General features: G+C 37.6%; 1 protein-coding gene across 2 annotated transcripts; it reads right to left on the bottom strand.

Annotated features, from left to right (window-relative positions):
• Positions 1-34,058: 34,058 nt before the first annotated feature.
• On the bottom strand, positions 34,059-84,033 carry LOC121295163 (urotensin-2 receptor-like). Of its 2 annotated transcripts, none has more exons than XM_041219561.1 (3): positions 83,595-84,033; positions 81,931-83,029; positions 34,059-35,425 (listed from the first exon to the last, which is right to left on the bottom strand). In XM_041219561.1, the coding sequence occupies exon 2, from the start codon at positions 83,027-83,029 to the stop codon at positions 81,932-81,934; it is 1,098 nt and encodes a 365-aa protein (XP_041075495.1). In that variant the 5' UTR covers positions 83,595-84,033; the 3' UTR covers positions 34,059-35,425; position 81,931. The 2 variants fall into 2 exon arrangements, with proteins under 2 accessions (XP_041075495.1, XP_041075496.1); XM_041219562.1 differs by lacking the exon at positions 34,059-35,425 and adding an exon at positions 58,139-58,221.
• Positions 84,034-144,179: the final 60,146 nt, after the last annotated feature.

Here is a 144,179-nt window from a genome sequence, read left to right as displayed (position 1 = left end):
TGTTTTTAAGTTATGGAACAGAGATTCTTGAATCAATTATGTCTTTTTGAAGTGAAAATACAGACAGCATGTTCTATTTTGTCAATAAACATGCACAAACAGCGCATTCACTGTAGCTTTCCTGACTCTGACTCTTATTTCTGACGTTATTTTGCCACACTCCTGATGAGTGTAGTACTGACCTTTCAGGGATCTGGAAAGATCATTTACAAAGTCAGTCTCAGTAGTTTCAAAAGTGAAAGACACCCGTTAGATTTTACTTCTCGCTGTAAAATTGCAAGCCTGATTTCCGATGCTGGCACAGTTTAAACTATGAAACAAAATCGGTCTACTTAAACTGTCTGTTGTATATAATCATCACAAAAGTAAACCATCCCCAGTGGAGTAGGTCATAGCAATAACAATACAATATCTATAATTGAAAACAAAACTTTAAATAGGAATAGTTCACTCAAACAGATGTTTTAACATACTGGAAGAAAGACATTGGGGAAATTCTGTCCACTTCCCAAATGTGGGTGAATTATAATTAAATTATCATTATATTGAAACAGCAATGCTTGTGAATTTAATGCACATGAAAGGTGAATGAATAGCACTGGCTACAAGCAGACAGGCACCATGAGAGCATCACAGTACAGCCTCTTAAACAATCCCAATTATGCTGAATTGTGTAATGCTTGTTTAACTATGCAGAATACACCATAGGTCATTTCCCTTGTGACCTAAACAGCTTGATTCCAATCCAGGCCTCCAGCTACACTGCACTTGAATTCATATAAAGACCGAAAACTTAAACCAAGTTTGCTTTTTTGTGCATTGTACGATAAGTCTAGAAGTCAGTGGCTACTTCTATTCAGAGACTGGTTTTGCATGCAATCCTGCTAGTCACCGAGGAATGGTCATGCAGCCTTCCAGAACAATCTAAACACCTTGTTGACTCATACAATATAATGGAAATGTACTCTTCCCACTATGAAAAAGCACATTAAAACAAATAGGTCTTCAATCTACATTTACTGATATCATCTGGAAATGAATTCCATAAGTGGGAAACTGTGACAGAGGTCGAATGATTCTTGGTGTTCTGACCCGTGAGGGTGTAAAGGAAACAGAGTACCCTGGACTGGATGGCCCAACAGTTCATTTCCAGGGTTAGGCAGAAGTCAGCCATCTAGAAAGAGGATTGAGCTACGGTACACTAAATCATTGACCCTGAACGTTAATGGTGTGGTATCCGCGGATTGAAGGAGCGGGTGTGCTCGTTAACCAAGGGATCATGTCGCCAATGGCCAGCACTAAACCCAAAAAACCCTGCTCGTTGTATCACGGATAAATTGTATTTCACTGTGAGCACTACAGCACACACTTTGGACTAGTGACGGTGTTTGTATCTTGTGTGTGTTTGTACTGGACTATTGTTTATTATTGTTTACTGGACTGCAACCCATAATTATTCCCTGCGCAATGCACATTGCTGTGTAATGCCAGTCCTTCTATTATGTACTTTGTTGTCTGTTTTTTCCTGGATTACTGCACCTGCACTTCATCTGCTCTACTAATTACCACTTTGCCACAGGGACATAATAACCAAAAGTCTTTGCCCTGGACGATTTTAACCTGTTTTTTGGAGTCACCAATAGATCAGTGCTGTATGATCTCAGGGAGAGTTTGGGAAGACAGGGAATCAACAGATTGTGAAGACATGAAAAAACCTGGTAACTGCAAATTAATTCTAAAACAATTAGGGAGCCTGTGCAAGGGTGATATTTTCTTATGGAAAATAAATATATGGATAGTGTATTTTTTTTTTATAATATATTAAATGGAATAAAAATAAAATAAAATAAAATGAATCGCTAATCAGAGAAGGTTGTTTGGTTTCAAAACCAGAAACAAGCAGTTTTGAACTGGCCAGAGAGAATGGCCACAGTTGAATTAGCTAGTCCATTTATAAGTTAAGTAAAACAATCAACATTAATTGAAGAGAAATAATTACATTTTAAAGGAGATAGAAAATCCTTTTTTTTTTTTTTTTTTTTTTTTACTATAATCAAGTAGGATGTACCTGGTATATTCAGTCCCAGTCAAGTGCTTAAAGCTCTGTGAATTGAGCCCATGTATTTGTTTTTCCTAATTCTAAACATTGAGAATACACTGTGTATAGCATGCAGGATGAGACACCACTCTGTTAGCAAGCTATGGGCCTTTATAAATGAAAAGATAAATTTCAAAGAGAAGAAAAAAAATGGTAGTAGTCAATTTGAATGGAATATGTCAATGTTTATTTGTTTTTAATTCCATGTGCTTCACTTGTTCCCAAGGGTCAATCTCATAGAGCATATAAATCACAAAACAGGCTGCTGCCTAGCAAACCATGATTCATGTTTCTGTAAACAGCACTGATGGGACAACTTTGCAGAAATCAGATCAGCTAGTCTGAATGATTACAATATTTTCTTTTCATGCAGTTTACTTTCTTTAGTAGTTTTGTAACTGGCACTAGTTCTTATAACAGAAAGCAAGTAGCTGGGATATGATCTAAGGTAATGAGTTTAGGAAGCATCGGCATGTGTCATTAAACCTGTGCAATTCCTCATAGTCTTGCACTACACAAATATATAAATAAAAATGTGCATCAAATGAATAGCTTATCAGAAGGTTAGCGGTGCAAGCAAGCAACTTCAAGGACCCTCATGCCTAATGAAGGCAAAGGAAGAATCTATCACATTGAAGTGATAGAACCTGGAGAATATATGTGGCGTAGCCCAGCTAGCAGCAGTACAGATATTGGACAGCGAGGTCCCTCTGAAGAGGTCCCAAGATGTAGCCAACCCTCTGATAGAAATTGCGGCTACCCTACCAGGTGGGGACAAGCTGGCACTATCATACGCAGTCGAGACTGTCCACAATCCAGTGCGACAGTCGCTGTTTCGAGACACAAAGAGCTGATCAGAATAATGCCTCTCTGACGATTGCACACCCTCCCATAGGAACAGCAGGTTCCTTTGAGCCCAAATCAAGAACCTGAAGGCAATGTGATACAACCCCGGGGACCAGAGGCCACCTTGGTGGTTGACATACGTCACCACTGATGTGTTGTCCATCCGGACCAACATATGTGTTCCTTGCAGCACTGGGAGAAAGTGCTGTAGGGCAAGGACAACAGCCTGCAAATCCAGCATGTTTATGCGCAGGGACGTCCAATGGCTTGGCCACAGTGGACAGAGCGTCCATTCCTGTGGCCCTACCCAGCCTATTGTGAACCAACCAGGGCTGAAAAGCCAAGCAGGTGTCACAAAAGGCCTCGTCCCCAAGGGCCAAAGTGGTGTGCTGGACATTGAGGCACCATGCACATAGGTTATCCCATCTTCCTGGGGCATGTTAGCCATACAGGACTCCTCTAATACCGACTGGTATTTAAGCCTCAGGCTCCGCGGCACAGGAGCTTTTAAGCACCACGTGCACCAAGGTACCGAAGCACCAAGGGCACCACATGCACCAGGCTATGCGTGCACCGGGGTATTAAGTACTGCGTGCACCAGCTAACACCATGTACCAAAAGCACCAGGCGCCGTATGAACTGTGTGCACCTAGCACAATTAAGTGCACTAAACATTGTGTGCACCAAGCACTGTTTATGGAGTACTGTTTGCACCAAGTGCACAAAGTACTGTGCACATTGATCACCATGCTCACCAAGCACTGCAAGCACAGTGTGCACCAAGTGCACCAAGCACCTTGCACACCGGGCACCATGTACAAGGTGTATGCCGAGTACTGTGTGCACGAGCACTGTCTGCAGCATGTGCACCGAGCACTGCATGCAGAGGTGCTACGCACATCAAGGCACTGAAGTACCGTACCGAGCACCAGGCACCATATACACCATGTGCACCGAGCTCCTTGCGCACTGAAGTGCCAAGGGCTGAGCATGTACGAGGTACCGAAGCACCAGGGGGCAGCTAATGCAGCGGTGCCTACCCTGACCGCGTGTAGTCACACACCTGGTCAGCGCATGGCATGTACTAGGGAGACACACAGGCTAAAGCCGCAGTGGGCAAATTGAAACACATTTTTTTTTTTTTTTAAGGCCCAATACACTGGGGTGGGCGGGCCGAGGCAGCCGGTGAGGTCTATTCTACAGCAGGGCAGGTAAAAACGCAGCCCCAATGAAAGAAATACACGGCTGACTGGCTGTTGTTGTTTTTAAACATAGCACTGCAGCTAAATCCACAGGACAACGCAGGCAAGCTGGGTTGTGCGATTGAATCATGCAATAACAACAGTGCAAATTTATTTATTTATATTTCGCACTACTGCATAGACGGCAGCCGGTGGAATCGTTCAATGGTGGGGGTACAGAGAGTCGTAGCCTCGGCAGAGGAACTGCATTCTCCCTGTAGGCTTGAAAAGACACACACACTCCTTTAAATCAATACTGCATAGGCAGTCTCACACATACGAAAAAAGGCTTTATTTTAGAGCCGCTGACTCCACGAAAGCAGCAAGCCAGATTTCAGCACAAATGTAGGGAAACTGTAGTCAACTCGGAAAAGCTATTTTCAAATACGCTCAATTTGTACACAGAAGTGTTACCTTGCCATCTTGAGAAGCAAAAAGAGAACATGGCTTCCATGGGCTGACTGTTTAATCTCTTTTTAGGTGGGACCGAGGACGTCACCCCAGGAAGGGGCCTATCGGCAGCTCTGATATAAAGAGCTCACTGAATACCTACCAATAGGAAGGTATGTCCAATAAGTAATGTTTTGGTGGTCGTCTTCGAATTGAAAGGGAACAAAAATTATGATTGAGGGGCCCATTGATGCTCAAACTGTTCCTAGCAGCTGATTGAACTCAAAACTCTGTCATATTGGGTCATTTACCAACATGTCTAGATAACTGTTGCTGCTGATTATGAACAGGTGCAGAGGTGATGCAGTGCAGGAATAATCACACAGAAGGAAACTGTAATTCATTTTTGCAACCAAATAATAAGCAATATGTAAAACACGGAGTACGGAGATCAGGGATTGCAGCCCTAAATAATAAAGAAAGGTTATCTTCCCCCCCAATAATACTTGCCATGATCACCTGTCCCGGTGCATACATTAGTACTCGTAGGGGGTGATAACAATTTATTATAGTTTGTGACAGTTTTAGCGCAGTGGTGATCCGGTTTTGTGCTGGCCCAAGGCGACAACAATTACAAACAAAACAAACACTCACGAATATCTCTCTTAACACACAACTCTCTGTGTCTCTCATGGTTCTTCTAGTCTGTCAGTAAAAACCAAGCGAAGGAAAAGACTTATAATTCTTCGGCCCCTTTATGCTATCATGCATGACCCCTTGGTAAGCGATTGCAGCTGTCTCTATTGCTTACAGCTGCTACCTCGTTTACCTTCCAGGTCAATACACTCCTGCACTGGAGTCTCGCCTTCTTCCAGGCTGACAGACTTCCCGACCCAGCCTGTCCAAAGACTTCCCCTTTTGCTACTTAGTGCCCTCACAGGTCGGGAGGGAGACTACCAACCAGAACTCATTATATTTCTCTCACAGTAACCCATTCCATATCCTCAGTGTAAAAAAGGGCCTCCTACCCTCTGGCCTGGGTCTAATCTCTACTTAATTTCCAGCTCTGTCCTCTGGTCCTGATTTCTGTTGGGTAGGTTTAACTTTTAAGATTTCAAAGACTTCAATCAAGTTCCCAATCATTTTTCCTTGTTCAAAGATAAATAAATGAGGACCTCTTAACCTCCTAGCTCTTTCCATTAGGAACTGTATTCATCTGGTTGCTCTTGTTGGACTTTCCCCAAGGCTCAATATCCATTTATGGTAACGGTATGACCAGAATTGAACACAATATGTGAAGTACGATCTCACCAGTACATTATACGACCTCATCTTATACCCATGAACTGAAATGTGTAATTTATTTCTTTCTCAGATGGGAGCACTTAAAACTTTGGCCCAATGATTCTAGTATAATCTAGGGTGGTTTGTTAGGTGCCCAGCATGACAAGTACAAAACCTGCTAGGTTATGATGGGTATTTGGGGAAAATGAGATCCGGATTCTGTTCCCATCATAAAAATGTTCATTATAACCAGCACTAATTGACCCTGCTGCTGGCAGTCTTTCATAGAAGGAGGAAAACGCATTCTGCTTGTGAAGGTTTCCCGCCAGATACTTTAGAAAAATGTAAAACCTTAGATTTACTAGAACAACTTTTTTTCTTTAGGACTAACAACACCTTCTTATTCAATCCCCAAGATACACAAATTGGATCAATGTGATGATTTTTTTTACACTTCAAAAAACATTCCAGAGAAGTTGTAGAACTTAAATTATTAAATGTGCAATTTAAAACACATACAGAACTGGGAACAGATCAAAGGGAATGTCAGCTAGAATTGATAGGAGAAGGTTTTCAGGAAAAAAAAGGCTTTATTATTATTTAAACAGTTCACTCCATTCTGTACTTTAACGGATACAAATGAAGTGATATAATAAATATTCAAATCTAATTAATATAATAAACTAAGAAATATACATTATTAATTAGATGAGGATATTTTAATAGAGGAATTTCAAAAACTCTTTACAAAACACTGGCTCTGTTAAATGCACATCCAGCTCACCTGTCAGAAGGGATGAGCTTCATATGGTTATATGTTTGGACTCCCTTACTACAACAGTGTGCTGCCGTCCAGGAGCCTCTGTCACGCACATCACTGAGAATGTGGACAGGCTCCTAGAATGAAGAGGAGACAACCCAGTAGTAGTCGTCCACATTGGTACAAACAACATTGGAAGAGACAGACCAAAATCCCTGCAAAACAAATTCAGAGAGCTAGGAAGGAAATTAAAAGACAATACCAAAACTATGGTATTTTCTGGGATACTACCGGCACCTTCCAAAGGACCATATGGACAGCTGTAAATAATCTAAATGCATGGCTGAAGACGTGGTGCACATGAGAAGGCTTCACCTATCTTGATCATTGGACCACATTCTACAACAAGGACTATCTGTATAGACGGAGCGGACTGCACTTAAATAAAAAGAGAACCAATCTACTTGGAGAAAAGATCCTTGAGCAGGTTCAGAAGCATTCAAACTAGAAAGGGGGGAGAAAAAAACAGAAGGGAGACCACATCAAAACAAGGACAACAACTCAGGTAAGACAACCATTAAATGTATTTGTCTAAATGCTAGAAGTATCAGAAACAAAATTCTAGAACTTGAAGCTACTGCACTAACAGGTAACTATGATGTGATAGGTGTTACAGAAACTTGGTTGTCTGAGAGTATAATATTGTTTGGGTATATACTGTATAGGAAATACAGGCAGGACAGGTGAAGGGGTAGCACGATATATAAGAAACAGTCTTGAAGCCCAGGTGTTAAACCTGGAAAAAGAAAATAAAGCAGAATCAATATGGGTCAAAATAAGGGACACAAATTCAAAGGGCATAATAATGGGATCATGCTATAGACTGCCAGATTCAGATGGAGAGCAAAATAATCTGTTATACAATGACATTAGAAATGCGTGTAGCAAAGGAGAAGCCATACTAATGGGGGATTTCAACTTTCCCCATATAAAATGGGAAAACCCGGGTAGCACGTTGGATGAAATTGAAATGGTGGAAATGACAAATGACTGCTTCCTAACACAATTTGTCAAGGCACTGACTAGAGGGGAGGCATGCCTTGATTTAGTCTTTTCAAATAACAAAGACAGAATAACTAAAACAGAGGTCAGAGAACCACTAGCAAACTCAGTCCACAACATGGTCTCATTTGAAGTGCTTTTTAAAACTCCAAAAGTAATGACTAAAGCTAAGGTTTACAATTTTTGAAAAGCAAACATGAAGGTATGAAACAGACTAACAGAAGTAGTAAAACAGAGAAAATATCCACAGAAAAAGGATGGCTGTTCTTCAAAAATGTAGTACTAGAGGCACAAAACAATTACATCCCTAAAGTAGACAAATCTAAATGTAAAACAAAATTGCCAAAATGGTTTAATATATCAAATAAAAAAAATATTCAGCGAAAAAAGACACTTTACAGAGCATTAAAAAAGGACCCAAAAAAAGTGCACAGAAAGACTACACGGAACTGCAAACACAAGTCAAAAAGGAAGTTAGAAAGGCCAAGAGAGAAATAGAAATGATCATTGCTAAGGGGGCTAAAACCAATTCCAAAATATTTTTCCAATATTACAACAGCAAGAGAACATTCAAAGAGGAGGTTAAATGTCTAAGAGATACAAATGGCAAAATCATAGATGAAGAAAAAAAAATAGCAAATATATTAAATTATTACTTTTCACAAGTTTTTACAAAGGAGGATACTGACAACATGCCCCACATGTCATCCAGTTCCTATCCAGTTTTAAATAACTTTAGCATAACTGAGGCAGAAGTGTTAAAGGGACTAGGAGCTCTTAAAATAAACAAATCCCCTGGGCTGGATGAGATCCTCCCAATAGTACTCAAAGAAATGAAAGAAGTTATTTACAAACCGCTAACCAAGATCATGCAACAGTCTCTTGACACAGGGGTTGTACCGACAGACTGGAAAATTGCAAACGTAATACCGATCCACAAAAAGGGAAACAAAACTGAACCAGGTAACTACAGACCAATAAGCCTGACTTCTATTATATGCAAACTTATGGAAACTATAATAAGATCCAAAATGGAAAATTACCTATATGGTAACAGTATCCTGGGAGACAGTCAACATGGTTTTAGGAAAGGGAGATCGTGTCTAACTAACCTGCTTGATTTTTTTGAGGATGCAACATCGATAATGGATAATTGCAAAGCATATGACATGGTTTATTTAGATTTCCAGAAAGCTTTTGACAAAGTCCCGCATAAAAGATTAATTCTCAAACTGAACGCAGTAGGGATTCAAGGAAACACATGTACATGGATTAGGGAGTGGTTAACATGTAGAAAACAGAAAGTACTGATTAGAGGATAAACCTCAGAATGGAGTGTGGTAACCAGTGGTGTACCACAGGGATCAGTATTAGGTCCTCTGCTATTCCTAATATACATTAATGATTTAGATTCTGGTATAGTAAGCAAACTTGTTAAATTTGCAGACGACACAAAAATAGGAGGAGTGGCAAACACTGTTGTAGCAGCAAAGGTCATTCAAAATGATCTAGACAAGATTCAGAACTGGGCAGACACATGGCAAATGACATTTAATAGAGAAAAGTGTAAGGTACTGCACGCAGGAAATAAAAATGTGCATTATAAATATCATATGGGAGATACTGAAATTGGAGAAGGAATCTATGAAAAAGACCTAGGAATTTTTGTTGACTCAGAAATGTCTTCATCTAGACAATGTGGGGAAGCTATAAAAAAGGCCAACAAGATGCTCGGATACATTGTGAAAAGTGTTGAATTTAAATCAAGGGAAATAATGTTAAAACTGTACAATGCATTAGTAAGACCTCATCTTGAATACTGTGTTCAGTTCTGGTCACCTCGCTACAAAAATATATTGCTGCTCTAGAAAGAGTGTAAAGAAGAGCGAACAGAATTATTCCGGGTTTAAAAGACATGTCATATGCAGACAGGTTAAAAGAATTGAATCTATTCAGTCTTGAACAAAGAAGACTGCGCAGCAACCTAATTCAAGTATTCAAAATTCTAAAAGGTATTAACAATGTCGACCCAAGGGACTTTCTCGACCAGAAAAAAGAAACAAGGGCCAGGGGTCACAAATGGTGATTAGACAAAGGGGCATTTAGAACAGAAAATAGGAGGCACTTTTTTACAAAGAGAATCTTGAGGGTCTGGAATCAACTCCCCAGTAATGTTGTTGAAGCTGACACCCTGAGATCCTTCAAGAAGCTGCTTGATGAGATTTTACTAACAACCAAACGAGAAAGATGGGCCGAATGTCCTCCTCTCGTTTGTAAACTTTCTTATGTTCTTATGTTATTATACTGCCTTGTATAAAGTAATAAATTGCTGTACAGTACTTTCAATCAAGTTAGACAAGCTGCGGAATTTTTTTGGATATCTTATTTTAGCAGTGTGGAAGGGTGAAAGCCTTGTCGGTGCCCCCGTGTGTGTAAGTGTGTGTTGGTGTGGGGAATATTGGGTTGGCAGGGAGAGGGTTACATTTCTCCCTGTCAAAACATGTGGGAATATGGCTTGAGTCGTAAATTGAATAAGTGATAAATAATTAATTAAGGCTCCATCCACAGGTGTATCCCGGGTGTTAGTTGGAAAGGATAGCGTTAATGTTGGTGGTAGAGGCGAAGGTATGTGTTATGTGTTCCATGCTGTCCCGTTCTGTGTTTACATTTTGTGAGGTTTTGTAGGTCTTTTATTTTGGCCCTTGGGCCGTTTTATTTTGTTAATGTGTTTTGTTCTGTTTAATGTTCAGTATTTATGTTAAACGTGCGCATAAGAGCTTGAAACTGCAACTTCTGTGTTCTGAGTCTCTCTCCTTGCCAATAACACCCAGGCCGTGACGCTACCCTTTCTCACTTATTTATAGAAAATGTAAGCAAGATATGTCATGAAAACCATGGCATATGGTATTAATGTATGGTATTTCTATCTATAAAAAATAGGACTTTATTTAAGGCAGGAGGTATCGCTTTGAAAAATGCTTTGAAGAATGCGCTTCCTGACAGGTGTGTGTACTTTGACTAGTTTATCAGTTCTCACTACACACTCTTGGCGTGCCACTGTCGATTTTCATTGCCTCCTGTGAAATACCATTTGCAACGCCAGTCATTAAAACATCCATCTCTGGAGAAATCAATACTCTTTCCAAGGGGCAATATGTACTGGATTATTATAAAAATAAGAGCATGTCTGTGTGTGGAAAAAACAACCTTTTGTTCCCAGATAGGTATCAAGTTTGAATTTGGGCACAGGATTAAGGGCATTTTATGGGAAATTAATTTACAGTATATATCATAAGTGCACACAATTATTGACACACCTATGCAATGCAATATTATTCCCCTGAGTAACATATAATGTTGTTGATTTTGATTAAATGGGTCAACATCAAGGTTCTTGGTCCATAGCTGAGACTATCTATCTCAATTTCAGGATCCAATGGAGCATTTCTGGACTGGGTTGAAAAGAAGACACTGAGCTGTTAAAACTGATGTGACAATCAGAAAAATATATCCTCCAAGCATGTGCAAAAAGCTTGTGCATGCTATGTTATGTAGAAGCTGTGATAATTCCAAATTAAATTAAAGATAAGTGCATTAAAGAGACTTCATTGTTTATGTAGTTATGATCAGTGCTGTAGAAGTCCTGGGCTTTAGCCCCTATAGAACTATATATCTATTTTTAGGTGTGTTTAGACACTAATAATGCTGGTAAACAAGCATCACTCATATCAATACCTCAATCAATTTTAACTGTGAAATTCTAAACCAAGTTTATACCTTCTCTATCTGCTCCCTGGGGTCTCTTGCCTTTCGCTACAACAAGCTTTGTTGCTGTTCTGTGCATGAGATTCGCTTGTCATATGACGTAGAGGTGCTAATGGGTAGCATGTTTCTCTGTATGTTAAACAGAGGCTTTGTTTGAAAGTGAATCGTTTAACCACTAGGGCACCCTAAAACATCTTTAGAATGACCATTTACCACAGTGACGATCTTTGTTTCATCTCTATATGTCAAATTCAACCTCCCTAAGAAAAATAATCAAACTGAAACTTCATAGGGGTCCCCCCTAGTGGCTCATCTGGTAAAATCACAGCCACTTGCTAAACAAATCCCTGTTGCTTACTTTGTTTTAGTGGGTTGTTTTGGGCTAAACTCATAAGTGGGGAGGGTTAACCCTTTGTCAGTGGCAATAACTGAGCTCACACAGAATGTTCATTTAAAACGCGCTGGGGTGCACTAGCCTTTGACAAGGCGTTAAGGACTGAACCCTATTGGTGTCAGGGTTGTGAAGTCGTCATTAAGTGGTGGAGATAGGAGAGCCTTGATAGGAATGGAGTGGGCTGTGAAGAAGATCAGTGTGTGAAGAATAGACTTTATCAGCTCTAGCCTGGTGCTCAGTTATGTGGCCCGTTCAAGTGATAGAGTAGGAAGCTAGGTTTGTGCTCCAGTGTTAGAAACCAGTTTCCTGCAAGTGGTTCCTAACAGAAACATACAGGACTGTGATCTCTGTGGTGGGCTTTCTAAATCAAGCCTTTGCCTCAGACTCCACAGTACTTTGCTTTACTAAATATCATTTTCATTTTAATTTGGACTAATCATTAAAATATGCATATGAACTATCATTGACAGTGATGACTAACATAGAAAACAACAGTGTGGCAATAGTTTTGAGCATCACCATCTCATGTAAGAGTCGATGTTTCCTAATAGATTATGACTGTGTTAAACATTATCCAGTTTTTCATTTCTGTTTATTAAAAACAGGAAGAAGGAGGTGTGCTTATTTATACTCAAGTATAACCAGTTATATTTGGAATAGCATGATAATTATTCTGAACACTATTTATTAACATGAATGTGCCATTAACAAGTAAGTGGCCTGTCCAACAAAACCAGTGAATTCAGATCACAGCCGGGTTTTGATTTAATCTTTTTGAGGATCTATATCTATTTTAAGTATGTTTGTGAGATTCGAGACAACTAAACACAATGTCCCAACTCAGCAGCACATTTCTCCTCTCTTTCATGTTCTTTTTTATTGATCTCTGTAAAGATGTTTGATTGTTCAGAGGCTGAAGGTATTTTTTTTGATATTTTGCAGTCACCTAGCTCCTTTTGTTTTTACCTATGATTTTTAATTGAGTATATATAGATAGATATACTGGTAAGTCGGAATTTATGATTCATTGTTTACAGTTAGGGTAACATTTTATTTTAAGCACTACATATTAGGCATTTATTATGTACTCTTTTGTGACACATTAGCACATAATACATCCTGTATAGCCTCTTAATAAAGATTTGTTAGGTCCTTGTTATGCTTATTCTCAAACATGCCTTACTAACAGGTTACTGGACATTAATAAAGGATTTGCATGCCTTATACTGAAGTGAAGACTGTTCTTGGCCATATTAGATCCTACTAGCTGCTGGTATATGATTAATATCTTATTAATAAAGTAGCAAAACAAAGTGTACTATAGCCCTTTATCCCAGAGCTGGACTTTGTTTCCAATAAAAAGCTTATTAGGAGGATATTGCTCACTAGTAATGCGTTTTGCAGCCTCTATTCTGAAGTGAAGGTTTAATTTTCATTAATTAAGAGCTTATTAGAAGCATATAGGCCATTAATAAAGACTCTGGCAGCTCCTATCTTTTACAATATTACCCAAAAATAAATCGCAATATTTTTATATAAAAGTAGCTGGCGCAAAGATTACGATTTATTTTCGGGCATATATCGAATATTTTTCATGCAGGTAGGTATATAAAGGATATAAATAACAAATCTTGAGGTGTTCCAATAAGTAATAGTGATAGGAATGCTAATAGTGAAGGATGTCTACTATACAAAACGAAAGCAGGTACAAGTTCCTTCCTTATGGAAATGAGGTGAACTATGTTTGTCTCACAGACTACTGTGTTTCCACACTGAGATAACATAGCTTATACAATGCTTCATTGGGCATGCGCTGGTACGTTTCAGAGCACATGTTCCCGAGAACAGTGATTTTGGACAGTGCGGCATTATGCAGATGTTTTGGGCGCATACGGATTATTATACAATGAACAAATACATTCTGAACAGCAAGATGGGATAGCTTATGTTATACTCAAATATACTACTTTACACAAAACACATTAACTAGAAACAGCTTTCCTAGAACACTGACAAAAAAAAAAAAAACTCAACATCACAAGTGTAATATAGTGGAGGACAAAGAAGAGTATTTACTTTCAATGGAAATCTCAAACAGTAAAAAAAAAAAAAAAACGATGCCAGAGTCTATAATATATAAAGTCTCAATATTTAACTTATATTCCAAAATATAAAGTTTTTAACAGCACCGAAAAAAAAACATACTGACAAGATGTGAAAATTCAAAATAGTAAACAGTACCACTATGAAATGTAACTTTTTATGACTTCTGTCAGGACACTTGACTTCTTTTCTCACACACTTGATAACAATGCACATTCCGCTGTCTAATTCTGCTATTTTTCCACATACAGTACTGTGCAAAAGTTTTAGGCAGGTGTGAACAAATGCTGTAAAGTAAGAATGCTTTCAAAAATAGACATGTTAATAGTTTATATTTATCAATTAACAAAATGCAAAGTGAGTGAACAGAAGAAAAATCTACATCAAATCCATATTTAGTGTGACCACCCTTTGCCTTCAAAACAGCATCAGTTCTTTTAGGTACGCTTGCACAAAGTCAAGGATTTTGTAGGCATATAGTCAGGTGTATGATTAAACAATTATACCAAGCAGGTGCTAATGATCATCAATTCAGTATGTAGGTTGAAACACAATCATTAACTGAAACAGAAACAGCTGTGTAGGAGGAATAAAACTGGGTGAGGAACAGTCAAACTCAGCTAACAAGGTGAAGATGCTGAAGACAGTTTACTGTCAAAAGTCATACACCATGGCAAGACTGAGCACAGCAACAAGACACAAGGTAGTTATACTGCATCAGCAAGGTCTCTCCCAGGCAGAAATTCAAGGCAGACAGGGGTTTCCAGATGCGCTGTCCCACCTCTTTTGAAGAAGCACAAAGAAACGGGCAACGTTGAGGACCGTAGATGCAGTGGTCGGCCAAGGAAACTTACTGCAGCAGATGAAAGACACATCATGCTTACTTCCCTTCGCAATCGGAAGATGTCCAGCAATGCCATCAGCTCAGAATTGGCAGAAAACAGTGGGACCCTGGTACACCCATCTACTGTCCAGAGAAGTCTGGTCAGAAGTGGGCTTCATGGAAGACTTGCGGCCAAAAAGCCATACCTCCGACGTGGAAACAAGGCCAAACTATGCACGAAAACACAGGAACTGGGGTGCAGGAAAATGGCAGCAGGTGTTCTGGACTGATGAGTCAAAATTGTGTTTGCAGGCAACAGTGAAGCATGGTGGAGGTTCCTTGCAAGTTTGGGGCTGCATTTCTGCAAATGGTGTTGGGGATTTGGTCAGAATTAATGGTCTCCTCAATGCTGAAAAGCACAGGCAGATACTTATCCATCATGCAATACCATCAGGTGGGCATCTGATTGGCCCCAAATTTATTCTGCAGCATGACAACGACCCCAGACATACAGCGAAAGTCATTAAGAACTATCTTCAGCGTAAAGAAGAACAAGGAGTCCTGGAAGTGATGGTATGGCCCCCACAGAGCCCTGATCTCAACATCATCGAGTCTGTCTGGGATTACATGAAGAGAGAGAAGCAACTGAGGCTGCCTAAATCCACAGAAGAACTGTGGTTAGTTCTCCAAGATGTTTGGACCAACCTACCTGCCGAGTTCCTTCAAAAACTGTGTGCAAGTGTACCTAAAAGAACTGATGCTGTTTTGAAGGCAAAGGGTGGTCACACTAAATATGGATTTGATGTAGATTTTTCTTCTGTTCACTCACTTTGCATTTTGTTAATTGATAAATATAAACTATTAACATGTCTATTTTTGAAAGCATTCTTACTTTACAGCATTTTTTCACACCTGCCTAAAACTTTTGCACAGTACTGTAGATAATGCTGGTTGATGTGGAATCCAGCACTCTGATACTAGCCAATACACTATTTTGCTCAGTCATGTTGCACCCTCTGTTGCAATCTCATCAGAATTAGTTTCTCAAGGTAATTCTGCACTTTCTATGGCTTCTTGAAATTATAAAAGCCCTTTCCTTTCAAGTAAACTCAAAATATGTTGCTTTGTGCAGTGTATCATAGTGAAGTTGTATGGTAGCATAAATCAAACATGTTTGCCTTGTCGTCAAAATTATTCATTACCGCCAATGCTTATATCAAAAAGAAAAAAGAGACAAAACATTTACTAACAAAAGAAAAGAAAATGCTTAATGTGACAAAGGGGTTAGTAACTGTACTCTAGTGACTATGTGAAGACCCTCAGCATGATGGAAAGAAAAAAAAAACTTTATTTTTTAGGAGGAAATCTTTGGTGGCCCTGGCTGAAAGGTCATTCCCACTCTGGACATACTAGCAATGGACTGATAAGAGGAGGATATTTCAAATGATGAAGAACCAATATAGCTTTGACGGCTGATGAGGTCCACTGCCCCATATTTTTGATTAGATGCTGGTTAATATTTGCTTTTGCTGCTGATGTAACAGCCCCTATTCTGACTGAATGAGGAGTGTAGAATTGCGAGGGAAGACCTGCTCTGGACATCACAGTGGAGAGATGTGAAGAAAACCAATGCCTTGATACAATGGACCATCTTGAATTGATAAACAAAGGGTCAGAGGATGAAATGGTCTTGCGTTCTGCGATGTACTTCAGTATGGAAGTGTAGGGGCACAGAGGAGAGCTTATTTCTGAAAGCTGAATACATTGTCCTTGCCGCAGCTGATCTGTTTTTGAAATCCAAAGGAATAGGATGAAATAGAAATCTTGAATGAGGTGCTGGAAATAGAAGGAACTGTATTCGGAGCACCTCAAAAACATCAAAAATTCTGTTAGACATATGGTTTCCATTGTTAAATCATCAAATGGAGAAAAGCAGCCTTGGTGCAGAATAGTAATCAAGTTGCCGAGAATGTCTATAGAGATAGAGATGCAGGCGAGCAGGAGATGGAGCTGGAGAGCACTTGGAAATTCCTTGCAAGAGGAGACGGACAGCTGGGATTAATAGTATAGTTGGAGAAGCGACAGACATCAAACAAAATTGGTGTTGAATTCCTGATAAATAGGACTTTATAGTAGCTGGTTGCTTGAACTATGAAAGCCATGATCCAGTTCTGGTAAAATAGAGTAGGATTAATCCTGCTTTGGGAGCAGAAAGTCAAAAGTCCAGCCAGTGGAATAAGAGGATCTGGTGGAAAGAGCAACTGCTGAAGCCATGTATGCTTGCACTATATTGAGTAGTCTGCTGATAGTTGGGTTCAGTTGAAAATTAGCTGGCTGAACTGGGGTGTCACTGCTGGAGTAGGCAGAGCTGTAGGGACCAGACTTAAATCTGGAAATCTGAACACGAGAAAGAGCGACAGCTCCATTTTTATAAATGCCCTGTAGATGGGCATTTATAACATGACAATGAAATCCATATTAACCTCCAGTATTTGATAATCTGCTCTACTGGATCTTGTATCTCAGTCTAAGAGTAAAATGTTGGTGGCTTGAACAGCTTGGGGAGAGGCACTGCTGCTGCTTGAGTACTGGATTGCAACAGAAAAGAAAATACCTTTACGGACAGAGCTTTCGGTGCCAAGGAAGATTTCTCTAGCGGTCAGAATACTGTAGCAGCATGATCGAGTACTGTACCATCGCAGTGGCTGATGTGGAAGGTCAGCATTGTGCAGAGTTGAAGAGTCGCTCTGTTGGTAGGATAAAACAGGATACTGGGCGGATTTCTTTACCCATTCCATCTGCTGGATTTGGATAGAGGGGACGCCATCATCAGAGATTTCCTGATTATAGAACGAAAATTGGGTGAGTTTTCTTCTGTATTCCAAATAATTGATTTAGATGTGGGTCTGTAGTGATACATGAAACAAACAAAAAAAAACACAAAACAGCTAGATAGGGGTGACTGATGACTAAAAAGGTAGATTTAATTGATGAAAGAAGATGATAGGATGCAGATGGGCTTAGCTCCACCCCCCGAACCACACTGGTTAACATTCAATTTCTCACAGAGGACAGATTTACAGGATGAGTGCTATTGATTCTATTCATATAGCACTGTCACCCCAGTCCATGGAGCCTGCTCTGCAGGGTGGCAATGCCGACAAGGAAGAGAGTTGAGGCTACGTCTCATCAATCAATATTTCTTGAGTAAGCAGAACAAAAAGAAAAATATGCCATTGTACAACATCACTTTTATTGTATATGCATTAAAGGAGAAAGGAAAAAGGCTTTTATTTATTTATTTATTTTTACATCAGGCTAGGAATAGATGTTAAAATTAAAAGGTAAACAGTGCGGTTTGACTTTACGTTGATTCTGCCTGTCCTGCTGCTGAGTTCAGTGTCTGTCGTTCGCTCATTTTCGGTCACTGTATGCTGCCTCCACATTCACAATAAGCTACCAAAAGATACGTCAGGACTGCTGGACTGCTGGGGCTGTTGATATCACAGTGATCAAGGGTAAGTCTCTGACATTATCATGCACATTAAATTAAAGCTCACCAATGTCTTTTGGGTAGGATACACATTATATTGTGTGAAAATATAAATCTGTACAGTACGCCTATACAGTATACAGTACAGTAGTAAAATCAAATTAACATCTAGCTACTTTATACTTTAGCCTGTAAGCTACCGGTATGGTACCACAAAATAAATCATGCTGCTGCATTGTACACAATGGTGTACATTGCAAATAAAAGATTATTTTAAATTCAAACTAAATTCTTCTTCTTCTTCTTCTTCTTTCTTCTTCTTCTTCTTCTTCTTCTTCTTCTTCTTAACAACTTGGGAGCGTAGACAATTAACACAATACAGATCATGGTGCCTCATTGACAAATTATGATACTTACAGGAGAACAGTCAATTCATGTTAATAAAGGAGATGGTGTGGTCCAAGAAAAGGGTTTGTAACCAGGAGGTCCACGATTCAAATCCCGGCTCAATCACTGACTTAGTGCGTGACCTTGAGTAAGTCACTTAACCTCCTTGTGCTCTGTCTTTCAGGTGAGACGTTGTTGTAAGTGACTCTGCAGCTGATGCATAGTTCATTTTCTCTGTAAGTCACCTTAGATAAAGGCATCTGCTAAATAAACAAATAATAATAATACAAATTTCAAAGGACCAGCAACAAATTTTGCATTATACCACTAATTCGTATTATCATTAGTAGTCTATAAACCAAATGTATACTGTCCTTTTTTATTTTAGTTATTCAGGGGTGCAGTGCTAAATTGTGCACAATTACAAACCATCTGCACATTAATAGAGTGGGTGTTTGACTGTTCGCCTGTTACAAATAGCATTGCGCTTGTCTTGTACATTTCACCCAAGACTTCCGACTCGTTTGCAACTGGTTTGCAGTGATGGACTGGAACTAAAAATTGGCTCTGGCATTTTAAAGTGCACCGGCCCACGTAGAGGATGTGATGATACTTAGTAAGAATTTGCGTTCTGACAGAGAATTACATAAAATGCTTAGCAAATTTCAATTACTGAACTAAAAACGGGACTGTTTTACTGTTTGCTGTAAATATGCATAAACCACAGGAGGCCTACAGACATAGTTGTAATACAGTGTACAATGGGTTTGCTTATTTATTTCAGTAGCCTAATATGTCATTATTGCAGACATTTAGGAGGCAATAATATCCAAGGTAATATTAACAGGCTTTTATATGCAAGACAGATATGCCAAGGGTGGGCTGTTCTAAAGAGTGAGATTCACAGCTACAAAGAGTGAGATTCAGGGCCAAAGAGAGACTTTCTAGGTGTGATGTCATTGCTTAAGAAAGGGACTCTCATCTATGGTGACATTTATTTTAAAATGAAGTTAATAGTTTGTTTTAAAATGTACACTGCTTAATATTGCATATAAAACACTTCAATCAGCTAAATTAATTAACATTTAACCTTCGGTAATACGGTACAGTTTGCAGGCACATGTTACGTAAAAACAGAATTTGATTTATATTTTCCCAGGACAATTGGCAGCTTTAACTTAAATAATATGCATAATATGAATGTGTGTACTTGCTGTTCATAAGCCGCTTCTCTCACGTGATTTTTAATAACATATTCTGTGGTAGAAAGGTATAACCCTTCTGCAGTTGTATTTTCTTTATGATGCAGTAGCAATATTATGATCTTGGCAAAACTGGACATGCAATGCTATTGTTTTGTTTAGCATTGGGACAAATACGCAGCTTCAATTAAAATGTATTTTCTATTCACGTCAAAGAATTTAGAAATGACAGTATAGAAACTACCATGCAAATGAAACCACCACATTCATGAGGTGTGGAATAAATAAAAAACATGCACTATTATACTTTCTTCAAATTACTGTTCAAACTATTTTCTTGTAGGGATCAGCTGTTTGCACAAAATCCCACGTGGAGTTTACGTTGCATAGTCCGACCTATAGTTTATGCACATGTGCGATTGTTTTAAATGTGGCATTACAGATTTACTTTTAAAGTTTGCCATCTGACATTCCAGTTAGTACAGTAAAGACTGTGTCTCGCAGCGCTTGTTGCTGACACGATCACTGATACAACAACATCCGCCCTTTCACACCATTGCTTAGTGCCAATTAGTTGAAACGCTAAATGCCAGCACCCGCACAGCAATACAATTGGCCAAACAGTTGCTCCTTTCTCCTCTCGCGGGCATGTAGTCTCCATGGTTACCACAGTACACAAGCTTGGTTAAGCCCTGTGCTTCAGGCCTCAGATCTGTATTGTTGTCTCTAGAAGCGCTTGAGTAAAAATATTTTAAATCTTTATACATATACTGTACTGCACTGACAATGCATGAGATAAGCTTAGGAATGTGTGTGAGCGTGAGACAGCATGCTAATGTGCGAGTCTCACATCCAATGCAAGAGACTTGACATGTCGATGAACATGCAGATCAACTTACTTTCTACCTTCACTACTACTGTTCTATCTTTTTTCTCTTCTTTCTACTAACTTTCTGTTTCATGAAATAAAAGGACTACCCTCAAACAATAAGCAGTTATAAATGTGTAGCTCCATCTATTGGCCAAGGCAAAATAATAATATTAAAGAGGACCTATGGATCAGCCTACTATTGGCACTCCTCAAGATTGGCACTCATATTAGATGCTAAATCACTTAATTCTGCAAATTATTGCTCAAAGACAGGAATAGCTGCCACAGGACAAGGAATATCATTTACTAACATTTCATTTGCACCACGATCACGATTCCCATGTTGAAGTTGATGACGATCGTCAAGAAGTCCGGGGCGACTAAACCAATCAGTTATTTTAACACATTTTTGTGCTTCAGCTTCTAGAATCTTCTGCTTTTGTTCTCTAATTTTCTCTGCTCCGACTTTTCGTTTATTTGATTTATCCAGCTTTCTAGCAGGTAAGAACATAAGAACATAAGAAAGTTTACAAACGAGAGGAAGCCATTCGGCCCATCTTGCTCGTTTGGTTGTTAGTAGCTTATTGATCCCAGAATCTCATCAAGCAGCTTCTTGAAGGATCCCAGGGTGTCAGCGTCAACAACATTACTGGGGAGTTGATTCCAGACCCTCACAATTCTCTGTGTAAAAAAGTGCCTCCTATTTTCTGTTCTGAATGCCCCTTTGTCTAATCTCCATTTGTGACCCCTGGTCCTTGTTTCTTTTTCTTTTCTTCTAAAAGGTATTGTCAATACCTTTTAGAAGGTAGTGCAGACCTACTAATTTTGACATATTTTCTTTTTATATAATTTTTCAATTCAACACATGATGACTCAACTCAAGTGTGTGTGTATCGTGGTGGTTTTTAAATAAAGTTGCTGAGAGGGAAGTCCCCTCAATTTGTATTTCATTACATTATTTTAGGTGAGTTTTTAATGTAGTAAGTCATTTGAAGTCTTTTGTATTTGATTAATCTACACGTACACAATACTATAAGCAGAAAAAAAAAGAAAACGACCAGAGCTGCCAGATGGCCAGTCCGGGCCTGCTGGTTTGTGACTATTGCGGCTTTAGTAAACCTACCCCTTAATCTTTAAAATATAGATGTTTTTAACAATCATGGTGTGAAGGTGTGCTATGTTCTTCTATACTTTAAGTGCACTCTAACAGATATTTCTGGCTTACCACTTTGTTTACATTTACAAAGTAGTTTTAGCTACAGGCTTATAAGGCCTGTATTTAATGTATTTGCATTGTTTTTTTGTTTTTTTTGCTGCTGTATTTAATGTACTGTGCTCGGTATGTAATGTATTATGCATTGTTCTTCACTATCTTGTAAAGCGCTTTGTGATAGTGGCCAACTATGAAAGGCGCTATATAAAATAAATATTGATTGATTGATTTGGTTTCTCTCTCCTTAAAGCTTTGCGCCTCACTCCTACTGCGACTGTACCTACAACAGCAGTGGTGGTATAGGTTCTTTAAGTTCTATTTTAGCTCAGGGAAGCAAACACCAATCTAAACAATGGAAAAAAAGGGTTTGGACAACACAATTGTAACAGATGTGGACTGTCCTTCAAGTGATTAATATGTTATGTAGTTGCATCTTACATGTTCTGTTATATTCAAGCTACCTGTTCAGCTTCAGTCGCTATGGTACAGCAAACTGACAGACCTAAATATATAGGCTGGTTAGAAAACTGATGCTCAGAGAGTGAAGACTGCACAAATTAACCATGAAATGACCTCGAAAGATATGACCCTATGGGCCTGGGTCTCAGCACTGGCTTTTTAGATGCCACAGCTGGAAGAACCACATGCTCTGCCAGCCTTGTGATTATTTAAAGAATGGCGGTCGGGTTATGGAGCTGAATGCCTCCGCGGAGAGCATGGTTGTAAAGAGGAGCCAGTGACACGCACAAGGGTGACCAGGATCAGTAATTCTTTACCCAGAACAGGAACAGGTAAATAAAGGAATGAAAGAAAATAAATAAAGAATGTAGTTTAGCAAGACCAGATTTCACTTTAGAGTAATCAGTGTGTGTCAGAATAGAAAGGTCCTTATAGTGGAATTAGAGCACGGCCAAACACCTTATGATTTGTAGCTGTGTTTTTTAACACTGTTTTGTTTTGTGTTTTTGTTACGTATTTTTTATTTGTGCAATCTGTATTTGATTTCACTGGTCGCTTACAAGGGCTTGAGTAGAGTAGTATAAAAGGGGTTTGATTTGAGCAACGGGGGTGCTTGTGTAACAAGGAATTAGAGAAATAAAGCTGGACAGCTTGAAAAGAAAATAGCTGGACAAGACGTCCGTTATAAAACACCATGAACTCTCATGTCTCACTGGGTCAGGCCGCATACGTACCGCTGAGCTGGTATTGATAATGAGAGACAGAACAAATAAGGATGAATCTCTCAGTCCAGGTCGTTAGCCGGGCGCATTCTCTTAGCTGCTGGTCTAACAAGGAGAATGGGAAGACAAACATAAAAGACACTCAAGATGAGCGTCATAAAAGATACAGGGATAGATTCGACACTACTCAGTGAAGCATCCTCAGGCATCGTGGCTGGCAGCTGGGTGGTGTGGAGAGTTAGGATAAAGTGTCTCTGGTCCGTGTTGGAGAGACAAAAATCGAGAATACCGGCGAAGAGTGGAGATGAGAAGAAGAAGAATATCCGAAGAAATGGGTTGTCTAGAAGTGGATGAAGGAGAGAAGCTCTTCTCCATGCCTCGGATCATCAGGCAAACCTCAAGTATGGAGAGGAGAGGGGGAGAAGGAATGGACAGAAGGCAAAACTGATATTGAATGCCTAATAGGTAGTTGCTGATGGAGGAAGGAGTGAGGTTGCAAGACAGCCTGAGATATGTGACAAAGGCCAGCAGGTGTTAAAGATTAAAGGTGGAGTGAGAAATCCAATTCTGGGCGCAGAAGGAGGTGAAGGAGTACCATGCAGTAGAGTAAACTGAGCGTGTAGATGGGGCTAGAGTGCTCTCCATAAAACAGCAGGCAGACTGGAGGAGACCAGAGGGAGAGGAGTTTAGATGAATATTAGCTGACTGAACAGAGGCACCTGCTGCGAGTTGGGATCTGCTCTTGGACTAGGCTGTGAAACCTTGGGACCTGCAGGGGAGATAAAGCGTCAGTGGCATTATTAAAGGAACCGGCGATGTGGCAGGCCTGAATAATTACGTTATTGGTCACTGAGCTCCAGACCAGGCGGCGGAGAAGCTGCATGATTGAGGGGGATGATGAACGCCCTTTGTTCACTATATCAACTGTAGAAGAGTTACCTTCTGAATGAAATAAGAAGAGCAAGTGGAAGGGGCTAAGGCAGTTTTTTTTATATATATAAAAGTTGTAGGCTGACTGAAGGAGGCCAGTGAGTGAGGAGTTTAGTGGAACCCAAGTTGATTGAAAGGGGGAAACTTGCCATGGGTTGGGGTCTGCTTCTGGGACCAGGCTGAAACTTGTGGACCCTCACACAACCTCCACCATGTTTGACACTGGGCATGGTTACATTTTATTTATTTATTTATTTTTAACTGTAAGGTCTAGTATTCCGTAATAAAATTACTACAGCTGGCCAAAGTCCAGTATCTGGGTGCACAGTAAGGTTCAGAAAACCTCATGGTTGATATGGCTTTACACTCCAAGACTATCAGTTGTATTCCCCTCGATGTCCTGTTTGGAGGTTTCTTTGGGTTTTTTTTGTCTCCCCCCCCCCCCCCCCCCCCCCAAGTAAATCATCTGGTGCTGTCATGGTAAGTTCACATGGAGGAGTTTGTTTCTTCAGGAGTCCTGCAGAGGAAGGTGTCACAAGAGCAGTTAGACATATAAATTCCAAGGTCAGCTCATTTAATGGACAGGAGCAGCCTTTTCTGAGGGTAAGGATTAAAGCGTGAAGGATATCTATTGATATAGGGAGCTGGGAAGGAACAGCGGGGGGGGAGGGTCTTGAGGCTCTATCTGAGTGTCACGCAAACTGATGGGATGGAAAGGAGTGTTGGGGAAGGAACGGAGTTGAGGCGGGAGAAATATTGAATTCTGGAGATGTAGGCTTTCATGGTAGGAGGGCTAAGATAAGAGAATCCCTTGCATAGGAGATGGAGGCTAGAATCTGATGCTCATTAAATCAGAATGGGATATAGTTGGTTTTGGAGTGCAGAAAGTTGCAATTGTTTTCGTCTGGTGGTGTATGATGATTTGGTTGCTGGGGCTAAGGCTGTAGCTATGTATTGGCAAGCAGATTACAGAAGGTTGGAGAGTGTTGTGTTTAGTTGAATAGCAGATGTAGGCGTTGCAAAGTTTGGGGAGGGCTGAGGTGGCAGTTGGAGCTGAACGAATATATGAAATCAACTACTGAGGAAGCTCAGCATTTTTTGCGCCCGATTCTGGAAACAAAGGCAGAGAAATGAGATGCCGACCATCCTATGAGTTAACGAATACGGGATTGATCAGCGGTTTGCTACCATCATGTCTGCTTGGAATGGAAAAGGCAAACTCACATTCAGAGATTTGGGTTTCAGAACTCCAGTTATTCTCCTACTAGTGGAACTCCTTAACTCATAATCAAGACAGATTTCCAACCTTGTACCATGTCTCTCACCATGTATTAATGCTTGTAGTATCTGAGAGGATGAGCGAATATATGACTAAATTGCAAGAGGGCAATTGTAGATTTAAACAGTAAACTAAAGCAAATTTCGCATGCTGCAGTAGTGAGCAGATCTGAAGAGGGAGCCAAGATTTGCTATATTAATGAGCTGAGGGAGTAAACGATGGAATGCTGTCAGTAGTGTGCAGTGGCCTGCTGTAGAGAGCAGAGAGCTGCTGAATGTGGTGGAAATTGGTATTTGAGAGTTAAGGAGTTTTTTAGATGATGTTAGAGATGGGGCTGCCTTTGGGCAGAGATGAAGAATGCATAGATCTGATGCCGCTACAGAACCTGAGAGGATGGTAATGTGTTGCTGTAAAACCTATTGACTTGATCAAGAGCAGCCCATGAGTGTATTGTCTGTTGCAGTGTAGGTGGAAGTTTTGACTGAAATGTTTAAAATCATAGGACACAGTTTCTGAATGTGACTGGAAGCTCAAATTGAATGAAATGGACTTTGGAAGTTGTATTAAGTGCCTTGATGAAGTTGGGGTAAATGAGGAAGAGCAAATCCGGGAACAGGAAGGTTGCAGGAATGGCCTGAAGCAGGGAAGCTGGAAATTAATGTGACTGTGGATTCTTAGCATCTCAGAAAGCTGATAAGCTTGGCTTCATGACCAGGTCCTCGAGGGGAGGGGTTTGGATTTGAAGAATTCAAGTTAATATATGTAGCAAAAAAGTTGAGGCAGGAGGGGACTGAGAACACTGTGTAACAAATAGTATTTGTTTTTTGGTTTCTGGGTAGTAAGTGTTATTTCCTAATTGCTTATGCCTCAAAAGTATAGAAAATGGCTATTATTCCCCACAAACTTTGGTTTTGTGACCAGGACAGTGATATTTTGAAATTTGCCTATTTTCCAGAACATTCCAGACAGATTCAGTGCTGAGTAAACTTGGAGTAACTTCTAGAACTTTCTAGAACTTTCCAGTAATATAAATAGTAGTATAAATACAGGGGCCTTAAGCCCACCAGTTCAGTTTAGTTCCAGCTGCCTAAGTGGATACATATCTGCATTTTTCTGAGATGGCATCAAGAGGCTGCAATGGTAGCATTCCTGATGGGACTTCAAGGTGGTTTTACCAAGTTTCCCTGCTATCTTTGCCTTTGGGACAGCAGGGACACCAAGGCGCACTACCACAGGCGGGACTGGCCACAGCGGCACCGAGTTCTCTGTGGGGAGGAACAACGTCAAGTGGGAGCCACTGGTGGACCCCCGGAAGGTGCTGATGCCACCACTGCACATCAAATTGGGCCTTATGAAACAATTTGTCAGAGCTCTAGATAAGGAGTCGGCAGCCTTCAAGTATCTTCAAGACTTATTCCCTAAGCTGTCTGAGGCAAAGGTCAAAGCCGGTGTCTTTGTCGGACCACAGATAAAGAAGATCCTGGAGTGCACTGAATTCCCCAAGAAGCTCACTAGTAAGGAGAAAGCGGCTTGGAACAGCTTTGTCGCAGTGGTTCGGGGCTTCCTGGGCAATCACAAGGCCGAAAACTATGTGGAGCTGGTTGAGACTTGGTATGTGAACAAAAAGACACAAATTTGCTTGTTTTCTCATTGGAAATAGGTAAATTTCAAAATATCACAGTCCTGGTCACAAAAGCAAAGTTTGTGGGGAATAATAGCCATTTTCTGTACTTTTGAGGCATAAGCAATTAGGAAATAACACTTACTACCCAGGAACAAAAATTGTGTTACATAGTGGAATCCATCGGAGTGACAACAAACTGCAGGCATGATAGAAAGTTTGGAGTGTGAGGGATTCGCAAGGATAGCAAACCAGCTTAAACTATGTATAGCTTGTGGTGTTATGCTGCCATCTAGAGGTTAGATTGAAATTAAAACTATTGGCTTCAGTGAAGCAGGGTATACTTCGTTATTGCAATAAAAATCCTTGTTTGTGTATAAAACATTTGCTTTAGAACAGTTAGTGATGTATATAAATAAGTTAACATAGGTCTACAAGAGGAGCCTGCAGTATTTATATGTCACAGTTCAGCGAGTTGAACTCACTCTCATGTTGCAAAAGCGCAGCATAAGGAGTCAGAAGATTGCAGTACTGAGGCACATGCTCAGAGTGCCTGTCGAATCTGCCTGCTCGCCAATGGCAAATTACCACTCGCAGTAGAACTCGATGAAGCATAGCTGTGGTAACCATGGTGTGTGAGGGCGGTGGAACAGAGTTGTAGTACAGCAGTGTCGTTGGAGCCAGTCTTTCTGATGAAAACGCAGACCAATTTGAGTAATGAAGCTGCGCTTTGAACGGTGCTGTAGCTGGGGTGGAGACTGGATGGAGCAGGAAAGATTAACGTTGGAGCTCCTGCAGCTGAACGGAGAAGCTGAACGGAGAAGCTGAATGATGAGAAGAATCACCTAAGCAGGTAGGAAAATAGTTGATAATATCTTGGCAGCGCTGTGCAGTGAAATGACCAACAGAGAAAGGAGTGAGGTTTTAAATATTAAGTGAAGATGTTAAGTTGAAGCAGGATTGATGGGGTCTGCACGTTTGCTACAAAACAAAAACAAACACAGACAGAGGGCTGAAGCAGTGGTGGGTGTATAAATAACAAAGAAAGAGATTGACAACTGAATTGACCCCCCCCACACCCAGAAGTAATTTGCGTGGCTAATCCCGCCCCCGCTGAATGCTGCCAGGGAGGCTTGGAAGCACCGAGAGGGAGCGCCCTCTACAGCGTCCACCGAATTACACCTAAAGGTTAACATAACTGCTTGTGTGTTTATCATTGTTGGTACACGCCACAACAGTCCTGAGGAGGAGCGCAGTATTGCAACCAGCCTTTATATTTGCTTGTTATAAATAATACATCTGAGTGCCTGGTCAAGTGCCAGGCAACCCATCCTTTTTACAGGGCTATTCATCATACATTTTGTTGATATTTCCACTGCCAAACAACTTCCCTTAAGAAATTAGAGACACCACTCATAAAGGAATTACCATGTATCCCTCCAGAACCATTTAACAAGGTCGAATCAAAGCGGTCCTTGCTGTGCCCTATAGATTGTGTTTTGGCAAGTGTTGATTGCTTTCCTCAATCCTTGTATCACAGTTGAAACATGAGAATAAATCTATTCATGTCTGCCAGAGAATGAAGTTCAGCACTTCAAATGATGAGACTTTAAGCAAAGAACAAATGCTAGGATCAGCTTTTTCATACTGCACTGCAGGCATTAGGTTATCTGCAGAGCAACAAGTTAGAAAATGTTCCCTTGCCGTGCAAAGTGAAGCAGATCGAGAGTGGGGGCTGACAAAGTTGGATTTAAAGCACACAGAGCTGGCTGTCCTCTTTGCAGATAAGTAGATAAATTGTCTGCAATCCATAGCAGTTTCTGCAAAGGAGATTCATTGAATGATACAAACAACAGGACTCAGTTCCAGCTGACAGGCTTGGTGACGGATATTTACAAGTTTTGGGCTGTCTTTATGTGCTTGTGTGTGTGGGAATGGGAAGGGTGTCAGAAACTCCAATAGTTGGGCCCCCTGAGATCTGCTAAACACAAGCACATTACTTTAACCCTGTACCTATACACATATCTGAAGCATATGTCTTTGCATTTGGATCAAATATAAGCATGTGGCCCTGTAAACGTGATGACCAGCTCTCCCCAGGGGCTAATGAGGGATTACTGGATTAGGCAACCCACAAATTTTGCAGCACTGAGAGAGGTTTTATTTGAGATCTGCAGTAGGATTCCACAGGATCATGACACATGTAATAGCCTAGAGAACCAAGAATTAAAACCACAGTGTCAAGGACAAATTATTTATAGTTTCCCTAAATTGCAATATCCACTTACTATATGGATTCAGGATTTCAGGTTTATTATTAAAACAATTATGTTTCTAGTAATTTTTTCATACTCTTTTTTTCATAAATTCTTCCATTTATTGAAGCAAGCAATGTTAATTCCTTTTATTGTACTAACATAGAAACTGGATTTGAGAATTCAATGAAATACCTTTACCTTTCTACAAAAACAAATGGTTAACAAAAAGTAACCCTTGATTTATAACAAGTATAATGCTTAAAGGAACTGTCAGGTTAACCCTATGTTGTTTTCTGTCAAAACGCACAATTACTATTATTATTATTTTTAAGTAAGAAATACCACATAGAGATAACATAGTATTTATTACATCTGTAGGAGGTCAGGTTAATGGTTAAACTCTTTTGATTCGCTGTTCAGACATGATTCTGAGAGCTCTATATAGGCCACAGCAGTGCTTTAAACTTCTGAGTTTGAATGTTTTAGGTAAGATTCAGATATTTCACAATTTGCACACAGCCAAAGCATTGAGTATCACTAACCTATGTAGAATGTTTCAAAACTGCACAAGTATGAGGCTGTTTTTTACAATTATTTTTCATATTTCACCCTGTTTTTCTAACCAATTGTGAAATACCCAATTTTGAATTTTACCCGGTCACTACAACCCACTTAACCGATCAGAAGGGCAGGAAATCGACCTTGATTCCTTCAACTCGTCGAACCTAAGCAACGGATGCTACCAACCTACTTGACCCTGGATAAGGCACAGTCTGGAAAATCTATCTGGACTTGTTGGGCTTCTGACCAGTAGGAGTATCTATAATGTGAACTACATCTTCAGCCACTATGACAAAGTAGCACTTACTCAGTGAAAAGGACTGGATCTGTACACTCATGATTTACTCAGCAGTCCTGCGCTGGTACTTTGTAGTGTAACCTACTGTGAACAGGATAGCTCGTGGTGACGTCAGGCCAGGAAGCAGACAGACAACTGTGCTGGGGTATGTAAGCGCTGCTGCGCGTTTTAATAATAAATAAAAAGTTTAAACAAAACATAAACACTTACACAAAACAAAAACGTCACGTGGCCAATACAAACAAACAGATGCAAAAGCAAGGAACATGCTGGTTTATAGCCAGCACAAGTAGCAATTGTTTTTATTGTTACTTTCCTTATCTCACGACTCACATCTCTCATTCCACCTCTGAACACACCATTCATGGGTGGCCGATCTGCTCTTTGTATACACTGCTGTGCTAAAGTCTTAGACATGTTTAGTCAACAAACATCAAATCAACAGTACGAAGGTCACTCTTCAAATTAGGACTTAAAGGATGTGTTGCAGTAATAATACCTCTGTTAAGAAAGGGGAACAAGACTAAAAGGTTAAAATATGCACAAGAACACACAAATTGGACTATGGAACAATGGTCAAAGGTGCTTTGGACAACAACACCTGTGCTTTCTGCCAGTTCTGTTGTAAATTCAACACTTGTCTTCTTTCTATTCTTTAAGGATATTATCTTCAAGTATTGCTCATTCTCGTTAGACAGCTTTTTGGGTTCTTCAGTCCTGTGTTTGTTAATTACAGATGATGTTTCTATATGCTTGTTGATTATGCTTCGTATGCCACAGCTTGAAAATCAAGTGATGCGTCAAGGTTGTTATAACAGTAGAAAAGAAGTGGAGGCTTAGAGTAAATTGTTGATGCTCATAATGCATCAGAGTAGAAAAATGCAACATGTCTAAGACTTATACATGATAATCTCCAAATTGATAATTGTTTAATTAATTTGCTGTTGGTCACATTATGCATGTGTTTTAGCTGGATGGGGGGTTTGAACTCCATCTATGCTGTAAAATGATTAACAACAAAACAATGTTCAAACAAAGGCAGTACCTTTAAATAATAATACTACAAATACAAAATAGCACAAAACAAATTGTGTACAGGGGCGGGGAGTACCCCGTCACAGGTACTGAAAACCCCACATGTATGATTTACAACAATATCTCATTGGCTGTAACCTCTGTAAAAATCATTGGTCTTGTAACATTTTATTTTCCTTTCACATAAATGGTTTACATTACACCATGGGGTATAAAGATTTGAAAAAGTGAAAATGGTCTGTCATGCTTTAATTAGATTTTTTTTTAAGGCCATGGCCATTTACACAATACTTTAATACAACAGAAACAAGTATTATAAAATTACATGAATACATTGTAGCACAATAGCAAAAATAACGTCCATCTACTTCATTTCCATTATCTACATGTGTGGGTAACACTTCCATTTTAGGTTGTTACCATCCAACCAGCGTATTATAATTTAGTTTTAATAAAACATCTTCAGTAATACTTAAACAATAGTGCAGAAAACAAGCAACTTTAGTAAAGGTTATTGCAACATATTAGTGAAACAAGTGGCCATAGTAGCAGCCGACACACTGAACATCACACGTCTGAGTTCGGTGACTGCTATCACCAAGTCAATACAGATTGTAGTACTTCTGCAATTAATTTCAAACAGTTAGTTGATTTGTCAATTGTGAATTTCATATTGTGTAAATAGTGCCCCATTGTACTTAAAACAATCCTGGTTTAGCAAAGGACTAGCCCATTCCTCCAAGGAATTCTAGTTCACAGTGTATAGAGGCTAACCCTTTTAACTGTTCCTTCAACTCTTCTCCACATATCTCTTCAAGTGCAGCTCAATCCTGACCTGAACACCCCCCGCCTGCCATTCAGTCCTGGGCCTCTCTTAAGCAGAGGCTTTCAGTTGTGTTGAATTGTGTGCTGTTTGTTTGCACTTGTGTCCACAAAACTGAACTAATTTAATTTGACTTGGAAAAATGGATTAAACCTGAGGCCTCCAGAATTGAAAGAATGAGAAGCTAGTGGATTAGTTTGCTGTCTGCACCACCCAGTCCCCTACCTTGCAAGGTTTTAGAGAGTGGCTGTTGCTTAGTTGGGAAGAAGAATCACTCCTGCCATCGTGCAGAAAGTTTCTTTATGATACAACCAATATGCCACTGTCACAAAGATAGGATGAATGGGAGGACATTGATCATTCTCTGGTCTTCTTTCTGTACAGGCCCAGATGAATCAGTTTCTCTTGATTTGTTTGCCCTGCCAGACCTCTAGAAAGACCTTGGAAGACCTATTGTATCACCAGTCAGCCGTCATTTATCAACCTCTTCTATTATCCGTTGTTGTAAAACAATGAATCTCTGAGATCAAGTCAAATTCATTATGTCGTACATCTTCTAATTTTAGTGATGAAAATCCTAAAGCTTTTCACAAAACTCTAATTGAGCTGGCTCTATTTTAACTGGTACAATAGGCTGGTTCTCTTTAAAATAACCTCCCTGATATCCATTGTAAAAAAGGGTCTCATAGTATTTACAGAAAGGACCAACAAGGGAAGGGCATCTCACTAATAGGACATCTTTCAGAGTGGAGTATTAGGCCCAGATATTCAAAACCATGCGCAATTCCCTTGCAAAATTTGTGCCTCACAAAAAACAGTTACACAATGTTGGAAAATAACAGTTTTTTTGCTCAATTCGTAAATGTGTTTGTACCTCACAAAACCACCTGCATTCATTCATTACCAATATAGCAGAAATGCACAAGAGCTACTCGTGAATGCTCAGAATTGGAATACTACACGAAAACGGACTGTTAAAAATACCCTGCCAAGCAGCTATCATAGGTGTACAGTACATACCATTAATCCTCAGACAAGTGTACACTCAAATGTAACCTGCATACAGAATGCAGATTCAAAGCTCAACACATATCGGTAGCACTGGCACCCCCAAAGTTACATGTCCACACCCACAAATACATAAATAAGCTACTCAATGGAGAAATAAAACATTGGACCACAGGAGAGTGTAGGCTATTCAACATAACTTAAATCAAAATATATTGTAGAGACTTGCTAACTGGATAAGTGTCATCATGAAGGACAAAATATCTCTGTAGCATTAAACACCAATCTTTATTTAACAGAAATGCGCCTGTCAGTTCCTACCTGTGCTCCTTACACTATATATAAACACATTTACAGAAGTGTGGATTGTAAAACAAACCCACAATGCTGAAACACTACTCTATTCTGAAGACCCGAAGACGGGAATGTCAGCATGGAACCGGCCAAGAACGCTGCCTGTGGATGTAGTCCGCACATGTGTATCCCTTATTCATACTGCTGAAAGCCCCTTCCAACAGTACCCCACACACCACGCCCCCTGCTCCTGCCACACCTGGATGGCATAGTTAATAGCATGGAATGCAAATCGTGGGTGTCAAAGTATGCTTCTTATATCAATGAGAAATAAATAAGAATACTCAGTCAAAAGTCAGCTGTGTCCTTATTCCTGAGTGTGGAATTACCGGGTGAGTGGCATGAAAAGGAAAGGGAGCCTTTAGAGGATGCAACTACAGGGATATTTTACAGATTGAGCCCTTGGGCACTGAGGCATTTTTCCAATGTTGCTGAGGACAGGGCACTCAGCTAAACACATGCAATGGAAACATTCTGTTACACTTATTGCAAATCTGAGCCATTTTCATTTACATTTGGCCTTTGGGTCAATTCAAATAATTTTGTGCTTAAGCATATGAAATTTGTGCACATATATACATTTATATCTAAAGTTTATCACTATCACAGGCATTAGCATGGCTAATAAGTTAAATATTTAAAGGGTCATCACAGATTCCAATGAATTCAAACAGATTTTAAGCTGTGCTGTTTGCTGAGAAGTGTGTTTATGAGTTCTCTACTTCTGTCTCCATAATTCTGACAGGTGTCCCACAAATATGAGTGCATGTTACCTATTCTAATGCATTTACATTAGAAATTTTCTATTATAGTAACATCCTTTTTTTCTCTCTCTCTCAGTATTAGCCGTGACCCCACTTATCAAACCGTTATTGCTCCATGTCTGGAGTGATGAACTGTGTCTGTTATAAGAAAATACATACATACATTAACAACAACAACAACAACAATTAATAATATTAATAATCCAGCTGGAATCACCTGTTTTTAAAAAAAAAAAAAAATTATAGCATATATACCTTGTACAGGTAATTGTTTAGTATCTGTCAGCTCGGTCTATGTTACATACCGGCAGTATTGTACTATGATACCGCGCTGTACTCTTTATTCTGTTTTGGGAGTTATTCTTTCAGAAAGCGTGCTGAAGAGTTAAGGCTTGCTTTTTAAAAGCATTATTTTGTGCCTCGCAAAACTGTTTTTGTGCTTGGCGCACACTTTCGAACATGGCAGGATCTCGCAAATTGTTGGCCACGCCGGTCAAATTGTGCTATGCATACATTATATTTGTGCACAGTGCAAAACGGATTGTGGCACACAAAAAGAAGTTTTGAATATGGCACATTTTGCACATTCGCGCATAACAGCCATTTGCGATGTGCATAACCCTCTGCGCGGTATGCAAACCATTCGAACATCTGGGCCTTAGTGTTCTGCTTTGTAAAAATGCAGTTTTTCATGCCTTGAATGTTCTTTCCTTTAGTGCCCTTGTAGTTTCCTATGGAACTTTTCCATCATACTTGCTCCCAGCTCCTGGATAGCTATAGAAGATCATATGGTTTGCTCATGTGAGATTGGTTTTGTGATGTGAAGCAGAGCTGTGTGATTTCAGGGGGCAAGAATTTTGTATCATTTTTAACATTAACATTATCAACCCTTGTTTACCGCTGCCAGACCATGCTTAGTATATGACGTTTAACTTATATCCATGGAGTTTCAGTACATGATCGTACAGTTGAAGCAGTCAGTGACATGCAATGAGTGAGTTTAAAAACTATCTAGTGTCTTCATGCATATATGTTGGCTCTTGTCAGTAACAGCTTCAGCTGTTTTCAGTTTCTACAGTTTATCAAAAGATCACCCACTTTAGCAAATAGGTTACTCATAAAAAGTAGCATCTTCAGCTTTGGCAAGTGAAATTGAGTGTTCATTCTGTTGAGTCTGGATTGGTGCAGAATAAAATCTGTATCCACTGCTAATCAAGAGAGGTGCTTAAAACCATCTGAAATAAGTTGTCTTCAGTACAAAAAAAAAAGAAAAAAAACACCTGGAAAATCCTTTTATTTCTTCTGGGTTGGCACTGGGGTGGTGGGCAGGGCTGGACTGTCCGGGTCATCCTAAAACATTAGTGCCACATTCCGTCCTCCCCTGTCAACAAACCAGAAAAACAAGCTGCTATTAATACAACACAGTCCTGCTGTAGGACCTTATCTGGCAGGAAGTCAAGTGGCACACAACTCAACATTCCTCAGAAGGAGACTCATGCTTACCACTAATCACAATAAGTTTCACCATTTCCCCTGGTATCAGCAGTATCAAGGACTTACCATTACAGCATCCGACAGCCCTAACGGTCAAATTGGAAAAATACTATAATTGTCTGAAATAATAGTATAAAAAGTATATTGATACAATAGGTGGCCTTGTGGTTAGCAAGATGACTGCTCGAGGTATGCAATGTAGCTCTCTTTTCCAAACTATGCTCCACAAGAACATAATTATCTAGTACAGTAATACAATGCAGCAGTTTTCTGACATGTCATATAATCTGTGTACCTACTTAGAATAACCTATTAAGCAGGACTTTTTACAGTGTTTTTTTTATGGTTATGGCAGGATCTTTGAACTTCTCTTTATTGATGGCTTGCTTTCAAGGGGAAAACACTGTTTAAAAAATAACCCCCTTCTCACTACTGCTGAATGCCTCTTTCACTTCACAAATTGATATTTTGAATGATTTGTTTTTACATTTTTCAGTGATTACTCTGTTGCAATGAGTGGTTTAATTGGACACAGCCATATTTCTGTCTTGCCACACTGTGTGCAATCGGCCAAGTAAAGTAGTACAGCAGCAGCTATGAACCTGCTCTTCATTACATGCCTATATGCTGCTATAAAATCCTATTCAGTATGGCCATTGCTTTGAAGTCCAAGCTGTGAGGAATCTGGAAATCTCATTAGATTAGTTCTCTCAGTTGTGGAAGCTCCTCAGAATGCATTACAGTATGTTTCACAAAAAAGTGATGAAATAGAAGGGTGTATGGAAAATATTAGTTAGGATACAGATAGGCATAGAAATGATTCACATGGCTTAGAATTTCTAACATTAGTTGTATTTGAAGGGGTAGAATAAACATTTCCAGTAATCCTGACCTCAGAGGGTCAGCCTTTTGCTACTAAGCTCCTAGACTAATTAGTTCAGTTTTTAGACATGTGTGATGCAGCCTCAATTTAAATTGTGTCTCAAAACCACTCACAAAGTAAATTGGGTCCTGTAATAAGAATGCAAATACAACTGAGATTAGGGTATTCCATATTAGAGGAGTTGATAATGATTGAAACACATCAAAACCCTTCCAAACACTACACAGCATTAGGGCAAATTGCCATAATTCCTGTGATGACGATAGGCAGAGTTTCAAAGGATGGCTGTATATTAAAACCCGCCTGTTATTAATTTAGGTGTATCCTGTAAATTACAAACAAATATTAAATTTATCCACTGCAAATATAACCCCTTGCAGCCTTGCTGAGAACATTAATTTGACAAACCATTGAGAAGTTAAATCATCTTAAAAAAAACACACTCTTAACTGTGAACATAGAGATGCAAATTACTTTCAACATTCACCATACACATTTAAGTTAAATTAAATCCATATTTGGAAGCCACACAGTTACCAAGAAGAAATCAAATAAAACCCTGAGACTGGTGACCATGAGCCTGTTTTGGCCGCTCTCAAGAACCAGTGGACAGGATTTTCAAAAGTTTGTATATGATAACTCCAGTGTTAATCAACTCATTGTTATGTAGCATTGATTTTTCAAAGGGTTGTCATGCCTTTCTCGTTGTTAAATAAGCACCCTAATGTTAAATTTAACCGACCACGACTGTGACGCCGACGATACAGAGAGTTTTTTAGTGATTGAATAATAAATTAATTAATAAATAGCTGCAAACTCCTGATTCACAGGATAAGATTTGCCTTATTTTCTATTAGTGTTCAAATACTAAACAAATAACGCTAAAAAGCCATATTATCAGTAGCAAGAAAAGGAGATGACGTTATCTAAAGTTTCCACAGCTCTTGACAGGAGCGCTTTAGATGTGAAGCGCCCCCTCTGGTCCTGCCTCCTTAGCTGTGTGTTGTTGTGAGATTATTACATGGCTCATGGCCATTCAGAAAGATCAGTTTGCCCAAGCTGTGTTATAAAACTACATAACTTACTAATAGGTTTGCATTTTATCACTAAGCTCTCCATGGCACCTCTTGTTCTGAAGAATTTTATGGTACTCTAGCTCCTCTGAAAAATCACAATATCTCTATAAATTGTATCTCCTTTCTACTCATGCCCACTACAGTTTTTTCTCTGAAGGTTTGCTTTAATCCTCATGCTTCTGGCAGTCTCACTGGAAAATTAGTGGAAAACACAACAATTGTATTGCAGTGTATGTCACTTGAAACCTACAAATTCTTTCCAGTTTTCCAGATTCTGCATATGCTTGACTTGCAACCGCACCTTAATCACTGCCCCATCAAAACGTTATGCACGTGACTTCGGATAATAAATTAGACCAAGGTGTATGTGCCAGAGCAGCAATAGGGACAGGTTAGGAATATGTGTTATATTTCAAATGTATTTGCTTTTCCTGGGAAATACTTCAAAATATTGGCCACTAAATAAATGTTTCCTGGGCAGACTCTGCAGCCACAAGATTTAAGGGAAGGATTGAGAAAGTTTACGTGATATAAACAGCATGACAATAAACATGTATTTATACGTCCCAATGATTTGAGACTGTTAAAGAGTAGTTTTCCACTATAAGCCTCAACACCATAATGTTCCAGTTCATTGCTTGATAAGAGTTATGTAAATAACAAGATAAGACATGTAGTAGCTTTATGCTATTGTCCCAGTTGAAGACAATACCAACTGGTTTACGTTACCTGAGAGGAATTACACTTTCATCAATATCGCCTTTGACGCATTTTTCTCAGGAGACACAAAAGACACACAAATTTACCTGACAGCTTCTAATTGCATTTCTTTCCTCAAAAATCAACATCCACCTCCACTATACACAATTAAATATGTTATCAATGATACTTTGAAGGTGCTCCTAGTTTTCAAAAGTTCCAGCAGTACCAGGGTATCTATACAGTTACTTTGCAAACCTGCTTTGGTAAAAAAACAAATTCCTAGTCAAATTGAAGGATGGCATCTGTCAGTGGTCCTGTGTGCTGCATTCTGGGGTATTTTTTCTCACATAACTTCAATCAAAATCCTTGTTCACAATCTTTTTGTCCTTGAATAGATAACAATGCATAAATGCTTTAATTTACAACAGAAAACACTTTTTGGGGAATCAAAACTCTCATTTTTACTAGTCTACCTTCTTTACTGACTTGTTACTACATGAGTTATTTCCCTGCCATAACCTTAAAATTGTATAACTATTGTATTCTTATGTGTCTGTGTTAGCAGTACCAAACATTGCGTTTCTCCATTGCAAAAACAATGCTTATTGCAGCAAACAAAAGTGAAGCACAAGAAGAAACAAACTGAACTTAAAAATCACTGTGCTTTCTCTTTCAAGTGAATTAAAAACACCTTACAAATAATAAATAATACAGTCATTTTACATTCAGTATGTTTATAAATTGGCTAATACTCACAGTAAGAGGGAGAAGCGATGGGTCATCAAGGGTCTGACTTACAGGTGAGCTCAGCAAGGGCAATACAGAGACGCAAAGATTTGCATTAGTCAGAACAGAACGTTGATATTAATTATTAATAATGTTCGTCTTGGAGAATGAATATCTGCACATAATGTGATCTGCAGATACTTAAGATAGGAAATATTTTAACTGCATGTGTTCCAAGCCTGACATGGGTCGCAGCATTTGACAATTTTAATCAACAATACAATCAGCATACTCATTGCTCACACATAGTACATTTTGGTGGATCGTGCAATGATACTGAATCTGTCGTGGGCGGGGTTCTGTCCATTGCACTACCGTTTGCAAAGTGAAGTTTCATCCATACGAGTAGTACAGTACGATACCATATTGTGTGTTTTCCCTGAGTCAGGAGTACCAATAGTAAAGCAAATATGCATTGACTCATATATGTTTTTAAAAATAGTACATATTTTACACATAATACTTTTTAATCAGCTTGGAAAACAATAAAACCTTGATTTGTTTTTACTTAACTACAGAGAGATCCCTCATGACCCAGTTTGGTCGAGTGATGATATTTAAAAGAGAATATGGTAGAACTAAGTGTTACGTTTCATCTAGGATATTAAGTATAGAAAGCCAATTTAGTAAAGCAGCATTCAGCACTAGAGATCTTGAACAAACACATTCAATACTGCAAATAATGATCTGAGATTGTACATTCAATTAAAGAGAACTGTGTATTTCAGCAAATTGGCTGTGGGCATCGTATCGTAATAGTCTACTTCATAGTCAGCTAGCATGTAAGCTCTTCAAAGAATTGATCCTAAATGGTAAGTGCAATTTAAAATAGGTTTCTTAAAAGCTTTCTTACAATAGGATGACCATATGTCGCCATATGGACCGGGACAGTCTTGGACTGTTCAGTTTTTTTTTAACACATGTTGCAATGCTTGCTGGTTCTTGTAATCCTGCATCTCACTGTGCCGCACCACTTCTGGTGGGCACATATAAACATCATACCTTAAATATCATGGCTGCATCTTGTTTATCTAACAGGGAGTGAGGCATTGGGATACTCTGAGTATGTTCTTCAATCATGCTTCTCGGTGCTATAGGGTTCATGCCGTATGTTAATGAAACACAACCCTCAAGCCCTGGAGTGTGTTATCCCGCTTATAAAACAGACAATAATACATAGACAAACAAACTTTTTTTTATATAAAAAAAAAAAAAAAAAAAAAATTTTGTTGTATGTTCTTCCACTTTGGAGAAAGAATAGTCTATCAGACACGGTTAAACTGGAGGTTTTCAACATTTCCAACAATAAATACAATAATAGAATACTATTTTATCCCGACCAGGATTAAAATAATTAATTGTAGCCTTGTCCAGTTACTTACCTCAAATGCCTGAAGCTAGTTAAAGCAAGAGCTGAGAATGTGCTAGACCCGGGGGAAGGGCGAAATTTAGTTGCAGGCTTTGCAATGCACTAGGCTGTGATGGGGGATAACTAGCCAAAACGGCTAAAATAACATTAAAACACGGCTAAAAACTTAGAGACTATAAATATATATATATATATATATATATATATATATATATATATATATATACACACACACACACACTGCTTTTAGAGAAAATTACCAACAAAAACAAGTAATAAGGCACAATAGAGTAGTAATAAAAAGGTATATTCAGGCTCTACATTGTACAAAAAAAAGTTCCGCCATGCATTAGCTATATTTATGCATGGTTTAAACCCCCTCAGCAGCCAATCAGTGTGCAGCGTCTGAACATTCCGCTTTATAAGGTTGGTTTACAGCCGGGTTCAGTGCACCACAAAAATGTTCAGGTGGCGATATTTTGGCACAGAGGTGTTTTTCCACGGCGGTATTTTGTTTTGACTGTGTGTTTTTCACTCTCATTGGAATACATGGGTAACAATATGCAATATGTAATGCATAAACACTATATTATGGTGGACTTGGATTTATATTTTAGTTTTAAAGTCCAAAATAAATTAATCATGCATATAAGCATGACCACTGAGCAGTTCAATACACACAAGAAAAAACAAACAAACAAACAAAAAAAAAACAGGCACAATCAATTCAAAACAACAAAAATGATCACATAATTATATGTAAGTATTTTACCTATGTAGCCTAAGTAGCTTTGGCTACATAGGCTGATTAACTGGCTATCAATTACCTAGTGTATCCCTTGACCACATTTGACACGGGTTTTCTTATATGCATGGTCAGCAGTCAGTTTGTCAATAATTAATCGCTGTTGACCATGCATTCACACGATTTTATCTGGATGGGTCATTTTAACCCCATCCAGGCTGTAAACAATAATAACAAAACATTGTGTTTTTATACAGTGGAAATGCTGCTAATGTCAATGCCAGCAGTGGCAAAGCCGACAGTGAAGCAAGGTCCTCCTTCAGTGGCAATGCTGTCAATGGAAATGCTGAAAGTGTCAAGGCTGGCTCCTCCAGCAAAGGCAGGTGTGGCAGTGGACATGCTGGCAGAAGAGGTGGACAGCGGTGTGGCATACTCTGCCAGAAGGCACAACAAATCCCCGGGGGTCAGCAGCAAACAACTCCCGGGCAGTGACAAATAGGCATCCCCTGGCGATGGCGGTGGCGCTGGTAGCAGTAAGGCTCCCCCCTCGCTGCGGGACACTCCGGCCGTGGCAATGGCGCTACGTCCTCCGGTATTGAAACTACTGTAGGTGGAGATAGTCTCCTCATCTCTTCCCCCCATCTCTGTAGCCGGTAGGCTCCGGACCCAAAATTTTCAGCAGTGCAACTGTTGTGGGTGGAAGTGGTCTTCTCACCTCTCCCCCCTTCTCTGTTGTCAGGGGCTCCCTTCTCACTGCTACTAGACATAACAAATCCCCGGGCGGTGTCATGCAGGCATCTCCAGACGATGGCGATCATGTCTCCCCAGGCGATGGAGAGCAGGCCTCCCCAGGCGATGATGAACAGGCCTCCCCAGGCGATGGAGAACAGGCCTCCCCAAGCAATGGCAAACAGGCCTCCCCAGGCAATGGCAAACAAGCCTCCCCAGACGATGGAGAACAGGCCTCCCCAGGCGATGGAGAACAGGCCTCCCCAGGCGATGGAGAACAGGCCTCCCCAGGCGATGGCAAGCTGGCCTCCCCAGGCGATGGCGAGCTGACCTCCCCAGGCGATGGAGAGCAGGCCTCCCCAGACAATGGCAAACAGGCCTCCCCAGGCAATTGCAAACAGGCCTCCCCAGGCAATGGAGAGCAGGCCTCCCCAGATAATAGTGAGCTGGCCTCCTGAAGCAATGGTACTTTACAATGTGACATTTTGGAATCTATCTTTGCATTCATTCAAATCCAGTGACAGAATACTTGGGGAACTGCAAAGTTCCAAATTAATCCAAGTTGCCAAGTAGATACAGAGCAGATTCATTATTCAGTACATTATTTCATATATTCCAAGAGATTTGTGCAGGGGTCATAGGGTCTTCAAATTTCCAACAGAGAATTAGGTGAAAAGATCTCAGCTTTGGTTTTCCAAACAAGACTTATTTAATACAGGGGAGTCATCGTTACACCTTGAACCATTTCATGCAGCTCACTGCTTGGTTATTGGGTCTATGAAAATAAATAAAAGAAAACCATGTAAAATATTACTTGTTTTAGACAAGTTCTTACTATTGCAGCAGCAATAGATACATTAAACAGAGGTGGTTGATTCCTACATTATTTCTGTTTTATTTTAAGCCCTGTTAAAAAACTTCTGAAGAATTCCATTCCATTCTAGGATTCTGGATTTATACTTGGCAATCTAAAGCCCTTCACATCATTCAGAAGCGTGATATTCTGCAATACTCAATTATAAATGGATTAGAGATAGCAACACTGCCAGCAGCCTTGACATTCTTCAAACACATAATACACATTCCAAATAGACTTTGATATACAGTAGGATTGTCTACTTTGGTATTCTAAAACTATACTATCATTAAACATGAGTTGGGAGTATGGGACAGATGAATAAATGCAGAAAGACTTGGGATGGGGAGCTTGCTGCATGTCATTTATGATTTTACTGTACAACAGCATTCTGAAGACCTGTTTGCCATATTTTATCAATGGCGTATATTTTATTGACTAATCATACCTAATTGTGATTGGTTAAGACAGGCACAGCTGCACAATAGACAGACAAGACAACAATGCTAAATTATATAATATTTTGCTCTACATTCTTTGGCCTTTGTCGTCACCTTTCGACCAGGTGGAGGCTGGAGAGGAGGAGGAAAAACTTTGGTGCACAGTGGGAAGTGGTTGATTCAGGTAAAATATAAATCAGTTCCATGTCAATCATTGTATGTATTGTTTATCGAGGGACAAATAAGAAAGTAACTAGTCAATTAGAAGATTTAGTGTGGCATTGAAGTGCCTAAACCATGCTTGTTGTTTACTTGATTTGATTTAAGGTTAAAGTGAGTTCCCTGCCAGAACCATCACTTTGCTTAATTTCTAACAAATTAATTACAGTAAATCTTACACAACATATATGTCCATAATTTTGTAGGTCTCAGATTTTCCTATATTAAAAAATGCATACATTACGTTAAAGTTGATTTAGTTTTTTTTTTTTTTTTTTTTGGCTATTTATTTGACGCTATTGGAGAAGAAAATGTATGGAACGCTTATTGCAGATCCTTCAGTGCTACACCCCCAGTGAACTTCAAGAGGTTATGTTGCAGGGCTGAGGTTACCTAATTTTCTTTATTGATCGTTTTCACTAATTATTGATTTGTTCACGTTGTTTGTATTAATTATTTTGTACACTTGAGTTGTCACCGAATGTGTTCGTATGCATTTTTATTTATTTTTGTAGTCACAGTGGATTTGTTTTTTGTTTTTTTTATGTTTGCGCACACTCCCTGAATTGTAATGGTAGAGAACTGCCTGCACCTGGACCTAATGCTCGCCTATTGGCATTTTAGTTTAAAAGGCTTGCTTTTTAGAGCCAAGGGGGGGAAACTGTGATAGGAACAGCAAAGATCAGCGGAAAAGCCACGGGAACGGAGACCAGAGGACAGCGAATACAGTGAACACAGACTACGGACTGGCGAACAGTGGCAGCTTTATTTTGTCTATGTATTTTCAGCTGTAGAGAGCACTTGATTGGCAGCAGAGTGTCTGCAGCGCCGAGGCGGATAATACGATGGGCTGATCCGGGATTCCAATGCTGCAGAGAAGCTTTTTGTTGTAGTATTTTTAGCGTAGCGATCGTTACACTGCTATTGTGTGTTTTAATATTGAAGGATTTGATGTACGCTGCCTGCCCCTTCCTAGAGCTCCACTGCCCTACTCTCCCTATTATGTTTTATCGTATAGCTGTCCTGTGCCTGGCCTTCCTAACCCCAACCATAACTGGAATACAGAGGACATTTGTGTACGGTGACAAGAAGGGACCTGGATAAGGAGGACAGGGATTGGTACTTGTATTTTTTTTTTAATATATTTTAGTGTGTGTGTGTGTGTGTGTCTATATATATATATATATATATATATATATATATATATATATATATATATATATATATATATATATATATATATATTGGTAAGAGTACTCTTACCTTTCTCTTTTTTTTTTTTTAATTCCTACCTTATGTGTTTTTATGGTTGCATTATAATAAACCTTGTGGCTTGTATTTTTTTGGGGTTGTCCTTCCAGCCTCATCTGTGGTATTTTCTCTGCCCCCTATAAGGAACTCCTGATCCTAATATAATTTTCCTTAAATTTAAACTTAAGGTGGTGTCGTCCCGAGTGCAGTGATAACTATAAACCTCGGCCAAGAAAGAAACTAACACTACAGTTACATGAAGTCGACACTGAAAACACAAGTCCCAGGAAAAGCAGTACTTGCTAGACAAATGTGAGCCAATGGGTCTAGCTTCTGGGATTTTTTTGTTATTTTAAAGCAAATAAATAGCCAACGTTTTAGAATGTTTTATTTAAATTGTATTTCAAGAGAAGTGTATTTTTATAAATGTGCTCAGGAATAGTCATCTTCTTAAAGAATGATTACGTTCAAAAAAGTTTTTCGAACAAGCACTAAACTCCGAGAATCAACTCATGTTTGTCAGATGTGTTCCTTTGACGGTGAAGTGCAGAATGGAAAAGAGTCCAAAAAACATTCACCAATTTTGTTGTTTATAAATGCTATTAAAAATACTATTCAAAATTCAATACACATTTAACATAATGTGTGCGTCTTTCATATAACAAAATGTGATATCATTTAGTGATGGTAATACATATTTGTGAAGTTATTTTTCTTATTTGCTAAGCACGTTCACTACCTTCCAGAGGTCTATGGAACCTTAACATCATCCATTCTAAGTGAAGTCATAAATCTTGTGCTGAACTTGGCACGTTCTCTGTACCTTTCTAAAACCCTGCCAACTTTTTTAAAAGGTTATGTTAGGGTTGGGGGGGCTCACTAAGGCAACCCACAGCTCCCAGCCAAAGGGATGCCTGAGAGAAAGAACAAACTGGGAGCAACCCCTTTTTTTTCATTAGTACCCTGTACAGGGTGGATATATAGAAATGTAAAAAGTCACCTTGGACTAGAGATAGCACTGGAATTAAATTGGCCGAGTAGTCACATCCTTGCTCTACTTTGTTGCGACAACCACTGTGGCCCATAGGGAATGTGTGCTCAAGGTAAATTGTCAAACAATTAACACATTTATCTTGACCACATTCTCAAAGGTTTTGAAGTTGGATAACTAGAAACTTTACATTATACACATTTTAGGGATGAAGAAAAATCATGTAACATACAGTACACTGGGCAATCATTTAAATGAGCAATATATGGACATAATGAAATTAGCTCAAATTAGTATTGAAAAAGGGGGTTTTACAGTATCCCCACATCTAACCAAATTTCTCTCATTAAAGTTTCACAGCAAATTTGCCCAGTAATTTAGCAGTTTTCCAGGGAAACCGTTAAAAGGACATTATCAGATATTTCCACAGCTGCTGATATGTAGAGATTCCAGGCTGTATCGGAGGGGTTTCAGTCAAACAGAAAAAAGAGAGAATGCTCCTGGCTGTTCTTTTCATGCATGTTGTCAGAACTGTATTTTTTTTTGCTGGGGTAAAAACAAACTATGGTCTAAAGAAACTTAACGTCACTCAAAATGATTAAATTTCTTGGGTTATGATGATGTGGTAACCCATGTGGTACACATACATAAGTGATGGGCTCAGTGAGCTCAACAAGTCAGAACTCCCAGCAGCATTGTCATTAACAACAACCAATAACTCAAACCAGATACTTGAATTGGCTCTGTCTTTAGTTGTAGGGTGGTATTATAGCATTGCTTTCTTTTTAAGGTAACACCGTGTATCATTTACAATAACTGATAAAAAATACCACAAATGTTTCAAATATAAGAATGTGTTTTTTGGCCTTGTTATACAGTGTGCCCATAAGCATTGCCTCCCTCCTTTAATGTCAGAGCTATTTCCTGAGTGACAAGCTGTACAGACCCTGTGATAAACCAAACAGGAGGTCATACAAGAGGGCAGGAAACATACATTGAATGGGTATAAATGATGAGTAATTATCTTTATTAAATGCCTTATCCTCCTGAAACCAAGAAAAAGTGTGTTTTAAATACAAAACGCTTTGTGTTGGTTGACACTCCTGTGTGTAAAATTAGTTAACTAATTAATGAATGTGACATGTGCTCGTGGAAAACCGAAAATCATGATGTCATTAACATAATACATTAGATCAGCAGGATTGTATACTATTTATTAGAAACATAAAACACATGGTTTGTATAGTGGACACAGCCAATGGGATAGGTCTCTGAATACTGGACACAGCCAATGGGATAGGTCTCTGAATACTGGACACAGCCAATGGGATAGGTCTCTGAACATTGGACACAACCAATGAGATAGGTCTCTGTATACTGGACACAGCCAATGAGATAGGTCTCTGTATCCTGGACAAAACCAATGAGATAGGTCTCTGAATACTGGACACAATGAGATAGGTCTCTCTATACTGGACACAGTCAATGAGTTAGGTCTCTGAATACTGGACACAATGGGATAGGTCTCTCTATACTGGACATAGTCAATGAGATAGGTCTCTCTATACTGGACACAACCAATGGGATATGTCTCTGTATACTGGACACAGCCAATGAGATAGGTCTCTGTATACTGGACAAAGCCAATGAGATAGGTCTCTATACTGGATACAGCCAATGGAATAGGTCTCTGAATACTGGACACAGTCAATGAGATAGGTCTCTCTATACTGGACACAGTCAATGAGATACAGTGGCTTGTGAAAGTATTGACCCCTCTTGGCATTTTTCCTATTTTGTTGCCTTACAACCTGGAATTAAAATGGATTTTTTGGGGGTTTGTATCATTTGATTTACACAACATTTGAAGATGCAAAATATTTTTTATTGTGAAACAAACAAGAAATAAGACAAAAAAAAAACAGAAAACTTGAGCGTGCATAAGTATTCACCCCCCCAAAGTCAATACTTTGTAGAGCCACCTTTTGGAGCAATTGCAGCTGCAAGTCTCTTGGGGTATGTATCTATAAGCTTGGCACATCTAGCCACTGGGATTTTTGCCCATTCTTCAAGGCAAAACTGCTCCAGCTACTTCAAGTTGGATGGGTTCCGCTGGTGTACAGCAATCTTTAAGTCATACCACAGATTCTCAATTGGATTGAGGTCTGGGCTTTGACTAGGCCATTCCAAGACATTTAAATGTTTCCCCTTAAACCACTGGAGTGTTGCTTTAGCAGTACGCTTAGGGTCATTGTCCTGCTGGAAGGTGAACCTCCGTCCCAGTCTCAAATCTCTGGAAGACTGAAACAGGTTTCCCTCAAGAATTTCCCTGTATTTAGCGCCATCCATCATTCCTTCAATTCTGACCAGTTTCCCAGTCCCTGCCGATGAAAAACATCCCCACAGCATGATGCTGCCACCACCAGGATGTTGTTCTCGGGGTGATGAGAGGTGTTAGGTTTGTGCCAGACATAGCGTTTTCCTTGATGGCCAAAAAGCTCAATTTTAGTCTCATCTGACCAGAGTACCTTCTTCCATATGTTTGGGGAGTCTCCCACGTGCCTTTTGGCGAACACCAAACATGTTTGCTTATTTTCTTCTTTAAGCAATGGCTTTTTTCTGGCCACTCTTCCGTAAAGCCCAGCTCTGTGGAGTGTACGGCTTAAAGTGGTCCTATGGACAGATACTCCAATCTCCACTGTGGAGCTTTGCAGCACCTTCAGGGTTATCTTTGGTCTCTTTGTTGCCTCTCTGATTAATGCCCTCCTTGCCTGGTCCGTGAGTTTTGGTGGGCAGCCCTCTCTTGCCAGGTTTGTTGTGGTGCCATATTCTTTCCATTTTTTAATAATGGCTTTAATGGTGCTCCGTGGGATGTTCAAAGTTTCAGATATTTTTTTATAACCCAACCCTGATCTGTACTTCTCAACAACTTTGTCCCTGACCTGTTTGGAGAGCTCCTTGGTCTTCATCGTGCCGCTTGCTTGGTGGTGCCCTTTGTTTAGTGGTGTTGCAGACTCTGGGGCCTTTCAGAACAGGTGCATATATACTGAGATCATGTGACACTTAGATTGCACACAGGTGGACTTTATTTAACTAATTATGTGACTTCTGAAGGTAACTGGTTGTACCAGATCTTACTTAGAGGCTTAATAGCAAAGGGGGTGAATACATATGCACGCACCACTTTTACATTATTTATTTTTTAGAATTTTTTGAAACAAGTTATTTTTTTCATTACACTTCACCAATTTGGACTATTTTGTGTATGTCCATTACATGAAATCCAAATAAAAATTCATTTTAATTCCAGGTTGTAAGGCAACAAAATAGGAAAAATGCCAAGGGGGGTCAATACTTTCGCAAGCCACTGTAGGTCTCTCTATACTGGACACAACCAATGGGATATGTCTCTGTATACTGGACACAGCCAATGAGATAGGTCTCTCTGTACTGGACACAGTCAATGAGATAGGTCTCTCTATACTGGACACAGTCAATGGGATATGTCTCTGTATACTGAACACAGTCAATGAGATAGGTCCAGGATACTGTTGTTAATTGTAATTCTAGACAAATGATAAAACATTGAAAAGTCACTGAAAATAGTCATTAAATCAACTATCAGCAGACATTCAAACACCAATATTATGGATTCATCTATTTTCTCTTATTAGCACTAGCAATTCAGTTACTGCCCCCTGTTGAAGATCTTTTGGTTATTTTACAGTTCAGTTTGCAATCTCCCAAAATTAATTCAGTAACTCTTTATAATAATGGTATCAAATTATTTTGACTATCAAGGGTTTCAGAGGATTGAATAGGGGTAACATTGGAATTCAGAGGATTTTGCTGCTATTATTTCAAAATATGATCAATAACGGTATACTTGATGGAATTTTGATGCTGTTTCCTGTTGTCTAATAATTGCATATGTCTAAGCTATCTGAAATCAGACCATGTGACATACTGCAAAGGTACTAGTACACAGCTGTGTATTTAAATTGTTTATGGAAATATGCATATCCTGCATCAGTGTAAAATATTCACAGCACAAAACAAATCAGTAATAAGAAAGCTAATAAGGGCTGTGTCTTAATCTGTACCCTAGTCAACCAGAAGTGTAATTTCAGGAAAAGCGGTGAAGATACTACATCGATTCCTTTGTGTCAGAAAAATGCTTGTTTAAACCACCATCTTGAAACCTTCTTTCAAACAATGATATATGTTCTCATTCTGCAATGCATTCTCTCGTATGATTGAACATCTAAATGCAATGAATTTAACTGCAAAAGTGACGCACACATTTGTATGGTTAATTTTTAACTGCAGTTGGTTTTCAATTTTATTAAAAAATAAGAAAGAATGGATGTTGGACTAAATAGGAATTGGAATTGAAAAGTACGGCTGAAAGAACATTACTCTGAAGGAGAGGAAATTATTTGGGGATGTAGGGAAGAGCAAGATGGATTTAAACAGTTGTGTAGCTGTAAAAACAATAGTTTTTTGACCAGACAAGAGCTCCAGCTGTATTTATTATAGTTTTCCTCTTTAAAGTAAACTAGCAGAAATAGGTTGGCTCTGAACCAGGTATTTTTGTTTAAAGACTAATGAGAGTAAAAGTGTGTGCTGAACAATGTTATATGTGCAGTGAAGAGCTATAAAGAACGAGCAGCCTTTTGGAGGATTTTTTATGTTTTTGCACCTGTGGTGAGGGCCAAAGTAATAACATTTTCCTGAAATTCTGGACACAATTTTTGGGGATTACTCACTGGCTTGGTTTATATGCTGTTCAGAAACTACAAACTCTCCATTATTGTTAGAATGTGACGTAGTGTGCACCTATCATGCACATTACTCATGCGACAGGAAGTGCACCGCTAAAAAGCCACACACATTGATATCTTTTTTCAGGGCAACAAGTTTGAAAGCCGTACCATATGTTAATGAGACTTCAAAAGTGAAGATCCTATTTGTGAAGTCACCTCATGCAACTTTTTACTTTAACCAAAGGCTATATCAAGCAATTCTTTATTAACAATTGAGATTTGCTGAAAGTAACTGTTGGTTTCATGAATTTCTTCAAAAATACAAATATGGAGATTAACATCAGCTTGCTGCAGGACTTATAGAACTAAGTCACTGAAAGTTAGTGAAAGGTCCTGCCATGACTTTGATTGTCTGTAGCGAAACACATTAAAGTGCTTTTAATAACTACCTTGGCTTCTTCACTAACAAAATACTTTATTGCACATGAGAGGCTTCAAAGATTGCCAACAAGACTAATCTCTAGATGTGAGATTTAATTGAAGTTTATAAAAATCCTAAATTGCAGAGAGGAAGTTAATTCACCAGTGCTCCCAAACTGTACAATCAGCTGGAGCAATTATTCAGCATTAAGAATAATTATTATATTATTTTATTAATATTTTTTTCTCCAAGGTAAGCCATTTTCAACAGGCCTCGTTGAAACTAGAGCTGTAGCACAGTTTTAAAATTGTTTCACATATTTACCATATTTTGTGTTTCCTGTAACTGATAATAAATGGAACAAAACAGCATGTGGAATAAAATGAATCCCTCTTTTTTAATTTGTTTACATTTCTGTTTTGTTTCCATGAGTTACACCAGAGCTTGACGATGATATCTGTCAGTCGTATCTAGCTTGCCCAAAACACAGCTGTCAGGATCTTTTTATGTACAGCATACTCAGGAGTCTCTACATTTCATAACTGTCATGTCTGTTATCCACAAAACCAATATTTCATACTTTGCCTTCCAATTTTGTCAAAGTTTAAATATTTCAATTGAAATATATATTTTGTAACATTCAAGTGGATCATTTTTTTATGCACCCAATCTTTACACTGTAATTTAACCTGACAGGTACCTTTTTAAATGTTGCTTTTAAAGGTAAGGTATTTTTATGTTAATACCCTTATTAAATGGAAATGTATTAAAGTGTAAAGCTTTGGATGTTCATAATATTATAAAATATATTTTTCACTGTAGTCTGTGTGGAATTAAATGCTGATTAAACACTTTTTAAAAATTTAGTTTCAAAATACTGTAAAAAAGAAAATCTAAAAAAATACCAAGAACCTGCAACTATGGGTCCAGCTGATAACACTCAAAGCCATATGAAACCTGGTGTGTCCATATTTCCATAGGGTTACCATATTTCCAGAGTGAAGTAGGTTACCGATTTTGAAATCCTTTTACAGCATATTGATTTTCAAAGCTAATCATACTGCTTTACGAAATTATAAAAATTTTAAAAAAGTGAAACACAGGTGAAAATGGCTATAAAAACTAGAGGCACAAGACGACAGTCCTCCGCCTCTGCGCAGTTATCAGACACAAGGCGGTCTTGTTTGTCATTATCAACATATGATTGTACAGGCCACCGACCGCTCAACCCCCACCACTTCCGTAGTCTGCATCCCACATATATTTATTGTAACAAAGGCGTTAGCGGCTGGACTGTATTATTGTGTTTGCATTCTGCAGAGCTGTGTGCAGGTCGGTTGCATAAACCTGCAGCTGTGCTGTTCACTCTGTGACTCTACGTGCAACTCTGACCCTGCCAAGCGCCCTGGGGATCGCTGGACACACCTGGCAGGAGCTGGGGGTGGGGGTGGGGGGCTTGCTGGCAGCCTTCTCATTGGACGGGACGACTTCTGGTTATTACATTGTTGCAGTGTTGGGGATTATAAAAAAGCTGCCTGCGTGCTAACAGTTGTGGAGTGTTGAGTGTGGATTGTTTTGAAGTGTACTTGCTAAATTGCTGATTGACACTTTTATGCAAAATAAAGAGTTGCTGCTTTAGGACATACCTGTTTCTGTGCTTCTTTCTTTCTTCTTCATTGAGTTATTACATATTTTAAATCACTTATAAAAAATACTGTGTTAAGCAAGACACAATTGGGACTAGCTTAAAAGGCTAACTTGGCTGGTGGCACTAGTAAAAAAAAAAAATAGACAGGATACAGGAAGTCAGACAGAATATTAATAATTAAACAAATAATCCCTAAGATTCATTTTTTTAAATGGCGCCTACACAACCTAATAAATTACTTTTCTGTAAACTTGCTGAGCACACTACCAACTACAGTTTTACTGTTTCTGATCAGGACACAATATTTCTGATCAGGACACAATATCAAGCCTGAAAACTGGTACAACTGCAATTTTCCTGAGACTTCTGGTAACTCTAGGTGCATCAGAAATAGTTGCCACCTACTTCTGGAATTTGCCACATAGAAAACTAAGAAAGAAGACAAGCTTCCCCTTTTTAATAATGAAATACAATATTAGTAGTTATTGGCATCTACACCTATAAAAATAGGTTTACTGTCCTATATATTTGTATAATATTTGCAATTATTCACATTACATATGTATATGGCAGCCAAATAGAACTGACTCCTGCTCCTGAACTTATAGTCAAACACCTTAACATAAACTTATAAAAACATTAACAAAAACTTTTAAACAATCCACAATATTAGAGTAATTGTAATAACAACCACTGAAAATGATGTTAGTGGTTTAGTTCACAGAGTCTCAATTGGGCGCCACAGCTGAAATTACTTTGCTTTAATGTGAATCAAATTACTCCCTTATCTTACAGTAGAGTGCACGGAAGTAAGCACTATTGAAGAATGTAGCTGCCTAAGAATCCTGCAGCTTTAAATTCCTTGGGTTTGGCTAGTTGAAGATGGTGTTTAAAACACAAGCTTGAACAATCGCCTTCACTGAAAAAGGTCAAATATTTTACCCAACAATCATTAAAAAAAAAAATATATATATTTTGAATAATATATTTGACATTAAAGCCTAAACAGATTTGCAAGATGAACTGCAGTTATTTAAAGCCAGTAACTAGTTAAGTGATATCCCATTTATAAAAAAAAAAAAAAAAAACATTGCTTCCCTTGGAATGACAGTATAATTCATCATTATAATTAATTTATGCCTTGCTTTACATTAAAAGTAATGAAATATTATTTTTCCCATGGTTCTTACTGCCCTTTTGAGTGTGTGTAGGACTTGCTGAACTGGAAATTTATCACTGCCCCACCCCTCCAGCTCTACTGACCTTGTTTAAAAGGATATAAACACTGACAAACGATCGCACCGTGGCCTGCACTTATTTCGCATGGCTGTTTCGGATTTTCCTTCTCCCATGCTTAGATGTGCAAAACAAGTCCTTCATGACCTGTTGGTTAAGTTTTTGTTCCAAGTTACATAAGCCAGCATAGGACAATCACAACACTATCGATAGGGTGTGAGCTACCATGGACAGCCAGGACACACAGATTCTATTAGTGAGTCTTCAAGTTTTCTCAGTGATAACCATGTCCTATTCTTGTATTGGTGGTAGGTAGGTGTTGTCACTTTAATAACTGCTCCACACATATTGATGCAATTCAACCTCTTGAAGCGACTATTCAATTGTATTTATTCAACCTCTAGCTGATCGGCCCGTCTGGACTGTAGTAATTACCAGCAATGGCAATATAATGGAACCTAGAGGTCCCATTATAAGCAGTAGCACACACATACATACATGCTACTGTAGCAACTGCTGGACAGTCCGTTGACCAGCAATAGTTTGGAATTGGGACACACATTAGTGGTTTATGAATTCCCAGTACAGGTTTACAGCAATTTGATTCTGACAAAGGTCGTAGACAACAACCACTTTATTTGTCTTGAACCACCATGACCAGTACAGCTACAGTTATATTAACATTGAAACTGTGTGTAAGTACACATATATTTACTAAGTAACTACTATGTAAATACACAGTAATTAGAGACAGTTAATGTAACGTGTTACCGGTCCTTCAAGTTTTCAAAATCACAAATTAGAAATAAACCTATCGCCGTTGGAGTTTGTAAGAATTCCGGTACGTCTTATACTGTGTACAGAAGTCATCCTGTGCATAGAAAATAGGGGTCAATTTAAAAAACAACAACAACACTTTATTTGTTAATTAGTACTTCCTGGCAACAGTGTCAGTTTGTTTGATTTATAATAAGGTAACAGTCATGTGCAGCATGTCTCTTATTATAACAGAAGTCATTTTAAAAATGATATAATGCGACAATCTATTACATGCCATATTAAGTTATTTTATAATTGTTCTTTTTTACATGTATGTATAAGCAATTAGCATCTGAAAGTTCTGTTTCATATAGAATATAAAATACTGACAAAATTACTTCAGAAATGTTTACCATAGTAAAAGCATGCAAAGTGTAATAAAGCACAGTGATAGCATGGTAAAGCTTAGTTAAGCATTGTAAAGCCTCAATATGCTGCATCACTTTCTCACAGGAATTCACTGATTCTGCTTTTCACACCCTTCACACAGATACCAAGCCCTGGTGTTGTGTGCCCACATCTATTTCATACTCTGTCAGTTTGTTCAGCGAGATTGGTGTTGTTTGACTGTGAGGTTGTTTTGAAATATAAAGCCGGATTCAAGTAGAAGAGATTGTATGTTAGCTCACACTAACACAGCAAACAGACCAATCATATATCCAGCTGCATGAGAGGGAGCTGGCGGGTGGGGTGGTTGACTCGTGTATCAGCTGACAGCACCATTGCCTTCATCTCATTGTCAACACATATAGAATGGTTTGCTTGACAGAAACCACCTGTCCCCAGTGCAGAGTTGTGCCGTGCTTCAGTATTGAAGGTTGCTACTGCTGCTGGACTGTACAAGTGGAAGCTGAGCTCCTGGATTCAGTGACTCTGCACCATGTATCTGTGGTTATCCCAGGATTACTACCCCTAATAATAAGTGGTTAATGGAATGCAGAGGGATACCCTGGTGCAGTAAAAGGTTCTAAAAACACAGCTGTGGGTCCTAGAGGGTATAGGTTGATCAAATCAAGACCCTGAAAAACATTGTTATATTGGAATTGTTATTATACATATATTCCTCATAATGTGACCATTTACCAATTGTGAATGAAGTCCATATCACCCAGTGATATAGGCATGTGAATCAAAGCTCATTTCAACGCTGAAGCCATTGAGCAAGACTATTCGAAACCTTTGTTATTTATTGGTTTTATGTATGTATTTAATTATTTATTTGTTTATTTATCTGTCTTGAAGTGTATCATGGGAGTAACAATGAAACTGAAACATTACAAATGAAAGAAATACTGTAACAAAATATGATACAGTTTATTACAAATAATTAGTTTTTTGAAAAAAACAAATACAAAGTGAACATGACTGTGGAAAACTGCAGCTTTAAACAGAGTAGGAGGGTAGAAATTTGACAAGATCAAATAGACAATGTTCTGAAGGGGTAACTTAATTTAAATATGCAGTCCAAGAATCGTTGAATTCACTAGAAAAAGAAAAGAGTGGCAAAAGGCAGCCAGGGTAAAATTTGCTTTCAAAATAACAGAAGCAGCATTTTTTTTTTGTTTTGTTTTTTTGTTTTGTTTTGTCCAGTGCAAAGTCAGACAAGAACAACAACACCGACTGATAAAAAGCAGTGGCCAATGGGAATATAGCTCAATCAACGATTTGTATCTTGCAGGGCCAAAAATAGCTGCAAAGTTAAAAGCAGCAGAGTTAATCTGTAGAAAAATAATTATGCTTCCCACTGCTAAGCTACTTCTAAAATGTGAGTTCATTAACTAGAAATAAAGACTTATTTTTGTGTGGCACTGAGTCAATGAGTAGTTGTGTCCCACAATAGCAGAATGTGGTGAATGTTTACAACTGTACCAATCTGTGCACTCTATATAATCAGAAACAAGGCACAGATGGCTTCCCAGTTTCTTAACACCTCCTGGCCGTAGACTCACACGTATTTTATTTTCCTTGAAACTTTATTGCATCAATCTAAGAACTAAATGATCCTGTTAAACTGACTGGCCAAAAAATGAGAGAGGTATCCATCTCTTCAGCAATAGCATTGTTTAAAAAGTACATAAGGACCTTTTTTATTTTATTGTGTTACATGTGTTGCTACAACTGCTCACTGGTAAATCCACCTCAGTTACCTATGTGAGAAGGAAGATGGGAAATGTGGTTTTGAGTGGTCCATGCAAAGCCATCTTGAGGCAGGAAATGCAATTTAAAAGTAAAAAAAGTGGTCAAAATGTAAAAAAAAAAAATTCAAACAATACGCACCTTACTTAAACAGTTGTAGCAACACATAGGAACACAATAAAAACACAGTAAAAGACATATCCTTTTGTACTCTTTAACTTGATCAAATGTAGCCTTCAGCATATCCAAGCTGTTACCACAATCGTACAGTACAATATAAAAATTATTTAACACAGACAGAGAAGCCTCTGAAACCTCCAGGATCATCGTGGACCATCAGTGAATCAGTCTGAGGGCTCTCTTCAGGGATTCAGGTAATGTGGTCTAGTGCCTATCTCTGTTAATACTAGTGGCACATATTGAATCTAAACAATAATGTTCAATGTAGAATGTAATGTGGGTATTTGGAACTAATAGTTAATTTGAAACATGGTTTGCTCTCATCCTTATAGTATAACAAAGTAGATAATTCCATGTTTTCCGTAAATCATGAACCATACTGTGCCACTTTACACAGCGCCCATCAGGACAGTCTCCTGGGTGTTCCTGGTATGTTAAAGTTTGCAGAAAACCACCAACAGAAAGAAACTTTCAACACTGGATACTTTCTACTTGAACAATGTCAGGAGCTACACATTGTAGGCTGGTAAGGCCATTCTCAATTTTTTTGGCAGGTCAATGTGATACCTGCAGGTGTTGAGGTCACAGATGTCCTTGGCAAGCTCTGCTGTTTGTAGCTCAGAGAAATGAAGTCAACCTACCTGCCGTTAAACAACGCAACACGATTATACAGTTACAACAACTGTGTTTAATTTAAAATGTAAATGATTCCAACAAAATGCGCTTTAAAAGAATGCTTTAATAAAACCAGATGCAAGACCACAGTAGCAATCTACGCTCAGGCAAGGAAGCAATTAAGTTTGTTAAACTAAATTATCATCACACTAAAATCTGGTCGAACTGTTAGCTGCACGCAAGGACAAAACAAAAATAATTACATGGAAAGTTCAGTAATAGCAGGGGCCACATTTGTTTGGTGTGGCACCCACTGATATCCCCACTTAAACTGTAGTCTGGAATCTACATTTTACACAAACTCCTCTGCCGCCCCAGGCTGCTCCCCAGCCTAACTTGAATGTACTTTGCATTGGTACTAATTGGCATTGTTGAGGGCGAGTTCCAGCCTCGAAAGATCCTCTGTCACGATCGCCTTGTAGGCCACTGCTCCTTCCTGCAACTGAGAACAGATCAGCCAGTCGTCCAAGTAGTTCAACACACTGATCCCCTGCAGCCGCAAGGGGGTCAGGATGGCATCCATGCACTTTGAGAATATGCGGGGGGCTAAGGAGACGCCGAATGGCAGGCGCTGGAGCCTGAGTGCAGGGAATGCTCTGCGAGGGGCTCTGGGATAGATGGAGGAGATGGGGAAGACCGGGGCTCCCAGTGCCGCGAACGGCTCAGCTGAGCTAGCTGGAGAAGCTGCACCAGAGAACCTGATGAGTCTGTTGCGTAGGACCTGCGTGCACATCACTGAGAACGTGGACAGGCTCCTAGAAATAACAGGAGACGACACAGTAGTAGACATCCACATCAGTACAAACTACATTGGAAGAGACAGATCAAGATCCCTGCAAAACAAATTCAGAGAGCTAGGAAGGAAATTCAAAGACAATACCAAAACTATGGTATTTTTGAATGAATTTCTGAATTCATGGTGCAGACAAGAAGATTTCACCTTCCTTGAACACTGGACCACATTCTACAACAAGGATTATCTATTTAGGGACTATCTATTAGGGAACCAATCTACTCAGAAAAAAGATACTCAAGGAGGTTCAGAAGTGTTTAAACTAGAAAGGAAGGGGGGTGAAATCAACAAAAAAAACAGAAGGAAGATTACATCAACACAAGGGCAACAACTCAGGTAAGATAATATGACAGAGGAAGAATGAATCTTGGTTATAAATCTCCCCCCTGACCTGTGTGGGCGCTGTATAAAGGGAACAGAGTGCGATGTGGCAACCGCGAATTGGAGAAGAAATGGTTGCACTCACTAACCAAGGGGGCTTAACTGACCGTAGAAAAGGGGATGTGGCTAGGTGATCTCTTCCTTTTGTTATGGTTAAGCTAAAACCGAGAAAGGAGAACTGTGATTTAACCGTGAGTGTTTTGTTTGTTGTCGGGTCTAATTGTACTGTTTGTTATTATTAGATGGCTAAATGATCTGGAGCTGCTGCTACAGGCCAGCACTAAACCCAGAAAATACTTCACAACTGTGCATAAATAAATTGTATTTCACCACGAGCACTTTAGCACTCACTCTGGACTTGTGATTATGTGTGTGTCTTTGTGTGCATTCTACTGTGTTTATTCTTTCAAACTGTGTTTATTATTTGGGACTGTAAACCCATTGTTTGAAAAAGTGCAATACACATTGCTGTGTATTACCTGGGATTATTCTTTGTGGTCGCCAGACTGGGATTATAAATAAACATATTGTTTCTAACACTGTTTTGTAACCACATCACCACTACACCTGCACACTGCAAGCCACTTTGCCACAGATAGCCATTAAATGTATTCATCTGAAAGCTAGAAGTTTCAAAAACAAAACATTAGAACTTGAAGCTACTACACTAACAAGTCATTATAATGTGATAGGTGTTACAGAAACAGGTTATCTGAGAGTGATGGAGACTAATATAATATCCACTGTATAGGAAAGACAGGCATGACAGAAGAGGCAGAGCGGTAGTGCTATACATAAAAAAATAGTCTTGAAGCCCAGACATTAAATCTGGAAGAAAAAGGTGGATACACAGGCTCGAGTGGCTGTGGTTAGGCAACAGGAGAGCAGTACAGAAGGAAGTGCACGGTGTTGCACCGGGTGCAGCGCAGGCGATAGCCTGGCCTGGACCACGTGTAGTCACACAACCGGGGCAATGTGCAGCTTACACCAAAGTGGAGCACAGACTCAAAGAGCTGTGGTAGGCGTTGGCTGAACTGCCAAGAGACAGTTAGACAGATAAGGTAGAACCAGGCCCCAGTAGAGGGAGCACACGTTGTCTAGCTGCTGTTATTTTCTGCAATACCAGTAGAAGAAAAAACACACAACAGCCAAGCTGTGGGATAGAATAGTAACCACGCCAGGCGGGTATACTGTGAAAAAGAGTTCGTTTGTGTTTTTTTAGGCCAAGCGCACCGAACGGGTGGGCCGAGACAACCGAGAAATACACACACAAAAGCAGATGCTGCAGGGTTACAAAGCAGTCTGTGATGCAAAGCGATGCAGGCTGGTGAAAAAGAGAAAGATTTAACGAAACGCAGTTGCGCAATGATGACACTCGAGTGAGAGCTCATTCATACAGACTCCATCACAGCAACTGGACAGGTTAGCAGCTATTAGTAGAGGGGCCTGTCGGCAGCTCTGATATAAAATGTTCAGTGAATACCTGACCTGTGGCAGGCATATACGCCCAAGGTATTGCTGGTGGTCATCTTTGAATTGAAAGGGAACTGCAAGCTTCCTAAAGTAGTACCAGTTTTAATATGAAAATTCATGTGTGCTATAACATCATGTTTAAAGATGTTTTTAATATTTTACAAAATGGCTCAGAATGACTGTGTGGGGCCCCAATTATAATACTTATTACTCAGAATTAGGAGAATTAGGAGAAACAATTATAAATGCGCCAAGTATCCCACAGTACCTTTCTGTTATACAAATAAGCTGTGCTTTTAAAGGAAAATTATTCTGTCTAGCCCACTTCTTACAGCAAATTTGGCAGAACATAAATTAAAAAAATCAACAACAAATGCATACTTGAGATGCCTGTCACGATAGATAATATTTTAATTAAAATCCAGGCCAACTACTCGTGTCAGGGTGTGTTTAATATATTTCCAGGTTAGATATTATTATACAGAGGCAAGTATACTTAAACAAATGGGTAGATCTGGTATGAGATGCACTGTTTCAAAGCAGAATGTTCAAAGGAGCTCATAGTATAAAACATTCTATTGGCCTGAAAAAATAACCCCAGTAGCGATCACGTTTAACCCTTATAAACCCTCTTACACATTTCCTATGTACATTTATATGGCAATGTTGCAGCTATAAATAAAGTAGTCCTTAACAAAGTGCTAAAAAAACTCCAATTACAATTCTAAAAAAAAATAATAATAATACAGCTAAAGACTACTAACAAGGCATTACAAAACTAGATGCAAACAGCCTAAAAATACATAAGAGTTACTGAATAAAGGTCCAGAGTTTCAGAAAAATAGTAAATGGCTTTCCTAAATCCTCCTATACTTTATGTATATGTTGAAATCTGTCTCTCGTTACTTTCAGATGAAGGCAAGCACCACAATTGTGGATGCAAGCTAGGGTGTTTGTTTAGCTTGCTCATGTGTTTAGAGAATATTTTTAAAGTCTGTTTTTATTAGTAAAATACATTTGGATGTTTTTTTAAACTGTTTACCGTTGTTAGTGAAACCATCAAAAGTCCAGAACAGTTTCAAGAATATCAAACTTGATTATGTCTAAAAACAGACTTTGAAAAAGCATTCATTAAATAACTTGTGTTAAAGTTTTGTGAATAGTTTTAGTCCATATTTTGTTTTAAGGAATGTTTTTAAGGACCTTATGTCTGAACATCCTTTTATGGGTATGTGAGGCTATTTCTGAATGGCATTTTAAACATGACATTCTTTATGTGTTATAATGTAATCTGTACAGCAACATGTTCCAGGCTGATTTGACATCTTACAGATAGGACTAATTACAACATGCATGATAATGTAATATGACAAAGTGCACATTAAATTCACAGAACTGAAAGGGCTGTAATAAGAAACATTTTTATATCTATATAAACATTCTTAGGCTAAACTAAAGCTTTGGAAATTTGAGAGAAAATGTTTAACCTTCTTTAAAAAAGTTAATTGATGAAAATGTCTTTAACAAAACATGCCTTAAAACAGTAATATTTTGTGAATAGGGCCCTGGTACATTTCTTTTAGTAAGGTTTTAAATCATACTCAATACAATGTTATCACTTCTTTTTTAATTAAACTGTCAGGAAGCGCAAACAGATACACAATATCAAGTAACTACAGTATTTTATAACCTAGATAGGGTAGTACACCTTTAACTAATAAATTAACTTCAACTTACATCAAATTACAAGGTGATAAAAGGGCCTCCTGAGACTTCCGCCTCCCCTGTATCACAGTTCAACATCACTAATTAGTACTTGATAATAACCAGCTGCATCACTGCACACTAGATTACCTTCACAAAATTAGTGAATGGTGAATTATATGATAAAGGCAAAATAAATGATTTGGTGATTATACTGACATGAACTAATGGATGATTAATGAAAAGTAATCCAGGTACTTCAGTCTACCATAAAAAGAAAAACATGACACACATGACTTGATCATAAGCCTCTGCATTAGAAGTGGAAATTTGTACTGTATACTCTCCAAAGTGATAGTAGGCATGCTTGGGTGAGCTTTATGATACTTGCAAAGTCAAGACATCTATAAAATAATCCAAATGCACTGATTTAAGTGTTTAAGATTGCTGCAGCTTTTGACTGCAGCAGCTCATTTTCACACCTTAAAAAAACAGCTGGAATCCTTTTAATGTGTATTGCGTGGTGTCCGAAATCTGATGATAGACAGTAAGATGGCACCGATATACCTCTTAAAGATTTTCTACAGTAATTAATCTGAAATTGAGCATTTGACTCATTTAAATTCAGCCTTTAAATTAACATTTTTAGGTTATATTAAGACACTTTGTTTTTTTTAAACAGAAAATGGAAGGTAGGTATGACTGGCTTCACTTAATTCACAGTGATTGCTTTTGAACATTTTCTTTTCTATTTGATGGTGGAGTGTTTCAGTTCCTGCACTTAGGAATCTCAAGACAAGGTCAAAGCAATGTCAAAACAGATTTGGAGAAAATAATAATAACGTAAAAACAAACAAAAAAAATTATATATAACTGTTGTGCAAAAGTCTTAAACATATTGCATTTTTCTATTCTGATGCATTATGAGCATTAAGAATTTACTCAAAGCCTCCTCTAGTGTTTTCTACTATTATAACAACCTTGACTTGCATAGAAGGAAAAACATTGAATGAAATTAGCTTGCATCACTTGATTTTCTAGGTGTGGTAGCCGAAGCATAATCAACAAGTACAGATCTGTAATTGACAAAACCAGGACTGAGCAATACTTGAAGATAATATCCTTACAGAATAGACAGAAGACAAGTGTTGAATTGACAGCAGAACTGGCAGAAGGCACAGGTGTCGTTGTAGGGATGGGTAGGTATACTGTTTTTTTGCTTTCCCTAGGTTTAGGTACAATACGGTATTGATACCGTTTCTTTTATTCTTCACCGCAATCATCGTAATTACTTTTATACAACGGTTAACACATTTTTCAACTGCAAACCTGCTTCTTCTAAATCAATTATGTTTGTTTGTATAATTGATGTATTTATTTAATATAGTGTTGACAAGGCTGCGTACGCTATAAGAACTCTACCAATGTCTCAATTAAAAAAGACAAGCGACTGCAGTAGACTAGCCTGCTTATTGTCAAAGTAGTTTTGCATTTAACACTAGAACCACCATGATAGTCTATTGAGCCATATTAGCAATAAAAATTTCAATTTCTCTGCATTTGTGAATTTCTCGCGCAGGTCCATTCTTAAGTGTTACTAAATATTTGAATGAAATACCCATACAATGTTTCAGCTGCAGAATCGTAAAAATGAATAAGTTATAATCACTCTTGCAAATGCAATGAAGTATGGTGTGGATGTACTTGATCAAATTGCATGGCTGTATTTTGTCAAAGGTGGTTCTCGCAGGTGGCCTATGGCTGTTTTTTTTTTTTTTTTATATAATATTTTGGACTTGGCTTTTGTTTTGCACAAGGAGTAACCTGGGAACACAGTCTCTTGGAGGGACTTCATTTTGCAGCTAGCCCTGAAGCTATGGCAGAAACATTTTGATCAGAGAAGCGTAATCCGGCTTGCAAATGCCCCTCAACCTTCAGCCAGCACTGCGCCCACTGGCACACGGAAGACGACAATGCCAGGTTGCTAAATGCAACAAAAACAAAACTTTGGATGTCTGCGCCCATTGTGAAAAAGGCAGTCTGTGGTAGATACACTGGTTAAGTTGAAAAGCATGTTTTCTGTGTGGATTGTATTAATTAGACAGCTGTAATAGCTTTTGAACTGTTTCCCTCAAAGCACATTCACGTCGCATAAGTTATGTTATATTTTTGTTTTATGATTTTTTATGAACTAGTTATTTTTTATATTTTTGTATGTGCATACAGCTTTCTACACCTGTTTACACAGTAGTTTATTATAGTTTTTTATATTTGTGTATGTGCTCTTTTTTTAAAAAAAAAGAAAGTTTAATTTTCAATGTATATACAGTGTTTTTGCTGTGTAAATGTTATATATGATGTTCATAAATAAAAACATTACGTTGTATCCGATTGTTTTTAATTTTCATATCGAAGCGGTTTTAAAATAGCCGCCAAATGAACCGCTGCGGTTGTTGTAACTAATCAAATTTTGGCGGTTCTAATGTTAAACAAGTTATTACAGTATTCATATTTTCTTAAGTAATTTTTTTTTTTTTTCACACATTACAAACTCCACGTGTGTAATAATAATTAGGAACAAACTGCATTTTGTCATTAAGGTTACCAACCAACAGTCCAAAGCACCTTGACTATTGTTCCATAGTCCAGTTTCTGTGTTCTTGTGCATATTTTAGTCTTTCAGTTTTGTTTCCCTTTCTTAACAGGTATTCTTACCACAACACATGTTTTGAGTCCAAGAGTGACTTTCGTACTATTGATTTGATGGACAACGACATCTGTGCCTTCCGCCAGTTCTGTTATATTTATATAATTGTTAACGGTGAAACCTGGTGGTCTGTCGAGTCTAGCTTCTCCCAGGCCAATCTAGTTTCGCCAAAGGGCTTCTGGTCGAAAAATTACTACTTTTTTGGGGAAAAAACGACTGGGCAAAACCCGTTTTTCAACAGTTTTCATTGAATTTCAAGAGTTTCGTCCAACGCTTCAAAATCGATGCAGGGTGAATCTGGTTTGCCCATGCCAATTATTTGCCGAAAAAAAGTGGTAAATTCAGGATTCAGCCAGAAGCCCCTGGTGAAACTAGATTGACCCGGCCGGGCAAAACTAGACTCGCCAGACCACTGGGTTTCAGCATTATATATATATATATGTAATCATCATTATCTTCAGCCTTTTCCAGTCCACTGCTGGATGAAAGCCTCCCCAAGATTCTTCCACAAAAGCCTGTCTGCTGCCTCCCTCATCCATGTTTCTCCAGCGTGTTTCCCGATTTCATCTTGTCATCTTCCTGGAGGTCTTCTTCTTGGTCATTTATATCTCCTTGGTCCAGTGATAGTCTGTTCTTCTTGCTACATGTCCAGCCCACTGCCATTTCAGTTTTTTCGCTCTTATAATAACATTGCATACTTTTCTCTGCGCTCTTATCCTTCCTTTTCCTGTCTCCTCTTGTTGTTCCAAGCATGCATCTTTCCATACTCCATTGAGTTTATAATTTGAGTAATTTTTACATTGAGGTTCTATGTTTCACATCATAAGTTAGCACTGGCAGCACTCTACTACATTATTTTTGATTCTCTTGTGGACAATGAATCCAATGCCTCCTGTTCATCCATCTGTAGTGCCTCAGTAGAAGAGAAGATGTCCACTCTTATGTTCTAGTAGTCCTTTGTTTTTTCCCCTTACCTTGCTTAGTACTACAATGTCCCACTTCATTCTTCTATTCTTCTTCTAACTTTTGAAAACTTGCTTCACCTGAAAGATATCTGCAGTTGTACATAGCCAGGGTCAGAGTTCTGTGACAGGCTAAAATCGTAACTTGTGATTCTTATCACCCTCTGCCTTCATGCCTAACTGGCTGTGTCAGTGGAAATTCAGCCTCCGTGGAATGAGGGTCATGGGTTTTGTCTGTGCTTTTATCATGGGGGGGGGGGGGGGCTGGCCATAGCTCGCTACGCTGGCCAGGTGGGTTGGCGAGTGCCCCTTCCACTTTGGCCGAGTATGTTACTCAAACTTTCACAGCATGGTTGAACCTGCCAGAGTCAGGGGACCCCGCTGTACTTGGTCTTGAGAACCCGTTATCACCTTCCTGCCACTTTGAGGCAGTGGAAGTTGGACTTTAGGAGGGATATTGTGGCAGTGTGCCTCGGCCCTGTGTGTAATTTTATGTTTATATGTCGCGTGTGGTGTAGTAATGTTGATGTATATGTATTGGTGCACGGGATATAATGTGGGGTTGTGTAGCACTAGTGTTATAAAATGTATATTTGTATTTAGAGATGAGGATTGCACAATCACTCCGCGTGCAGATTAAAGTGGGTATTTGGGAGTTCAAGTAGTTCACATGCAGATGTATCGAGATTCCAATTGAATGACTGATTAGCAAACCAATCTCAGTATAGCTGCATAAAAGGGTGAATGTTTCACTCACTCGGGGTTGGGTGTACAGAGATATAGGATATAGGAGATAAGTTTAAGAATTAACAATTGGTGGCTCCCGAGTGGTGCATCCAGCAAAGGCTCTCCACATGGATGTGCCTTATAGCCTGGGGATCGCAGGTTTGAGCCCAGGCTATCTCACAGCTCTCCATGACCGGCAGTTCCTAGAGGGCGGCGCACAATTGGCCAATCGCTGCCCAGTAGGGAGGGCTTAGGTTGGCAGGGGAATCCATGGCTCTGTGCATCAGTGGCCCCTGTGGCCGATAGGGCGCCTGTGGTTCTGCAGTGGAGTCTCCAGAACTGTGTTGTCCTCCGACACTATAGGTCTGGTGGCCTTGCTGTGGATCCACAGTGCGAAAAATGACGGAGTGGTAGGAGCATGTTTCAGAGGATGCATGCTACAGCCTCCATTCCCCGAGTCGACTGGGGGGTTGCGAGCAGTGAGCTGAGGTTACAGATTGGGCACACTAACCGGGGTAAAAAATTGGAGAGAGACGACGAAATTAAAAAATAAAAAAATAAAAAAATAGAATTAACAATTGCTACCATGCTGGAGGGCCTGTGCGATACTTATTGTGTGTTTAGTGTTCATCCCATTTGTTAGTGTCTGTCTGTTTTGGCCAAAGTGCCGTTTTGTATTGTGTACAGTGTTTTTCGTTTGTTTAACCTTTTTATTTTGTTCAATTTATAAACGCACAAGCAGCTCATTTATCATTTCCCCAATCTGCTGTGGATTCCTTTCATTTCACTCACAGTGCTGCTGTGTTTCTTCTTGGTCTGACATCACCAAGACGCAAGCCAGGAATGGTACTGCGGGTAAATATTTTTTTTGACTTCTGTGAAGAAAAAAATATAAAAAAATAAAAAGGGGAAAGGAGTGGGTTTTTTTTAAGAAATGGGTAGAAGAAGCAGGAGAGGAAAGCTGCAGCAACGACTGCAACTACAGCACAGCAGGAGGAGGGGAAGGACACAGAGGACTTCCGCCTGAAGGCCAGGAACCCAGGGCAATATGACAAGCCATTGCCAGTGTACCCCCTCTGAGAACAGAAGCACTGGTTTACAGACTGTCCCTTCCACCATTATGAGGAGGAGGGGTGGAGAGAAGTCCCGGAACATCCATTGTCCCTGAGGGAGGAGACGGAGGAGATGTTCGACTGGCTGACAGACCCGGAGTGGAACGGGGAGGATCTCCCGATGGCGGTTGACCGTCTGTGGGCCAGTAATGGGGAGCACTGGGAACGCTGAGAATGACAACACAACCCAGCATCCTTCTCAGACATGGCAGCTGTGGTGATCAACTACTTAGCTGCCGAGATGGTACTGCCCCAACAGCTTATGAGCGGGAGGAGCCACGCCCTACCTGCACCTTCATAGGGCTAGAGGAAGACTGCCTGGAGTTCCCACCTCCACCACCAGAGGGAGACTACCTGCAGCTCCCACCTCCACCACAAGAGGGAGACTAGCTGCAGCTCCCACCACCACCACAAGAGGAAGGACCAGGACGTGATGCTGGCATTCCTCAACAGCCATTGCATAACCTGCTGAGTGGAGCACGGGGGGAAAACAGCCCGGCCTCAGCGACCGCAAAGAGGGCCAAGCCCACCGCAGCCACTGCCAGAGTGGCCAACCCCAGCACTGGGGGGGAAAAGTGGAGCTCCCACTGCCGCCTTATTGGCCGGGGGCTCCCCTCCTGCCGTCACCTCCCAAGGGTCCGCACCTGCCGTTGCCTTATGAGGGTTTGTTGCTTGTACTGCACCACCTGGGGTTGCCTGTCCTGCACAGCCTAGGGCTGCACCACCTGGGGATGCCTGTTCGCCATCGTCTGGGGATGCCTGTTCGCCATCGCCTGGGCATTTACATTTATTTTCTATTCTAGAAGAATATATTGTGTTTTTTTCTGGATACCAAATCAGAGGCAATTCCACTTTCTAAAAATTGCTTTCCATCAGAATATTCAGAATTTCCTTTTGAAAGGCCTATGAAAGGCATCAAATACTTAGATTTGCTGAAAATATGGTAAATAGTAATCTTAACCCTTTGTTAACTCTGGAATAAACTTCCTTTATCTCTGTGTGGCAGGATCATGCCTCAGTTAACATACGTGTTTTCTATGATACCTCATCACATTCCAAATTCTTATTTTAAGTCAATTAATAAAATGTTTTCTGAATTTACTTGGTCATTTAAAAAAAGCTAAATAAAAAATTGACAAATTGTTTAGAAGTCATAAAGATAGTGGTATTAATTGACCTAACCCCTTATGGTATTATTATGCCATATCTGACAATAATCACAGTGGTTATTATCTTTACCCGAAACACCATCAGTATTGAAATTAGAAAAAGTTCTGATGCATGCACCTCCCAGTTTCCTGTGTAACATTCATACTATTGTAAATAGTTATAATATATATTTTTTAAATTGGTAAACGTCTAAAATCTAAAATAAATGTATGTTGGTATTCAGGGATTTGGAATAATCCACTGTTTGTATACAAGAAGAAAAACCCTATGGAATGACTCTCTGGCTAAATTTGGAATAAATAAAGTTGAGAATTCCAAAGTGGAAAATTCATGTCAGAGGTTTAAAAGGAAAAAAAATGCAATTTGAATTCTGCTGAAACTAGCATATATACACATATTGAAAGAGTAATTTCAACCCTAACTGAATCATTTTCCATAAAACTTGTTCCCACCCAATTAGAATTATTTTTATTCAATGAATCAAATCAAAATAAATTAGTTTCCAAATTATATTGCTTAATTAGACATATTATTGGGGCTGCTGACATAACAAAACCAAATCTGAGTTTGAAACAGTTTTGGGAAAAAGATATAAAAGCAATAAATTACTGATGAAAATTGGAAAGATATTTGTAATATAAAATTCTCTACTCCAAATGCCAGATTAAGGTCAATACAATTTAAAATTCTTCATCATGTCTACATACATACATAGGTGTGGATTAATATCATCTGATATATGCTTGAAAATGCAATTGCAAAACAGGATCTACTTTCCAAGTTAAGGTTATATTTATCGATTAAATTTACTGACCCTTACCTTGAAATGTGGAAGAGTCTTTTTTCTGTGTGACTCTCGTTTGTTGATTTAACACAAATGCAACACAACTCTGTCTCTCGCTCATCTTGTTGACTTATACTCCTGCTCTTGGGCGTATTTTGTATTTTATAATTGGAAGCTTCTGTCATTTTTTAAAAATATTATAATTTAATAAAAATATAAATAATTATAATTTAACTGAATTCACTTCTATATTATCAAATACATTTCTAATCTACTGTGCTGTTAAATACAATCGTGGATTGATAATAAATAATAATAATAACGTATAGATAAAGAAAACTGGTATTTATTAACACAAAAACAGGTTTTAAAAAAAGTGACCTAAAAGACATGATGCATTGGTTATATTTTGGTTGCCCATCGTCACTATTCAAATACCACCAATACACAACGTCAGTATAACGTCGTGTGCCCACTGGGAATGTGTTATGTTATGTACAAAAATCCAAATATTGGTAAAGTCAGTTACACAACTCTGGTTAAGCAGCAGATCTATTTTATATATTTATTATATAATAAAAATTATAGTATTTTTATATAGTCTACACACGCAACATTGCCAATTTCTATTGACAATACTGGAAAATGAAAAAAAAAAAAACATGCCATTTTTACTTGTTTTGATAGAACCTGTATTTCCATGACGTTGTGAAGGTATTGTTAAACAATATATGTTTTTGCCAATATGTTTTGAGTCCTAAATTTGATATTTTTTGTAATTTAGGCTGTTGTTGGATTCTTTACAAACAGTCCAAAAATTGTGTTTTTTTTTTTTAATTTAATTGTTAATTTTTTTTTTTTTTTAAATCTATCAGTACAATAAAAGGGGTTGATTTGATAAACCTAAACCCCACTCAGATAAGCACTGGGGATGCATCAACCATTTATAGTTATCCGAGGCTCACCCCTAAAATAAGCAGTTAATGCAACCAAGGTGGTTTCCCTGGAACAGTAAAAGGCTCTACTAAATCGAACTGTGGCTCATCAGAATTGATCACATCCATCCCACCACCACCATACATTGCAGTGTCTTATCAGCCCCATTAGATGCAAGGGATGCTAAATCTGCAGCTGTTTCTCATTTATCGCACAGCCCCTGTGTGAAACAAACCTAAAAAGAAAAGTAAAAGAAGGATGATGTGTTTGTTCAGGCAATTCGAAACTCACAGAGAAAATGAAAACAGGCTGAAGCAGCGGGTTGAATCGTTCGCTACTCATATTCTTAACCTTTGGAAGCCTGGATTTGAATCAGACTGCTCAGGTAACAATTGAATAGAGTTTAATGCTCTCAGCAACTTGGACATGTAATCAAACAAACAATTCAATAGGATTGTCGATATCTTCCCAGAGTCCCAGGCAGGGGGGATTCAGGTCTGGATTGAGGCACACTCACAACTTCAAGGTTAAAAACCACTTTTGTTTTTTTTCAAACCATTGCATAATCAAGTATGTTTATTTAATACACAGTGTGTACCTATACAGTTTCAAGGAAGGACAGAAGGAAAGGACTGGTACGCTGTTGGCGTATCTTTGTAATTCAATAACATTTTTCATTTGCCTGTTTTTTTTTTTTTTTTTACAACAAATTTGTCTGTGGCCCGATATGGGCATCATTGTTTTTTATTTGGGTTCGGGCTATGCTAAAATGGTAGAGTTTAGTGAAAATGAACATTATATTTTGGGCGTATGGTACAGTAAAATAAATATAAAAAAAATAGACTTTAACCACACCATAGCACAGGATAGGTAGGATATTCTAGAGAGTCAGGTTATTGAAGTGCTATGTGCACGTAGGGCATATTTAACACATTCTTTTTTGTGTGTCTGAGGCCGAATTCCAACTCACTATTTTAGTCTTCTACTTTAAAGAGTTAGCACTCTGCCCTTTCTGTAAAACTCAACGACGGGTTTTAAAGCAGCTCTTTCACCACTCTACAACCTGTTCTCTTTAAGAATGCACAAAATACAATCTACTACAAAATCCGACATCACACAAGTCTGCTTTGGAGGAAGACTGCAACTAAGATTGTCATTCATCTGTGCAGGTTTTTATGAAATAGGCTGCTTATATACAGAAGGCACTGGGAGATTACAGAAAGACGTGTGCGTGTATATTTAATGTTTTAACTTCCATTTGTGGTCACATTATTGTACTATCCCACAATTAAGGCTCCCTTCAAGTAATATAAATGGAAGACATTACAATAAATTTCAATTTATAAATTAGGACGGTAACACTTAACACTGTGTTTCTAGTTACTGTGTATTTATATAGTAGTTACTTAATAAATACATGTTCACCAACACATAAGTGTTATTATGCATACTTACAATAACCTTAATGTGTACATGTTGTAGCATGATATAAACCTTAACCCGAGCTCTAAACCTGATACTAAACATAACTCTTTTCTGATACAATTGTGTACTTACATATATCATGCAAAAACATACATGTTAACTGCATTGTAACTATGCATAATAACAGGTAATTATGTGTAAAAACACATGAATCTACTATAACTACATTGCAAGGTGATACTGTTAGAGCGATAGATTACATTTCAAGATGCTGGGAACACCATAGTGGTACATTTTGTATTAATTTAAGTTGTAATGACTTGCTATTAGGAGAACAATGGAGGTAGTAGTAAATCAGCACATAATTACCGTTATAGATTTTACAAAATTGTTTTAATGGATTGAGATTTCTGTGTTCTAGTCGCAGTTACATGAAGAATTCTTTAGTGTTGGGCAGGTTACTGAAAAAAAGGAACTTTTTCTTCATAAAAAGCTAATATAATGTCCTTGCTTATTACTTAATGAAAAAAGTAACAAGTTATATCACCTGTTATATTTCTTTCTCTTGTGTTGTCCTGTGAAAGAGTTGTTGGCTGTTGTTTACTACTTAACTGTATGTCTTGTTTTAAAATGTGTGTAGTATAACAAAAAAAAAAAAAAAGTCAAATCTTGATAATTTACTGGAGATAGCAAATCGTCAATTGTAATCATTACAATACATGCGACTTTTCAATTTCTCAGCATGAAGTTGGTTTTCTTTAGAATTTTACAAGTAAAATACAGTTTACCATTTATTTGAAATACATTATATAGATACAGCGGGACATGTCTAAAGAAGTAATAATTAAGCATGTACTGTACCATAAATAAACAGATAAAGAAATTTAAACCATGTTTGATGTGTGTCTCTCAGCAGCCTGCGTACAGTGTTTACTGAAAGCGGGATGGTTAAATTGAGCAGGTCAGCTCAACAAAGTCGGAGCGAATGTCAGTGATTTTGCCATGAAACAATGGTGGAATTTGTATTAATCACACAATAATTATTTATCTATTTTTTATATCAGCTGTTTATAAAAAAAGAGGCACTGCGGTTATATAGTGTATAAGTTAAATGGGGCTGTGTGCAAGACTCCCCCAACCTCCAGAAGAGCGTTGTCTTTTTAAACCAATCAGAACGAACAAACGCAGGCTCCAATTAATTGCACGTGTCTTCATCTCCGTTCTCAAATGCACAAACCCGCTGCATTGAAAGAATCCCATTCCCAACATGGGAGGCTTGTTGCTAGGGAGCTGATGTCACTGACTTTTGCTAGTGCATTGCTGCTGCCACAAACACCTTGTTAGCTAAAATAAAAACCTCTTCAGCAAGTAGATATTTAATTTGCTTTTTGTTATTTTGTAATGCATGTGTATATGATAAGTCCGATATTAATGCTTTGTTTTTAATTGGTTTGTATATTTATGTTTGTGGTGTGCACTACAAAATAAAATAAACAGTAATACTAAATGAAATTGCCTATGTATATTGCAGCTAAGACATACGCAGTTAGACTGTAAAAATGGGGAGCCAACTCCAGTATCGCAATATATCCGAATCCGCAGTACAGAGAGGGGCGATATAATGAGGGGTGGGTGTATTATTACAGTAACACATTATTTAAATAAGGAGTTACCCCAACTCTGGAATTCTTCTAGTTGTCCCTGCAATATGATGTTGCGACTGGTACAGTAGGCCATTTATCAAGCCAAAACAGCCAGGAGCCCTCCTTTGGGTCGTACCAGTTTTTATCACACACTTCACACACTGTGCATTATGGGAAGATAATTTACAGTTCGGGCTAGCTAAAAGTTGTTATAAGGATTGCCAATGTTAATCATCTGTGTTTTATGAAACCACATGTTTTTTACATTTTTCTAAATAATGCAAGACTAAAATTAATAAAACATGTGTTTTTCACGGAGTGCTTAAGTTCCATTGTTATTCCTGTGCTTGGCTTTGAATTCTATACTGACAACATGAAGGATGGATAAATAACTGTCCTGTCCTTCTGGAACAGTCTGATGAATATTGAATGTCACAGAATCAGACTTCCTTTAAATGATGTTGTGAACAGGGACATATCATTATAACAACATTGCAAAACAATGAATACAATATACTTCTCATTTCAAAATAGCAAGAACAGTATAGAGGGGCCTATTCACTGAGCTCCAAGTTTTAAGAAATGTTTTAAGGAGAATTTTTAAATATTGATTAGGTTGGTTAAATAAACACTGGAACATTTGAATGAACTCCTAACCCTCTCCAAAACAGTACAACAAGGGATTGAAAACAGTAATAATCAAACAGGGCTTTAATTTGTTACAAACTGCATCACACAATTGGCTATAAACAGAAGATGACACGTTTATTAAAAAAGAAACGCAAACTACGTGCAGTGAGCTCCTTGATATTTAATGGGAGCATTAATTTGTGTACTTCATAGAAAATAAGTTAGAATATCCCCTGATCAATGGATTAATTACAGTTTAAAGGGTTACCATTGTCAAATATCAAATCCCTTTACACGTGTGTAATTTTAACTACAAGTGATGTGATAATCTTAGAAGATTACAAATTCCCTACAAGACGACACCCTATGTGGCCAGAAAGGCAATTTATTTTGTAAATCGAATTCTATTCATTATTTTAGTCTGCTTTAACCTCTAAACTTTCAACTTTACATTTCTGTCAAGGATTCGTCATTGTTTTATTATCAGAGACAATAAAATGATTAGACCTCGTTAAGACACTTGTAAGGTTAAGCATCTATAAGTAGGACTGTATATTTTTCAGAGTAAGGATTTCGCGATTTCCATGAAATCAACCCATTGCCATGTTATATGTAGTTCTCGGTGAAATTCAAATGTCTGAAAGAGTAGTGTAAATATATAGTTTTTATCTATAAAAATACATACAGCAAACGTTTGCCTTATTTCCACTATTATTGTATGCTGGAGAAAGTAGAGCAGTCACTGGTGGACAGCTGTTGAAATACTGCTTACTTACTCATCAGCAGACTTATTGTGTCTGTACTGATGCTCGCTGTCTGCGGACGGAAACCTTCTTTCTCCCATGGTATTATCAGTAGGTGGAGGCCAAGGTCTGCAAGCACTTGTTAAAGTCTTGATGAAGTCCTCATTTTGAATCAAACTGCATTACCCGCTTTACTCTACCACTAGCCATCTTGCAAATAAAAAAAAAAAAAGAGCGTAAAAAAAAAAAAAAAGGTTGATAGTTATTGAAATATTGAAGTTTTTATTATGCAGGTATCTGACTAACTCACCATTACGTTTCTTAATGATGTGTATAAAATACCTCAGTTATTTTGAATTATTTTTTTTGTACTGTTTGAATAAAAAAAATAGTCAATTGTATTGCAAAAATAAACATCAGGATCCCACTGGGTTTACTAACAATGTGCCTGTGTCCAGTTAATGTATATATTCAAACTTCATTGTCTATATCAAACTTCAATGTGTGTACATATATTCAATTTCAATAATCTGAAAAGTCTTCAATGATCAGAATCTCCTTCTCTCCTCTCTCTCAGGGCACATCACCCTCATACCCGCTGGTTATTAATGAAAACGGAACAATCGTCACTCAACATTGGTGGTTCTTTCACCTTCACCAGATTCTTTCCAGCTCCAGATTCGCAGTTGTGCAGTTCTCCGGTCATTCCTTCAGAATCGCAGCAGCTCCTCGCCATGAAGTTCCAGGTTCCCTTATCAAATGGTTAGGTTGTTGGTCCACCAGTGCTTACCAAGTTTACATTAGAACAAATATTACGGACCCTAAAAACGCTTTTACAAAAATGTGCTTTTAAGTGTTAGTAGCCTGCTCAGAGGAAGGGCAATTGAATTGGTCATGGATTCCCAGAGGTTTAATTCCCAAAAATGGGTTTTGTTTTCCTCTCCTGCGTGCTGATGATCATTTGTTAAAGGTTCAAGTGGGCTATATTCAATACTAATTGCGGCATTGAGAGCGGCTTGTTCTTTTTGGGGGTCTCCGCCTTGTCCACTCGCCCAGGCAGCGAGCCCTCAAACCAAGTTAGGTTTGATGCCAAATTAATGTGTATATATATATATATATATATATATATATATATATATATATATATATATAACATACTTCTCTGTAAAATCGCATACATGTCTTCTCCTCAATATATAATTGTTCTAAAACATTTTGTGTTTGGTGTTTGTCCCAAAATACTGAATTGACCATTTATCAGAATACTACCAACTTTAGATCTTCCATCTTCTGTTCTGAAGACACTTGCACTTCATCGCACCAAGTGTACTGCTTTGATTGTTGGGTCCTGAGTTACACAAAGAGCTGCTGGCAGACATTGGTAACATTTTTTATTCACTTATTGATGAGAGCACCGATACGACATTCACACAGACACTTTCTGTTGTGATTAGACACCCTAGTTCTCCAAAAAAGAAGATTGAAAAAAGAATCTTCTTTAAATTAATTCCAGTGATTGAGACAGGTGCAGAATCCCTTGTATACGCTCTGCGTACTGCACTGGAAGAAGATGGCCTGTGTAATGATAGGATGCAACCATTCAGTGTACACCTTGCTAAAGGAAATGGTCCCTCATTTAGTACTGATGAAGTACATCTGCCATTCATTAAACTTAGTTGGCAGCAAAGCCTCTGAAGAATTGCCAAGGCATTTGGATTTTCTTGTACGCGAGATCTATAATTGGTTCTCACACAGCACTAAGCGAAGAAATGTATACAAGGAATTGTATAACACTCTTGAAGGTGTTGACCCCAGAAGGATGACTCAAACAGCAACCAGGTTGCTCAGTAGAGCATTTTCAGAGTGTTAGATTAATGGGACGCTCTCAGGTTACATTTTGGTATGTCAAAGGACACAGAAAGGTACTATACAGCAAGTCTCCTCAGTGAACTGATGACAGACCCATACAATAAACTGTATCTTATACCCTTGATGAGCTGTACAGAATTAACCAGTTATTTCAGTTGGAAACAGTGAGCCCCTCCAAGCTTTGTCATGATCTCATGCTATACTACCAGTCAGTGTTGAAACCTCTAGTTAATCCAAATCGGCTAAAGAACATTCCCTACTCTGAGCTAGTCACTTTAGTTTTGAGATGTATGTCATGCCTACAGCAACCATGTACCTGGGTTATGATTTTACTTGCTTTGCAGACGGTCTTAGAGACAAAATGGCTGTAGAGTCAGTGAAGGAGAAGTGCAAGGCGATGCTGGTGCAGATGACACATCAATTGCGGGCTTGACTACTAGCCAATATAAGCATGTTGGAGTAAGTTGACATGCTGCACCCAGAAAGAGGCATTATCACAACTCAAGTGACCCATCACAGCTATTGCTAAGAACTTCCAGGTGGTTTGTCAGGACAAAAGAAAAACTGAAAAGCAATGGTCCAATTTAACCAACAAGACTTGGAAAAAACAGCTAATGAGTCATCCTTCTGGTTTGAGGTCTATGAAGACAGGAATGCTGCAGGGGACTTGTTCTCACCATGTTGACATTACTAGTATCAAATGCAGCAGTGGAACGAACTTTCAGCACTGTTACAATAATGAAAACAAAACTGAGAAATTAATTTCAGTGCAGAACTTTGGAAAGCCTGCTATAGGTTAAATACTGCTTGAAGTGGAGGGGACAGGACTGCAGGAGCTTTCAGCGAACTCCACAACTAGAGCAGAAGTTCAGCAGCAACATGTATAATATCAACAAGGAACAGCATTGCCTGGAAGCTCTACACTGTAAAAAATGTCCATAAATTCAACAGTTAAATTACGGTAAACAGTGAAGGTAAATTGCCTTCTCTTATAAAATGACAATTTACCTTAAATTTAACAGCAAATTACCTTCATACTAAAAACTGTAAATAGACATTTTCTTGAACATTTCCTTTAAGAAAAACAAACAGTTTTTTACATTTAAAAAGTAAAAAGATATTTTCCCTCGTTTTAACAGACCACATTTCTTTTAAAAAAAATATGGGTAGCGTTGATGGTTAAATACCGTAGATATTATATCTAATATATATATATATATATATATATAAATATATATATATTAAGTACCAGAGATCTAATTACATTAAAACTGGAATCCCAGAATCCACTGCAGGGCTGATTGCAAATTGTAGTTTTAACAGTGTTATTTGTGTTATTTTGTGTTAAATCTGATGTGCACTTGGATAATTATAAGTAAATTTACATGACCTTTGTATTCCCTCACCATTTTATGTGTTTTGTTCACATTTTGTGTGGTCACCATCTTGTGGTAGCTCAGATCTTTGAGTGGGCTACCCCTCTATTGGTTTGGTTTGTATCTCCATTCTCTGCCGAGTTCAATGCTGGCAGTATATGAAGTGAATCTGAGGCATGATTATTGCTGGTTGAAACTTTCTGTAAGAGCAAGAGTTTGATTGCTGCTGTAGTAGTTCTGTAATGTGTATAAACTCTCTTTATTGAGAGAATTTGCAAAACTTTACTAATTGTTTTTATGATATTTTACTGTAAATGTATGGTCTTTGAATCTATATAAAAAAAGAGTTCCCTAATATGTAAAAACATGAATTATGATATGATTTTTATATGGTATATTACTGTAAAAACAGTTTTTTACAGTATAATGCAGTTTTTATACAGTATATTACTGGCAAACCAGCTGCCAGTTTTTTACTGTAATTTTTTTTTTTTTTTTTTTTTTTTTTTTACAGTGTATTCATGGAAGCCTTTTTAGAGCCCTGGTAATCTACAAATATTTAATACATTTATTCACTCATTTTATATCCATGCAAAGTACACCTAATAATAGTCTTTATTAAGGTTCTTGAAGAATGTCATGTTCATCGGGCAAAATTGTTGAAAGCAGCTAAAAATTGGGGATTTTTTATTTACCAGTAGAGGGATTTTGAGGGCAACCCTGCAGTCTATCAAATCTACTGGTCAGCCAGAAAGCTTGAGCTGCAACCCTCATTGCTTATGACGTGTTTATACAGCTAAACTCTTTACGTCTTGTCAAACTGCCCAAGCTAATTTTATTGTTGAATGTGATTTTATAATTAATATCACACACAACGTTATGTATGTAAGCACTTGTCTTCTTGGTATTTGGCTAATGACACACTGTTAAAATGATTGTTTTATAGATTAGGATTTAAAACTAAGTATAGTGTCTACAACAAATGTTTTGGCATTGCTACATTTCCTATTTTCTTTTAAATTTAATTTGAATATTGCAAAGAAAAAGCTACTTATTTGCACTGTACAAAACCACACAGATCCTGCAAATTTAGAACATCAGGTACTCAAAATTAATAGTATCTTATTCAGAAAAAAACAAAAAACTTAACTAAACCTTTGCACTTAATAAACATATAATAATGTCCTCATATCTTTTTTCTTCATTACATATATAGAGAGAGAACAAGCTGCCATAATTTGGGTTTGTGCCCCTTTAAAAATGTGACCCAGAAATAAAAACTTTAAGCGCTTACACGCACTTTAATTCAAAATACAAATAAATGAAACACAAAAACTAACAAACAAAACCCTAGCTCCCACGGAGCACTAACTAAACACTGGCAGGTCCCTGACTAACGCGCAGCACAGCTACGTTGCTTACCTGCCAAACAAAACATAACACACTTTTGACAACAAAACTTTTAAACCAAACGTAAATTTTACCTCTATATCTGCACACAATCAAGCTCTTCACTCTACAGCCACACTCCAGAAGAAACTAGCTGCACTCTTAAATACCCTGCACTTGGTTCAAATTTACAATTACCTAGTGGTGCAGAGGATGATTAACAATTAACAAATAATTCAATTAACAATTAAATTAAACAAAAGCAATTTAAATTAAACAAAACATGCATTTTCACATGTTTTTAGGCAGGGAGGAATCTGACCCTCCACCTGCCACCTTACTATATATATATATATATATATATATATATATATATATAGACAGACACACACACACACACACACACTTTCGTGTTTCCCTCCATATATAGCTTTTTTTCAGATGGTTTTCTGTTGCAGTTAAAATTGGTGATTTATTTGTGGGTATGTTTTGAATTACAAAGAAAGAATAATAAACATTTTAATAATAACTGCTCCTTCTGAAACTAACCCTTATCCAATTTTTATGGTGCTATCCTTGTAGAGTTTCTTTTTTTTCCCAAAGTATCTATTAACAAAGCAAATAACTAGAAAACGTTCTTTTTTTGCCCTTTATTTGGTAGTAATCAATAATTATTTTTTAAATAATATTTCATAATAGTTTCACATGGTCACAGTTGTTTTATTTCTCTCAGAAATGTTTCACTTCCTTTTTTTAAATTTTTGCTGCTCTTTTAAAATGTCTACATTTTAAAATTAGTGTGGTTGTGGAACAGTGTATACAATCTACAGTCCAACGTGAAGGAATATTTCCCCCTAAACTTTATTCACAGCATCAATTAAAATCTAGTTATTACAAAATTAATAAATACAAAACAAATGTATAACATATTTTTCATAGACAGTTTTCCAATAGACTATATTTAAATGCGAACTATGTTTTATATTATATATTTTTCTATATTTAAAAAAAAATATATATATATATACATACACACACACACACACACACACACACACACATACACATATATATATATATATATATATATATATATATATATATATATATATATATATATATATATATATATATATATATATATATATATATATATAAATATATATAACATTTGAAAAAAAACTGCAAACAAATTAAATTAAATATACTAAATATAAATATTTGTTTCCACATATGATCAAGTATGATGTATGCTTTAACATATATTTTAAAAACACAGTTGTTTAATTCTGTATTCTTTCAAAACTAACACTGGACAGACCAGTATAGTACCTTCACTTCATTTTCTAATAAAATGAACAAATAGAGCTTTTCATAGTCAATTATTCATTATTAAAACCTCATTAAATCTCCTGTCATCGCTAAATATTCAAGCAGCCTCAGGGTGCCTGGTATAGCGGGTTGACTCTGAAAACATTTTCATAATAACAACAAATAATACTAATAATATCACTGTTCCAAAGTTAAATAAAGTTGTTAAAGGTAAACTTGTCTAAATAATCAAAATGGCGTAATCTTGTTACAAGAAACTCCCTATTAAGGCTTAGTTTTTTTGGTCCCTTGTCTAGCCGTAATTCATTGTATATATTTTAGCATTATAATTGTATGGGGTGTTCTGGTCAGTTTATTTCAATGTATATTTCCTAAGTCAAAAATAAATGTACACTATATCTATTTCACGTTACAGTTTTTATTTTTTTTTTATTTTTGTTGATGCCTAGCTTTTTAAGAACTCTTAAGTTTACTGGTGTAGCTCTTTTAACTGACATGGTTGGTCAAGGCTGGGCTACTTAATTTATAATAGTAAATCATACACTTTTCATATATCATTACATCTTAGTTACAGAAACTTATTATTACTGAGAAGTGTTGATGACCATTTTTGCCTACTTAACCGTCTTATAAGATTTAATCTATAATTTATGATTTTGTGTTTATGGATGATGTTTCATTTACTCAGGTCTAGTTTAACAATCTAAAAATACCTTATTTCACTATTTTTTGTATTGTAAGTAGTAATGTCACAGTGGCATTAAAATCTGCACTGTTTAGAGTAGACCACACTGTATTAAATGCCACATATGGTATAATGTGATTATGATTGCATTAGTCATAATAATGTTGATTTTCTGCCTGCAGCAGCAGGCTTTTATTAATATTGTCTGCAAGCATGGCTGTACCTCAGGGAAGCCAAAAAAGATATAAAAATAAAAAGGTGAAAAGCGGATTTTCTTTTTTGAAATGTTGTGCGTGTTGTTTTACTGATAAAACTCACACTGCTATATTGAACTTCTAATATAACACCCTTCATATAACTATTTAGTTATATTGTATAAAAATGTTTGGGCTGTATGTAAATATTTGTAACCCTTTTTTTTATGACAAACGCGCATAATTTTAACACTATTCATTGTCATGCAAAAGCAAAGTTAAAGATCTGATCAGCACGAATGTTGGCTTTTGAAGCAGGTTTGTATAGCAAAGGGTTATTGGATATGTGCAACACCAGTGGGTACATACTTCCTTAGAAAAACACAATTAGGACCCCACACCCTATGCCCTTTCTATTCCCATTACCTACCTTAAAAGCTGCTGTTGCCCCCTGCAACATGTGTCAGCATGAATGACTCTGTGCAGTGCTGGCTGCTGGAGGACAGGGACCTCCGCTGTGACCTCTGGGAGCGATTCCGCCTGTTAAAATAGCCAGTGCTGGCCCAAGCCCTCTGCCTGTTCCTCAGATACTCCTTATAGTTCTTGGTCAGAAGCGTGTAGAGGAACGGATTAATGCAGCTGTTGCTGTAGGTCAGGCAGGTGGTCAAATAGTTGATATTCCTCTTTGCCTTAGAGGAGACCGGGAAGGACTCATAGAACTGGCCTATGAGCTGCCAGATCCAAAATGGCAGGAAGCAAGCCCAGAAGACCAAAACAATGGTGAAGATGAGATATAGAACCTTCTGATTGGGGAGTCTCTTGGTCTGCTTGAAAGTAGCTGTCTGGGAGATCCAGTAAGTCCTGGCCAAACGGATGTAAAGATACCCGATGATGACCCCTGGAGCTACAATGCTGGTGCAGAAGAGTATGGTGATGTAGATCTTGTAGGAGAGAGGGTTCCAAGTTGGGTGGCAGATGCTCTTATCCCCGATTTGCACAAGTTGGATTGTGATAATCATAGGGAGAGTCAGTAAGAAGGAAGCTGCCCAGACCAGTAGAGCAATTGCTTTCCTATAGCTTTTAGACCTCTTGACCGTATCCAGGGGCTTGAGAACAGCAAAGTAGCGCTCAGTGCTCATGATTGTCAAGGTGAAGATGCTGGCATGCATGGTCAGAAAGTCCAAGCTGAAAAGGATCCTGCAGCCGATGTCCCCAAAGTACCATACCTTCATAAAGTAGGTGCAGACGATGAAAGGGATAGTGATGAGATAAAGAAGGTCTGCCAGGGCAAGGCTGATGATGTAGATGTACATAGAGGCAGCTGAGCGCATGGAGTGGCACATCACCACTAAGGTGTACATGTTGCCCGTGACCCCAATCACACACATGAAAGACAGGATGGTCCCGATGCAGAAAGTGACCACCAGATCTTCCATGGAACTCGATCCTTGTGGCCCGGCGGTGGATCCATTGATAGAACTGTTCATAATCGTTTCAAAAGAGGTCCCTTCACTGGTTTCTGTAGCCATCTAAAAAAAAAATCTGGTCAACTATATAGTCAATTTTTCTTTTCTGTTTTATTTCAAGATGTGATCTTTCCCAGAACTGTTTGTTAAGCATTTCCCAAGCAGTTATTAATCTGACTTGAGGTCCAGTGTTAAATGACTACTAAAAGTTAAATAAATAAACTTTTACAGCTGTTGCATACATTATAAAGCAAATCAACCTTCTTTCACACATTACAATCTTTTGAAAACACTGTGTCAGACATTCGCCATTTCTGCAAAATGGGGACCCCATATAAAAGTTTTTCACAAAATATTTGCATGGTAATTTTGATTTTCCATGCTTGTCATGTGCATACTATGCATATAAATTATTGTTCTTTGGTTGACCATGCTTCACAATAGTTCCCAGTCATTAACCATCTTTGCTTTGCCTGGGTTTCACTATGTTTTACTTTTTTTTTTAGCAAAATCAGTATGGGTTTTTAGTTTTTAATAGAACATACTGCTTTCCTGTCAAGCTATTTAATCAGAAATTACATGTCAATCTGTACTAAACTATTGTTTAAGAAAAAGCTTAGCTTCTTACCTGAAGAAGATGAATGGAGAAAGGGAGTATTAAGGTAAGTTTGCCCACTGGAATACACCCTTGAGTACTTAATAGTATTGAGTCATGTACTTGCCATTATATTAATCCCAGTGGTGTATGAAGCTGTTGTGTCATTAAATTAAAACCCATGTATTGCCTTAGAATCCAAGGAGATAGCAGTCAAGTAGGAACAGAGCTTTTCAAAATATTGAAAACTTAAAGTCGCAGAAGCAAAGATTATGAGACATTAGAATTAAATATCAATTTTAAAAAATCCAGTGAAACCACAGCAAGCAAATCATTTTTTCCCTTTTAATTTCTTTTAGCAGCTACGGCTTCTTACAGTCCTGGATCCTTCGCATTCTAGAGATTCCTGATTGAAGATTTTTAAAGTTATTTTTTTTAGGAGGAGCTGCCTTGCAAGCAGACTGTGTCTAGAATTGAATGAGTCTGAGAGTAATACAAGTATTTCAGACAGGGTGGGAGAGCGATAGTGAGCAGAGAGAGGGGGTGGGTGGGAGGGGGTTATAAAGGAGAGAGAGAGTGATTGGAAGGGAGAGAGGATTATTGAGAGGTATGCTGGATATGTGTCCTTCCTGCTCTTTGCTTCTTTACTCTGTCCATTCACGTTCAGCTGCTATTTCTGTTTGACGCTGACATGAAAAGTGTACACAGTTCTCCAGCGGAGAATTGCTTTAAATTGTTAGCTTAAATTAATAAACAAAACCTATGGCAATTAAATAACACCATTTATGTAGCTAAAAAAAAAAACTACCAACATATTAACCCTTCTGTCTTTTCTTTTTCTAGATCATTGGTCACCAAATTAACTTGGAAATGTGAGATTGTTTATCATAATTAATGTTTATGAATTATGAATGTGAGTGATCATATATATGTAATAGGAATTCAATACTAATGTGTGTTATATGTGAAGATATATTTAGGTATTGATTATACATTTATGTTCTATTAACCAACATGTATTACTTAATCTAACAATATACCAGATTTTTCATAAGTAATTATAATATGTTTTATATTTCTTAAAATATAATATTCATACTATATTCATATATGTAACAGGGATCTTGCTTATGGGTGCGTGCATTCGCTGCTGAGTGACAGGCAGGAGATCGAGACAGAGGTTGAAGTTGATATACCCCACAGGCGCGCAGGATGTGTTTACACACACACACACAGTGAGAACAGCTCACGTGACACTACCAACCATGGTAGCTCACTGAGTACATACGGCCAGCATATGAAAAACAAAATAAAACACAATACACTGGCCTGACGCCTCTTTGTGTTGGTGGGAGTTACAGCTGGGCAGGAGGGTACGTTGGGTCTTTGTGTGGTCTGCTCTTTCCATTCCGGTGCCCCCTTAAAAGGGACAGAGGACCGGTGACAGGGGAGCCAGGTGGCAGCTCCTCCTTCTTGGACTGTAGCTCCTCCTCTGGCTCTTCAGACAGGCAGGCAGCCACTCACTCCTACTCTGACCTTTGAGGACAGTAGCTTTTCCCCCTCCGGCTTTCAGGGCTCCAGCTCCTCCCTCTGGCTTTTCACCCACGTCTCAGTTGGCTCCCCTCTCTGGCTCCCTCAGTGCCTCCAGTGGCTGCTGAGCATCACCTGAGGGCTTGCCCTTGTCCCTCCCCAAAAAAATTCAAGGGTTTGGGTCATCAGCTCTTTCCCCAGGGGTCCTCCCCCTTGGAATCACAATCTCCTCCTGATGTCCTGCTTTGCCTTGGTGAAATGTAGCAAATCCCTTGCTGCCACCATATGTAACAGGGATCTTGGTTGTGGGTGGGTGCATTCACTGCTGAGTGACAGGCAGGAGATCAAGACAGAGGTTGAAGTTGACATGCCCCGCAGGCGCGCAGGATTTATTTACATACACACACAGTGAGAACAGCTTACGTGACACTACCAACCATGGTAGCTCACTGAGTACGTACGGCCAGCGTATGAAAAACAAAACAAAACACAATACAAAAACTATAAAATAAAAGGTGCTGTAAAAATGGCGTCTGCTACTGCCTAATGCATGGAGGTCCCGCTTGCTCACCTCGCTATACTTTATGGGGATCTAACATCCCGGAATTAATCTTTATCTATCAACACAACCTCAACTCCGGCCGTTGTGTCTTTGGCAGCTTCTTTTGATCTTTTTCATCATGGCAATCGGAGGAGTTCAGCAACATTTTTTGGTCTCTATGCTCGTGGACGATCTTCAGCCCGTTGTCCTTGGCTTTGCAGCAGCCCCGAGCTAAACAAACAGGACCTCTTTATATCTGACGCCATGCGGAGACCTGTGTGAAGACCTGTGTGGAGACCTGTGTGAAGACCTGTGTGAAGACAGTACTGTGTTTCAATACTTCGTTGTACAAGCTCACTGGTACTGTGTACAGTACTCACATATGCTTTACCTGCTTTCACTGCTGTATTGCAATTTGCTATACTTTTAGTGTGAGACACTGTTTTATAAGAGTAACCCTCAGGCCGTGTTTTCGCTCAACCAGTCACTAATCCCCAGGAAATGCCTCAATAGTTATTGCTACAGGGTGCTTTGCATTTAAAAAAAAAAAAAAAAAACACACACACATATGGATCATAGCCAGTATTTTCCCGTATGGATAAATCTCATGCAAATTGCACTCTCTACAGCAAATGTATTACATTGGCAACTTGCCCACTGTGGAAAATCAATCATGTATAATGTTTATTTGCTTTATAACGTATTTAAATGATATGGATGTTCATATAATAACCTTTGAATTAATTACATCAAAGGAAAAGCAGGACTGACTTGGAAAGAATACTTATATCATGTCCATACCCACAAATGTTTTGCTTTTTTTAAATGATTTTGCTTTTACTACAGGATGCATAAGTAAATATTCCTTGAAAGGACCAATAAAAATGGTTATTATAACCACAATGTAAGATTATTTATGTTATTAAATTGCGCTAATGATGCTTTTGCATCTGGTAGCAATTTCTGGCACATTCTCATCAAAAACATGTATCACTGTCTGATTTTGCACCACATGGTGATTTTTGAACTCCTTCCAACATTACAGCCATTGAAATATATAAACCTCTATAATTACATTTATGGTGTTGTGTCTGGTAACACTTTGCATTAAGTGTATCTAATTGCTGTGTATTTACATAGTATATAATTACAATGTTATTTTGCATAGTTACAATGTACATAACGTGTACATCTTTTTGCACGTGAGTACACAATTGTATAAAAAAGGGTTAGGTTTAGAGTTAGGGTTAGGGGAGTTTGGGTTAGAGTGTAAAAAAGGGTTAGAGTTACTATTCGGGTTATATCATGCAAAAAATGTACACATTAAGTACATTGTAAGTATGTAAAATAACACTGTAATTATGTGTAAGTACACATGTATTTACTAAGTAACTACTATGTAAATACACAGTAATTAGAGACACAATGTAAAGTGTTCACAAGTGTCTTCTTTGGCATTACATTCAAAATATGCAATCCTTCATAATTTTTTGATGTTACACAGGCATGCAGAACATACAGTCATTTGTTTTTTCGTGACTCGGTTGGCTGCCTACTGGAGTGAGTTCATTGTCAATCTGTTTGCGCTCTGAATTAACCTGGTTGTCGGAAGACCTTTTGAAATGTCACTTGTCTAGATGCAGAGGACATCGGTCCAGATTTTCAAAGCTATTTATTAGCACAAGTCGTCGCTAGGAAGAGAAAAAAATACCAATTACAGTAGAACCTGAGAGTTACAAATTGATGTTCATAACAGACACTGCGTGAACCCAGGTTTACCTGGACGTTTAAATGTGTGTTTTTGCTACAGCCAATCAAGCTTTTTCCATTTATGGTACCATTTTAAACACTTTCAAACCCAAACAATATGAGTATTTCATTACTGTGCTGTTTCTTTGTATTAATCTCCAGATTGAGGGTGTACAGCTTGCATTCCCATATAGAATTCAGAAATCTTGAATGAAATCTGCTGAATAATGTTATGTTAACATTGAATTACATACTGCTTGTAGTTTTCCATAACGAAAAACTGACAAAAATTTAAAAATGTACCTTTCAAAATCTAACATGAAATACTGTACTACTATTATGGCTTCCAGTAGACTTTTGCAATATCATTTTGTAGTTTCTTTGATTACATGATGCTAAATAAAAGATCTAGGTTATGTTCATATAGTTATTTTTTTGTAATTATGTCTGAACTCTAAAATTCTCGGTGATTTTCCCCATAGCTGTAGATAGCAGGTGTACATATTTATTAAAACCATTGAAATATCTTGATAGCTTATTTCTGCTTTGGTAACTATACAGAGTTCTGAAAATGTGCTGATGATGATTTGGAGAAAAGATATTTGATAATCTAGACTATGTGAAAGCAGAGCTTCACAATCAGGTTGTGGAGCTAAAGGGGGGTGCAGTGGGTGTTCTTCTGACTAAAGCTTTGTGCATTCCTTAAAATGTGGCCCACTGTACCAACACATAAGTTCATAGTTAACAAAAGGTGATGGACAATAGCACTGACTACATTTTTGGCAGGACGACAGATGCCACAAGAGCTACCCCTGACAGCTCTATAAGAGATAGAGAGAGAGAGAGAGAGAGAGAGAGAGAGAGAGAGAGAGAGAGAGAGAGAGAGAGAGAGAGAGAGAGAGAGAGAACTCTTCATTCCTGACCTGAGCACCCCCTGCCTGCCGTTCAATCCTGAGCCCCTTTATTAAAGTTATAGCTATAGTTATATAATTATGTAATTATCAAATAATTACATAATTGTTTCACACCAAGCACATCTATTCCATATTGAGTACTCATATGAGCATTTCTGCAAGTTTTAGCAAACATGTATTTTCATTTTAAAACATGATAAATAACATTTTAAAAAATCACATTTTAGACCTAAGTAATGGAAGCACAAAACAGGTAAGGTTAATGGAATTGTTTTGTTAGCTACAATTAGTTTAAAAGGTGCTTTTCTCCTACATTTACTTGGAGGTTTAAAACTCACTTCACCAGTTGACAGTTGTGCCAGCTCATGCTTCTAGACATTTCATGACAGGGTCCTGTATAAAGCAAGGTGCCAACAATACCATGGTCTCCTGTTGCATATTGATCTATAGCACACACTGTACTAAGACTGTATTATGTGTGCATGATTGTTTTTGTCATCTGTTGCCTGATTTCCATTACATCAGAGTAGGTGTTAAAACTTCATGTTGATATTGGCCTCAGCTCACGCTAAGATAATCACCAAATAAGACAACTTATTTTACTGTAACCCTTGCTGTTTTCTCAGCAGCTCTTGAACATTTAACTCCAGGCTTGTGCCCTTTGAAGTTCTTTTCTCTTTTATGCTGGTTCATCTGATTGGGTTCACAAGGATCATTAGGTTCATCACTAGTTGTGTTTATGCAAGCCTTCTCTCATGTGTGACAGGGGTGCTGATATCCTGCAAACTGTGGTTTGCTTCCTGTCGCTGGAGTTCATTTGACTGACTTGACTGACTTTGTAAAAAGTACTGATCAGTATTAGGCCCTTGTCCCTTCTCCCTCAAGCATTTCATTCTCCCTTGATGAATCTTCAAACCCCTGACCGTTGTCGCCTTGCTCCAGCCGCAGACACAAACCTGGAGTTCCATGTCTTTGCTAACTGCAGATCTTGAACTAGTCTTTTGTGAAGTACTCTCCATTCTCATATCCGTTTCCGTTCCTAAGTCGTTAACTGTGTTATCCAATGTTGAGTCATCTTCCACCCCCGCTCTCGCAGACTCTAGGGGTATTTTTCTCTTTAATTTCTTAGAAGCCTTGGGCGGGTGTCTCCAGCATCCTGTTCAGTTACACTTTTGTGTCTCGACCTATGAGCAAGGGTGGCTACCCCCTGGGGCCCCATCGGGGTTACCTAAGAAAAACATCATATGTAGCTTAGGAAATCGAATGGCACTTTATGCGCTTTAACGTGTAACTTATTTAAGCGACTTCACTATTTTGCACATACACCATAAAAACAGACTTTAAGTGCAATAAGGGACGTGGCTGACTAAAATATTATGCCAATCTGAACTGCTTATTCCCTACCATCTTACTTTTATATAGGGGTACTCCTTGACGATACAGATGTAGGAATGCTAATATATCCAAAGAGATTTTAGAAAGTCCCTAATACTTTTTTAGTTAACAAAAAATGTAGAAAACTCAAGCTTTTTTCAATTATAAAAAAACACAATTCTTTTTTCAAAAATTTAGTGTTCGTGATTGGTTAAGTGCTGTGTTCAGACAAATTTTTTTACATCACCAAGCTTTACCGTTCATGTACTATTGCAAAAAAAAACGTTCGAAATGCAAGTACATGATAACGTTATAAATTGGACTTCTCCTTCTTTTTTATATTGGGGAAGTCAACCAGAAAAAATAATATTGGTTGACAAGGAATGAACTGTACGACACGTGGCATGATTTCACCCTAAAAGGCACTTCCGTGAACATCTGCTCTTTGCACGAGAAACGTGAATAATACTGACTACATTATGAAGACCCTTAATTACCTCTTGAACTAATTGAACTGATTTGAAACAGAATGATTTGCATTCATTTCCGCCCTTGTCGGGAACATTCAATCCAATGAGTTAGATCGGCAATTCATTACAGTAATGTCACTATAGGAGATCCTTCCTTAGGATATGGGATACCAGGTCGGTCCATTAACTGTGTTAGATTTAAACGTAATAATAGCGATATCGTCCAGACGACCGGCACTCTGTTCGACAACTTTGACAGTGTGTGCGTGCTGGGGGGGGGGGGGGAGGGGGGGTGTATTGAATCCCCTCTTTGCAGCTGATGAGTTAATAATACTAACATCAAATAAGACATATGCTTACCTCTTGACTACAGAGCTTGCACTTTAGTTGAATGTGAAGTTGTTCGTCCAGCCCATGCCTGCCCAATCAGTTAACCCTTTGTGGTCCTGTGTCGGACCAGGTCCGACAGCATCAAAAAAAACGTCAAGCACAGGTCTCTAGTCATTTTTTTCTCCAGAAAAAGCTGAGAAAACCTTTCAATGGCCGAATGAGACATAGCAATGTCTAAGCAATACAGATAGCCCCTGCACCACAGAGATAACATGGACACAAACAAAGGAGAAAACTGCTTCCGCTTCCAGCGCTCAAAGAAAATCACAAACATTTGCAGAGTTTTTTGAGATGTTATTATAATAAAATAATGGCTTGGATCGCATTATTGAGGAGTTTGGTGATAAAACAAGTGATCAGGAGAGGATTTATCAGTATGCACGTCTATAAAGAGGAATGTGAAAAATACAGCGAACAAGGGGTGGGGCTTAGCTGGAGATGCAGTACTGATGTCCTTTTGCCATGCAGTGCCTTTTAAACCTGTTTTACTTTGAAAAGAAAAGTATTTTAACAGCGCATGTAAAATAAACAGCATGTGTGAAAATAAATTGGACCTGACACGCCTATCAAGCACTGAATAAATGGACCTCTAAGGGTTAAATGGGCTGAGATGCTGCTGTATTTTACCCATTGCTGAAGTGAAATGGCCTAGGAAGTGCAGCAAAATGCTGCAGTTAAATTGTAAATGCCTCCTTAGACAAGGGGTGTACATAATGGGTTTAATAAATTCGGTGGATTAAACTAGGCCCCTGGGGCAATTTGCCTTCACACACAGGTTCTTTATATTCAGAAAAGAGATCAAATGCATGGAACAGAGTAAGCAATAAATACTAAATATATCAAATAACGGGAGTATTATTATTCCACAAAAATCATTTCAACAGCACATTATTCAAAGTCATACTGAAAGTTGTTATCACACCAGTAATCTGAACAATATTATTTTAGTCAGGATAAAATTTGCTTCATCAAACACACATATAGTGTCAGTGCAGAATGGGAAACCAAGAAGGAGAGCGAACAGGATAATTTACCCATCAAGGTAACACTTTATATTAATGTGCACCTTATTAATGTTATTTGAATATATAATAGATACGTAATGACTATGTTAGAGTGTTAGAAAAGCATTATAGATGGTTTATAACCATGCAATAACCAGATGGAATTACGTTTAAACATTTCAAAGTACAATAGGTGGCTAAAAACTGTTCCCTTTATAAAACTGTAATTCTGTCTATGGTCTGACAATCCTGCATGGTTATAAACCATCTACAATGCTTTATTAACACGTTATAATATAGTTATTAAGCATATATTCTATATTTATAAAACATTTATAAAACATTAATACGCAACATCTTAATATAAGGTGTTACCTATATGGACATCCAAATCAGCAGGATAGTAAAGTTTTACCCTCTCTTGCACAGACCAACAAGCAGACAAAACACAGGACCCCAGGATAGCTATCCTGTTTGATAAAATGTATGTTTGTACAAGTACCAAAAATTCAATGAGTGCTCTACCTATTTAAGTGCATTTAACTGGGAGATGAGTAGGGAAGCCGCTTTATAAAATGACCAAAAATATCTAGCAGGAAGAAAATCAAGGTGTAATACAAATATTACAATATCATCACATACCTGCAAATAAAACGTAAGTGGAAAAAAACAACATTAGAACTTAAAAAATGGAAAATGTTCAGTTATGAACACCAGTGGTGTTCAGGCAACGTTCCACAGCCGGGGGGCACAGTTTCGAGTCCTGGCCAGTCTTCCCTGGGAATGTTTCTCCTCACTGTGATACAGTGGCCACTACTGGCCAGGCACACAATAAACTTGTGTAGACTCCTGTGGAGCAGGCTTGCAGGGGTTGGCAGTTCGCTAAGCTGTTGTGGGGAGTTGCTGTAGTGTGTGAACATCATCAATTCCTGATGGGTTCACATCAAGATCACCGGTAGCTTAACTAGTCATGAAATCAGGAGCGCGTCTATTTAAATTCTGTTCTCGACGAATTGTCGATGTTGGCATGGGCTCACAGGGATGTGACGTATTGTGCTTTTGTGGTCTTGCAGATGCTAAAGAGGAAGACATGGATAGTTCGTATAGCAGAGATTCTAGTTGATGTATCGTTGTGGTGCATTGTGGAAAGAGTCATGTGACAATCTACAAATTCCAGAAGATTCCATGAATAATAACCTTCATTGCTGTTGAATCTCCAATTGACCATAAGCAATACAGTACATGCATGTTTGAGGAAGCTCACATCACAATACCAAGCATACACAAAATAGTTATAGACTTAGATCACCATTGCATACAAATTTTAAGAGAAAAAGCTAAAGGTTTTGTTTTGTTTTTTGTTTTTTGTTTTTTGTTTTTTTTTAAATCGAGGCCCCAGGGGATAGAATGACCTAAAGAGCATTGTTAAGTAAAGTGGAAACAACTTAATAGGACATTCTTATCTTATGAGTAACTTATTTAAACAATATATTTGATTTATGTTTTCTTTTCATTTATTAAAGGGTGATAACCAACATCTCCACTATATCCTATGTACATCCAGACACACTACATAGTTTTATAGGTATCTATAATAATATTAATAAACTTTATATAGCACTTTTCATAGTGGACCACCATCACAAAGTACTTTACAAGATACAAGACTAGGGTGAGAGGCTGTATGTCACACCTGTTTATATATATATATATATATATATATATATATATATATATATATATATATATATATATGTGTGTGTGTGTGTGTTTTGAGCTTTTTCTTACAATAATAACAGCATTTGGTTTAAACAAACAATTACTTCAAACAAAACTCACAAAAAACAGGTATCCTTGTTTACACATGTGTTCCAGGTTCAGTCTGGAAAGCATTATTTGCCCATTATTAGAATCGGAACAAATTAATAATGGCAAATATATTCTTTTTTGCATTAAATACCTGGGCTTGTGGGATGTTGGTTGCCCAAAATAGATGATCATCCTCTCCAAAATAGGCAAAATATTTTAACAAGTAAGACGGTATCCATTTACTACAGATGAATGATGGGGGAGGGGTATCTGTTCTTCATTTTATCCCAATAAATAGATTTCTGCTGTGGTGACTGCCAAGACTGGTACTGACTGTAGTAAAAAAAAACATGAACGTTTTCAGATGTTGCTTTTTTAAATGATAATTGCACTAAAAGATCATTCCCTTCGACAAATGCCTTAGACATTTTTACACACAGAATGAGCTCAGAGGTTTGTCTACTTGACCTAGTGTACTTTGTTTCTTCTTTTAACTCAGAATTTATGATTACATGTTTGTTGGAGCAACAAATCCATTACATTGGCATGCTCAGCTTAACAACGCAGAATGTTGTAAAGCTTATTTTAAAAGAGGTGTGCTTTATATGACAGGTTTAATAACAAACAAACAAAAAATTGAATTATATTAAAAATGATGAATAAAATAACAAATTCAATGTATGTATGGCTTAGAGAAACTTAAAAGTATATTAATTAAAATAAATTCTGACAGTATAAAGTATTTTGAAGAATTGATCGTATTACCTTTTATGATGTTTCCAAACCATGGTTTTAATTATTGAAATAGTATACTTAATCTTTGTTTAGGTGCTTTTCCCTGAATTCAGGTGCACGGCTGCTTTAAACCACAGAGGTGCAAATACTATGTATAGGCAGGAATGCAAAAGGAAACACGATTGCCCAAATGGTGATGCCTCACCAACCATAACATACACTTTTCTGATCTAACCTGTAATACATGTGTTTATGGCAAAAGAGCATCTGGGAATTCAAGTCAAGAATTGCTTCAGAAGGCAATAGCACACAACAGGGTGTTCCAGTATTGTCCAATATCAGCATGCCTAAGGGTGCTGTTCAGTACAAGGCGATGCCAAGTGAATAGGGCAGTGATTCTAAAAGTTCCAAGCTGTGATGGTATGGTGACATGTTTTCATGGGGTAGAATAGCCAGTAAGACTGCTTCCTCTATTCTTGCAATTGTATAACACAGAATATAAGTAATTAAACAAGAATTACTTTAAGAAGTCAAAAGGCAGTTGCATTTAAATGATTTGATCCATGTGAGGCGATTAAGAAATTCAGATTTTAAAATCGATTCTGCCTGGTATAAAAATTTTTGGTAATCATTTCTAAATTACTTCTACTGAAAATAACCAATTTGTTTAAGATTGGGAGGCTACAGAATGAGAGAGAGCACTTTATACATATTAACTATCAAATATAGTAGATCCCTTACTATCATATATATCATATCCAACTATTGGTATTCAAATTGAGGGTAACTGTCTTAATATCTTTTACTGACAATTTTTTGTTAAGCAGGATTTTTTTTTTTTTTTTTTTTTAATTAGGATTATTTTTTGGGAGTGGATACTTCAGTGGCTTACCTTGGCAGGTTCACATCCTGGCTGTGGAAAGTCTCTGATCTTTGCTGGGGATTCTACAGGGAGCATTGCCTTGGCTCTGGAGCTCCCCAGGGTTAGGGAGGCAAAGACTCCAGGGACAAGGCACCCTGCCAAGCTTCAGTAGCACCTGGTGAGCTCAAGTGGACAACTGCAACTACATCTGCTGCCGAGCTCCTGGGTGTTTAGAAGTGATTAATGGATGCCCACTGACCCTGAGTTCTCTTTTGGGGAGTTGCTGCATTGAGGGTGGAAATTCTTCATCTTTGAGTTGGGTGCCTTCTTTACATACAGTAAAGTGCAGGAAAATGATGCTATGACTTAATTGGCAATAAGTTAATTGGAAGACCAGTCGCTACAGGGAGACTGAGGGAAGTTGATGACTTCTTGAAAACAAATACATTAAAGTAATCATTAATATCTTGAATTGATACCAGGAAGTCTCCTTCTTATCCAAATTGTTTTTACTATCACAGACTTCACCAATTATTTTATTACTTTCTGCACGTGGTTGTTTGTCATTTCTGCTATTAACAAGCAATGCACTGACTGGTTTGTTTTTCACAGGCTATTTAACATCTGAATCCATTTTTGTTTTACTTGATTTGTTTGAATTATTCTATTTAATATTGACGACAGAGATTAATGATCCAATGGTTTTGGTTTTCTCCCAAAAGCCTTCTGTACAAAAAATAATTTATTTGGTGATGCGGTTCGCAAGGAAGGGACAGACAGTGATAATTCAATCAGCAAGTGATTTATTTTGTAATCTAGGTCCGGTGACCTTAAACAATAATCCTAGGCAATATACATCAATGTTATAAATAAAGGGTTTACAGTCCCAAATAATAAACACAGTCAATTTTCACACACAATATACAAACACGGTCACCAGTCCTGGGTGTGTGCTGTAGTGCTAATGGTGCAAATACAACATATATCGTAATACAGGTGCAGTGATGTCTGGGTTGGTGCTGGCCTCTGGCAACAGCTCCGGAACATGTTAACCGTCTACTAATAACAACAAGCAACAATTAGAGACAAAACAAACACTCACGGTACGATATATAAACACTGGTCCTTCCGGGTCGTTCCTTAACCATAAACGAAGGAACAGATCATGTCACTCCATCCCCTATTTGTACCATTACTCATGACCCATTGGTAAACGATTGCAACTGCTCCACCAATCCGGGATGCCACTTCGTTTCCCTTCCGGGTCGATGAGTTTGTGTACCGAAGTTACCTGTTGGTCTGGGATTCTAAAGCATAACAATCTGCTTTTACAAAATCCATTGAAGGAGTTGACAAATTATGCACTGGCTTGTTTGGCAGCACTTGCAAGCAATGCAGTTGTGGAGATTATCTTTTCCCAAGTCAACTCAGTTAAACCAGGCTTCGTAATCGATTGTATGGGATTGCTGTTGATGAATTCGCTTGTGCGCATATGCCCAACGTTGCACTTCCAAGGTAAATATTGCTGAAATTTTTTGGTTACTGAGCGAATACTGGAGCTTTTAAACGCAGGTCAATTGTATGGAATGGAGGATCCAGAAGAGAAAATTGCATCGGGTTCGAAGAGCATTGGGTCGAGCTTGGAGAAAGATGCATCGGATTTGGATATGGATTAAATACGTTTTTACTTACAGCTACCCAAGGTTTACAGATTTAGCTGGCTAAGGTTCTGCTTAAAAGCAATAACCAAAATATATCCTTGCCAAACTGTTAACCCCACTCTTTTATTTGTTACTACTGTTTTATATATAATATATACATATATTATTTTATTAATTTTATTTGCTTGTTTTATTATTATTTTTTTTTAATCTATTTGTTATCGTCCAATTGGTTTATTATAATATGTTTTATTTGGCTTAAAGGGGGTAAGGATTGGTGGAAGTGTGGGACTGAAAGAAAGGGGGAGGATGGTAGGGGGAATAAAGGGGAAGCTGGGCATTAATATGCTTTGTATGTTTAACTATCTGATATATATATATATATATATATATATATATATATATATATATTCTGAATATATATATATATATTCATGGTTCTCAAAAGGTTCATTCATATTGAATAACTCAAGGTAGATTACCAAGACAATTAAAAAAACATCATTAGTTTTTTCAAACAGTTAGTCTAACAAACAATGATTTGTACAGCATTTCTGTGCCTGCAGCTCTGTACTGATTCTACCTTTCTGTCTCTTAGTACCACATTGTTCAGATAAGCAGTGCTCTTAATAGAAAATAGTTATTTTCCTGTGTGTTGCCTTAGCTTATAACATATTTTAAACATATTATTCAAATTCCCTTGGTTTACACTTAAGCAGTCTAATAAATTAATTTTGTTCAATTGGCAGTTGTTACACGCTAGATTCATTTCTTAAAAAAAAAACAAAAAAACAACACAGCATTTCTCTCTATGCCCATGTATGGTCATGCTAGCTTTTTTTCTCTCTGAATATGCAAGACAGCGAGACAGAGACAGACTCTGCATATTAAACAACACTACTTTCCTTTCACAGTTAACCCTTTATCAGAAAGACATATGTTCCTCGTGTTTCTCAATATAATCGTGTGGCAATGTGGAATGATCTGATGCAACACAGTTCACAGATAAACAGCTCTTTATTTTGCTGGTTTGCGTCCTTGCAACACTTAAATAATAATAACATGGCACAGTCCCGAAAACAAAATACAATATTATCCTTGTCATTGCAATTCAAATTGTCAAAAATCATTTTCCTGCATGAACAAGATGACCAGCTGATACACTATTTTAACAGTGGTACTTGCTTGTAAGTCCTAAAACTGCTCGTAGCTCTAGTTTTTATTAGTCATATTTCTTATGTAGGTTTATGGGTACACTGTAGTTCACCCTTTTCCTAAACCAATCAACACTTTTACTGCTCTGGTCAGCAAGTCTTTTAATTGAAGTTCATCTTTGACACCTCTTGAAAGAAAGATGCCCGTCATGCAAGTTGAAGCTTACGGCATTCTGCAGCAGCCTTCTTCCTGTTCATAAAAACTGATGGAAGGTGTTCTAGAAAATCCCAAAGGAGGAATAGCATCATCGCTGGTTGTGAAGATCAGCAGGTCTTCAAATGTGATTTCTGTTTCATCATCTGTTGAAAAATACAAACATATTAATATAACTGCACTTTGCTTTGCCACTTATGCTCCCATAAAATATTAGCAACTGGGTCAGGATTGCGGCTGTTAGGAAGATGGGCAGAAGGAGGATAGATGAACTAAGGGAGGAGATTTGGGTGCAGAAGGGTTTGATGGGAAGTTTAGTCAAAAGTAAGGATGTAAATATCGTTTAATAAAAAATGTGTTTAATCTATTTGGTTTCTATCGGTTAACTGTTTAACTGTAGTTAGACCGTCACACTAAATACCCTTTAAATAAATACCCTTTCCACATATATTTAGTCTTTGTCATGCATTGGCATTTGTTTACCAAACATAAAAAGAGGCAGCTTAGAGCACAACTCTTTTAATTGCATCATGATTGTATCACATTGACGATGTGGGTACCGGTACACCTTTCCATGTTTCTATTATCTCCTTTGTAGTTAATCTCAATCCACTACAGGAGACACTGATGTCACATAAAAAAAAAAAAAAAAAAACACATTACCATCCCATCAACTTAGCGTAGCAATCAACAATTCATTTTTCAAGATTCTTTTGAATTAATGCAATAAATTCATTTAAAAGCCTTTATTACTCCCATTTCCAACATTTCAGAACACGCAGACAACGGCAGCTAGGCAAGGAACTCACTGGGAGTATGAAAGAGTAAAAAGTAGCACAAATAATAATACATTAACGTACCTGTTTCTTAAACTAAAATATTTTTATTGCGCAGGTATTTCGACACATAACTTTGTTTTTCATACTCCTCCCTTTTCTATTTTGTTTTATTTTTCTCTCTTTTTTTAAAAAATGTAGTTGTTGCCAATGGTTTTTACCCCAGTTTTTCCCCAATTTGGAATGCCCAAATATTACTTTTATACCGGTTCACCACTGCAACCCCAAGTGACTTGGGAAACAGAGGCTGTGTATGTCTTCCATATATCTTCTTTACACCCTGGGTGTCAGATGTAAAAATGCTTGGAACACCAGTCACTTATCCAGTCACCATGGGCTTCTTAAGGCCTTCCTGGTTACACTGTGATCTGCACTGTGAAATCTGAAGGTTCAAGAATACATTTCTCAAACATTCCAGTTTGTGATCAGTTATTTGAGAGCTATGGTATTTACTTTGTCAGTTTCATTAAAGTTAAACTTCTTACTAAACCGGTCTATCAGCTTTGCACATCAGTATAGGGCAGGCCAATACAATACACCTGTCTGCACTTTTATACATTGGCTTACAAATTGTTTTAAAGCAGCAAGACAGTAAAAAACTAAAAAACTATCTAACTTTATATCTTGGCCACACATCAGCTTATAGAGGGTGGCATTAATTGTACTAATTCCTGGTCCCCCTTGTGGCAAAGACCAGGCAACCAGCTTCCCTGCAGCAAGATACTTTCTGTCCTCTAAAGCTCCCTGATCATAGCTGAAAAACAGCTGCCCTTCAAACATCACCAAAGAAGACTGGACTTGTACCATAAGAGGCCTATCATGACATGAAAAACACAACTGGGAAATATATGATTAAGTCAGGGCTTCTCAAACTCAGTCCTGGGGACCCCCTGTGTCTGCTGGTTTTCATTCCAACTGAGGTCTCAATTACTTAACTAGACCCTAATTGAACAGATAATGTGCTTAATTAGACATTTTTTTTTACTTGTTTTCAGCTCTTAACAGTTGCAGATTTCAAGTTAGCTATAACATTGTATAAGTAACTTGAACTCTGCAACTGTTTTTAAGAGCTGAAAACAAAAAAAGGGTCTAATTAAGCAAATAATTAGTTTTATTACTTTATTAATTACCTGCAAGAGAGAAGAATCAGATAAAGGTGTTTTTTCTGGTTCAGATCAAAAGCTTCTTTCTACCGCACAGCAAATCACATGTTCACGCAAATCAGGTTCTTAACTAAAAAGGCATTTAATTGAAAAACAGTTACGATATCTATGGTTAATAAGGTTTATGTGCTAATTAGGCATATGCATTTAAATTATATATATATATATATATATATATATATATATATATATATATATATATATATATATATATATATATATATATTTACCAGAATAATCACCCATATAGATTATGAAATGCAATTTTTTTTAAACTGACATGAATCTTTAAATAGAAATATTTGCGTTATTAAAGTTACCTCTGTCACAGATGTGCACTACCTTCAAAGGGAGTGGGATGTCTCTGCTTTGCATAATATAAAGCCGATTTCATCCAGTCTTTTGTTTCAAATCCAAAACAGAAGATGCTTGTACCTGCGATATTCTGCGACTTTTGTCTGATTGACCAAATTTAAAACCAATCAGACACAAGGGTGCTCCTGCAAATGAATTCCCTAAGTTCCTCCATGGTCCAGTCAAGTTTGAGAACAGTCGCCATTTCAAATCTTTCATCTGGACCAGGTAGCTCTTGTCCATAGTTCCTGAAAATTAAAAGTATGTTTTGTACTACTTCAAAATATTAAACTGAACAGTTTGCATCGGTATTATTATACCTTTTACATGTTCAATATCAGAATATTAGTGAGAACTGATTGTTGAATTGAAATACAGTATATTTTCATTTAAGGTACATTATTAAAACACTATTTTCAGAGAAAGGTCAAGTTGGAATTTTATATGTATTTTACAAAATCCCTATCCTATTTGAAACATGCTACTCCTCAGAACTTTTCTTGCCCATAATCGTTGCATTGTATTTGCATATAAAGACACACAGACAGGTGGCCACATGAGATATGCAAAAACACACCTAAAAATAAATCTAAACATACAGCGTTACCTAAGCTTCTTATTTACTCTGAGAAGGGACAAACCGTTCAATAATTCTCTGAAGGAGAAACAAGTTCACCTTCCTCACATCTCCAACAATCCTGCCACATGTCTATGCTGTTATAAACCAAAACAATAAAAAAATTACCATCATTTATAATATATATATATATATATATATATATATATATATATATATATATATATAATATATATATTCCTATTAATGAGGGGTTGAATTTGGTATCTAAAAAGCTTGCATTCACAAAGGGTTTCACCAGTTTGGTATTTTCATGTAAATGAAAGTTAGAATGCAATAAATCACAGCGCATAGTTTATTTTATGTCTTATGAAGTTGTATTCAGTCTTTCTTCATTTATTTTACAGCTTATGTGGGCATTTACAGGCTTCAGAAAGAAATAAAAAATGCCAAGTTTGTAGAATACATTTGTGACTTAGCCTACATTTCTAAGAAATCACAACTTTTTCTCCTTATTGCATAATACATCTGCTTACACATCGTAATTAATGAATGAAGAGAAATTAAAATGTACTTTAAGGCTATATAGTTTTGAATAATTAAGACAGACGTAGTAAAGTTCAGTTACAGAATTCTGAATGCGTAAAGGTTTTTTTTTTATTTTTTTTTTATACAATGTGTTATGACCATACAATAAATTTGAAAAGACCTGCGTGTTAAATTTACTAACTCTGATGCTTCAATACATTGAAGGATAGTAGTGCTAAACAGTCACCACCCTCCTAATGTAATTTTCTATTTATTTATTTATTTATTTTTAATAACCTCAAAAGTCATTCACTGCAAGACTGGCTGAAGATAACCATGCCCCTACCTCATCTCTTTATACTTACAGTCGTTTAGTATTGTATTACCTTAGTCTGTGTGATTTAGTATGAAATGTGGAGAGGATGACGGGTGGATTTATGACAGAAGAGAAAGCCCAGGGGATGTGATTGAAGAGTTGCAGTATTCCATGCCTAATCTTTCACAATACATATTCCATACTAATTTTTCGCTGTACACAGGCTGCTTAAGGAGTACCCTTTACGTCCCATTAAGCAGATTAATTTATAAAACATGTGTAAATCTTACTCTATTGGTTCTGAAAATGCAGGATTTTGTTCCATCTTCTCTACTCATTCGCAGTATGATTCATGGCTGCACTGAAATACAACTGTCCTGTGGCAGTCAAACCTTCATCCCTGAATATTAGTCTCCACTCCTCCACACTGCCAAGATCTTTGCTCCATCGCTGACATATTATAGTCGGCCGCTGTCCAGTCATCCCAAACTCCCAGGCTCTCTCTTGTCCAATTCTGTCTCCATGTGAATTACTGTTTGGGAGTATTTTATTCAGAACAGGCACATACACACATTTTGGTGCTTTACTGAAGAGAATTATAATGAATACCAAGTGTATTTATTACTCTTGTGATTTATATGTGACCAGAAGTACTGCCTTATAATGTACAGCTGAATGCTTTTATTATTCCTTAAAACAACAAACATAATTAAAAATAATAACAATGTTCACAGAACAATACATATTAAAACTATGCCCTTCAAAGCCTTTCTGGAGACTAGTAGATTGCCTCTTATAGAGCTACAGATTTGAATTACCAGCCTTCCGATGGTCAGCACTCGAGTTTAGCGGTGAACAATATATTGAATTGTCAACACATTTAAAAAAGAAACAATCTTGTGGTGGAGCTGTATCATGATTTATGAAAGTATTTTAGTTTCTCTGTCTTCCTCACTCAGGGAGAATGTGAAACCTTGCATGCCTGATGGAAAAGAAGAATATGGAGAACAGAACTGTACTGAATGTTAATAAGATGGTTACATTCTGCAGTTTATGGCATAACAACTCTGGTTAAAGCCTGATTAATCAAACTGTGATAGGAGCTTGTTTTGATGTGTCCCAATTCAGAAATGCTAGTCCAAATATAGTCAGTGAATTGTCATCTGTTTTTCCTCATTAAAGTTGTACTTGCTGCTTTTTTTTTAATGTCTCTAAACTGAGGCACTATTCTGCAAGAATATGCTGACCCACACAGCCTTTGCTACAGAGCACTGCCAGAATGGAAAAAGGGCATTTTGTTTTAGAGCACCAATGTCCCACAATATACAATTTTCACTTGTTTCCTACATTATCACTAAAATATTTTTCTTCATGCATTAGCCAATTGCAATGCTTTTTTTGGAAGATTCAATACTTCAAAATGGCATCCATCATATCTCTGTGTAATAAACTTAGTGGTGCAAAAAGTCTCTCTTCTGATGTTGGGTTTCACTCTGGAAAATTAGGTATGGAAGAACACTAAAAGGTTTTTGAGCCTGAGAGCCACATACCCACACCATATATCAGCTCTTATTTTCTTTCTTAAAATAACTGTAGCAAACAAAATAGTTCCATACAATTCATCTTCCATTCACATCTATTCATTATATAGGTCGAAATGTGCAGAATGAAACTGATGTTTCAGCAAACATGGATTTTAACTGTAAAACATGACATCTAATACTACAGTAAGTTAAAGACATCTTATTTTTCAAGCCCTGCTTTTAAACTGTCTTGCACTTCTTGGTCATTCCTTCAACCTAAAATAGTTCCAGATATCATGTTGGAATTGAAAGTACACATGTGCTTTAACATCTTTCAAAATCGCACACCTGAGACTCATGTAGCTAGAAACCAGGACCAGAGGACACAGTTAGAATTAAAGTGGAGATAGACTTAGGATAAAGGGAATGAGACACTTCTTCACACAGCGAGTGTGAGGGTATGGATTGGGTTACCCAGTCTGTAAGCAGTCTAGTAAATGGTCTGTGATCCTCTATAACCTGCTTGAGAGCTTGTTACAGAAGATGGAAGTAAGATCCTTACGACAAAAGAAAAAAACAACTTATTTTTAAGAACTGCTTTCCCCCAGCTGCAAAATACAACACCTAAAATGAATAAAAAATGAAATAGATATAAAATGACTATTCATTTACATATATTCACAATGACATCCTGATCAGGCTTTACTAGAGATTACGGAGCATTTGGCAATTATCGCTAGTATATGTCTCTTAATTCCCTCAGCGTCGGTTCTTGTTAGTTCATCCGTAACACTCAGTTCCCGAGGATTCAATTTTAATATGCCAGCACCATCCATGTTTTGTCTGATAGGCTTGTGACAGGGATAGCTTTGTGGTGACGTCAGACCAGGAAGAGATGTTTAAACAAAAAGCTGAATACAAAATGAACGGCATGATGGCCAAAATAGACAAACAAAACAGACATAAGTAGCAGTTGTTTACTTTTCCAAATCTTACTGTGTCTCTCATGCTCTCCACTCTGAACACTCAACCTCGATGAGCGGCTGATCCACTCTTTTACACAACTGTGCCTGAGTTCGATGGCTTACTAATAATTCAGTCAGGCTCAGGCACATTCTGCACGTGAAGTGACTTGGTAGGGGAAGCAATTAACCTGTCCCTCCCAACCTAAATCACCAGTGCAACCATAACATACATTTAAATAATAATGGCATGACACAAAAACAAAAGAAACAAAATATGCACAAGGGCGGGGCGCACCCCACCACAAGACTACAAAAATGCTTTAAAAGTAACAGAACAAGTAATAGCTAATGGCTAGGGGTGTTTATGATGTGTTAGCATTACAAAATCACTTGAAGTTATCATAGAGTTTATTGGAACTTTTTAAAGGTGCTATAATACAAATATAATCCTAGGGTCAATGAGTTCTTAAATTAAAAGTATAAGAAACTAAATGAAGGATACAAATATGTATTATATATAAATAATTGCATACCTTTGAACAATGTTTTATTTAAAGAGCCAGTAGCACAATATAACCTTGATAGGGGGACATGTATCAAGCGTTTTCGACAGCATTTAGGCCATAGCACCGAGTTTATACCGTCCTTAAAATTGCCTTGTATGTATCATGACACTTATGGCAAGCTAAGGCCATGTTAGCACCACCAAACTGCGCTCCGCCTACAATGCGCTCCACCGCTCATTAGTCATGCATTTTAAGGCATGTCAAGCCTATATGTATGTGCAAATTGTAGGTGGAGCTCATATGTAAATTAAGTCTGTGATATTAAAATGAGATTTATGAAGCAGTAGAACAGCAGCACATTTTCTATTTACATTATATTCTATTGAACATAAGAAAGTTTACCAATGAGAGAAGGACATTTGGCCCATCTTGCTCATTTGGTTGTTAGTAGCTTATTGATCCCAGAATCTCATCAAGCAGCTTCTTAAGGGATCCCAGGGTGTCAGCTTCAACAACATTACTGGGGAGTTGGTTCCAGACCCTCACAATTGTGTAAAAAAATGCCTCCTATTTTCTGTTCTGAATGCCTGTTTATCTAATCTCCATTTGTGATCCCTGGATCTTGTTTCTTTCTTTCAGGTCAAAAAAGTTCCTTGGCTCGACATTATCAATACCTTTTGGAATTTTGAATGCTTGAACCAGATTGCTGCATAGTCTTCTTTATTCAAGACTGAATAGATTAAAATCTTTAAGCCTGTCTGCATATGACATGCCTTTTAAACCATGGAATAATTCTGGTCACTCTTCTTTGCACTCTTTCTAGAGCAGCAATATCCTTTTTGCAGCGAGGTGACCATAACTGAACACAATATTCTAGGTCTTACTAATGCATTGTAACATTTTAACATTACTTCCCTTGATTTAAATTCAACACTTTTCACTATATATCAGAGCATCCTGTTGGACGTTTTTATAGCTTCCCCACATTGTCTAGATGAAAACATTTCTGAGTCAACATAAGATCCTAGGTTTTTTTCATAAATTCCTTCTTCAATTTCAGTATCTCCCATATGATATTTATAATGCACATTTTTATTGCCTGCGTGCAGTACCTTACACTTTTCTTAATTTTCTCTATCACCTGTTTTAATTGCCATTTGTCTGCCCAGTTCTGAATGCTGTCTTGATCATTTTGAATGACCATTGCTGCTGCAACTGTGTTTGCCACTCCTCCTATTTGTGCCATCTGCAAATTTAACAAGTTTACTTACTATACCAGAATCTAAGTCATTAATTAATGTAGATTAGGAATAACAGAGGACCTAATACTGATCCCTGTGGTACTCCATAGGTTACCTCACTCCATTCTGAGGTGTCTCCTCTAATCAGTACTTTCTGTTTTCTACATGTTAACCACTCCCTAACCCATGTGCATGCATTTCCTTGAATCCCTACTGCGTTCAGTTTGAGAATCAATCTTTTATGCAGGACTTTGTCAAAACGATTTATAGAAATCTAAATAAACCATGTCATATGCTTTGCAGTTATCCATTATCGATGTTGCATCCTAAAAAAAAAATAATCAAGCTTTTTACATTGTAACTCGATCGCTATTGAAACAAAACATTTAAGAAGGGCTGTGTTGGCTGACAATTGTGTACTTACATATATCATGCAAAAAGATGTTTATGTTAAATACATTGTAGCTATGCATAATAAAATTGTAATTATGTGCAAGTACACATGTATTTACTAAGTAACTACTATGTAATACACAGTAATTACAGATGCTTAATGCAAAGTATTACCTTGATCTGTACTGTAGGCTGTTATAAATAGGAAAAGGAAACAGAAGGGTTAAAAAGGTGATATGTTATTTGGTTTGGAAATAGGGGATGGATTGTAAACAATAAATAGGTGCAGTAAATCTGTTGTTACTTCATGATGTGAATATTTTTTTAAATAAAGCACTATTGAAAAAAAAATCCTGTTACCTGTGCGCTAGATCTGCAGCTGAACCATTTCAGTGACTTTGAACTACAGCACAGGAAGTAATTAGGTACCAGGAATTTTTAACTAGTATTGTTGTTGAAATCTTACCCAAATTATAAAACAAGAACCAAAGAAACTTCAACATAGCAAGTGGACCAGTCAAAATGTTGTGAGTACTAATAACAGAATAGGCAAATGATTTAAAAACCTTGGTTATCTCGCCTTCAAATATGATTAAAAATATTACTGCAGGTGATTAAGTGCTTAAATTGATCCTGCAGTGTTTGATCATTTGGCCAATGACATCTTCAGCTGACTCAGACTCTTTTTATACTATTTAATATTAAATTAATCACTTTGTAAAGCGTTTTGAAAAACAAAGCATAATGTTAGGAAACACTATTCACTGAACCAATAAATGTGTTTTTAAATGTAATATTGATCCTTGACGACCCCATGTGTTTGGAGCAGTGGTTCTCAAACTGGGGTTTAGGGACCCTTGGGGATACCTCCAAACAAGATATATAAAACATTTGTCTGGTTTGAGGGTCCCTATTTAAAATTATTTTTAAAAGCCCCCCAATCCAAAAAGTTTGAAGTTTGAGAAGCTATTGGTGAGTCCAGTGGGAGGCTAGTAATATAGAAAATGTGTCAATACGAGTTGCTCAGTGTAGCTAACTGCTACAGAATACAGGTACTATACTGTAGAATCAAACACATTTACTCTGTGTGACCTAATTTAGAACTGAGTAAAGATATTTATAGGGCTTTTTTTTTTTTTTTGAGAAAAATCTTTCTGTAATCCAGGCAATAACTTCAGATTAATAACAGGCATGGTAAAGCACAGGCCAGCAAAGCAGACATGGTTAACCAAGGAGATGCATAGTACCAGCATATGTACGTATGTGTATGTCAATAGAGGCTACACCACGAACGTTCACAGTTATGAGTTCAGAGTTCTGTAGTTATTCCATAAACCACAAATGAAAACTGCATGATTTGTCTGTGGCTATCCTCATGAGTGAAATAAGCACAAGACTCAATGACTATTCATTTTATGACCATTCATGTACCACGTGCAATGTGTGGAAAAGAAAGTTTGGTTTAAACCTAAAGAGAATTACTTTCTTAGATCCGGCTCTGTATCTGCTTCAAGCAACGCAATGGCACAATTTAGAAGAGTGTGATTCACCCTGGTCTGTCATTGGGTTTGAATTAATGCAAGACTACAAAATGAGATATGGTGAAAAAAACAAACACTCAGCAGAATTGAATACACACATGTGATGCTGGATCACGCAAGACTACTTGTGCAAGCCAGTATAAGGGGTGAAAAGAACCACAGCTTCAAAAGCTGGGTACTATAGATGCAAGATAGCATGAAGTGCATTGGATGTTCTGTTCTCGGTTCATGTTTCGCTAACTGTCTGTTCCAAAGCAGTGTTTGTTTGGACAACATCACCGCATTGCAGTTATTGAAGTCAGGTTACAGGGTGAAGGAAAGCTAAATCTGGATAGTGATCTGGATCTGCTACTTAAGAAAGACCTTGCAAGCTGATTGCCTATTTATACAGCTACTGGCCCACTTCCTGTGGTCTTGCTACAGCTCAAATAGAAGTGATAAGGAATCAGGAAGCATTTTTTTGTGCATGAAATATTTGGATATTCTGAAAAAAACAAACAAGAACCAAGTGTTTTTCAACACAATAATAGTTCTTCCACTGATAATGCTGCTGGTGCTAATAAGAATGAGAATAACATGGATTTTAAAAGCTTTGTTGAACATTCCATTGATACAGTTTGTGCTGACAATCATTATGTTCTTGGCACTCCAGCTTCTGTGTGGCACTTGATTGATTCATGTCTGATATTTAAAATGAGCAATAATGACCATGTATTTTTCTGAATCATCAGGGACCCTACATTATTAGCAGTTTATATTGTATTTGTATTGTGTTTCTGTCTAACATACAATCCTTGTAAACAGACTGGGAGATGTTAATAAAGTAGTTTTTTTTTTTTTTCTTCAGCAGTCTTTGAAGACAAAGCCAACTCTATATTTAAATGTTCTGATCTTTGAATGACAATTATGTAATTGATTTGAAGCATATTGTATTTCATGGTGCACCTTTACTTACAAATGTAAGATGGTGCAATAGAAGGAATGCAACATTCCTCTACTTAGATTAACTCTTAGATTATTTTTAGCTTGTAAAAGGTAAGGCTCAACAGTACTGGCCAAGAAGCAGGCTAAACCAGAGCACTCACTACAACCCTGACCTCAGCTCTCCTGTCTGCCATCTAGTCCTGGGTCTCACTCATGTCCTGAATTTTTTTTTTTTTTTGTTTATTTGTTTGTTTTGTGCTATATATTGCATTTAAGACCACTGGGTGCTAAGCTGAGATGACCAGTCTTTTCACTCATTGCAGCAGGATTGAACTGCAGGCCTCCACGAGTGAAAGGCTAGCCTTTCGGTAACAGCTAGCCCCCTATTCATTGAATTGTATGAGGAAGACAGTAATCTTATACAGTAATACATACAGTAACTTGCATTTCAGTCAGGACAACTCTTGTGGTTTAAAATAGCATTTCAATTAGAGTATTACGCAGTTGACATCAGCATGTGTCACAGCATTTTTACTTGCTTGGTTTTGATGCTGGGCCTTGCCTTAGGGTGCAGTCCATTCTGCAATGTTGTCTGGGTGTTGATCTTTGCAGGGAAGCAGGTTGACCGCCAGCCCCCCCTGTGGAGGAGGATGTAAACTCAATAGCATGACACAGACTGCAAAGTGAGGCTTAAATTTACCTGGCTTGATTACTGTTGGTAGACAATACTCACTGAAGGATTTCTTGTCAATCAAATGGTCATATTTGCAGGTGAATTTAGTTTCTTGCTTTAAACCTAGGTCTTTCTCATTAGCTGCAAGGATGCAAGTTTTTCTTTTTCATCTGGTACTAAGGCATCTGTTTCCTCTTAGAATTTAGACTGTAATTGTATGGTACGAGACCAAAGGCATATGCCCACGGATAATTGTTTCCCTTGTTAATGTCATTCAAAGTTGCAAAACTAGTGATTAAGCATGGCACTGCACTCAAACATAAGCAAATACAACTTTAATTTAAACTTTAAGAGTAACATGAACTGACCCTCTAAGGTTTTATTCAGCCTGTCTGAAATACAATTTGTCTGGAATACAATTTGGTTTGAAAGATCAAAGGGTTGGGAAATGGTAATAGCTGAAGTGCCAGGGTCAATACCTTAGAAGCAAGGTAGACTGCCCTGGGGAAAGAACTTTATGGGCCTCATTTACTAAAGGTTCTGTTGCGATAACACTTGTGTTATCCAAGGATAAGGCACTTGCTAGATAATCCTGTATTTATCATCCACTATAAAGTGCAGCTTAACGCATAAGACGTGAGTTAGCATGCACACCTTAAAAATATCACAACGGGTATATTAGCACCTGCTGAATATGCAAAATACATGGTGATGTATTCAAATGAAGTAGCATGAGAGCACTAATGAGGCTAATGACATTCAGACGATATTTACTAAACTGTGCTACCATGAAGCACACCTTAAATCGCGTGCTAGATAGCACTGATGGAAAGCAGGTGTTAGGAGCCGAGATCCGTCTTAACAGTTAAGAAGGTACAGGTATAGGTATGTATGATACTACACATTCGAAACTCTGTAAATAAGTAAGACTCATTTTAAAATAAATGTGTTTACACTGTGATGGAGTGGACTCTCTTATCAAGAAGTTGTAGGCTTTAGGGACCCCGGGAAGACGGTCCTGAATGTGGCAAACATTATATTAATAATTACATTATATTATACACAATATATTAAAATGCACATATACCAGCATAAAATAAAGAAAAACAACTTTTGAACAGATATGCGTCTATATAGGCCTACAGGTATATTATGATTAAATTAAACTGTACAAACAAAATTGTAACAGGACATTGAAAATAAACGTGTTTCTGTAGCCTATAGATATAAAAAGCATGCAAAAGCTTACTACGCAAACGAAAGAAAATGGTCATAACTTACTATGCAAACGAAAATAACTGCGTTCATGCAGACATAATTGAAACACGGTACTATAAATAAATAAATTGGGTTTACAATCACAGCAGCACATAACATCAAAGAAGGAAGGGTTCTACTAAATCACATACCTGTATAGTGCTTTTTTTTTTCTCCACACGATTTGGGCACAGCTATACAATTGAGCTATACCATTGCACGTGTCGGCTGGCACTAGGGTCGACAGCTTCTGCATACCAGCTTTTACGTATGTACAAATAATTCTGTACCTTCAGAGCGTAACCAATTAGCACTTTTCTGTACAAAATTATTCATTGTTTAGTTACAATAGATTATACAGTAGGCTATGTACAGTATAGTTACTCCTAGTTATTACCTAAATACGTGTGCATTTCTTGCAATTGGTGTCTGCGAGATCCACATTATAATCAGCTTTATTTCAATGTACAGACATGCGTTGATGGCTGAAATAGGTCATCTGGTCTAAATGCCAACTCCATACTTCGTTGTATTCACAGTCTCTTTAATGTAGCTTAACAGTTGACTGATTTAATCCATGACGGATAATAAAAAAATAAAAAAATAAATAAACAAGAATAGGCTACTATACTGTAATAAGCAAAATGTTTGTACAGCCATGCCGGGGTATAGGTATGTTTCCAACTTTTTATTTATTTATTTTGCAATCCTGCCTTTCAAGCACCGTTACAGATTATTTAATACATATATTTAGTAAAAGTCATGAACTGACAATTGCGTATCTCAATCTCTGCTCTTTCCTTTAAAGTCAGTGGCTCTATGTCGTCATTTTGGTAAGAGGCGGCTTATTTGAACATAATCCCGTAACACACGTCTTAAAGCTATAATTAAATTGGTATTTACTAAAGTGAAAGCGCTTATTAAGACGCGTGCTAAGGAAATCATTAACATATGAAGACGTGCCTTATGGAAAATCTATGGACAGTCAAGTAACTGCAAAGATTAATCAAACAAAGTTTTTAAAAAAAAAAAAAGAAGACAAATCGGTATCCCCTTAGGAACCTTAAGTAAAGGTAAGCACAGGTATCCGAAAATTCTGGTTCCCGGCCAGTTTTAAGGTTCCTGACCCAACCCTAGTCTTTTTATACTACCAGGTTATCAATAATTAATAGGAGAATTTACAGAAAACGTTGAAAATAATAACTGCAGTTATTGAGAAGCTAATCCCAGAGCAAGGTGTGCATTTCTGCTTGCAATTCATTTTATCCAATCTCAGTTCAATGTAAAAAGAGGAACAGGAGTTTACTGATCTGAGCAGAGTAAAGGTATGTGTACTACTGAATATAAAAAAATATTCATTTAATGCAAGTGTTATGTTTTTTATCTTTTAATTACCTGGTTCCATGACAACCAATAATTTAAAGCAGTATGCCTTTAGTTGAGCGGATAATGAATACAGAGGCAGCAGTTCTAGGATGTGTGGAAGAAACATCCCTTGTTTTTATATTTTTACAGTTGTCTCAGACCTCATGATACTTTGTCAGGGCCCCCAAGACACTGAATGGAATGGCAATTTATTGAACTTCAGCATCTTGCAAGACACTATAAGAAGAACTTGTCATCATGCTGCAATAAAATGGTTTCTCAATGGTTTTTGCACTAATGAAAGTACAAAAAACAACTTGAGTATGAGTAATACAAAATTACAAAACGTATTGCTTGTATTCCTTTTTTAAGGCAGTTTAAGCCCTGACCACACATTTTGTACACATTAGGCCTTCAAAACAAACAAAAGCACTGATTTGACTAACTTCTGGCAGTAAAAAATACACATTAGGACTTCAAAACTATTAAAACCTTTTCAAATTACATTAAAGCACTGCCTGGTTAGTTTGTGAGTGCCAAGAATGCATACAATCTAAGTAATATGGATGGAATCTAGCTGTTTGCAGAGGGTTTGAAGTCTGGATTACATTACTGTAACTGGTCTACATTTTTAGAAGACCTCTTATAGAAGATGTGTATTATTCTGGTCTAAATATACTATATCTGTTGAGCATGTCAGTCTGAAAAGGATAGCACTGTGAATCATGGATGGGTTATCGTTTTCTACTGTTCATGTTTGCTGTCACAAATGAAGCAGAGCCATCAGTCTACCTGCTGTTGAGATATAAGAAAAGACACTGCCTACAGTATGTCTCTGACAACTAAAGCTGTCCAAGAAACTTTTAACAAAGTAAGGTAAAGTGAGGTAAAGATACCATGATTGGCAAAATGTTTTGTATTCTTCTGTACTGCCTCTCATGAAGAAAAGAAAAATGTTGACAATAAGAAGTAAAAAAATGCATTTCTTTGTTCTTTCTTGAAATAGCACTTCACTGATTAGTCTTACCACGCTCTGTCTGAAATTTATTTTTTCATTTAATTGTTTTTGTTGTGTTCTTGGACAGGAGACAACACAGTGACTCCATCTCAGTACATACAGTACACAGTGCACCTCATTTGTGGTTACAATCAAGAAGTAGAATCGTGCTACAAAGGTTGTAAACCATTATGTTAACTGAATCATGTAATTGTACAGCCAGATTGGTATGTCTCCCCATGTGTATCATCACTACAAGAGGATTATACATACACACTGCATATACCAGTGCATAAATACAGACACTAGCCATCAATAGCCATCCTGCCCCATTATATTGGTGTGCTTGTTTAAATCTCAGTAAGGCTTTTAATGTTTCTTATTTTTGAGTTTTAGGCCCTAAGCCTGTGTTTCAAATTGTGTGATAGCTTTTATGAGGTCTGTAAGACACTTGCGGATATGTGAGCATGGAAAGGAGTCTCAAAATAATCATTTTGGCTGCTATATAAATGAAAGGCACTATACAGGGTATGCCCCTTTTTAATGTTTTTAACTTCAAAAGTATCTGGGAGGTAATGGGGTAGTGTGGCAATGTTGCCCCGCTCCTGTGTGTGTATTTCTATGTTATATGTTGCATGTAGTGTGTTAATGTTTGTGTATAGTCATTGGTACACGGGATATAATATGGGTCTGTGTAACATGAGTGGTTTAAAATGTATATTTGTATTTAGGCACGAGGATTGCACAGCACTTCACGTGCAGGTAAAATGTAATAATATGTGACCATGGGGAATTGCTCTTTATTAATTCACGTGCTGTTGTACCGAGATTCCAATTGAATGATTGATTAGCAATCGAGTCTCAGTACAGCTGCATGTTTTCACTCACTCAGGGTTGTTTGTTTGGGAGTGGAGAACGGGAGAGAGAGAGAGAAGTGTAAAGTAAACTATAATATAATATCAATTGCTACGAGTGCTGGAAGCACCAGCACCGTACTTGTTTTGTATAGCGTTTGACCACCCTTTTTTCTTAGTGTCTACTCGTTTTGTTTGTCTATTTATTTTGGCCGCAAGTGCCGTGTCCTGTTTTGGTGTCAGTGTTTTGTTACAACCTTTTTATTTTGCTGTCTGTTTACCTATTAAATGCTGAGCACAACCAAGTGCTCAGCTTCACCAAACTCCACCTCTGTGTCTCTTCTGTGTTGCTCCCTGATTCTGGTCTGACGTCACCCACTACAGCCGTCTTTGTGACAGGTAGTCAAGCAGTGTTCAGAAGGTTCCACTGTTGCCATCCATGACCCTTAATATTAATGTTTTCTGCAGCTCAGTCAGGTCCACGATCACAGGGATGAACCTGCCAAGATAATGAAGGTTAATGAAGACAGTGGCTTTTTTTCAGACAATACTGGCAGATTTTTATAAGGAAAATTAACACAAGCAGGTTTTTGGCTTGCATGGAATTAGATTTGATCAAATAAATTCAATTACTTTTCATAGGAGCAGGGCTGTGCAGCAGGTCTGCTTATCAAACCTGCAAGATAATTGCTGCTTGCAGTCCAACTGAGACTCAGTAAAGCAAAGGGTCAATGGGATAATAAGACATAATTACCAAGGTGAGTGCTTACATTGGTTGAGATTTAAACAAGGCCATATGACTTGACTATTAGTCATTGTTTTCTGCTGTGCAATACATGCTTGTGAGCATGTATACTACTGGGGTGCCACTTTAATCAGATTTGATACTTTTTCCCCATTTCAAGGTGGAACTACCAACGATTTTATAGTTCCTTACTGTTTTGCTTGATCTTTTTGTTTTTTGTTTATTTCCCCTACACTATAGATTCACTTCTCTGTTACAGCCAAAAGGATCCCATTTCCATTTGCACCATTGTAAAATGCAACGACATCTCGTTCTAATGTCAAACCGCCACCAGGTTCCAGCTGCAGTCTACAATCTGTCTGCAACCAGTAGTAGACGAAAAAATCCAAGCTGAACCTTGCTACAGCATGTCAACGTTATAAACATGCTATCTGGTTGTGAATACTGCGTCTTGCAATCCTGACACCACACGACTTTCAGCCTGAGACCAAGTAAACTACTCTTGAAACATGTCATGAGATTAATTACATATGCTTGAATCAAAGGATCTTTGAGGCTGAAATTAGATAATTGAATAATATAAATTTGCACACGAGCAAATGACTAATTGGGCGTTAAAATCAATTAGTCTGTGGCTGTTAAAAGTAGATGGAACAGGCTGGAAATTGAGTGCTGCGTGGAGACAGGCTGTGAGGGACCGGCATGCTAATAATAACCACAGAGGAAGACTAAACCTGTGTAAACAAGTTTGTTGCCTGACCCTTGAGGAAATCTTCATTTTGTTTATTTTTCTTTATGCAGATATGTGGTCCTTAAAAGAGCACTTAGGAGATTTAGTTTAACACCAAGACCCTTCTACAGTAATAGTTGTATGTAGTCTAGAGTCATGCAGTTAAGCTACAATAAAGCATCACACTTGATTTATTCATTTTGTTGCTCTACCTGGATTTCTTTCATCACAATGACTTCTCAACATTAAAGCAAAGCAACTCCCTATCTTCTTTACAGTGTATCACATTATGGTGTGATTGTCAATCAAACCTCCAATATTTCCCTAAAACTAAAATTAATACAAATCCCTATCTGCTTACATGTTTTGTTAGCCATGTGCGGTTTAAACTCCTTAGCTAACTCTCTCAGTAGTGCAAGAAAGATTAAGTTCTGCCAGATCATAATCAAAATGGTTTGATCATAAGAAAGGTCCTGTTACCTGTCAACTGCAACTGATCAGGGAGAGAACCAAATCCAACTCATACACTGAGCTGACAGCAATGAAATATCATCTATTTATTTTATTTATTTGTTTATTTAACCAGGAGATTTACCCGTTCAGACCAAAGCCTCATTTACAAGGGGGTTCTGAAAATCAATAAAGCACACATATAACAGAAGCAACACAATACTATAGCCAGAGTAAAATGACATCCTCAAACTGATAAGCAAAAGATAATTTGGTAACGCTTTATACTGCGTGGCATATATTAATATTAAATAGATATGCAATCGCATAATAAATTAATGTTAAATTAATATTTAATAGATATGAAATTGCAATAATTGCATATCTTACAGTAATTTATGTTCAATTATTCCTTGTTACTTTCCATTAACATTTAAGTCAGATTAACTGTATTTTCAATTAAAAAACATGTAAACAATGGGAAAATATTACATATTTTCATGGGTAACAAAACGTAATATAAATGGACGTGATATGCAATTACATTTTTAATCGACATTTGGTTAACATTTATTTATTTATCAAGAAACCAGCTATTGTATTTATTAAGTATTAATTTAACATTAATTTAATATGCAATTGCATATCTATTTAATATTAATTTAAGCCACGCAATATAAAGCGTTACCGATATTTCTTCCAAGATTGTAGGGAACTGCCAAATGAACAGAATCCTGAGAACGTAACTGTAACCAATGCTAGCCCTTTTTACCAAGGCATTCAGGTTAGGTGGTATCAAACCTTTAAAAACCTTAAATATAAAACAGCGCCTATGAAAATGCTCCAGTTTGCCAGTGAGTGTCAGCCTAGCTGTATATGCAATTGAGGAGAGTCACTCATTTGAATCACATTAGAGTACGCAGAGAGGCAAGAGCAATGTTCAGTTCAGGGGTAGCTACTCTAACACTCTTATTTTTTGTTTATTACATGTTATTTGTTTAAAAAATGAAGCATGTGACCCTTGCAGAGGTATTCATACATCATAGATGTATTTACAATTATAAACTATTTGGTACTACTTTAGGCATACATGATCTTGTATTAATATAGTCCTAACTAAAGTTGTAATAAGTATGTAATGAGATGGAAATTACCACAGCAAGCCTCAATTGCACAATTGTCAGCAGAATCTTACTGTTTATCAAGGAAAGTTCTGTCAGGTGATTTCTCTGAACATATCATAGATTGTGCATTAATTATTCTGTAACTCTTATCGAACCAACATTTATTTCCGGGAACAGATAGAATAAAGATAGATTTTTCTCAGAATCCAGCATGTGTTTATTTCCTAACCAATTATTTAAGTGTATTACTGTTCTTGGCTCTTCGTTTTCAAAATTGGTAAGTTATTCAGAGTACTAGTTAGTAACCTAGATTTAAGTTTACACTTTGTCTTTACCTTGCAATTTTATAATAAAAGTAGTAGAATTGTACACTTGCATTTAACATAAAATATATAGCCATGTCCTCTCACTAATATTCATTTATGAGAGAATAAAACATGTTCTTGTGCTTTTGTGTTTATGGTATAAATGTACTCCTTAAGCATATAATGGATTTAATAAGCTTAGAAAATCAATTAGTATATTTATATAACCTAAAAGTAGCTGTACTTCTGTTTAAACACCCCTGTTAGTGTATTCGCTAATGTTGGGGGGAATTAGATGTTAATTTTAAGTAAATTACAGTATATATCTATGCTCATCATTCATTGTGTCTTATGATGGTTTTGACTGTGCCTGGTTATAGCAGAACTGGAAGGGTACAGTATGTATTTTCATTTTAAAACATCCCTGGTACAAGCCATGCTTTTAGACTGTCTTGCAAATCCTGGGTCATTTCACCTGGAGGGAGAAATTGTTCCCAGCCCTTCACTTGTCATTAATCAAACAGTGCTTCTCTTACAGTCAGTAACATGCTCTGACTCAGAAGACACTGCTGGGGTGAAATGGCCCAGGGATTAATGCAGTAACAAACATCCTGGAAGCGACGGCTTGCACACAGAGATTTTTTTTTTAGCAGTATCCTGTTCTAAAATGAAATGCATGTTTTCTATAATAGGCTGAGACCTATGCGGCTAATGGAAATGTAGGTCAGATTTATGGATTTATTTTGTTAACTACAATTACTTTTAGATGATTACCCTCATATCTGAACTATCTGAACAAGTTTTTTTTTTTTTTTGTAAGGATCTGTAAACACATTGTATAGTAGCTGATCACACTATTGAGATCCAATGTACACAGTGTGGGTTGAGGTATATGGTTTTCCAGTACCTCTACATGTAAAGTACTATCAATAATCGAAAAGTTTCCAAGGGCTAGTTAGAAAATTTCAGTTCAAGCTTCTTTGTAGGCACAATTTACATTTTACAGAGATTCTTTTTTTTTTTGGAGGGGTGGGGTGGGACGGGAGGAAGGCTGCTGCCTCTAACATCATTTTCTAGAAAGATGATATTAAAAGCACAGGTAAAGTTTGACTTGCACTGTTGAAAGGGTTTCTGATTCGCATGTTATGCATTAAATGTAAATAAAAGTTATTAGTCAAAGGTCTAACAAAATGTAGAAGTTTTGTAAAATGAACAGGTGTTTTTCTCCTTTAAAAAAATAGAAAAACTGTAGGACACGCTTTGGAGATATGTTTTGAATACTTTTTTTGTATTTTAATGCATGAGGCAAAATACTTTGAAAGACTAAAACTAGCCAAAGGTCCTACTTGAGAGCCCTGAGGAACCTAAAATATAAATACTCAACATTGCACGTGTAGCTGCTTGCCATGTTATTGATTGGTGACCTATAAATAAGATATGATCAAAGGCAAGGAACTATATTTGAAGAAAGACCATATCAGACCACTCCAGCAGCAATCAGTTATTGAGACTGATGCCTTTGAAATGGTCAATACAAATAGACCCACTTAACAAGGTCTTATCAGTTGCTATGGCTACTAGCTATCTTTAGCTAGTTGAAATAATGCTGTAGTGATTGGGTATATCACTTTAAAACACAGATGCATCAGCCACCATATTGACACTAAAGGCCAGGAGGTAACCACACTAGGAATGCATGTTTTTTGTTGACTTTCAACCATATATAGTGGAACCAATATAAAAATTATAAATAAGTTGTAGCATTTAATGGCTACATTTACAACAAAAATAGAGGTAGCACACTATGATTGTCATGCTAATATTCCTGAAAAATCTCCTGACCCTGTCCTTTTTATTTTGACAAGGGTTTACAACAAACTCCCAAATTCTGCGCCAGTGGGTGTCATTTTTTGTAAGCTTGAAGTGTGGTTCTGGGAGCGGAGCTAGGGCTCCTCCCCCCTGTTCTGCCCCATCAAAATATCTGTCAAATTCCCTAGTTAAACCCCAGGTCACGCCTTTATCCTCTGTCATGCTTTTTAGTTTCCTTCATCCTCCCTTGCTCCTCCACTATGCTGCTCCACCTCTGCAACGGTCTCCCTGTGGGGCAAGTGAAGCTCACTTCCCAACCTTTTGACCTCCGGCCAAAACCTTCTTAACTCTTTTCTTGTTTTCTTTTTCCTTTTCATCTGAACCAGGTTTGTTTTCCTCTTCCTCCAAGTAGCCCTTGCTCCTGTTCCATGAAATGGTAAGTAAAGACGGGCTATGCTAATATTTCATATAGCGCCCATCACAAAAATGTGGCAATAATTAAACATGCATTGATTAAAAAGTGCATTTGCAGTGGCTTTGTAAGATTTTAGAATGATATTACAAATGTATTCCGATTTTACTTACCTAATCGTAGCCATCCGGGTTTACAGTAGATGTAACTAGAATGTGCTACTGGTAATCTCTGTTTTTTTTAGATTTCCAAAGATGGTTAAATGGAACTATTTGTTAAACATTTCTATTAACATTCACTCATATCATTAAAGGGATTTAATTAATTTTCAAAGAAGGTCTATAACTACTATAATTATTATAAGTGAAGTATTTTGTAATAAAATACTTTCAACAGCAGGTTTCGATGCTATTATCTTAAGGACCATAAGCGTAGGTTTTATTGATTGATCTAAATTGAGAGCTTAGATTTATCACTGAGGCTGTATATCAACTATTGCATATATAATTTATATGTATAAAAATGTACAGTATAAACACATTAACGTGTTTTGACATTATTTAGAGATAATGCACAAAGCAAAGAGGGACAACTGTAAAGCCGATGGGGGTGAAGGTTGCCCCAATTTTTTCTACTAACTTGGCTTTTGTTTTTCATGCAAGTTCGATCTGCCTTTATTGTGCCTGAAAAACACAAGTCAAACAATTGGTGTTTTTGTTTCAGATAATGGAGTCAGGGTTAATACTGGCACATCTGGCACCACACAGATTGTAGTTTTTGTCTGAAATGCTAAAACACAATTACTGAAATCCTTGACAGAAATACCTAAACACTAAAGATAAAACATACCTTTAGCATATTTGCAAAACTACACAGTTCACTAATGAACTTGCACATTGCTAAATTGAAAACAAGCGCTATAATTCTCTTAATAAAATTATACTGTTGATAGTAATGCTCTATAGATGTGTAAGGCTAGGCTTTTGAGAAAGACACGCAAAATTTTAAGGAGGTAAAATGGTTGCCAGTAATGTAGTCCTACAACCACAACAGGTGAGTTTACACTCAAACTAAGTAATTCGCAATCACCCCATTACTGTTTTTTACCATTTAGTATATAGATAATGTAATTAATACAAGCTACATATTCTTCTCAACAAGAATATAGTAAAAAATAATGTACTACGTATAATATCAGCTGCAGAATTTCAATTATTTCCAATTTTAGGCAAAGTGTTCTGCTTGTCAGGTTCAAGGAAATTATTCATCCAGATGGGGTGGATAGGAAACACTTTATAAAGATTTTATTGGCCTTTAGTTTATAGAACCAGGAGGGGGTAGTTATATTAAAAAAAACAAAATCAAGAAGTTAGTACAGCAGTATACCTTACCTTTAAAATGCATCATTAATAAAATTGGCGTAATTTTATTAGGAAATGTGTTAATGACTTCATCATTCTTTTATCAATAATTAGAGTCCCCTGTTTGCTTATGCGAATATTTGGAGGTAGTGGAGTGAATTGCAGATAAGTCAGTCCTTGTCACTTCTGTCTTGAATTAGTGTTGGTGCCATTGTATACTGGTAGACAGATGAGGAATCAGGATTAGCTAAATCCCTACTGTGTTGCTTATGGATTGTGGCTCGCTCTCTGGGCTGATACTGTACAGCTGCTGATGTGAACAGGAGTTGCTGTTATTAGACATATTTATAATATTTCATTAATTACAGCTCCAGGGTATCTAGTTTCCATTGAATGCTGCTTTCCCAGTGCTCTTTGTAAGTGATCTGGGGATCTGAGCACTTCCGGCTCTCTGTACATAATCTTGAGAATAGACTTTGTATCATTTCCTCACAATTGTGCTAAGTTCACGGTAAACAAGTCAAAGAAAGATTTATGTTTAACAGATGTCTTATGAATGTTGTTAAACAAAACAAAACAAAAAAAACCCAGCAGCTCACAGAGAAACACTGTCAAGTTATAGGATTGACTGGCTCTCCTCTGGGTTAGGTTTCCCCTCATCACTCTACAGCCAGGCCAGGCACCTGGTGAGCTCGGGCAGACATCTTCAGAGTATGGACCTCCAGACAACACCATATATACCTAGAATCCAATCCTCTTAATAACTTATGCTAAATAATGTAAACCGGATTTCATGACAATTGGAGATAAAAGTGTAAGTGTGGCATACGGAAAGACAGATGTCTGCAGGGATACCATAACTCAGGTACAGCAGAACACACTAGGGATAACTCCTGCACTCAGATTGGCTGTGAGGTTATATATATATATATAATGGTGAACTAATGTATAGCTGTATAGAAATGACTGTATCATCAACATCAGTGTAGCCCAAAGTGGGGGATGCGGAGAGTCAGTAAGGGAGGCACGACTATGACTAGAGCCTGTTCTGTAAAAATAAAAAAGTTTAAACACATAAATAACAGGTAATTAGTCCAAGTTCTTACCTTTCAAATGAGCCACTGACAATCACTCTGGGACTTGTAAAACCCGGAGAAATTATGTTTGAAGTGGCGAGTGAAACTGCAGTGAACAGAGCCAAAATGTCAGCTTCCATGTATTTATATTTGAACAGAGTTTTTCTCGGATTTAGCAAGTCATGTATTTTTCCCTAAAAAAAAAAAAAAAAAAAAAAAAGATTTTGCTTAATACATAAATGTTAACAAACACATTCTTAAAAGTTTTGAAATGTGTACATTTTTTGGCATTGTAGTATGCAGAGGAGGCGGGGAAGGGAGACATTGGCTCTTTGAGTGTAGCAGCAGCTCTGCAGCACACAATGCCAAATCTAGTGCTGCAAGGGGCTCATATAACTCCAGATCTGGCTGGAAAAATAAATATTTTGTCACAATCCAGGTTTACTTTTTCAGATTTAATTGCTAAACGATAATGTTTTTCAGATGGATCTGTTAGTTTTCTGATTTAAGTTACTTATTGTTTCACAGATTGATTTGTTAGAAATGTTAGCTAAATGTTGACTCGCCAAGAAAAAAACAGGATTTAATTTAATTGATTTATTTGTTGGAAACCCATATTTAACATGTCATTTAAATGTTGACTCCCAAGTTTTTAAAAAAGATTTATAGACTGGTTTTAAATGTTACATTTATGATACACTTTTTCATCATTTACACATTGTATCTGAAAGTACAATTTTGAAAACGTGTAAGAATGTATTTGTTGCCATTTATGTATTTAGGTGGTTTTTGGTGGTTAAATTTATGAAAAAAATTGTGATTTATATTAAATGAGGTAAATACACCTGTTAAAATATAGTGTTAACGGGAGGGGGGTTCAGTTATGTCTTTCAGATTGGTTCATCCTGATCACACCTGTTTCCTGTTCCAAGACCCCTGAACGAAAGTACACATACATCTTATATTTTTATTCAGATATAAAAGTCAAATTGGTATGTGAAAAAATAAACTATTTACTATTTTACTATTTTTTTTCATTCTAAAAAGAGGAATACAAATTCTCTGAAAATTCTATTTGAAATAAAAATTGAAAATACTGTTTTGTAAATAGTCAAATACTTGATTAAAGGTATGCCCATCCTTGATTAAAGGTATTCATATGATTATTGTCCATTCTGGGGGAGAATAGCTTATATAATATAATACTGTACTAAAAATACAATGAGAGGTTAGGAGGACTTTAAATATATAACACTGTTGTTTGGTTCTGGTTTTTGGAAAATTAATAGGTGTTTTACCTCTTTAACAAAAATAGGAGTGTTACAGGGTGCCCTGCCCCTGGATGTATTTTGTCTTTTATGTTATATGTGGGATGTTTATATGTATGTGTGTAGTGCTGCATAAAGTGTGGGTTATGTAGCATTTAAAATGTATATTTGTATTTAGGCACAGGGATTGCACAATCACTTCACATGTTTATTAACGTGGGTATTTGTAGGGGGGCACAGGGAGTGCACAATTAGTTCACGTGCAGACTGTGCCGAGATTCAATAAAATAATTGATTAGCAATCGAGTCTCGGCACAGCTGCATAAAAAAGTGAGTGTTTCACGCACACAGGGTTGGTGTGTTCTTGGCAAAAGAATGCGAGAGAGGAGAAGTAAGATCAGTCTAAAATCTAAAATAATTGCTACTCGAGCTGACATAGCTCAGCACGATACGTGTGTTTAGTGTTCGTCGTGTTTTGTCTGTTTGTTTCTTCCATAGTGCCGTTTTGTTTTGTGCCAGTGTTTGTGTATTTTGTCCATAGTGCCGTTTTGTTTTGTGCCAGTGTTTGTGTTTTTTTCAAACCTTCTGTTTTGTTTATTTATTATTAAACCACACAACAGGGCAGTCAATCACCAAAACTGTTGTCATTATCCTTCCTGGTCCGACATCTCAACAAGGAATTAAAGACTGGATTAAATGCTTTGAAAAATGTGGCCCACTGTACAGTATTTTAAAGTTAAGATGAAAAATTGTTAAAAAAACTATAAAGGGTAGTTTATTACTGGTTCAGAGGTATTTAGGACAGATCTTAAATTCATAAATACATTCTCAAAATCCAAACTCACTGTAAGTGACTCCAACAATGCACTAAATCGTCCCATTTATTGGCATAAAAGTGAACCCCATTGATCTATCATGTAGTAACTTCTATTAGGACAGAATAAAATGGTCTATATTTATTAGTGGGATAACACCAAAATTAGGAGAGGTTCACCTTTCTGCAAGGACTGCGATTACCAACACTGACTGAAAAACAAACTAATTGTATTTTCTTCTTTACAGACTTGTTTCAGTATGAAGTACTGTATTCATTTCAAGAAAGAATAACATTGGCCTAAGGTCAGGTTCCTTTTGAGTTCCTTTTCCTTAATCAAAGCTGACTACATCGGCTCTGCTCTCTATCTCTGTTTACTGAGTTGAGGCATCAGACATTCCTAGATTCTTCAGCGTCTCAAAAGCAGAGCAGAGCTGTTGGTTCACAGAGCTTCATTGAAGTGCATGTGAGCCAGGTTGTATTGACGATAACAATGAAAAATGATTACATAGAGAAAAGATTAGATGTCTGTAAATTAAGTGCTGACAAAATAGTTCCATATGTTTTCCCTGCCATGCATGTCAATTCATTATATAGGTCACTAAACATGTATTTTCATTTTAAAACATGATATCTGTGGTACTGCACTAAGTTGAACACATTTCTGTTTGCAAGAATGGCTTCAGATTGCCTTTCTCCTGGAGAGTGAAACTCTGCCCACCTTTTCATAAACCTTTTACATGCACCTCAAAGGCACAGTATGCTCCTCTATCGGCAAGAAATGCAACAAACTGCACATTGGGGAATTCAACACCATTACATTTCCAGTACCCAGCATGTCAGCAATGATAATTATTCTGCTGAAAACATTACAAACTGTGGAATCAATTAATGCTGTGGAGCAAATGTTGCTCACAAACAAAGGGAATCTGAGTTTATCTTCAAAACTAGGAACTCTGTAACCTCTTGGAATGAACATTCTATTCTGACACTCACATCAGCCACAGAATTCTTGAAAAATAACAGGTTTACTGCACTGTGCTTACTTTTCTTTCTACACGTTGTTTAGGACCGGAGAATGATGCCATATTACGCATTGTGCTGGATTACAGATTCCTGTAAAAAGTCTTGAACTGTTACAGAGGGTGCGTTAAGTAAGTGAGCCTCTCAGAGTGAGAACGCTCAGAATGCACACTGAGCTCATTTAAATGACTTAACGCTCTGCTCGCTGAGCAACATTTAAAAATGGAGAATAATAATTCTTTGCTTGTTTGTGTTTCTGAGGGGATGGTAGATGAAATGGCCCTGTGTGAAGTTATTGTTTGTTTGGACTGAACCTCATATCTGGCTGTGTTTAATATCGACAATACCGACATTAATAATGAAAATTATGAATATTAATACGACAAGCCTAATAATAATACATTAATAACCGTAAAACAGCTCTACATTTTTTAAAAATGAAATTAAATGATACAAATTCAAAAACAATAATTTTTACCATCTTATTTAGCCAATGAATACATAACTTCATAAGTCGAAACCAGTTCATCATTCTTGACAAACGTATTTGTCAATCCTGCCTGTCATCTCCACTTGTTTCCTGCAGGTGGCCATTCCGTTTGCTTTCTCTGATCACTGATGAGAAATGCTGAGGAGCGCTCTGAGCAGCTCAGCAGGAGTGGAACTGAGCAAGTCGTTAAGTTGATTATTTTACTGAGCTTTTACTATCACTTACTTAATGCGCCCAGTATTAGCACAAACCTGTTTAAACCATTCCCATAGAAACACATTCACTTGTTTGCACTGTACCTGCATGCAGTATTCAGACGCTTTCTGCTGGCCTTCGGGTTTTCTCTGTGTTGCTTTAAGTAGGCATATTTTCTTTTCAGAATGTCTGAAACGGGTTGCCTTGCGTTTTTGAAGACTATTTTGCTGGAAGTTAGTACAGAGAAACAAGCACAATCAATAGATAATGATAAAGAACACACATAATAAATATTAAACAATTAAATATTTGTACAAAATAATTCTATCAATTTTCAATGCCATGCACATCCCATTCAATACATAGGTCTCAAAGGTGTTCTATCTATTAAAATGAAATCCTGTTATCAGCAGTTTGTTATTATTTCACAATTTGTGTATTTAACTACATAATATGTCTCCCAGTTCACAGCGATCCTGTAGTTTTCACCTCAGTCCCTTGTTCTGACTGCCACTGCCTTATCAATACCCTATATGAAAATATTCATATTTAGTAAACAAATGAACTAAGGGTGAAGTCAGTTTTGATTGGTATTTTTCACAGTTGTTGAGGTCCGGAAGGTAAAAGTAAAAAAGAAAGAAATGCAGCAGAAGAATAAGAAATACAATTGTATATACTCAATCGAGTGTGAGCTATTGTATCACTCACATTAATGTACAGTTGGTGCCTCCTAATCAGGATCCTGATAATCTGGGCTCTGCTTCAATGTGATGTGATTTCATTCTTTTTCTTTTCATTAAGAAGTGTGGAAAACCCTCTTATTCAGCATATTTTTCCTTCTCCCGAGGCGTCCCAATAAAGCGGCGCCGACTGTATTAGCAATAAAATAGTCATTTAGACATTGTACTTCATTAAGCATCTTGGATTTTCTACACATCACTATCTACTCCAGTACTTATTTTATTACAGCATCTGAGTTAAACGGAACAGCAAGGCGGAGTGTCTGAGTTTTCAAAACCGTCATCCCTATCTGGAATCAACAATAAAAAAATACATAAATAAATAAACATACAGTACACATTACAATCATGTTACAAATCATGTTAACAATCAAGTAAACAAATGTTGCTTTAACTTTGAACCAGATGTTGTCAAGATAGAAAAGTCTCAGGGCGAGCAGTGTATTGTAAGTGTAGACTAACATTAAAGTTATTCCAAGCATGGCTGTCAGTATAGTGATGTGAAGACTGTCACATCAGTGGCCTGCTTTCAGACTGAGTACAACAATGTTTTTTTTTACTTGGCCTACTGAACAAAGAGGCCCATAGTGAAGAATCAATTATAGCTCATTCCATGCAGTGACCAGACCTCCATAATGCAATACGTTTGGCAAAAAAATAGCCTAGGCACCCCACTGATGTTAATTTAAAATTATCCTAGCTCAGTGTGAAACATTACACACAACGAAACTGTGAGCACTGTGGCACATCAATACAAAAGGCCCTGTAAATGGCTCCACAGCAGTGAGAATTGGATGAAATCAATTTCAACCCAGTTGCAAGACACATGGGGACTGAACAGCAATGGTAGAGCAAATTGAGGTTGAGTTGAAATTTGGTTGGTGGTTACCACATGGTGTGCTTCTAAAAACAACTAACACAAGTACTGAAGGAAAACCAGCATCCAAAAGAAAAAGGGTATCCAAATAATGGAAAGTGCTGGAATCTCCGTGTGTGCATTATGGGTAAAAAACATTGTTTCAAGCAAGGTTTTTTGTTATTGTATTTATTTTAAAACTGTCTTGCATAACTTTTTAATGGAGAAAAATGTAATAGTCTAATCTTTTAGACAGTAAGCATGTTGATAGTCCTCTTTGGTATGTCAGCTTCCACTAAGAGTCAGACTCACAGGAAGAAAGCAGCATAGCTGAAACACTGGATGATATTTTTCAGGGTTTAATGGTTTTGACAAATATGAAAGTATTACAGTCAGCACTCCGTTACCCAGATACACGTCACTCGTGTTTTACCGCCCTTGGAATAAGAACAAATCAATCCCCATTATATATACAGTGGCTCTCAAAAGTATTCACCCCCCTTGGACTTTTCCACATTTTATTGTGTTACAACATGGAATCAAAATGGATTTAATTGAGTTTTTGCCACTGATCAACACAAAAAAAGTCTATAATGTCAAAGTGAAAAATAAAATCTACAAATTGTTCTAAATTAATTACAATTACAAAACAGAAAATAATTGATTGCATAAGTATTCACCCCCTTGAGTCAATATTTGCTAGAGACACCTTTGGCAGCAATTACAGCCATGAGTCTATTTGGATAAGTCTCTACCAGCTTTGTACATCTGGACACTACAATCTTTGCCCATTCTTCTTTGCAAAATTGTTCAAGCTCCGTCAAGTTGGATGACGACCTTTGGTGAACAACAATTTTCAACTCTTTCCACATATTCTCAATTTGTTTTGAGGTCCGGGCTTTGACTGGGCCACTCCAGGACATGGGGGGGGGGGGGGGGGGGGGGGGGGGGGGGGGATCTTTGGATGATGGATTCCCCAATAAGTTCAGTAAGGTCTTGTAACCAATGACCATGCCAAGTGTTATAAATTCAGGTAAACAGACTACAAGAGCTAGACTTCAATATACAGATGATTGTCAGTTTGGAGGTGATATGTACTGTGACAAGGAGAGAAGGTATCTGAGCTGTAATTCTACCTCCCAACCAGGAAGGGCGCTAAGTAAGGTTGGTGGTACAATTTCACAGGGATGTGCCGACACGATTGTAGGACAGAACCAGAAGTCGGCCTTCTTGACAGAATGGCGTAGTTGTAAGACTGCTAAATAAATCCATTGTGATCAGCTGTGGGGTATGCAATGATTGGATAGAGCATGGTGCCGTGCTGATCATGGGAAGGAGTTTGGCAGTACAAAGGGAAGAAGCTATGTAAGTACCGCCCCTTATGCTGAGAAAGAAGTAACCACCGGAGCTTTGCAATTGAGTGTTTTGTTTTTGTTTGTCTAGAGGGAGATTGACCCGGAGCTGACGCTATCACAGCCAGCGATACACCCATGGCTATCACCAGGAGCACCAACACTTCACAGAACACTTGTTGTTGTTGTTGTGTGTTGTCCTGGAGCGATTAACACCGTGTAACAATTTTTTTATTTTTTTTTCTTCCTGGGTAGTAAGTGTTATTTCCTAATTGCTTATGCCTCAAAAGTATAGAAAATGGCTATTATTCCCTACAAACTTTGCTTTTGTGACCAGGACAGTGATATTTCGAAATATCACTATTTCCAATGGGAAAACGGGTAAATGTGTGTCTTTTCGTTCACATAAATTCAGAAAATAACAACATATGAATCCAAATTAACATGTATTTATACTAAAGTTATACAAAAATGACTGCAAAAGATTTAGAAGTGAGTAGTTTTTCGAGATTTACGATTATACTGTATTTACTTCTAAATCTTTTGTAGTCATATTTTGAAATATCACTGTCCTGGTCACAAAAGCAAAGTTTGTGGGGAATAATAGCCATTTTCTATACTTTTGAGGTAGAAGCAATTAGAAAATAACACTTACTACCCAGGAACAAAAATTGTGTTACATAGTGTTATTGTCACTGAAACTGCTGTTTGGACTTCCCCTCATTCCTACACCACTCACATCCATTTAGGTTTCCAAAAAGATAACCATGAACTAACTCAATTGTTTTTAAGGCCTTTGCAATATGCATAGGTCTTTTGTAAACATATCAATCATGTATTGCCATATATTATAAATGTGTTGATCCCCCTTCTTATGTTATTATGTCATTGGAGTGTGTTTCTTGACAGCTGAAATTCCAGCAACTTTCCAGACTTACTTTAAAACCAACATACAGACTTCTTCACTGCATACACAGGGAAAATTAGGACAATAGGTTTTAGTGCATGCACAGCTTTCTTGATCAGTCAATTGTGCTCAGTAGAGAAAGCAGGGGAAAATTGCTGCCATTCAATGAAAATGAATGCTATTATTAATATTGACCTATTTAACAGATTTAACTGTGATTCAATAAACTGGTGTTGAAGTCTACTTTATCCATTATAGAATGCTCTTGATATGTTGAAGGAGTCCACTTGACCCAGTAAAGCCACCCTCTTGATCCCCATAGATTGTGTTATACATTTCCTTTCCTCTGTTTTAATCTTTGTTAAATTATTTTGATCAAAGACTGATGAGGTGAATCAGGATGGAAATACCATCATTGAAAAAAGTTTCCTGAAGTCATTAATTGACCAGTTTGATATTATGGGAGAATCAGAGGTGATGGAACTTTTTATGAGTTGTGGATTATCAGGCTATTCTGGATTAGGAGAGATATTACCAGATTGAAAAACTTGGTCGCTTTTCACATCATCAGAAAGTGCAAAGGCTCCCATAGACGAGGTCTCTGGCCAAATTTCTCATTTACAGGCCCTGAGCACCGATCACAGTAATCAAGCCCTGAGTGTCCATCACATTAAATCATTAAATAATTTCTCAATTGCAAATCAATAAATCATTACATTGCAGATTCTCCATACTGAAACAGAAAATTAGGGACAACAACACCCGACTGGTGATTGTTTGATCCTGACCTGCGTTGGATAGTTCATTTTGTGTGTGGACTTTCTAAATAAAAGCATTTTTACTAGGAATTCTGGAATGTGTATTATTTTAAGCTTTTATATGCACCTCCATTTTATGAAGGTTAATGGGAGCACTGTGCTCTTCTTGGATTCATGCAGTCCTTCTGAGTTCTGTTGCTCCACATTAATACAAGGAATGTATACAATAAAGAACATCTCTTAAACCTCCTCACTTCTAAGAAAGTTGCTTTGGGTAAAGAGTGTTTTTTTTAATTATTATTTAAAATAATGACCATGCCAATAACAGCTAACTGATTTTTTTTAAAAATAAAACGACCAAGAAACAGCAGCACTTAATTTTATTAGCTGTTACTGAAGTTTATAAGCTGACGCACTGTTCATTTTAAAGCAATAAGCTTGTCTACCTAATAAACATGGTATTTTATACAACAGAACATTACACATCCTCTCTAATTGACAACTGCTCCCCTTGGAAAAGTATGCTTTGATTCTGTGGCTTACTCAGCTCTCCGGAATCTGAATTTGTGAGGAAATATTTCCACTGCCGCTACCCAGAACATCCTTTACAAAAGTTTGCCATGGTGAATTTGTACAGTAATTTGGCAGTTTACTCTGCTTTTCCTTTGCTTTTACTCAACATATCCTGGTTTTACAATACAGGGTATGCACAAAGGTTCTGGGAAAGCACGCCCTCGTACTAAAGAGAGCACGCTGCAGACATGTTCCAAAGACGTTTGCTAAAAACCTTGCTGAAACGTGACAGTGTAAAAACTTCAAGAGTCAAAACCCACACTCAAGTAAATATTAAACGCTATTTGTGTAACCCCCCCTTTCATTCTTGGAGTTCCTAATTTCGTTTGACTCAACCCGGGAGCTGAGCAAGGGAGCGAATGGTGATTCAAATATTAAGCAGGACTTCTCTGGAGGGGAATCTGCTCAGCTATTTAATTAGAAAACTTGCTCTGAGACTAATAAGCTTTGTTATAATAAACACCTATTGTACATATTAGACTTCAAACTGACGTCTGAACCTTTGTAACGATTGAGTCATAGAAGGGTGAAGGTATCTTGCTTAAATTGAAGGTCTATAACAAACCATAGAGGGCTGCTAATGCTTTTCAACTCCAGAGGACTGGGTTGAATCCGGCTGTTTAGTTTGGTTACACAAAACCATTGGGTCAGTCTCACATGTTTGAAAGAAAGTCAGAACTGATTGAAGTCGAGATTTAAGTGAGCTCTCTCACTAGCATCATGCTCCTCGGTATGACATCATTATCATCATCTTTCAAGACCACGAAAAACCGCAAGAAGAAAATAAAAAGAATTAATACATTTAGTCCAGCAGACATGTGTTTCCACAAGGCATCTTTGTCTGTATTAATTAAACCTCTACAAAGTTCAGCTTCTGAATTCCAAGCAATGCTAGACACACACGAACACATTTTGATTTGACTGAGAGACTGTCTGTTCCATGCGATAAGAGTATAACTCTGAGCTAGGAATTGTTTTGCTTGCTTGAGGGGGAAAGCAAAACAGCTTGATCTTGTAAAGCAAGGACACGCTGGACGCCCTGCTCTGGAGAATGGCTGGATAGAGAAGGAGAATTCCAACCTGTGGTTGAGTTCAAAATCCTTGCATCTGACTTACTCTTAAAGTGAATGGATCAATCAAAATCATTCCATTAAATCTGACCTCTTGTGCCTTTCAGTTTGTTACATATATGACTACAGTCTGTCTTTCGATATCTTCTAATTATCAATAGAAATGAGCCATTTAGCTGATACACCATTTCAGTGCAACCAACCACTAACTACTCTCTTTTACAAGATTACTGTGGTTAATTGATTTTCATATTTGCTTTCTTCTCATACATTCATGTACATGCTTTACCATTCTACATCTACTTATGCCAACATCACATCTAGCAAACTGGTTTAACATTACCAACACATTTTCTCTCGTATGATTCCTAATACATTTTCATCCTACAAGCAAACAGTGCATTTGTCTGGTGTAGGTAGTGGCTACATTAGCTGGCATTGCACTGGTAATGGCCAAAATGTTAAGAAGAAAAACTCAAAGTTTGATTTCTTAATGTTTTCCAAACAGGGAAATGAACACGAAAGTGTTTGCTACCTAGCAATAGTGTTTCTAAATTGTTTTCCTGTAGGTTTTAATTCAGACAAATCAGTCTTCATGAATACAGTGTATCCTTCATTCTATTAATCTGGGGGACATTTATTTATCCACCATTCAATTTCAAAGCAATATGTATCATTCACTTGCTAATTGCTTAGATTATTGCAATGAATCACATAATATGACTGTCAATACAGTGATCAAAGCCTAAGTGCGCCTCACACAGTCAGCTAAATGATGTCCAGGCTTCCCAATAAATTCTCATAACTTACTATGGATGTGCTTAAAAGATACTGTATTCAATAAAACTCACATAAAAGCACTTTGTTTTGTTCTTTTGCAGTGCTAATATGCACTCAATTGAAGCCAGTTGAGATGTTATCTTGGTAGATTACCAAAACTTTATGGGTTCATTTTAATACTTTAACTTTGCTAATGCAAAAATGATTAATATCATGAAATATAATCACTTTCTTTATACTTGATAAATCTGTGCATGGCAACGTCACTTCAAAGCCTCTGAACATCTGTCAGTGGATAAACCACACTACGTCTACATATATTAACATGAATGTTGTTATCCTTCAAGATCAATGTTTTTATAGCCAGGGCAGAAACTGGCAATGTCATGTCAGCCTTTCTTTTCTACAATGTTGCCTAACCATGTCTGTCTGTCCATCCGTCTCTGCCTGTCTGTCACACTCTACATGGTGAATACAATAACTAGATCATTTTGTACCAATCTTCACCAAACTTTTATCAATACTTGGTTCATATAGACATTTTAAATTGATGATATATGCATATGGTTTTTAACCAGAAATCGTTTAATTTAAAAGAAAACACTCACACAAAGCAATAAACCATTTGTGTAGGCTATATTCAATCATAGCCCACAATATATAATAGGTTTATACATAAATTGCACCACTTTTTTAGTTGGTATACAAAGAATCTTCAAACAAAATCTGCTTGTATGCCCAGCTTACAGTGTCTATAGGAAGTATTCACACACACACACACACACACCCCTTGGACTTTTTCACAGTTTGATGTGTTACAACCTGAAATTTTGATGCATTTAAATGGGATTTTTTTCATTTGATTTACACAACCTGCTCAACACTTTCAATGTGTAAAAAAAATGTGTGTGTGGGGGGGGGGTTGAAAAAACAAATCAATTTAAAACACAAACCTCAGCTGCAATCAATTGCCTTCAGAATTCGCACAATAAGTTAAATGGAGTCCATCTGTGTGCAATAAAAGTGGTTCAATGATTTCAGATTAAATACACAGAGTTTCAAACAACACTAAGGAAGGCAGGGGAGCTGCTGCAATGGAAGCTGAAGCTGAAGCTGAATCTTGAGGTGAGTTTGTGTCCTCGTTATATGCAAAAGATGTTTTTGTTCGTTGTCGAAAACCCTCATGTCCACATCATACCACAATTTAAGATCGAATAGACTTTATGCACCAATCCGACCGCGGTGTCAGGGGACAGTGCCTCAGTTTCCCGTAGACACTTCAAATCCAAGCTGGTAATTCTGGGGGTGGCATCTAGTCTTGTCTTTATCTGCTTTTCTAAAAGTTTTCATGACTGACAGGAATATGTTTTTGCTGGTTTTAAACTCACTGTCATGTTAAAACTTCTACTGTTAAAATATCCATTTATTCAGTTTTAATTTCCTTCAAATTAATATAAATATGTTTTTCTTTAAACCAGTCTTTAAGTACATTAACAGCCTATGCTGTAGTTTGTTGAGTGTTTTTTTCAATGTTTGTTTTCTTCTATTTCATTCTCTTGACATGCTGATGCACTTATTTTTTAAATGTTCAGGTTGACTGCTGCCAGTTATCTGGAGCTTCGTCCCCAAATATATTAATGGAGATAGGTGGAATGTCAGTCATTTTTGGCAGTGTTTTTGTAACTAATAACAAATAAAATGGCAGTTTTTCATGGAATTTAGAATGTAGTGATGCGTATTGATTTATTCAGTGTGAAGTGGCCCATTAGTATGCAAGCCATGGTATATGCTTGTGGCAGAGCAAAGCTCTGCCCTTTTTAAATTGGCAGGGATGGGTTAATTTCCCCTACCTGCCTGGGTTTATTATGTTCAGGTGGCTGGGGTTGATTAGTTGATTAGGTTAATTAACGATCAATCAGCGCCCAGCCACATGACATAAAAGGAGGCCTCTGCTTCTCATTTGGAGGAGGGAGCTGAGGAAGCAGGTTGGGTTGGGTTGGGTTGGGTTGGGTTGGGTTGGGTTTGGTAAATCTGAATCCAGTGAAGACATTGTCCAGCCTGGAAACCTTGTTTTTGTAAGTTTGTTTTTGTATTGGGTTTTTTTTTTGTGTGTGTGTGTGTGTTTAAATCCCTTTATTTTGCCATTGTGCACTTTTGTTTTGTGTTATTTATAATAAAATTAGTATTTTTTTTTTGAACTGCAGACTGTCTCTTGGCCTCTATCCACTCGCCAGCCTGCCACAATGCTATATGTATATGCACAGTCATGTGATGCTGTTTAACCAATCAGAGGTTGTTATTTTTTCGAGCCATGTTATAAATACTAATAGAGAGAGAGAGTGGGAGAGTATATATGAGTGCTTTCACTACATCCCCTTTGCCAATGATTTGCATACTCCCACAATGACAAAGTACAATCTTGAGTTTGAGGATGTCACAGTTCCTGAATATTCATTGACCTATGCTGGCAGACAGTCTTGCATACCTGCTCACGCAGATTGAGAGATGTGGGATGAGCATCGCTTTGCACTTCTATTACCTACATAGGCCACCAAATTGCAGTTTTGAACAAAGCACATTATAGCAAGCATGTATTTTCATGTTATACACCATAGATCATAAAGATAAACCCAAGCCCAAGATTAAGATGTGTGCTGGTTTTCCTAATGATCTTGCCAGTCAAGTCTCTGAAATGGATTTGTTTTGCCACATAACTCAAGTGGAACTGTTTATTTTTGTTAGACTGTTTAATGGTTGTAAAAGCAGTCACCTAATAGGGAGGCAAAAGAGTAAGTCGAGGGAAAACTCAGCTGAAGCATCAACATCACTTATTCTGAAATGTCATGGCCTACATCTTGCTTCAGTTTTCCACACTTCTCTTGAGAGGACTGAGAAACAAGATAGCAATCCTTTTGTTTGAGATTAAAAAAAAATAAAAAAAAATCAGAAAGACAAAAGCATTTGTGATAGGAGTTTTATGTTTTCCATGCTTCTGACAGCCCTCTAAGGCATAGTTTTGCCAGCAACTTTTAACAGGTTCTTAAAATAAAGATGTGACAGGATAGCGGCAAGACGGTGACTCAGAAGACAGGTAAGTGGAGTACAAAGAGCAAAGGTGCACTTTAATAAACAAAAATAACACAAAAGTACAAACAAAAGGGCACAAGCGCAAAAATAAAGGTTTAAACAAAATACAAAACATAGGATTGACATTCACCTTCACTACTTGCAAAAATACAAAAAAAAAACAAAAAACATTCTGGCTGGGCGAAGCCTTCACTGAACTTTAAGGCCCTGATTAAATAAAATGAGCACCTGTGGCAAAGTGAATATATAACAATTGAGACATTGTATTTTAACGTGTAAGTCACCTTTGATAAAGACGACAGCCCAAAGATGAAATAATAATAGTAACGTTCATGTATTTTTTTATTCAGCACGGAGAATCCTCTTTAAATGAATGGCAGTGAATGAATGATGATGATTGCAATTGCAGATGATTAATGACTGTGAAGGACGCTCAGGGCCCGAGTGAAATATATATTTTGGCTGGAGGTCTCGTCCGCAGGTGCCCGACTGCTACCTGTGCGAGGCTGGCTGGAAATACATGAACAGTTGCATGCATCCCAGTGCTGCAGGTAAGAAGTGGCTGTAGCCACCTCTCCCCAATTGACGAGGCCGTCAAACCATGAGTGAATCAAGCAAAATATTTAACGCTCTCCACAGTGGCACTCTGCCACATAACCCCCAAATATTGAATTTAATGAAAATCAGCAGGTGAGACATGGCCCTTCCCCCAGAGCATGACTGCACCGAGGGAGAGAGCCCAGCCTCTCAAACCTGACCACGCACCCCGCAGAACTACTAAATACGATTGTTTGTTTACTTATTTCTTTTTGTTTACCTAAATATTAAAATACCTATACAAAGTGTGGGTAATATCATTTATGCTTAATACATATGAGCCAAATTTTAAAGATAATTTGTTATAGTTACTTAAGTGTTCCTAGGGGTAGTAAGATGTGTTTTTTAGAAGAGGAAGTGAGCAGTTAGGACCTATACATTCTGATTGTAGTTTATGTGGCTGATCAACATGATGTACTTTTAATGTGATATAAAACAAATCAGTTCACAAACTGTCAATATTGATATATGCATATATAGGTTAGGAATCTGACATTGGATTATGGTTATTAATGCATATGAAAGCTATTTTAGGTCAGTATTATTAATAAAATAATAATAATGATAATGATGATAATAATAATAATAATATTTTTTTAGGTCAAATTCTAACCAAATCACAATGCTATGATTCAGACATCGGTATATGTTCTGTGTGCGATGTTGATACAACGTTGTGGTTCAGACGTCAGAAAAACTTCCCTATACAACCACTGGGCCGGTGCTGCTAGATTGCCATTTTTCCAGCCAAATGTGGCTTGTTTTGAAAGCTTCAAGCAAGTTAATGTTGTTTTGGTGGTTTGGTTATTTTTTGGCTATTGTTATCATGAATGTTTCTTTTTTTCTATTCCTTTCGATTATGTCATCACCAGTGCAGAACCTCAATCAAAACAATGCCCTTTAGTATTAGTATATTGCATCCTCCCCCTGTCTTTTTTTCTGGAGCTCTGCATCCAATAAAATTACAAAATCACACAAAATGTTATTTTTTATTCATCACCAATTAAGAACTGTATCAGTACAATTAAAATCGTTTTTGAAATGTATTTAAAACATTGTCTTCTGACAGTTCTAGAAAGTAAATGAATAAATCATTTATACAATTAGTGACCAGTGTTTTTTATCTTTATTTTAAAAGTGTAGTACTTATTTATGCTTTTGTAAAATATATTACATCTTAAATGCAAGGGCAGGCATTTACTCCAATCCCTGGTTCTCTGTGACTAAGGTACAAAACAGCTTTAAACCTGTGTTTATGGCCACAGTTGTAGTAGGATGCACTTGCTGTCCGCTGTCTTCGTCAGCATTTTTATTTTAAACATGGTTAGCCTTCTTAAAGTAGTACTGTAGTTTGTAATAGAAGTTCCTACTGTTCTCTTCATTGCATCACAAGGATGACTGACTGAATCAAACAATTGTGCAGGAGATTTGACTGCAAACATTTAAAATTTGTGCCGATTCGGAGTGTATCATCAAAACTGGTATGTAGGGAACCGGACGTTGATTTTTTATTTTTTTTGTTCCTAGTGTGTATTCAATGGCAAGACTAATTTGATTTCCTGACGGAAAATAGATCGCTTCATTGATGCCCAGGCATAGAAATTAGAGCGATTGAGTGCAATATAAGTATTTTCATAACAAATCGGTAAATGTTCTTTACTGGAATTATTTGGAATTTGGGAGAAATGTTGTCAGTAGTTTATAGAATAAAACAAAAATGTTCATTTTACCCAAACACATACCTAGAAATAGTAAAACTAGAGAAACTGATAATTTTGCAGTGGTCTCTTAATTTTTTCCAGAGCTGCATATACAGTGCCTTGCAAAAGTATTCAGACCCCTGACCAATTCTCTCATATTACCGAATTACAAATGGTACATTGAAATTTTGTTCTGTTTGATATTTTATTTTTAAACACTGAAGCTCAGAATCAATTATTGTAAGGTGACATTGGTTTTATGTTGGGAAATATTCTTAAGAAAAATAAAAAAAAAAAACTGAAATATCTTGCTTGCATAAGTATTCAACCCCTGTGCAGTGGAAGCTCCCAGTTTGCACCGATGAAAGAAATTGCCCTAACGAGGACACAATTACCTTACCATTGGCCTCCACCTGTGAACCATTAAAGTTTCTGTCACATTTTCTGGATAAAAACCCCACTGTTGAAGGATCATTGGTAAGGCTGTGAATCTGAAGGAAAATGAAAACCAAAGAGCATTCTACAGAAGTTAGAGATAAAGTAATACAAATGCATAGATTAGGGAAAGGGTACAAAATAATATCCAAGTGTTTGGATATCCCAGTGAGCACAGTTGGATCAATAATCAGGAAGTGGAAGCTGCATCACACCACCCAGGCACTGCCAAGAAAAGGCTGTCCCTCAAAACTCGGCACTCAAACAAGAAGGAGACTTGTGAGAGAAGCCACAGAGAGGCCAACAATCACTTTGAAGGAGCTACAGAGTTCAGTGACTGGGAGTGGAGTAATGGTGCACCAGTCAACCATATCTAGAGCTCTGCATAACACTGGCCTATATGGGAGGGTGGCAAGAAAGAAGCCGTTACTCAAAAAGTACCATCTGAAAGCACGTCTGGAGTTTGCCAGAAAGCATGAGAGTGACCCAGCTGCGATGTGGGAAAAGGTTTTGTGGTCAGATGAGACCAAGATAGAGCTTTTTGGCCAAAACTCAAAGCGCTATGTGTGGCGCAAACCTAACACTGCCCATGCCTCAAGACACACCATCCCTACAGTGAAGTATGGTGGTGGCAGCATCATGCTGTGGGGATGCTTCTCATCAGCAGGGACTGGGCATCTTGTTACAATTGAAGGAAGAATGGATGGAGCAAAATACAGGAAAATACTGCAAGAGAATCTGCTTCAGTCCGCTAAAAAACTGAAGCTTGGGAGGAAATTCACCTTTCAGCAGGACAATGATCCCAAGCACAAGGCCAAAGCAACATTGGAGTGGCTCAAGAACAAAAAGGTGAATGTCCTACAGTGGCCCAGTCAAAGTCCTGATCTCAATCCCATTGAGAATCTGTGGCACTATTTGAAAATTGAGGTCCACAAACATCGTCCAACCAACCTGAACAACCTGGAGCAAATCTGCCAAGAAGAATGGGCCAAAATCACTCCGACACTGTGTGCAAAGCTGGTACATACTTACCCCAAAAGACTTAAAGCTGTTATTGCAGCGAAAGGTGGCTCTACCAAATATTAATGTGTGGGGGTTGAATACTTATGCAAGCAAGATATTTCAGTTTTTTATTTTTCTTAAAAATATTTCCCAACATAAAACCAATGTCACCTTACAATAATTGATTTTGAGTTTAAGTGTTTTAAAATAAAATATCGAACAGAACGAACTTTCAGTGTACCATTTGTAATTCAGTAATATGAGAGAATTGGTCAGGGGTCTGAATACTTTTGCAAGGCACTGTGTGTGTGTATATATATATATATATATATATATATATATATATATAATATATATATATATCATATATATATATATATATAAACATAGTTTTCTTCATCGTTTGTAAGTACTACATGTACCATATCATTCAAGTGCTCTTAAGCATTCTCAAGTTGTTTGTTCACCATTTTGTAACATTCACATGGGTTTCATTCTCCTACAGATAATCCAGTGTGAAAACATTGAAACAATTGCTTCTCCCTATTACAGACACAACTCAAATAGAATCTGTTTCATTGTCCTATTCGCCTAACCACAGACATGTGCAGCTGTTATCATTGGCTTGGATATAAAGACTCTGTAAAGCTATCTCACTGGCACGGAAGAGAAGGAATGTCAGGAGCGTGCTGATTATTCTTTCACTTATTCCCCAGCAACAGGATTAATCTGATTGTATAACCCCTGTAGGGCAGCATCCCTAAGAGCAAAGCAATGTGAACTACAACAAGCCCAGCACCTCTCATTAATCAATGACCCTGTAAAACAGTGTGGGTCAACTTAAGAGAGAGACGGGGATTGTGGTTGGATAGGCTGCTTCGGTGCCCAGGTTTTATTTATTTACAGACACACAAAATGTACAATGCTGATGCAGCACAGTGCACCACCACCAAGCTACCAGCAGTGGTGTGATAGGGGTGGTTTTGTTTCTGCAGGCTTGAACAAAAAAAAAGGCTAACAAAACACAGATCAAAAGCAAACCTACAAAAAACGTGGCCATATTTGGCGTTGTGCACTACTAACCAAAAAGGAAGTGCATGCAATATTATCCCAACTAAACAATTCTTTATTTACTTTCTATTCTTTACCATCGTGCTTATCCTAGCTGGCCCTCAGCTCCTCTTTTATACCCGTGGTCAGACTCAAATTGGCAATTAATCAATCAGTGTCTGACCACATTCCTCCCAGTTTTTGTATTACTTTAAAGCAATAAACATACCTTTTCTGTACTAAGCTATCATTCGTTGTCTCATGCTATATTCTAGTTTCGAAGAAGTGGTAAAACTGAAAGATAAATTTTGTTCTAGCTCAAACTCTAAAACTAATGTTTTTCAAAATAAGGGTAAGTGTGGGATAAAAAGAATCTTATAGCATCTAACTATAGGTTTCTATCATTGTTTACCACCCCTTCTAAACTGGAATATGACATGAAACACTGATACGATATATTAAAAGTATGTTTTATTGATTTTTTTTAAACACCTTTCAGTACTGGTTCATCATTCATGTACTCAAGTTGGAGTTATCAATTCTCAGCAGTGTAAACCACATTGGCAAAACTGCTGCATCCTGGTACCTTTCCTGTAAGTTATTTATTGCTGCTTGACTATTGGAGTCTGAACTACAACAATTGAAGTGATTAGGCACCGGAAAGCTGCAGAAAGGTTTCTTTGAGTTATCTACATATATAAAACAGTTTTCAGTAAAAAGTGAATCTAGGTTAGATTGCCCCAGAAAAACATTGGTGACAGAATATTTCGCATTTGTCTCCTGTAATTGCTATAGATTTGATCTTTGGCATGCTTATTATCAACAGATGGATTAGCAGGTTCACAGGCATTGTAAGCGTGTTTGGTCACTTTCAACACCTAAGAAATTGCTGATAGACATCGCTAAAACTAACATTTCAGCTATCGTTGGTATTGCTCTGGTGAATATATGTTTGCTTAATACTTTGAATTTAAAAAAGGCAATGGGTCATATTCACAATGCATTTACCTCCAACATTGGGTATATCTTTTATTTGTAGAACTACATTTTTTTTATTAACAGTTTTGCATTTAGTTGTAACTGGTACTGTATATTTGTAAAAAACTTCCATAACAAAAGTGAAAAATAAATCTGTAGCACAAAGATGCCAGTAGTTATGTTGTAAATTCCGATAAGGTGAGAAAATGGATTTGAAATCATTTTTTCAGTCCTCTCCTATCCATGCCAAGGTTTTGGCTGTAAAAACAAAGAAAAAAAAGTTGGCTTTTTATATTCAGATGAATAAAACTATCAATAATGCAATTATTGTGGTATCTAGCCTAGTTCAATACGTAGGAGCTGAGTAGGGAAGCCAATTTCAATTTATACAAATCAGTTACAAAGTGTCACATGAGATTATGGAAGACGTGTACTAATCAAATTGACATGAGAAATTATTATAATTAAACAAACAAGTTAAAAGAAAACAAAAGAGCCCAATAATGTTGAATGCCGAAGAAAGGAATAAGCTTGGGGGATCAGATTCTGGCTGAAAGCAGCCCCTTCGCTGACAGGCTGCAAAGTCCTGCGTGGACAAGAATGTGAGAGTATACAAATTACCCCTGAACATTATTGGGAACAAGACAGAACTAATCAAGTACACAAGCCTGTTAACACATCCAAACAGAGCACTGCTAGCAGTGCAGCTAGTTTCATGCATTTAAATGAGGATTTTTTTTTACTTATCTACACACCATACTCCACACTGTTAAGGGGCAAAAAAGTTTTTATTGAGAAAAAAATTATATGTTAAAAATGCAAAACTGAAAGATGATAATTTAGATAAATCTCCACTCCCCTGAGTTAATACTCAGCAATTACAGCTGTGAGTCTGTTGGGATAGGTCTCTACCAACTTTGCACACCTAGATTTAACAATATCTGACCATTCTTCTTTACAAAACTGTTCAAGCTCTGTCAAGTTCCCTTGGGAGCATTGATGGACAGCAATCTTCAAGTCATGCCACAAATTTATGATTGGATTTAGGTCAATTGGATTTAGTGACTGGGCCACTCAAGGACATTTACCTTTTTGTTCCTTAGCCACTCCAGTGTAGCTTTGGCTGTGTGCTTTGGGTTGTTGTCATGCTGTTGCAGAGGGCAGCAGGTTTTCCTCAAGGACTTCTCTGTACTTTGCTCCATTCATTTTCCCTTCTATCCTGACAAGTGCCCCAGTCCCTGCCGATGAGAAACACCCCCATAACATGATGCTGCCACCACCATGCTTCACAGTAGGGATGGTGTTCTTTGGGTGATGCGATGTGTTGGGTTTGCGCCAGACATAACGCTTTGCATTTAGGACAAAAAGTTCCACTTTAGTTTCGTTAGACCACAAAACTTTTTGCCACATGGCTACAGAATCTCCTGTGTTTTTTTGCATACTTCAAACTGGATTCAAGGAGGGCATTCTTGAGCAATGGCTTCCTTCTTGTCACCCTACCATACAGCCTAGATTTGTGGAGTGCTTGGGATATTTTTGTCACATGCACACTTTGACCAGTCTTGGCCATAAAAGCCTGTAGCTCTTTGCTTTGAACTTCCCAGCAGAGGGAATGTACAGAAACTGCTGAATTTATCCTGAAATCATGTGAATCACTACAGCTTAACACAGGTGGAGGTCACTTAACTTGGTGTGTGAGACTTATCCAACCAAGCTATTTCAGTTTTTATTTTTAATTAATTTTCTACACATTTCTAGAATATTTTTTTCACTTGGAAGTTGTGGGGTAGAATGTGTAGATAAATGAAACAAATATTTTAATGCATTTTAATTCCAGGCTATAAGGCAACAAAAGGTGAAAATTTTGAAATGGTGGTAGACTTTTTATAGGCACTGTACATATATAACGTTTACAGATATTTACATATGAAAAACAATAACTTTCTTTAACTTAGCGGTGCTTTGCTTCACAATATCTATGGAGAAAAATAAGGTCTTGTTATATTGTTTTACTATTCCATCATCACCTTCACCTCAAAACCGAAATATTTCTATACTTCGCTGAGCACAGACTTTCTTGCCAATCCAGAAGTAATTGAATCTTCAGCTGCTCTGCATATACAGTAAATGCTGACTCACGAAACCTCTAAAAGTATTAAGTACGATGTCATGCCGAATTTTACATTATCTTGAGATGTATTTTGATGATTTAAAAAGTAGGTCTCATTTATAGTACCGCAAATTTTTAAAACTACATTAATAATAAGTCGCATGACGCAGAGAGCTGCCTAACTCTCAAGCTCTGTGACCCTGCATCGAAAATCCTAAAACATCCTGATCACTATATCCCTAACATGACTAAACAGAATGCCAAAAGATGAACTACCCTCCTGGGATGAAATGACTGACTGACATAAGTTAGACTGCCCTCCCCACCCCCACCCCCCCAAAAGAAAAAACAATGAAAGTGAAAAAAATTGACATGGCATATGTACATCCTGACCCAAACAA

Source organism: Polyodon spathula, chromosome 20 (assembly GCF_017654505.1).
Source record: "Polyodon spathula isolate WHYD16114869_AA chromosome 20, ASM1765450v1, whole genome shotgun sequence".
In the NCBI taxonomy this organism is placed as follows: domain Eukaryota; kingdom Metazoa; phylum Chordata; class Actinopteri; order Acipenseriformes; family Polyodontidae; genus Polyodon; species Polyodon spathula.
This window is presented reverse-complemented; position numbering and strand designations above follow the sequence as displayed.

Coding starts and splice junctions, on each gene's coding strand:
- LOC121295163 (XM_041219561.1), bottom strand. CDS start 83,029: ATGGCTACAGAAACCAGTGAAGGGACCTCTTTTGAAACGATTATGAAC.